Raw genomic sequence first — 144,179 nt, forward strand, 5'->3', positions numbered from 1 at the left:
TCCCCAAGAAACATGGCTTTCCCTCAAAACTTTTGCGTTACCCTGAGAAACTTCGTTTCTCGGGGGAATGCAAACGTTTTGAGAGGGAACGCAAAGTTTTGAGAGGGAAAAAAACGTTTCTCAGGGGAATGGAAAAGTTGAGAGGGAACGCAAAGTTTCTCGGGGAATGCAAACGTTTTGCGTGGGAAGGCAAAATTTCTTTGGGGAATGCAAAAATTTAGTTTGGGAACGCAAAGTTTTGAGAGAAAACCCAAAGTTTTTCGGGGGAATGGAAGTTTTTTTTTTGTCTGGGAAAGCAAAGTTTTGTAGGGGAACACAAATTTTCGCGAGGGAACAGCGTTTCTCAGGGGAATACAAACGTTTTGAGAGGGAACGCATTGCATTCCCTCGCAAAAATTGTGTGTTCCCCTGAGAAACGCTGATCCCTCACAAAAATTGTGTTCCCCTGAGAAACGCTGCTCCCTCGCGAAACTTTTGCGTTACCCTAAAAAACTTTGCTTTCCCAGACAAAACTTTTCCATTCCCCCGAGAAACGTTGTTTTCCCCTCACACACTATTGGTGTTCTCTCGCAAAACTTTAACGTTCACCCGAGAATCTTTGCATTTCCTTACAAAACTATTGTGTTCCTTTGCGAAACTTCTGCATTCCCCCAAGAAACTTTGCATTTCATCTCAAAATTTGTGTTAACCTGAGAAACTTTGCGTTCCCCTGAGAAATGTGTTCCCACATAAAACTGTGTTCTCTCGCAAAACTTTAACGTTCACCTGAGAATCTTTGCGTTCCCTCGCAAAACTATTGTGTTTCCTTGCAAAACTTTAGCGTTCTCCAGAGAAACATTTTGTTCCCTCACAAAATGGGTGTTCCCCTATGAAACTTTGCGTAACTACTGCTTACTACTGCTCTCCCTCGCAAAACTAATACATTCCCTCATAAAACTATTGCGTACCCTCGCAAACATTTTGAAACTTTGCACCTCCCTGAGAAACGAACTCGGTTACTTTCGTAAACCTCGGTTCCCTGAGAGAGAGGGAACGGGTATTGCGTATGGGGAAAACTCCTTTTCTCGAGAATATGAAGCAAAACTTTATTAATAAATGTATCCATGTAAAGCGCAGTGCAGCTGCACGGCCATAGCCCAGCACGAGGAGTGCTCCGATTGGCCCGGCCGCGGCAACTGCAGGAACCTATGGTGAGGCGGCTGAGAGGAACAAACCAATGGGGGCGTTCCAGAAAAAAAAACGCAGAAAAAGGTGCTTATATTTGCATACAGGAGGCTATATAAGACCCTGATTCACCATAGGTGTCAGGGTTTAAGATCGACTGAAGCGATACCTGAGAAGCACGAACACGGCACGGAACGCAATACTCGTTCCCTCTCTCTCAGGGAACCGAGGTTACTAAAGTAACCGAGTTCGTTCCCTTTCGAGAGAGTTTCCTCATATTGCGTATGGGAACACAATGTAAAGCACCGTGTGTGCTGACCGACCTAGTATTCCCTTAGCACATGTCAAAAAAAACCCAGAGAGACCGACAGAGGCGGGTTATAAGGGGAATGAAGAACCGGAAGAGTCGGTTTGTTTGAACAACTGATTGGACATAGTTGGATCTTATGATAGAGTGAATAGTGCTTTAAGGACTAATGTGTATAGGCCGAAACCTAAGGCAATCTGTTGCCAGGGTCAAAATAGAGCCTAGATGGAGAGAAGCCCTGCTTGTAGAGCTGGGACCTCCAGTTTGTAGAATCTGATAAAAGTGGACGGAGAGGCCCAGCCTGCCGCCGCACAGCTATCTTTCAAAGAAATCCCACATGACCAAGCCCAAGATGAGGCCATGCCTCTAGTGGAGTGGGCTTTAACGCCTATAGGGCAAGTCAGGTTTTTAGACTTATATGCCAGCGAGATAGCGTCCACTATCCAGTGCGAGAGTCTTTGCTTCGTGACAGCACAACCTTTAGTGCGGCCACCGAAGCACACGAATAGCTGGTCCGACTGCCTGAAGGGGGCGGAGTGCTCCAGATACAGTCTCAATGCTCTGACAGAGCAGAGTAGGTTTGCGTCCAGTTCTCCCTGAGACGTGGGTAATGGAAGCAGTGTAATAACCTGTGCTCTAAAAGGGGTAGAAAGCACTTTGGGTATAAAACCATGTCTCGGTTTGAGAACAACCTTGGAGTTGTTTGGCCCAAACTCCAGACAGGACGGACTCACTCAGAGTGCGTGTATGTCACTCACTCGCTTAACCAAGGCCAGAGCCAGCAGAAACGCGGTTTTGAGTGATAAGAGCTTTATGGCCGCGGTCGGGAGTGGCTCGAAGGGGGGACCCTTCATGGCCTCTAAAACCACCGCGAGGTCCCAAATAGGGACCGAGGGAGGGCGAGAGGGGTTCAATCTCCTAGCCCCTTTAAGAAAACGTACAATGAGCTCACTTTTCTCTAGTGAATGTCCCGCGATCTAAGCGTGGATAGCTGCTATGGCGGCAACATAAACTTTCAGTGTGGAGGGGGAACGACCCGCGTCTTAGCTCTTGGAGAAAAGCGAGCACTTCTGCCGTTTCACATGAGCGTGTCGATATTTCGCACAGCACACCAGTTAGAAAACACAGACCACTTCAGAGTACAGAGCCGCCTAGTCACGGGGGCTCTAGCTTTCAAAATAGTGTTCATAACTCTGTCAGAGAGGTTTCCCGATACCAGTTGATGGGCCATAGGTGGAGGGCCCATAGCTCGGGACTGGGATGCCAGATCTTCCCCTTCCCCTGCATGAGGAGGTTTCGCCTCAGCAGAATGGGCCATGGGGCTGTGTCTGACAGCTGGATCAGATCGGAGAACCACGTTCGGTTCCTCCAGAGCTTTACCGAAAGCACCGTGGATACGGTCTCCCTGATTTTCTTGATGGTTTGAGGCAGCATCGCGATCGGGGGGGAAAGCATATAGAGGGAGTCTGGGCCAAACATGGGCCAGGGCATCCCTGCGTTTGGAGAAAAATATTGGGCAGTGAGTCTTCTGAGGCGAAGAGATCCACCTTCGCTCTGCCGAAGGTGTTCCAAATTAAGAGAACCGTTTGCGGGTGAAGAGACCATTCCCCTGGGGGAATGGGTCCCCTGGATAACATATCCGGACCCAGATTCAGAATACATGGCACGTGAGCCGCCCTTAGGCGCCCATAAAAGGAGATGCTTCGTCATGCAGTGAAGAGAATGTCATCTCAGGCCACCCTGGGATTTATATACGCTACCACCGACATGTCTGTACGGACCAAGACGTGTTGGCTCTTTATGTGTGGGAGGAAAGTTCTCAGCAATAAGGCGACCGCTTTCATCTCTATACAGTTTATGTGCACCCGTTTCTCTGGTTCTGTCCACAGGCCAGAGATCGGCTCGCCCTCGTGTAGGGCGCCCCACCCTCGAGTGGAGGCATCTGTCAAGACCACTTTCAACTTCGTAACCGTGCCCATAAGCACACCCCTCCGATACCACCCTGATACAGCTGTGGTTCACTTTGACGGGAAGACGGCCCCATTTCCATGCATAAGGCGGGACACGAGATCTATTGTGAAAAACCAGTCCCTGGGGCGAATGTGCACGAGGATCTGTTTCACCGTCAGCATTTTGAAAGAGCGAGACAGAGCTTTGTTCAAATGCCTTAGATCTAGGATGGGCCGGAGCTCTCCGTCCTTCTTCGGAACGAGAAAGTATCAGCTGTAGAAGCCCGACTTGCTTAGGGATGGGGAACGGGCTCTTCTCTAACAATTTCGAAATCTCGGTGCGAAGCACTTGACCGACGCTGCTCTTCACCGAGGTCTCGACCACAGCGCGAAAGCGCGGGGGCCTGCGAGCGAACTGTAGCGAGTAGCCCCTTTTTACTATGTTCACAACCCAATTTGATACACCGGGAATGGCCTGCCAGGCCTGAGCCCGAAGCGATACTGGTTGGAGCTGGCGCGAACAAGGGTTGCCTACTAGAGGGAACTCGGTAGCGCTGCCATTTTGTGTTTGTGACATAGAGGGGGTAATGCTTGTGTGTGGCGACGTGCACTGTGGAGTGGGCGCCAGGACATTTATAGCATGGGCGAGAGGAGTATATGAGTGTAGAAGTGCAGACTGAGAAGTGGGCACATTTACTACAGAGAAAAAGCTCTTTTTGAGATTTATTTGGGTCGCCGTGATAACGGCGTTTGTGTGCAGGCGAGTGCGTTTGACAACGGGCTCGTTGGCTGCGAAATTGAGGTCGGCAGTCACCTGGGTGCAGGGAACTGGGAGACCGGGAGGAAGAGATGGGGGTCCGGCCGAGGCGAGACCTAACCATCTCCTCTTTCTCCTTGCGGCTAGGGCACACAAGCTTGGGTCAAGGTCCCCGGCGTTCAGGCTGCCTGCTGCGGTTCATGGAGCGGGAGCGTTGGCGTGTTCCAGAAGTGGAGCGAGGCCGAGAAGATGCCACAGCCAGCTTAGCGGGTTGAGAGGGCGGAGCTCTACCTTGAGGGCGCCCCCGGCCTGAAGAAGAGCTGGAGCGCTTGGGTAGGAAGTGCCTCATAGTCTGAGAAGCCTTTTGCGCTTCGGTGAAACGCTCCGCGAAACCCACGACTGACGGACCGAAGAGACCGGTAGTAGAAATGGAGGCGTCCAGGAAGGAGGCTTTATCCGCGTCCTTCATCTCGGTCAAGTTCAGCCAAAGGTGCCTCTCTAAGACCATCAGGTTAGCCATATTCTTTCCAATGGCTTGCACGGTGGCCTTAGTAGCATGAAGGGCCAAGTCCGTCGAAGGTCCTTCAAAGCTTCGGAGTTGGGGACAGACTCGTCCAGAGAGCGGAGAAGTCTGGCCTGGAACACCTGAAGGACAGCCATGGCGGGAAGAGCCGCGGAAGGGCGACTTCCAAGACTTAGTAGGCTTGTTTGGTGGCTTTCGAGGTACCACTGTCCAGTCTGCGGCGTGCTGGCTCTTCGGGCTGGGACCACTTGGGACCGCACCTTAAAGAGCACGTGGATAAGTTCCTCGTCTGCGTTGGTTTTGGAGCTCGTGGCGGTCTGCGTCGAGACAAAAACTGACCACTCGCTACCAGAAGCTGCTGTAGAGAGGCTGTCCTCGTCTTCCTCTGGCGACGGGCCACCGAAGGAAACCGAACAGGCCGCTGCAAGGGAGGGGCGCTGCTCCTCCTGAGTGAAGGTGACTGGCGAGGATGAGGCACGCGGGGAATCATCCGGCGTGCAGTCGCCCGGTCGCTCTGGCAGCCTCTGGTCGCGGCAGGAGGAGGGACCTGGTCGAAGGTGGCGAGGCGAGCCCGAAGGGTCTGCAGCGGCATCACGTCGCACTCGGGGCAGCCGCTCCTGGAAAGCGCGATCTGCACGTGGTCCCGTCCAAGGCATGTCACTTATAGCGTGACGTTCGCCGCCGAGGAGAGGAGCTCTGCATGAGCCGCAGGAAGTGCGAGGCATTTTTATCAACGCCTCGCGCTCTTTTAGAAAGAAAGAAGAATAAAGGATATAGGCGCCGGATGACGTAGCTGGAACGGCAGAGAAGGCGGAGATCGAGGGAATCCGACGTCCTCAGCTGGAGGTTCTGCTGGTGCTTGTTCGACGGCGGTGCTTCTTCCGGAGGTCAGCGAATGTGTTGCTGAAGGAGATAAAATCTGACACCTATGGTGAATCAGGATCTTATATAGCCTCCTGTATGAAAATATAAACACCTTTGGTTCGTTCCTCTCAGCCTCCTCACCATAGGTTCCTGCAGTTGCCGCGGCCCGGCCAATCAGAGCGCTCCTCGCGCTGGGCTATGGCCGTGCAGCTGCACTGCGCTTTAAATGGATACCTTTATTAATAAAGTTTTGCTTTATATTCTCGAGAAAAGGAGTTTTTCCCGCAATACGAGGAACCTCTCTCGAAAGGGAACTCGTGTTTACTGGCGAGAGGGCGGGACAACCTGTCACTCACGACATCGCACCAATAGCGAACCACAACCACCCAATCAATTCTCAATGGACAAAATCAAGTCCCAACATACATTTATATTGTTCAAGAAGCAATTTCACAACATATACTTCACAATAGGGAAGAACAGATCATCGCAACTTCCGTTTCATTTTGAATTTAAGGCCACAATGTATTTCCAGCTGAATCAAAGAACACACTGGTGTGGTGTGATGTCATTTTATTCCATTTTTTGGAAACTACATTTTTTGCAATGCTTTGCTGTATCCAAAATCGCCCATTTGTTTATTCATTCACTATTCCCTATATAGAGAATGGCATATCAATCCACAAAAATAAACAGTCAGTAAAAGAGCAAATACTACTTATAAGCATATAAAAATGCAACATAACATTCCTAATTTTGCCACATTTTTATAATTACTACCTATAAATAAATCCCAGTATGCACTGATGTTGAGTGCTGCACATTTTAAATAGACAAGAATTGGCTTCCCTCACTTCTCCTTTTGCACCCAGAGCCTTCTCCAAGAGGATGCATTAGCTCCCCTATCACATCCTCTGTCTGGGCCCAGGGATCCCTATTGTCACCCTATACAACACTCCCTTTGGCACCCCAGCAGCTTAACACCCCAAGGCTCCTCAGTCTCAATGACCAGGCTTCCAGTAGGAGAAAAAAAGTGTCTGGGCATACGTCACCTAGCAAACCGCCTAATCTTCTTGCCCTGTGCATTTGCACCAGCCATTCTGTGGCACGAATCAAAAGCCACCTTGCTAATTAGAGCCCTCCATCCTTTCACTGCTATTCCACCATAGAGAAGAGATCTCTGTTTCCTTATGTATAGAAATAAAGACGAAAAAATGCATGCAGTTTCAAGGAAAGCCACTCTTTAGTTTGAGTCGTATTTACAAGCAGAAAAGCTCTTGAGAGAGTGTGTGAAAGAGAATGCAGGGAACTTACGCATGTCATTTAAAGCTGTGTTGTGTGAATGAAGTGAATCAAAATGTTTGACCTGTAACCTACAGGTCAGACTAGAACAAGCGACGTCTTAGCGTTTGACACTTGACTGTTTTGCAAAGCAGGTTTTTTTTTTCAATCTTATTCTATCTGAATAAGACCCGGAGTGGCCAAATTTTATTCCATAAAAAAAAGTGTTAAAGTGTTAAAAACTTTATAACCTGGGATACTTTCTCTCTATTGAATAGAACATTTAGTTCTGCATACAGCTTTTCTAAATCTATACCAAGAAAAATGCATTTACATAAAAGACACTTTATATAATAAGTCACAGTAATGATAACACAAATGAGAGTACTAGACATTTAACTAAACATTAAAGCTTTTACCATTATAGCGATATGAAATGAACAAATCAGAGTCTCTAATTGTTTGCATTGTCTTGCCAACTTAAACAGTGCCCTCTAGAGGAATAATTCCTCTATTACAAAATACAAGTTAGATGCACTGAAGATATTTCAATGAATGAATAAAAACAGCAAAAATGCCTCCATGGTATATACAGTGCATATTTATGACCATATTATAATCAAACAAACAAGAATGCACATCAAGTCATGTCATAAAAATAATAAAAATGTGAACAGGACAGAAAAAAAGTCTCTTTGAAAGTTAATTTTGTTTTTGTTTATATGTAGCCTATATGGTTAACCACAAAACTCAGGTTTGGATCCATGGCAACCAAACTGTGGCCTCATTCACCGATGCACCACACAGAGTCTGTATTCTCTCTGCTTACCGGTTTCCTTTCTCTTTTCAGCATAGCTCTGCTAGCTTTGAGTCTCATTCACGCCCAGTCAGCGCCACTAGTGTGGTCTTTTCTCCACTCATATAATTGGTGAGCTCAGGCAGAAATATTCAAGCCCAGCACACCGTAGCCATCCAGAACAGAGAGTATGTGATGCTATATGGCCACAGGCCACAGATACAAAGAGACTTTCCAAAGAATTGAATGCATTGGCAACCACATTTAAAAATAAATGCTGAAATTATGACAAAGATATAATTTAAATAGATTCAAATTAAGCAATTGGAGAAAATAAATAAATCTGAAAATATATTAATTATATATAGAAAATAAAGAAATATTAATTTTATATATATTTATTATTTTCATCAAATTACTACATTTAATATCAAACTGAACTAAATAAATAATGTATTATATTTTATTTACTTAATTTTTATTCAAATTAACCCATTTTTATTCATTTCTTTTTCACCCTCTTTGAACTAACCAATTCAGCGTAATTAAATAATAAATAAAAGTTTTATTTGAATTAACCCATGCAACAACAGGCAAAAATAAATAAATATTTTCTCTTTTGATTCAAATTAACCAATTCAACATAAAAGTAGATACATATTTTCTTTTCTGAAATAAACCAATTCATGGATGCATGGACGGACAGACAGACAGATGGAAGGATATTTTCTCGATTCGAATTTTGAATGAAAAAATTCAACATCAAACTGGAAAAATAAAGAATTTTTTTTATTTAAATCATTTATATTTGATCTCTTGAGTTAAATTTGTAAATTCAACATGAAATTGGAGAAATTAAATTAATGAGTAAATATTTTGTCTTGATTCAAATAAACTAATTCAACATTGGATGGACGGATGGACAGATAAACGGATGGGTGGATACATTATTTTTTCTTTTGATTCAAGTGAATAAATTAAACATCAAACTTGAAACTGGAGAAAATAAATGTATGAATATATAAATATTTTCTCTTGATTTAAATGAACAAATTCAATATCAAACTGGAGAAAACAAAACTTTCTCTGCATTACTTCAAAAGACAGACAGCAAGATGGGACAGGGATTTCATATTTCACATGTGACTAACTTAGCCCTGCCTCCAGGCCACCTTTCACAGTGGGGTGTTATATAGGGGCACTTCGTTTCCTTAGAAGTTTAATTATCTTTAATTTGCTAGCACCACATTGATACATGCTTGTGAAATGATTTTGAGAGACATATCATTAGGTTTGTCAACTTCACACCATTGAAATAAATAAACAAGCATAAAAAAATTTAGGCCCGGCTCTACAGGCCTCCCAGGGGCAGCCGGTCACACTATCATGCAGCAAACACCTGATAACTGCCTGATAAAATAACTCTTCAACTCTTTGCAAAACTAATATAAACTAATATATTTGATGGCAATTTCATTGCATCGGAAAAATTAAAGCAGTTAAACTTGTTTTTCTCTACATAGAAAGCATAGTTCTTCCCTGATTCTCTGAAGACATTCACTACAAAAGTATGTCTCACACCTATGAAATCACTTGCATCATCTAATGAGATTCTACCGGAGGCCGATCAAACACAAAATACTGAGAAGTTCAATACATTAGTGAGGAGAAGCAGTCCATGAACCTTACCCAGAAACCTCAGTCAGGAGACACAACGTGAGTGTAGGCATCCACAAGATTTCACAAGTTGGTGAGAAATTGCCTGTCTGCTCTCTAGTAATGGAGACAGGGCACAAGTATTGTCTTAAGCTCACTTCCACAGGAAGATCTTTAGAAGCAGCATGCCACCGGTAGATGCTTTTGATAGACGCGATGGCCACCTCCCTCATGGGATCTGCACGTCTCGATATCCCGGCGGGACGGTCAGCAAGCCACGCAAGAAGCTGCAGGTGATTGTTTGTGTACTTTTCGTGGAGCTTTTTGAGAGGTTCACCTTCTTTGGGATTGTTTGCAATATGATCCTTTTCTGCACCATCAAGCTGGGATACAGCAGTTACCAAGCAGCCATGCTGAACACATGCTTTGTGGGAGCCAGCATACTTACACCTGTTCTTGTGGGATGGTTTGCTGAGACGTGTTTGGGAAGGACAACAGTACTGTGTTTTTGCGCACTCCTTCATTTCCTCGGTTAGTGGTCGCCATTGCGTATTGCTTTTTAACAAACCATGCTTGACCAATTTAGCCCATTTCCATGCTGGTCTAGACTAGTTTAGATCTAGTCTAGCAAGGAATGTAAAATGGTCTGTCCACGAAAACTGCATAACCGACCTCAGCACTTTTAGAAGAAATGGTACATTATTGAACCTTCAAGGGTTCTGTCAGATGCTTCATTTAGGTGTTCATGGGATCATTTTATGGCATTTTAATACTTTGATTTTGGTTTAATTCCTTTTGAAGAAGTGATACGAACCAATCTGAAGTGTGTTTTTGGTCGATTTTATAGGAACCGCCTTGCTTCCTGTCGTCGCATTCCCTTTTGAGGATTTCTATATAAACACACATAATATTGTGCATCAACTTGAGCCTCACGAGCAACACATATTATTCTACACGGGGCTTGTCGCTGTGGCCCTTGGCATCGGTGGCATCCGTGCCATCCTCTGCCCAATGGCAGCCTATGACCTTCAAGGATGTGATCGACACCAGCTTTTGTCCTTCTTCAACTGGTAAGATGCCAAGTTTTTATTATTGTGTAATCTGGACACAGAATTTGCTGTTCTTGTCAATAGTCTTTGTCTTCTTTGTGCTGGTAGAAAAGGCAGTCATCTTGTACTTATACTGACCTGACATTCAGGGGCGCCTGCAGGATTTTATCTCAGGGTATGCACAGAACTTTTCTTTTTTTCCGTTACTGGAGTCACTGAGCAGCAGAGCATGTGAGCTCATTTGGCTCATCACCGCTTGCTCAAATGCCGTTTGTGATGTGCTGGTTCGAAAATATGTGAAAAAAGTAGGGCAACTTAAGTTTTACTAGTTAACTACTGGTTGTTCATTTAAGCCATTAGTCGACTAACCACACATTTATGAATTAATACTTAAATATTTACTGAAGAGAATTCTGAATAATGAACGTTCCCGTAATATATTCTGCACTCAAACGCATGCATAAAACTTGCCACAAAGAACCTGCAAAAGTAATGATTATGAATGTCAAAATAGCAAGGAGAGATTAATTGTTTATAATAATCAGAGCATATAGTAGTCTATTTGTTTTTAATTGTTTCGTTAAAAAAAGAAAGACATTTCAATCTTGTCTTAGGCAAGCAGCTTCTCCGCTGAGTTTCGGTTCATTTATGAGAGTCTCCAGTTCACAGTGATCGCACCGGCACCTCCATGTCATGATTAAAGGCTATTCTCTACTATATTTGCTTCTTCTTTATTAAAATCAGGCAATTGGCTGATGAAACATTGATTAAAATGAAGATACAATTTATACAAAACAAAATTCACTTTAAAGAGAGGCTTTCAACAAAACAATTTAATGAAGTGGTTGAAATCATGTCTGACCCACCATGTCTTCTGACATATTGTACGTAGGGATGCACCGATACCGATACCGGTATCTGGTATCGGCCTCGATACCACATTTTCGAAAGTACTCGTACTCGTTTAAAGTCCCCCGATACCGGGGACGATACCATGGTCTGAGAAATGTCTATACTTGAGCGGCGTGTAAGGGGTTAATCACAGGTGCCGAGTGCCCGCCCCCAGGCCCGGCTACAGCTCAGAGCGGGGAGAAGACAAGACGAGATACGTTAGCAGTGTGGAACTATTTCAAAGTGCATGAATACGACAAAACAAAGGCGGACTGCAAATTGTGCTCAGCGAAATTGTCCAGAGGAGGCTCAAAAGGTAGTGTATTTAGTACAAAGTAATGAGTACAAAGAGTTTACCCACGCTTCTAAACCAACACAACCCACACATCAGCAAACTCTTGCAAGACGAGAGAAAATGTCCAGAGACAATCCACGTGCTGTGAAAATAACACAGGCAATCATCGAGTAACCCCGTGTCACTAATTAGCCCAACCTCCCAGTGGATAGACGAGAGTTTCACGCTGCAACAAGCCATATTACATGCGAAACAATTCCGCAGAATTTATATACTTTTATGAAAAAAATACTTGAGTTGCACTGTCACTGTTTAATTTTTTAAAAATAATTATTTATTCTGTAATATGTTGCATACAACATGCTTTTCATTTTAAATAAATGTTCTTGATTCCAAACTAGTCCCTTGTTTTTAAAGTAAAGCCGTTACCTGTAAATTTAAATCATGCTTTTTTTTAAGTACTCTGTATCGGTATCGGCGAGTACTGAAATCCAAGTACTCGTACTTGTACTCGTTTTCCAAAAAAGTGGTATCGGTGCATCCCTAATTGTACATCTTATAACGTAGTCCATCTTAATCATGCTGTTCACTTTTCATAAGCAACATAAATTAGATAATAAAAAAAAACAATAATAACTACATTTAGTAGTTAACACCTTTAAAAAAAATTATTAGCTACAACAATAGTAAAGTAAATAGGCTATTTGTAATGTCATTTTTAGTGTGTGGAAGAAAAGAAAATGCCACACACATAGGCTACACACGTGACTTTACAACACAAACGTTTATTTATTATTTTTCTCTCTTTCTCAATATGCAATGAGTGTACCTACACAAATAACCAATTAAAAAAATGTGTAAAAAATAAAACCGGCAGCACCCTCTCATGGTATACACAGTGCGTACAGCTGCAGGCGCCACTGCTGACACTCGCCATGGTTTATTCATTTTGTAAACAAATGTAGCATTCAGCTGGTCATGTGATCTCAAAATGGCAGCCACCATTAGTCGACCCCCTATGCATTAGTCTATGGTATTAGTCTACTGTCATGATTAAAGTGTTTAACCCTTTGACACATACTGACACATCACAGCAGTGTGATTCGAATTTTCAGCACATTATACTACATAAATCAGATACAAATTGTGAAGGCAACTATAAAATTTACTCTATTCTTCCACTTCAGCAGCCACTGAGTTTCATGTATTTCAGGAAAAGTGGATACAGTTGACATGTTGTAAATCCTGATATGATATGACTGTATTTTGGTGCAAGCGGCAGCTAATATGATCATTATAAAGGTATATAATAATAATAATAATAATAATAATAATAATGTGATGCATTCTAAAATAATGGTTGCTGTGTGGTCAGTTAGGTTTAGGTCAATATTAACTTTTAAAACTATTTTAAAAATTACTATCCATTTCTTTTTGTGAAAGACGAAATTACTGAGTGCACCCTTAAGACGTACAATAGACTCAAAAACGGCCGCTGTCTACATCCCACAGGTTTTACTGGCTGGTCAACCTGAATTCAACAGTTGTTTTTTTGGGGATAGCCTACATTCAGCAGTCAGTTGCCAAAAACCTGTGTTTTCTCATCCCTTTCACCTCTGTTCTCCTCGCCCTCATCGCCATACACATGGTGCGCAACAAGCTCACCTTCCGTCCAAAAAAAGGTAGTTAACACACTTCATAATGCATATACACTCTTTTTAATAGTAAAGGAGTTGGTATTCTTTAAATACCATATTATGTATATACCATATACATATACATGTATATGATATATACCATATCTATATTTAAACAATACAATTGTCTTGTACTCCTCAAGTTTGCATTTATTTGATCAAAAATACAGTAAAAACAGTAATACTGTAAAATATTTATACAAATATTAATTGATTAATTTGTTGTTTATGCGTGATCATTTCCTAGAACAATTGATCATGTGTTCTGATTCTTGTTTCTTAACAACTTGTAATTGTGTTCTGTGAAATAACAGGCAGTTCCTTGCTTACTACACTGGGGGTGTTCCTGAACTCTCTTAAAATGTGCTGTCTTCATTACCGCCATTTGAGCGGAGATGTTGCCAACTGGCTAGACCGTGCCAAGGAAAACAATGGGGGTTGCTACAGTGAGACCAGTGTAGAAAACGTTAAGATCCTAGTCAAACTTTTCCCTCTCTTTGGACTTCAGCTTTTGTATCGAGCTTGCATCACCCAGGTGAGTGTGTAGCAAACTCAGATCAATGCTTAGCTGTATACATGCCTTTCTAATATCTCTATTACAATTCTTTTCACAGATTCCATCTGGTTATTATCTGCAGACGATGCATTCCAACTTAAAACTCAACGGCTTTCTCCTGCCTGTAGCAGTGATGAAAGTCATCAGTATTCTGCCGGTGTTGATCTTAGCACCACTGCTGGAGCTCGTGCACACCTGCTACCAGTCTCCAAAGAAAATACTGCCCTCCCCAGCCACATTTATAAGTGAGCATCCTAACTACCAGGAGTATGCTACACCCTTTTTACTGGGGTACGAGCTCCAGTAAAAGATACATCTTCATGCATCAATGAAGATAGCTGCATACTGGCCTGAGAATCATTTTCTTTGAGAACTCAGCAGTAATGCGTTTTCTCAGCTGTTTGGAATCAGAATTAGCGATCTCATGTTCATGAATGAATCACTCTTGATCTAATTGGCCAAACAGGTTTAAAAAAGCTCTGAAATTGTTTGCAATACTTTTGGATTGAAACAGTTCTAGAGGTTTAACAATATATTGTGTCATAATACACCAATCAGGCATAACATTATGACCACTGACAGCCGACAAACACGATTATCCTATTAGTGGTTGGTAGGGCTACACGATAACTTAAAATGATAATCATGATTATTTTGCTCAAAATCATAATCATGATTATTAATCATGATAATTCTGTCAAAAAGGGTAATGTAATTATGGCTATTTATGTTGTTTACCAAACTACACTTCACCCAAAAAGCCTGTAGGCGGCACACCAACTTTATTTAACCAACTATGATAACTTTGTTAGATGGTAAATCAATACAAAACACATGGTTTTGGTGAACGCTTTGTAATCTGTATTCACATTAGATTTTTAAAGCAACAATTTGTTTGCAAATGAGACAAACCACAGATTTAGATTGCCCAGCAAATTCTTAACGCAAAGAACATTGATATAAAAAATGTCTGTGGCTAGGGACATTCTGAACCACTTAAAGCTGCACTGTGTAACTTTTTTTAGTTTATTCTTAGCTAAAAACACTTAGTTCTTTCAAAAATATATGTGCTTATTAATGTATATTTACTTCTTTCAAGTAGTAAAGTAATTCTCGTAAGTTTATAATATGCTATTGAAAATACATACGGGTGAGGGGTTCGAATGCTGGTCACCATGTTGCTCCTCCATCTTGAAAGTACATTTGCCAAAGAGGGACATACCCGTAAATTCAAGCTTCGCTTTTCGCGTTTTAGCACTCGATGGCACCGTGTCGAATGTGAAGAGGGGGATTGCCATGTTAATCTTGGACTAAATCAACCACCGTAGGAGTTGACGGCCACCGTAGGAGTTATTGAATAACTAATTTAGAATTGAGAGGAATATAAACTAATGTTTACTAATGTTTTTAATGTTTACTAAGTTTGGTCTTTTAATGTCACACTGTAGCCTACATTAAGGGGGGGGGGGTGAAACACTGAGTTTCAGTTAATCTCATATCAATCTTATAGTATTGCATGATTTGCATCCTTCCTATCTTCGAAAAGTCTTTAGTTTTATTATATTTATAAAAGAAAGATAGGCTGTACTGAGTCTTTCTGAAAAAAACGAGCGGCTGGAGGCATATCGTGTGGGCGGAGCTAAAGAATGACGAGCGCGTGCAGCTAGTGCATGAGAGCGTCTGAAAGCTGACATCCTCAAGCGTGGAAAACGTTACCCTAATAAACCATGCCTATCAATCAGATTCAACTAATACATATATGATCCAGAATCAGATCCGGAGGCTGAAATAATTTAAACAGGAGAAGAAGCAACAGCAGGACGTCCGCCGTTTTTTGTTAACCTTTTACCATATGTCTTGGGAGTCGGGAGCTACTTTGAACAAATGCTGGTTATACATCAGATTTTAGGAAGGGTCATAAACATTAACACATATTTAAAACTCTTTTTTGTTTTTATAATAACCCCAAACCAAAATCATCTTTAAAAAAAACATTAATTCTGCACCCCAGACAAACAGCACCAATAAACATGCCATACGCATATCTCAGACTACAGAGGTTTTCCTATTGGGTAAGGCAAGGGGCCAAGATTTAAAGAGTCAGAGAATGTCTTATCTATGATGTCCAGAGTTGCCCTGTCGATGACAATGATATCCACTAAAAAAAAAAGCAATCCATGAACAACCTTATAAGTTCCTCCGGATTTTGCTGATTTCCACTAAAGAGTTCCTCTGAACAGACTCTTTAGACCATAGCCATAATATGTGGTAACAATCCTATCCAGATCCACGATACTGACATAAATATGCATTAAGCATATAGAGAACAAAAAAGTAGGCTACTTCTACAAACATACAAAACATTTTCAGTTAATTATCTGAATTCAATCAAATAAAAGAAATTACAGTTCAGCCTTTTACAAATAAATTCGCTGCAACACACATTTCTTCAGCAATTAACAGAAAATAAAAGTTACTTACAGTTGAGCATGAAAATAAATGTTTCCCAACAAGGACTTTTGTAAAAACAGCCAGCCAGTCATGTTGGCATGCTACCTGAAAGGAAGCCACAACGCATTCTTCCTCTACTGGTCAATTAACTTTATCTAACCCCAGCATCACTAGATCGCCCCCTACGTGTCAGGAATGAAATTGCAGCCTTTCAGAGATCTGTGCTGTGTTCCACTCCACTATTAGAAAGGGACTTGCAAACTTCCCTAAGCGCTTCCCCTCAGGGGAATCCCCGCCGCCATTTTGAAGTGCATTCCACTTTGTGAAGTGGACAAGGGAAGTTTATATGGACAAACCCTTTGTTCCCTCAATTTTGACCGAGGGAGCGAGTCTACTTCATATGTACAGTTCACGCAGTTTCATATACCACAGTGCAACACGATTGTGATGTCACCGCATATCGTGTTCAATTTACCCCACCACAAACAACTTCATTATTTTTTTTAAACACTTAAAACAATCCAAACACACCTATATACATATAGAATATTGCATTAAACAATTTCGTAAAGGAAAAAAATAAATAATAAATCAACTCCAGTGTGGATTCCAAGTGATTAAGGGCTTAGGGCGTTCCAGTTCAGTCCATTGCAAAAGTTCTGCCAGTAATGGGAACTCATGCAAATGTAAGCAATGATGCACATCTGAGTGAACGAGACGGAGGGAAGTTAGCGAGGGAAGGGCGTAATAAAAACTAACTAGAATGCAGCACATAACAGGCTGGAAGACTGTTACATGACAATAATATTGTATTGTGAGTTCTTTATCCTGATATGTATCGAATCGTGACACTTTTCTACAATTCTTTGTTCGAAAAAAAACAACTTGTAAATTTCTTAACAATGTCACTTATTAAGTGTGTAGCTTGTGAATGACTCTATACTGCAGGTACATTTATATCCATTTATATCCAAAACATTATTGAAAAACGTATACAAATATCAGCAGTTTTTTGAAGGGGACCGGTGCCTCAGTACTGATGAAAGGCTAGAAATGTGCCTCTGCTAACTACAATTAATGATTTGCTTAGTCAACCTAAAGTCACCATGTCGCCAAAACACCATGACCTGTTTACTGGCGCAAGGAAGAGCAGGACAACCTGTCACTCACATGAGATCGAACAATAGCAAACCACAACCATCCAATCAATTCCAAATGGACAAAATCAAGTACCGCCCTACATTATATTATTTCTTGTTCAAAAAGCTGATTCACTTGGATATACGTCACATTGGAAGAAAACACTGTTGCAACTTGCATCATGCAAAATTTCCTCTGAAAAACTCTCGCAGTGTTTTTTAATTTGGTTACTCGAATTGGCCATGCTGACCAAAAGAAAGCTGCTTGGTTTGAAAGTGACTTCTGTGTGAGCTGTGTTTCGCTACACTATAGATAATTGCCTTTATTTTTCATATTCCTACAGCTATGGGTCATGCTTGCGCAACTCTCTCAGCACTACTGGCAGGGATCTCAGAAATCCACAGGAAGGATCATCCACAAGTGGAGCAGACACTATCGGGAAAGGTCCTGGAGGTGTCCTCTATGACCTGTTTCAAGCTTACGCCCCAGTATATTTTACTGGGAGTGGCAGAGGCCTTCGTGACACCAGCGTGTAAATATTCTCAATTCACTTTCTAAAACATACAAACTATCCATAATATTAAAGGGATAGTTCCCCAAAAACAACATTTTTTATTATTTATTTACCATCCTGTTGTTCCAAATCCATAGGACTTTGGTTAATCTTCAAAAAAATGTTCAATGAAATTTACAAAACTCACCGTCTCTCCTGTTGCTTTGCTTAGGCTCTCTCATATCCTTCTGTCTGACTCCCAGCAACCTTAGAGGCGTCTCCTTGCACTTCCTAACCCTCTCATATGGAGGTGGCTGCTTTCTAGGGGCTTTCCTCATTCACTTCCTTTACTTTGTGTCAGGAGGTAAACATACTTCTCTCTTGAATATGTTAAACTTGCTGTTTTGGTTCAAATTCAGTGTGGCATCTTAGAGCATGAACTTGCATTTAATATGAAAATATTGTGTTTTATAAATGCAGGAAACTTCTATCCTAATAACCTTGGCAGTGGCAACATGGAGAGGTTTTTCTTTACGCTGGCCATATTAATGACTATAAACACACTGGTGTTTTGGAGAATATCACAGAGGTATGGTTTAAGCTTTGAATATAATAATGTTAAAGGATTAGTTCACCCAAAAATGAAATTTATGTCATTAATGACTCACCCTAATGTCGTTTCACACCCGTAAGACCTCTGTTTATCTTCAGAACACAGTTTAAGATATTTTATATTTAGTCCGAGAGCGTATCTAAGTGTATGCACACTATACTGTCCAAGCCCAGAAAGGTAATAAAAACATCATCAAAGTAGTCCATATGTGACATCAGTTAGTTTATTAGAATCTTTTGAAGCATCGAAAATACATTTTGGTCCAAAAATAACAAAAACTACGACTTTATTCAGCATTGTCTTCTCTTCTGCATCTGTTTTCAAACCTCAAATAAAGATTCAAACGGTCATGAATCAGCGTATTGATTCATGATTCGGATCGCCAATGTCACGTGTTTTCTGCAGTTTGACACGTGATCCGAATTATGAATCAATCCGCTGATTCATGACCGTTTGAATCTTTATTTGAGGTTTGAAAACAGATGCAGAAGAGAAGACAATGCTGAATAAAGTCGTAGTTTTTGTAATTTTTGGACCAAAAGGTATTTTCGATGCTTCAAAAGATTCTAATGAACTAACTGATGTCACATATGGACTACTTTGATGATGTTTTTCATGGACAGTATAGTGTGCATACACTTGCGCTCTCGGACTAAATATAAAATATCTTAAACTGTGTTCTGAAGATGAACGGAGGTCTTACGGGTGTGAAACGACATTAGGGTGAGTCATTAATGAAATAAATTTCATTTTTGGGTGAACTAACCCTTTAAGTGTTTACAGGATTGACAGCTGAATCTTTCTATTGTTTTCGGGCAGGTACACAGATTTGAGCGTAGAGCTAAGTAGCGGTGTGGGACACAGTCACCTGTCGGAGAAACTCCTGCAGTACAAGGCTTGTCTACGCTTTTATGACACAGTGGATCGCTTGGACACCTTGACGTCCATGGAAACTGTCTTGTGAATTCATCATACATACAAACCCTGTAATGCTGGCGTTACACAACAGACTGATTTTGAATGATTTTAACTGCTTGGAACTAGCAATAGCTGTAAATAATGCAATTTAAATGTATTAAAAAATAAATGTATTTTATTGTATATATGAATTGCTATGTTAACAACTCCTAAAACAATGGTAGAACAATGTTACAAAACAAAAACATGGAAGTTTTATGCGAAGTCCATGATAAGTAGCCTACGTTTCTACAACGAAATGTGGACAGGTTAAAAACTATATTTCTGCAACGTTTTGAAAATATATTCATAATTTCATATAGTAGCCTACATCAGATAAAAAACCGTTATCATGACGTTGACAATGCAACATTTTATTTTACAACTTAGAAACAAAAGTTTGCTGGGATGATAACGAAGTTGTTAGTGAGGGCTTTACTATAAGGTTTATCTAGGCTATAATGCTTTAGTTAAACGTAATTATGGGATGGAAAGCCGAAATTATGACTAGGCTATATTGGTCATAGTTATGAGATCGAAACATTGAAATATGTAGGCTATAGCCTAACTAAATCGAAATAAAGCATAAAAAGAAATGACACATCATAAGTATGACATAAAATGTCATTATTTCAACTTTTTGTCTCATTGCGAATTTTTAATCTTATAATTACATCTTTGCATCTGATGTCTTAGTATTCCATGATTTTGACTTTTGTGACTTTTAAAGTCAAAATTTCGACATTTTATCGAATAAATATGACTTAGTAGGCTATGTCTTAATTTCGACTTTTTATGTTATAATTACAATTTACCCAGGCTTTTTTTTTCTTGAGTGCAAATGGACTTTTAACTAGCCTAAATAATACTATTTCTTAATTTATGCAAGTTAAAATTAGTAATTAATTACTCAAAAAGTACCACTCAAACGCATCTATTTACTTTCCCTCTTCATCATACACTCTGGGTTAATTCAGTTATGCTGATAAATGCATCTGATCTGAGCAGTGTGTGAGAAAGTGAAAACACACCCCAGTCACAGCTGGACCCGGACCGTCGCAAACCGCACGACGAGATCCGCCTTCGTTGCTACGGACTCGCGTCTGTTCCTCTCAACCAAGATGGACCTGCCTGGACCCATACGGCGACGGCTTGGGGATTTCTCCAGAAACGTATTTGTGGACCAAAGCCGAACACAACCCTCTCCCGAAGAACATGCTAATTTTCTAAGCCAGTGTAAGTGTGTTTGGGTTGTCTAAACGGTGACTTTGTGTTGAGCTGCTAGCTGCTGGGCTAATTCATCTGGTTAGCCGAGTTTATGTGTCACGTAATGTAACTCCTGTAAGTAGACATTTTGCTTACCTATTTTCTGATATAATAATGCTTTATAGCACTGTGTTGGTAACCTTGGAAGTGTCTTAAACCTATCAAGCTGCCTAAGTTAACGTTACCTAAACGTTTCCCCTTAAACCAATGGCTCTTTTCAGTCGGATCTTTTTAATGAATCTATTGAACTTGCTCACCAAACTGATCTGAACGATTTGTTCAGGAATAGTTCGAATCAAGCGGTTCTCGATTCAAAAACATTCAATTTTAAAATTAAGACGCAATTGAAATATTTTTACGAACCCATTTATGTAATTTTATGAAGATGTACACAAAGCAAGAACTGTTTTATTAAGTATTTAATAAAACATTCTAGATAAATTAAAGGCACAATACGTAATGTTTCAGCATTAAAAATATAAAAGATCACTATATCTATGTTATATATTTTTTAAAGTTGTGTGTTTACATTATCCCGACAGTTCCAATTAACTTCTAAATCCAGAGAAATTAATATTTTAATTCGAAGACACGGACCGTGTCTTTATTTCCGTTATGTCGCCAGTCTTTCACGTCATATCCACGTTTGCGTCTTGCTTCCTGCGAACTCGGCGGAACCGCCAAACTCAAAGAGGAACACTGACAGACAGTATAAGGGGAACCCCCGTATAAAAAAGTCTGTATGATAATGGATCATGACTACTCTTTGCCTGTACGTTTTGCCAGCTCAACAAAGCTCAAACGTACGGGTGAAAAAAATGACCCGAGAAGATTTTGGGACAGTAGAAGAAGCAAGAGACGTGTAAACCTTGGAGAAGCCTTTGAAAGATGGCGAAATCTTCGTGACAAGCTCGGACTGCAGAGAGATGCTGATCTCGCTTGCGTTTTAATAAACAGGTCATTTAAGTAACCATTCAGCTAACATAATAATCATATAATCATAACATGCTGTATGTTTGCATATTGCATAGCGATCTTGACCACATTGAGACGTGTTTAGCTGAATACGTAACGTTATACATTTTGTATCGGCTTTTCAAACAGGCGGATTCTCTGTTTTTGGAGACTGAAAGCGCTATTTTTTTAAAAACTGATTCAAAAGTATTTCTATCCTTATATTTGGTGACACGATGATGTCATGTATAAAACGCAGATGGACTAGCTATTATTGGTTTTAAATGTAGCTGGAGAAAGTAACGTTAGCTTCATAAGGTAATATGCCACTATCTTGGTCAATTAATATAAGGTGACCGTCACTTTTATCATATGTTAATACTAGCTACATATAATATTGATTTAATAATGATCTACTTATTCATATATCTCTGAGTTCCAAAATAAATGTTTATTAGAATGATTGATGAACGTGGGGAGCGACACAGCGCGTGTTCCAATGAACAACGTATTGCTGGTGCTGGTTCTCTCATTTACTATGTTTAATGTTGGTAATGATAAACTAAATTGAAATTTATTTCCTTATTGAACAGTTGATATACAGAATGTTCGACAATCGCGGATGCCATGTCAACATATCTATAATTTGAGTAACTCAAATTATGATGCGCGGTTAATATGTCAACATAGCCTACCAACTTATAGGTATGTTGGCATAGCGACCGCCCGCACAACATTCTGTCTCACACATTAGCTAACGTTACTGATAAGTTTGTTAAGTAACGGTAGCTCGCTGCTATTTCATTAGATTGACATTACATAAAGTGAAAAGCCGTAACTAAACTTAACAATAATAGAGATGTAATAACAATTACCTTGTCAGTGAACATGTTTTCTGCTGGAGATGCCAGATTCGCTGGTTGACAGTGGCAATAATGACAACAACTCCCATGAGCCCACGCACTTTCCCGACGTCATCAAAGTACGTCTGTTGTTATTATTTTGAATGAGTGACCCCTAGTGGCCAAAAGTTGCGTACTGCACGTTTAACTATTCGAAAGAACTGATTCGCGAAAATTTTAAATTCGGTCATTAGCGTTAACGTACTCATCCACATGTCGTTCCAATGCGACCCCGTGACTTTCGTTCATCTTTGGAACATAAATGACGATCTTTTTGATGAAATCTAAGAGCTCTGTGCCTCTGATGACAGCTACACAACTACCACTTTGAGCGTAATACTAATCCATATTAATTAAATTAGCAGTTTAGGTCAAATTTTCTGAAGAGACTTGATCGCTTTATATGATGAACATATTGAATTTAGGATTTTATTCACATATATTCATCAACTCAAACATCAGTTATGGTAAATAGAAGCTCAAACATGTTTGCTTGATATGCGAGAGAACTTATGGGATGGCCAGAAGTTGAACCAACAAAGTTAATTCTTGTGTTACGCAGCACGTTTGAGCTTCTGCAAGAACCAAGGTTTGTTCTCAAGCATCAAACAAGTTCAGTTGAGCTTATTGGCTGATCAATGTTTATGTGAATAAAAGTCTAAATTAACTCTGTTCATCATATAAAGCGATCAAATCTCTTCATAAAATTTGGGCTCAACTGTTCAATTTATGTGGATTCGTTTTACTGAAAGCGTTCAGATTTCTTAAAGTCTTACAGGTTTGGAACAATATGAGGGTAAGTAATTATTGACAGAATTGTAATTTTTGGGTGCCTAGGTTTTAGTGTGTTGTAATATACATTTTTTGCACTTTTATTTGGCAGATAAGGATGTAGTATCAAGTCTCCCACTTCAGATGTCGCTTTACTTTAACATGTGGTTCTTTCCTTTCTGGTGGATCAGTGAGGTTGTGATGCTACACCTAAAGGTGATTCTCTTCTACCTAATATGTTTTTAACAATTCAGTCTGGTGTCATTGACTGAATATTGGTGGTTAACCATATTCATGTATATTAACATAATAAATAAATAAATATTATGCTTTTCATCTAGTACCCAGCCCTTGCAGATTATTACAAGTTCATCCTGATCACAATTCTTATTTTAATGACCCTGATTGAGGCCATTAGACTCTACCTGGGCAATATTGGAAATCTGCAAGAAAAGGTCAATATAATAATATACACTTAATATAATATAATATATAATATACATGATCGTATAATAAATCCTTTATTTTTGAACAGGTTCCAGAATTGGCTGGATTTTGGCTCCTGACTCTTCTACTCCAGTTTCCTCTAATTCTGTTCCAGCTTTTCAATGAGGCTGTTCTCATCCAACCTCTGGAGAGAGGAGTTCATATAATACTGGCCGTATTTATTTTTGCAGAGGTATGAATGTGTATATTTGTGTATTTATATGAGATTATAATCCTTTAAATATGTAAGGATTTTTTTTTTAATGCTTTTTTTTCAGGCTCTTTTTGGATTTGTCGCCTTGCGTGCAATGGTCCGACACACTGAAAGTCGCTTCCATTTGCGACAGTTTGATGGGATTCAGGAATTAAGAACGTGACGAGACTCCTGCACTGACAACATGGATTATAATATTCTCTGTGGGAACACAAAAAAAGACAAGAAAGATGGCAGTGGCAACCCCTAGAGGACACGTGTCAGTCACTGAACTGGATTGTTACTACAGATGTCTTTGTGCCTTATTTTATACAAAGAAATCTTGCCTTGTATTATATTTTGTATGTGGGCAAAAAACTTTTTTTTTTCCAGACTTTAAGACAAAGACAATACACTCCAATGTTATAAACCACTAAATCATATTATTTTAACTGAATTTAACAAAATGACAAATTTAATTTAGTAGATAAATCAGCTGCCTTAAAAATCACTTCCATGCATTTTTATTATAAATAAAAAAATAAATCATGCTTTACACACATGGCGACTTCAAATAAGTGAGGACATCTCTTTAATAGAAGGGAAGTTAATATCAGAATATTTTTTTTCAGAAAATGACTCAAAAAGGGAAAATGAGAAATATAGTCTTTGTTTTCCAGTATTAATGTCCCTTTTATTAAATGCATAGAAATTAATGGACTGCACTGAACTGAAATGGGGAATGGCATATGATTGCAAAGAAAAGTCACATTTCTGTGTTCAGTCACTTGGCTTCACAAAAAAGGACCTCCAGCACAACACCTCTTCATCTTCTTCATGCCCTTTTGTCTGGCTTGACCTGTTTTTCCTGAGACTTCTGCATTTGAGGAAGAACATCTGTGGACTCGTCCTCCACTTGCATTACCTGCAGATGGAACCTTGTCAAGGAAATCAGCTGATGAGTTAACTTACTACGACTGAGCGAAATGTGAAAACGTTCTTTTTGCGACATACCTCTCCTCGTTCCTCAGGCTCTCTGTAGAAGCAGCAATTCTTCCAAAAACCTGACTTTTTCTTCCTTTAGACAGCCTCCCTAACCTCAGACTTCTAAATGCAGCCTGGTTCCCAAACAGTTGACCATGGCTATAGAGGAACACACAATGACAGTGGTAAGAACGGCTGATGACATCCTGCAGTCTATGTGACAGGAGTCAAGCAAACCTTCAGAAAAAATAATGAGTTAAACCTGTGCAGTTCAGGGAGGAAACAGGAGCCATCTTGTTTACTGATTTGGTCGGTGGTCCTCTTAGACTGCTCTGTATCTGGTGATGCAAGGCCAGCCACAGCACCTGGTAACATGGGAAAGTGAATCAGGGCTGCAAGTACCGGTATCATAATACACATTGCCAAAACATTTAGAGGCTTAATTTAAATCTGATATTAAATTTCAAGTAGTGCAATGCACACGCATAATGTACAACAAATGTAGTTAAGTTTGTCCAAGTATATCAGACATGCCAATTTTGAAAGAAATACTAAATGTTTACCTCGTCCATCTGTCTTATGACTGATCCTCAGTGTCCCCATGTTGTCGAGTGGGGTTAAGTGTTTGACAGGGATATGGGTCACTGGCATCTGTCTTTCCTGCCTGAGTTTCTGTTGACTGTGGGTAAAGTCCTTTATGTATTTATTTATTATTATCTTAATGTTTCAAGACAGTTCATGCATTTAAATCTGCATATTATGTATATTATTTTGTAAATAATATATATTATTTAATTGTGGATGCATATAAATAATGTTATTCATATGTATGCATTTGTGCTGTCAAATCGATTAATGGCATCTAACATAAAAGTTTATTAATATGTGTATATATATATATATATATATATATATATATATATATATATATAAAAGATTGCCAGGGAATTACTGTAGTTGCTACAGTGTTCTGGTATTATTACTCTCCTTCCACTGTGAAGTGTAATTTGCTGTCATGTGATAGCCTACTTACCTCCTCTGCATAATGTCTGAAATATGGGATCTTCCTGTGAGACAGCAAAATGATAAATAGGTCATCACTGTGGTCAAAATGTTAGTGAAAAGCTATTTATTTTTCTATGAAATAAAAATATATATACCTCTCATTTCTGGTAGGGGTCTGAAATCGGGGTAGAAGGGAATTGTGTATGGTTGGACTGGTAGAGTCAGGGCTCTTTCTCTGGAGGTTGGTACAGATGGACATCTTTTATGAACACCAGTAACTAAGAGGGTCTGTCGTTGCATTTGCCCCTGGGGCGCAGATGAGGTAGCGTGCTGATACGTTTTGTGCGTATGATCAACTGAAAAACATAACATTTTCATCAACTTTATGCACTTGATGGAAAGGAAAGTGTATGATTCCTTTTTATATATTTAAATATATCTACCTGAGACAGAGTGCCGGCAAGCTGAATAACCATTGTGAAAATTGGTGGCAGGCGCAATCTGGAATAAATAAGGTTTCTTTTTGTTTGTTGTCCATTTTATTGTTGTGCCATAGTCTTGAATTATTTGATGGTTGGTGCCTGATTTTGTAAATGATCGAAAATATCTATTCAGATTAGTTACCTTGTCTAGTCTGTTCCCCCAAAGATCTGCAACATTATCTATAACACCTATGCGAGTGGTCGGATGAGGGATCCAAGACCTCACAGTCTGGTTCGCCTTGACTGAACTTGGCACCTACACAGCACAGAGAATAAAACTTTAACTTAACTTTTTTTTACTATCATTTAAATCCTATTTCTTTGGCATTTTACATCATATATTACTCATCGTCATCATTTTGGACCATACTCACAAAGAATGTGGATTCATTACCTTTTCTTTCTTAGTGTCCTTCATGAATCCCATCGTTTTCTCTTGGATTCTCACTTTGACTGCATCTTCATTCAAGGGCACAGGATCCTTCAGAAAGGCATATAGAAAAAATGATTACACTTCAAATTTTAATCTAAATGTATGCATGTATTTATTTAAAGGGGCTATATATAAAAATTGTAATGTATTAATCGCTTTTTGTATTGGCAATGTGTGAGCAGCTTATGACTAGTGCTGGGCAATCGATTAATCACGATTAATCACATCCAAAATAAAAGTTTGTGTTTACATAATATATTAGTGTGTACTATGTATAAATACACACGCATGCTTTATATGTAAGAAAAGTATGTTATATTTATAATTTGTACACTGTATATATATATACAGGACATGCAAATATTATTTGCATGTCCTGTATATATATATATTCTGTAAATAATATTCTTAAATATATACATGCGTGTGTATTTATATATACATAATAATTATACAAGGTACACACAGATATATTATGCAAACACATTTTTTTATTTTATAATATTGCAAAAAATATAATTTTTGTTGTTGATGCGATTAATCACGATTAATCGATTGCCCAGCACTACTTATAACAAAACTTAAAAAACGAGACTTTCCCCAAATTTATTATGAATTAGGAATAATCTATACAAATTTATTTTGAGTAATACCAACCAAATGTTTGATGTTCCTGTGAATAATTTTGGGTCCTGCACTCCGTACTCTTTCTTGCCGGAGTCTGTTTCTTTCTTTACGGCTTCTTAGGTGTTTTTTCTTCCCCTGATTATGTCATACAAACCACAGAACAATAAGGAAAATTAAGGAATCTTAAGGATGTCACTGAGAGGGATTGTGGCATACTGCACCTTGTTTGTGGCATTTAAAAGATGAACAGGAAGTCCATCTGATTCGGTACTGTTTGATCCACTTGTGCTGCACATAAAATCAAGATTGTGAAATAATTGATAAGGTTTGTTCTGACATAAATTTATCAAAAGTCCACAAGAAACATATCATTTTATTTGACTGTACTTTTACCTGGACTCGACGTCAATGTCAGACAGATCCTCTAAAGAGTTCAGTTCTCGTCCTAGTTTTTGTCTGACCTCTTGTCTCAATAACAACCCTAACTCCTCCAGACAGTGTGTAGTCTGTAGAAAAAATATTTAAATGCATTTTTTAATAAATTATGCTGTTTCAAAGCTGATTGAAACCATATTAAAAAGGAGTAAAGCCCAAAGAGAGGCCACCTTGGCTGGGTCAGGGTCACAAAAATCAAGCAGAGTGTCACAAAAGCAATGGCCCATTGATTTCAGGTCCTGCGTGCTGAAGTGTGTTCCTTTCCTGTCCCCTACAAATTAAAACAATGGACATGTATTTTTGGTGTACTCCAGTGTTGACTAAAAACAAAACGATTAAAAAAACAAAGATAATTGAAATAAAGCTAAAATATAAATATTAAAGGTAGGGTAGGCAATTTCCGAGAGGCTAGCAATAGCAAGCTAGCATAGGATCCCACCCGCTCCATCTCCACGCCTATTTTTGAAAACTAGAAGTAAGTACCCAAAGATGAGCCTCCGAAAGTAGACTCCATTGTGTAGCTGTTCCTAATGCCTAGTCTCCACATGACGATGCGGCCGGTACCCTCTTTGCTTTTATGCATTTTGAACTTGCAACTCCTAAAGGAAAACTAAAAGACAAAAGCATTCCTTGAAAATTTGGACATTGCATGAGAGACTAAATGCTTTTTGCCATGCGATTACGACTATGAAGGCCACAGCTAACCTTGTCTTTGGCATTCTTGCTCATCATCAGCGGGAAAATGCGTTCTTGAAGACACTGCGAGGCATCTTTCCGATCATTGCATCCATACATGAATACATTGTTTTTCCTGCTATGACCATGAAAGTCACAGTAGACCACCACTTCTCTTTCGGCAAGCAACCTGTAAAATCAGATTAGCCAGGTGTATAGGTGCGGTCACATTTGACATTGCTCTGCAAAATTTAACTGGCGAAATCCGGTCATTCCAATAGGAATCTGTGTGATTGGGAGTTTCCCCTGAGAGTGAAAGATTTCCTCATGCAGATTCCGCTCATGTTCAAGTTGGTCATGCGAATTCGCCATGCGGACCAACAGAAAGCTTGCTTTAAAAAATGACTTCTGTGTGAGCTGTGCAAAATTTCACTGAATGTGACCTCGTTTCATGTTTAGCATCCAAATCTTGTCACAATAGCATGCTAAAAGAGTGACACAAACCTCACTCACCTTTTCACCATGTTGCGAGTGTACCAAATACAGGGGAAAGAGTCGCGCAGAAGACTGCGGTAGTTTCGGTTCAAATCACGGCCTGTGAGCGAGCAGCGGTAGTTTCCCACCACCACACCGTCAGGGTTAAGCATCGGTATAACCTGTGGCCAGAACATCCTTAAGTGTGGCAATCCAACTTTTTACATTAAAGGTGCACTATGCAACGTGCCGTAGTTTGATGAAGCCAAGTGTGAGCGCACTATCTTGAGACATGTGGTCTTCACCTCACAGCCGGTGGAAAATAGGACTCGGGCAGAAATCATGTTCGTGGATGCAGTTATTAACGTTACTGTAGTGTAAAGCAGAGCTAGACCGAGTGTTGTGGAGCTGAGCACGGCCACTGGAGCTAATGTTATACAAACACACGGCTCGCGAGCACCGGGACTTTTATTATGACGGGACGGGACACAGTCAGGTAAAGCAGCTCTTTTTATCATATCAGATACATTTAAGTGTGTTTAAAATTATGTTATGACGTTCCTCTGTACATTCGCTCGTCGCCGCTGTGACATGTTCACACTGCTAAGAGAAAAGCGCTGCAGAATAAAACCGAGGGTAACGCAGATATGACGCGATTGACAGGCGACTCGCTCAAACGCTATGCTGAAACGTCCCGGTCCTTAGTTAAAATAGAAATTTTCTCACAATTTACAAATAGTTGGAAACATTTGGGATATTGTAAGTACTCAACTGAACAAAATATATAACACTGGCCTAGCGGTTTTTGGATATTTTACTGCAAAAATACTACATAGTGCACCTTTAAGCATTTGGCTTGAGCATATATATACATTTTCTTTGCTGAAACCTGTTCTCCATCTGTGCCCTGCACTCCTTCCCTCACCTTAAAGACGAAAATTTCCCGCAACAAACAAGCGTCAGGCAAGTCGCTCAGCAGGAACTCCAGAAACCCTTGCATCATCCAAGAGCTGTTGGTCTCTCCTGGGTGCACCCGTGCCGTCACGACTACTGCCCGCTTGGCTTTTCGTTCTGCTAAGCTGGTGGACGGTGATGTTACAGTCAGCACATACACCGCGTTCCCCGCCAGACTACGGCAGAGCACCCGCAGTTTACAGTAAGCTGCTCGGACAGGGTCTGAGATGACCTCATGGAGGTAATGCTGAAGGTTTGAATATGTATAAGGGTAGCAATGGGCCAAGTAACAGGTGTCACCGTCATACGGGAACTCCAGGGTCCAGGTGAGGGAGTACAGCGCTTTACCATCCTGTTCAGTGTTGTTTCTGTAGTACCTAAAATACATTAAGGTCCGGATCAATTTCAACATACAAAGACTTGAATATACACCCCATGTATGATAAGCATGTTTGTAATTTCTAAAAATACATTTATATATTTTTGGGGTACAACAATTTCAGTGTCCTGAAAAATCTTACATTTTTGGAGGAAAAAAAGTATAATCTTTCATAATTGTATACATTTTTTAGAAAAAATATTTTAGTCAAAGAGCTTTACTGCTTATTAATATTATTTTTTTTTTTAAATCACCAAATCAAAGTCATGTGGTGCAACCAATATGTGAAATATCATCATAGAGAGTGTAAAAAAGGCCCCCTTGTGGCCGCTAAGCATCAGACACTTTACTGTGACTCTCTCTCTCTCTCCTACTGGAATATGCCTCGCTTCACCTGGACTGTTAGCCAATCACAAGTTGTCTTAGGAGCGCTGCACGTTGGTAGCGTTCTTTCCGGGTTTTGAGTTACAACCCACCTTGATACAACTGCGTAATGCTGTGTGCGTCTTTACAAAACCACTCTTCACTGTACATATGCAGTTGTCAATTCAATAAATACTTCCAATGAAGAAATCTTGCGTGATTCTGATCAATCACCCGCTGTGAGCTCTACCTAACGATCCTCAAACTATCTAAACCAAAGAAGCCAGTCCTCTTCTGCACAAAGTGGTCCTTCGAGCCGGAGCCAGAGCCTGCAGCGGAGCAAGATGTTTACCACTTCGGATAAAGAGTCTAGTGTTCGATCCAGGAGGCAGCGGTCCCTCCCTAATTACTTGCAAGATTATGACTTATCTGATCTCCCGAACAGCTCTCAAAACAAGAAGCCTTCTGAATCACAGTCTAGAGAGCCTCTAGACGAAGAGGATCACCGTAGACCTGATTCACGTTCTACATCCCCAGAAAGTCAGCTGCACCACAGCCCAGCGCGATTGTCAGTCACTGATAAATGGGAATCTTCAGCAGCTGAGTGGAGAAGGGAGTGCTGCATACTAGAGCGTGAAAGGGAAGATCTCTTGGCATCAATGGAGGAATTAAAAATACAGAACGAACAGCTCAGAGCCAGAGCAGAACCCATCAATTCCCGTTCAGAGCCACGTATTGTAACTGCTAGAGATAGACTTTACAGAGAAGGGCTGGATTATGGAGGTGCTTCAACCCAGTTTAAATCAGTCTACTTCCGGGACAGGGAGACACCAACACCACGGCCCTCAGATAGGCATCATGACTACAGTAGAGAGACAAAGGACTACAGGGAATCAACCAGATATGACTTTCCTTCACCTAGGCGCTCTCCCGAGCCTGTACGCACCAAGCACCAGGCCTTGCGACGACGCTATGAATCCACAGAAGGTTGCTACAGTTCTCATTCAAATTATGAACAGTGCAGCCACCACCGCTCACCTGAGCACTACTCCAGATACAGAGATTCTTGTTATTCCTCCAGAGACCAGAGAATACAAAGAACCATCAAGCCGAGGTGACTACTCTCCTGCACACCGCTGCAGCTACTCTCCAGACCAGCGCGAGAGACATAGACCCCCTTCACCTTGGCATGAGCCCCGACGTTCATTGACTCCCCCTGGTGGACAGGAAAGAACATACAGAGGACCCATTCCTACAATCCCGAACTTCAACAGTCCTAACCCAAGAGACTTTGCGAGACTCCGTATTGCCCTAGACAATCTCCTTCCTAGAGATGCCACTGAACGTTTCAAGTTCCAGATATTAGTGGATCATCTGAAGCTGGAGGAAGCTTTGCTGGTGGCAGATTCTTACAGCAATTCTGACTACCCATTCACTGACACTATGGCAGCTTTAAACCAGCAGTACGGGCAGCCACACCAACTCGCCCTTCAGCGTATTGCCGAACTGATGGACGGCCCCAACATTCAGAGTGGAGACATCAAGTCATTCAGGTTGTTCGCACTGAACGTCAGATCACTTGTGAGCATGTTGGAGCAGCTCGGTTTAAAAGGGCAAGTAGAGCTGGACTGTGGTTCTCATGTCACCCGTCTACTGGGCAAGCTACCACACGACTTGAGGTCCAGTTTCAGGCGCTACATCCACCCGCTCCGTATTCCTATCCCCACTCTTCTGGACCTAGCAGATTGGTTGGAATACGAGCTCCAGATCCAGGAGGATATAGCACAATATCGCTTGAGGAAGGACACTGGATATAAGCCCAGAGATCTCAAGAGTAATGTGAAGTCGTCACCTAAGGCCTCAGTCCTCATGCTGGGGGCTGAACCCAAATCGATTAGGGAGCCGACCAAATTCACTCCTCCAACCAGTCTAGATGCAAAGAAGTTCTGCCCATTCTGTGAGAACTATAAGCATACTCTGAATAATTGCACAAATTTCAAACTGCTCAGCGCCACCCAGAAACGTACCTGGATTCAGGACAACAACCGATGTTGGCGATGCGGCAGAGAACACAGATCTGCTGAATGTGATCTGAAGATGTGCTGTAGAACATGCAACAGCAGACACCTGCTTGCTCTACATGATGTCAGCGAAAGAAGTTTAGCCAAGACTGACAAAGTTGAGAGAAGACCTGACCAGGTGAAGTCCAGTGAGAGCAAACCTTTGTCCGTTCCAAGTGCAGAACAAGTGCTATACATTGGCAAGCCACCGCAGGGCCATCGTGTGCTTCTCAAGGTCAGTAAAGTTATCCTTCGCCACGGTGACCAAACTCTGGAGACATACGCTGTGCTAGACGATGGGTCCGAACGTACCCTTCTCCTCCAACCGGCTGTCACACAACTGGGAATTGAAGGCCAGCCCGAGGATTTGCCCCTACGTACCGTTAGACAGGAGCTGCAGACGCTTCACGGGGCGGCTGTCTCATTTAGTATCTCTTCAGCCTGTTCTCCAGCCATGGTATACAACATCAAAGGAGCCTTTACCGCACCCAAGCTCGGGCTGGGCCAGCACACATATCCCTTCAAAGCACTGCAGAGCAAATACAGACATTTGAAGAAACTTTCTATCCCTTCATTTAAGGACATTGTCCCGCTACTGCTTATTGGCTCAGACCACCCTCACTTGGTGACTCCAGTTGAGCCAGTCATCTTTGGTCCCCCTGGTGCGCCGGTTGCTGTCCGCACCCGTCTCGGATGGACGCTGCAAGGTCCTACCAACAATCTAAAGCAGCACCTTATCGAACAACATTGCCTTTTCACCACCTTCGGGGCACCTCCGGCTGACATCTACCAGCATGTGGAGAGGCTGTGGCAGCTGGACGTCCTCCCATGGCGCAGCGAAAAAGCCAGTATGAGGTCACAGCAGGACAAGGAGGCCCTTGAATGCTTGGATAAACAGACTGTGCGAGTACATGTTAATGGTGTACACCGCTATGCTACTCCTCTCCTACGTGTGAAGAACTTTCCCCACCTCTGCGCACCAAAGGAGGCAGTACTGCCTCAACTTCGGAACACGGAAAGGCGGCTGGCGAAGAAACCAGAGACCGCCCAAGTCTACAATGCAGAGATCCAGAGACTTGAAAAGGCTGGTTATGTGGAGAAACTACCCCCTGGCACAGAGAACACCTCAAGCAGCTGGTACATCCCTCACCACCTTGTGGAGCACAATGGCAAGCACAGAGTGGTTTTTAATTGCTCCTTCCAGTACAGTGACGCTAACTTGAACAAACTCCTGCTTCCTGGTCCAACTCTTGGTCCACCACTCCTTTCAGTTCTCCTGCGATTCAGAGAGCATTGTGTGGCCTTTAGTAGTGACATACGGGGTATGTTTCACCAGGTCAGGCTCCTTCCTGAGGATGAGCCTCTCCTCCGCTTCCTCTGGAGGGAGCTCAAGCGTGATGAACAACCCACAGTCTACCAGTGGAAGGTGCTGCCCTTTGGGACTACCTGTAGCCCCTGCTGTGCTACATATGCCCTGCAGAAGCACATTACGGACCATACTCAGCCAGCGGATGCAGTGAGAGACTCTGTGTTAAGGCATTTCTATGTGGATAACTGTCTACAAAGCATGCCTACAGTTGAAGATGCCAAGCCCATCATTGACAAGCTGCAGACTCTTCTTGCCGAGGGAGGCTTTGAGCTTCGCCAGTGGGCCAGTACACATCCAGACACCATCCGTCACCTCCCTGTTGAGGCAAGATCGGCTAGTGCCGAAAAGTGGATCGCCCAAGGTCACCCAAGCCAAGAAGAATCAGCCCTGGGCCTGCAGTGGGACTGCCGAGAGGACACACTGTCCTTCAAGTGTCGAGAGGCTGTAGCCAATGAAGAAGTGGTCACTATGCGCTCAATCTATGAAGTGGTGGCAAGCCAATACGACCCCCTTGGTTTTCTAGTACCTTACATAACCAGGGCCAAAGTTGTCATCCAACACCTGTGGGACAAAAAGCGTGACTGGGACGACCCTGCTCTGCCAGATCACCTGCTAGCCGCATGGAGAGAGTGGGAGGATGAGTTACCTCACCTACAGAACATAACACTTCCGAGATGTTACACTAGCTGTGAGTTAGATTCTCCCACCTGTGAGCGTGAGATCCATGTGTTTTGTGATGCCTCAGAGCGAGCCTATGGCTCTGTGGCATACCTCCGAACCAGGAATCCTCATGGAGTCGTCCAAGTAGCTTTTGTCACTGCAAGATCCAGAGTTGCTCCAAAAAAGCAGCAGTCAATCCCACGCCTGGAGTTATGCGCTGCTCTTACCGGAGCACAAATGGCCCAGATCCTCAAATCTGAACTTACACTGCCCATCCAGCGGGTGGTGCTCTGGTCGGACTCTACCACTGTGCTCCAGTGGTTGCAGTCGGAATCATGCCGTTTCAAAGTGTTTGTTGGTACACGCGTGGCAGAAATTCAAGATCTCACCAAGGGTGACACATGGCGGTATGTGGACTCTGCACAGAACGCGGCCGACGACATAACGCGTGGCAAACCTCTTGCCACATTGACTCCAGACAGCCGCTGGGGTCAAGGCCCAACCTTCTTGTGGTGTTCCCCAGACAAATGGCCACAAAGTCCTCAGATCCAAACTGAGGCAGGTCAGGGTGAAGAGCTCAAGAAACCTCAGTTCTGCTACCTCAATACTACCGAGTCAAGTCACCTCCCGGATGCTAAGCAGTTTTCTTCCTTCAGAGACCTCCTGACTGCCACGACAAAGACTCTACATGGGGCGGCCTCAGGCAACGTCACAGCCTACAGGGAAGCCCAGCTGGCTCTGCTACAACAGGTCCAACAAGACAGTTTCCCTATTGACTATGCCCAGCTGCAGTCAGGGAAACCAGTCGCTAAGAGCAGCAGATTGCTCAAGCTTGCACCAGAGTTCGACCACAGTGACAAGCTCATCCGGGTCGGCGGACGTCTGCGTCATAGTAACCATCTGGAAACGGATATGGTTCACCCGGTGGTGCTGGATGCCAAACACCCAGTCACACAGCTGCTCATCCAAGAGTATGATTCCCAGCTGCACCATCCAGGCCCAGAGAGGGTCTTCTCAGAGATGCGCCGCAAATACTGGTTACCAGGAGGGCGAGAGGCTATCCGCCGCTTTCAGCGCAAGTGCCAAGAGTGTCAGAAATGGCGTGGAAAGCCACAAATCCCTAAGATGGCAGACCTGCCTCCATCTAGAGTCCGACTTTTCAAGCCAGCCTTTTACTCAACAGGAGTAGACTGCTTCGGGCCATACTCAGTGGCTATTGGAAGGAGGAGGGAAAAGCGCTGGGGAATAATCTTTAAATGCATGACCACCCGAGCCTTGCATATCGACATGCTCTCCAGTTTGAATAAAGACTCATTCCTCATGGCCCTAAGACGGTTTATCGCCCGCAGAGGAAAGCCATTCGAGCTGATTTCAGACCAGGGGACTAACTTCAGAGGTGGTGATCGAGAGCTCCAGGAAGCATTCGCCGACCTTGCTCCAGAAATCCAAGCTCAACTTGCATCTCAGCAAATCGACTGGAAGTTTAATCCACCCAACGCCCCCCACTTTGGTGGATGCTGGGAACGCGAGATACGTTCAATAAAACAAGCCCTGCAAGTAACCCTTGGAGCCCAGCTTGTGACAGATGAGGTGCTGAGAACCCTACTAGTTGAGATTGAAGGGATTCTCAACTCCAAGCCGTTAGGCTACACATCTGCAGACATCGCCGACCCGGATCCAATAACTCCCAACTCATTGCTCATTGGGCGGCCAGATGCCTCTCTCCCGCAGGTGGTGTATCCTGAATCCGAGCTCCTGAGCAGTAGGCGTTGGCGTCATAGCCAGCTGTTGGCTGACCACTTCTGGAAACATTTTATCCGCTTCTATCTGCCCAGCCTCCAAGCCCGACAGAAGTGGAATGCTGAAAACCCAGACCTGCACATCGGCAAGACGGTTCTCATCATTGATCCGCAGCTCCCCCGCTCACTGTGGCCAGTGGGTAAGGTGACCAGGGTCTCCCACGGCCTCGACAGTAAAGTACGGTCTGCTGAAGTGAATGTAGGAGACCGGGCTTACACCCGCCCGGTGGCTCGACTCATCCAGCTTCCAGAATTATCAGACTAACCACTACCGGACGAGTGGGCGCCTTTTCTTCTTCTGCAGATTCCCTTCAGTAATCTGGGGGCGGCTGTAAAAAAGGCCCCCTTGTGGCCGCTAAGCATCAGACACTTTACTGTGACTCTCTCTCTCTCTCCTACTGGAATATGCCTCGCTTCACCTGGACTGTTAGCCAATCACAAGTTGTCTTAGGAGCGCTGCACGTTGGTAGCGTTCTTTCCGGGTTTTGAGTTACAACCCACCTTGATACAACTGCGTAATGCTGTGTGCGTCTTTACAAAACCACTCTTCACTGTACATATGCAGTTGTCAATTCAATAAATACTTCCAATGAAGAAATCTTGCGTGATTCTGATCAATCACCCGCTGTGAGCTCTATCTAACGATCCTCAAACTATCTAAACCAAAGAAGCCAGTCCTCTTCTGCACAGAGAGAATCCCTGCAGACCCTCAGGTAAACGAGTCTCTTAAAATATCAGATATTTTGACCTTTTTATGACAAGGCAAGGTTAGAGTTATATAATCTCATGTGGTCTGACTCCCCAAAATCTTAATGGTATTTATTTTTCTTTGTAAAATAAAGATTAAGATGTGCATACTCACATGTATGCATTCAAATGGCATGATGTGAGGAAAACATGTCATTATTTTTTACTTCATGGCTATACCACAAGACATTTTTCATTAAACTAATACTTATTGAAAGTGTTGTAAACATTTTTCAAACCATATGAAATCAACATGAATACAAAGAATATTTTCTGTGGAAGCCCATTTCCACCACATAAGGGAAAAATCCTGCTTTGGTAAATCATAAAAGAAAAACTGAAATTGTCATACTAAGTCAAAATTCAGAGCTACTCCTCCAGTTTCTCAGACAAAGCTTAAGCTAGTCCTAGACTAAAATGCATGTTTGAGCTGTTTTAACTGAAAGCAACTTGCACTGAGATATTTTAAAGGGATAGTTCACTTTAAAATGAAAATCCTGTCATCCTGACTTCCATAGTAGGAAAAAAAATACTATGGAAGTCAATGGCTCCAGTTAACTGTTTGGTTACTGACATTCTTCCAAATATCTTCCCTTGTGTTCAGCTGCAGAAAGAAATTCATACAGGTTTGAAACAACTTGAGGGTGAGTAAAGCATGACAGGATCATCATTTTAAGGTGAACTATCCCTTTAAAATATGTCATTACCATTGTTTTGTCTCAAGATGCACACTGATGCATATTTATAAGAGGTACTTAACCCTTTAGGCACCAGAGGTCTTTTGCAAAAGGCTTTATTTCAAAAGGCTATATCTTAAAAGTGATAAAAGATAGAAACTTTCTGTAAATTAGAGAAATATTAAGGATGACCCAAAGTTTATGTAGGGATTACATTTTCCCATTTAATTTGCATATTATGACGTCTTACGGTGGTGGCAATCTTGGATTATAGAATTTTCTTGAAAAGCCACGTGTTTAAATGATAAAATGCAGCACTTCTTTCCCCCCAAATGTCCCTCACCTTCTGTGTGCTATATTGCATAATACTGAATGTTCAGGTAAATAGTAAACAAACTGTGTAAATCATTACTAATAAATGGTAGAAACAAACTGAATGCATGTAGGGGTTGGCCTGTTGCTGTAGAGATTTTCCATTTACTACATTCAGTAGGCACTCTGATTCCATATATGGGGCACATATATATTATATATTATGCATAATAGCCCCTGCCCCATGTCACATTGCGTTTTGCGTGCCCACCATGTGCGCACAGCCTGGACCACCTTTATATTCATTTTGATTCCCCACCCTGCCTCCATGTTGTCCCCGAACTGTCCTATGAATACTTCGACCTCGTCTAACATACAACATTAGACACCTTATTTGAACTAAGGCCCTGTCCACACAAACACAGGTTTTTTTTTAAAAACCGCAGCTTTTTCTCTGCGGTTTGGTCTACAGGCAAATGCACTATCCAGTAACTGAAACCGAATTTTTGAAATGATGCCAGGGTGTATTATAATATTATATAATTATAATTTTGACTTTTGATCTGATATTTATGACTTGTTTTTCTTATGTGGCAGAAATAGGCTTCCATAGATTTTTAACAAGATTTTTAAAAGATTTATCCTTTAATTTATCTTGGACATATTTAAATATGATCACTGGGCCACAATGACTTTAAAACATTACAATTAGAACATAGTGACAAATCACTATTTGTCACCTGATGTTGGTTCCTGCTCGATACCATCCTTCCCTCTTCAGCCAGGCAGCGTGTTCAGAGTAGAGTAACGGGCGCATACCGGCACCATACAGACTGCTGGACTTCATCAGGTTGATGATGGTGAAGCGGTAGCTGATGCCTGCCCTCATGTTCCTTACCCGGAAGTAGAACCACTGAGTGTGCTTATTGGTGTACAAGTCGGTACGCAAAGTCAGCTCATAGTCATGCTGACCACTGGAACACCATGATCAGACAGGTTTACATTAGATTAAGATATCCAGACTCTGAAAATATATAAGTTTATGGATTTGTTTATAAAGCTGTATTACTCACACTTGCACAGCTTTTTGTAGGTTTCCACTTTCAAAACGAGACTCAAATGCTAGCGTAGGCTCCTCCTGATGGTTGGCACAGGACGTGGCACTTTTAATGGGTCCTCTGCTCCCACCCACACGAGAGTAGGTGAAGTAGAAGGTTTTTGTGGCTAAAGTAGTGTGGTGAACCAAGAAGTGAGGATATAAAACCAAAGAATGGAAGTAGCTAGAGATTTGTACACTTTTTCCTACCTGGGTCTATGCAGTAGACAGTGTTTCCTCTGACCGCTCCTACTGGCATTGGAGTCTGCTCCTCACCTGTTGGCTGATAGAATGGCTCCGGCTCTGAAGGGTCCCATTCTGGTTTTCAAAAGAAACAGAAGAAATACAGCCCTCATTTATGAATAAGGATGCACAAAAATAGTTTCAAAATTTAGTTTCAAAATGGTGAAATTTTAAATATTAATTTCCAAAAAATGTCTTAAATATATTTTAGAAGACAATTTCTTTTAAACAAATATTATGAAATGTTTGTACATAATTGTCATCAGTTTTGAGGGAATTGCACCACATGAACTTGTCTTGCCATTAAAGGAGGGGGGGGGGGGGGTGAAACACTCAGTTTAAGTCAATCTCATGTCAATCTTGAGTACCTATAGAGTAGTATTGCATCCTTCATATCTCCGAAAAGTCTTTAGTTTTATTATATTTATAAAAGAAATATAGGCTGTACCGAGTCTTTCCGGAAAAAACGAGCGGCTGGAAGCGTATTGTGTGGGCGGAGCTAAAGAATGACGAGCGCAAAGCAGTGACGTCCTCAAGCGTGGAGAGACCCATGGCTATCGATCTCAGCAAATAGATATGATCCAGGCTGAAATAAATTGAACAGGTGAAACAGCAAGACAGGACGTCCGTCTCTGTGGTATGTACTGTATTTAGTGGCCTGTCTATATTTGTGTGTGTTTACTCGCAGTTTATGAGGACATGATTCGGTTTATGGACTATTGTATGCGACTAATGTTAAACCTTAGCAGTAGCAAGCAAAACGGTTTTGCACGTCAGACTAGTGTAACGTACAGAGAACAACAAAGGAGTCCGTTAGCGCATTTGAATGACGAAGCACGCGATCGTGTCGTTTACTGATGTTTACTCATGCGACGGTAGCCAAGAGCACAGACATTTGCAGGACCGAACCTTTATCGCTGCGACCACTCCGTCAAAAATACACTTCTTTGGTATGATTTGGTGAAGTCCTGACAGCAGTGAACGGTGGAGATCCACTTTTAGACGCGACTGACGCGATGTTGTGAAGCTTCCCGTCATTTCTGTGTTCAAATCGGTTCAAATGCAGTGCTGCCTTCCCGGAATGCTGTGCTGAAGCGTTGAAGTCGCTCGACGTCACTCATAGGAATAAAGTGGAGCGCGGCGTGACCAAAGGGCGCGTCAGAAGTGTTCCCGGATGACTGGATCTGCACCTTGAAAGAGTGTTTATGGGGCGTGCATCCTCTCTCGCTCTAGTCATGTGCGCGCACCCTACCGGGAGAAGAGCTCGTATGGCCATTACAAGGACCTTCCGATCTATTAACGTCAAACCGACCCATACTCGAAAAAAACTCTCCGAAACTTGTAAGAAACCGGAAGGAGTATTTTTAACACAGAAATACTCCATCAAACGTCCAACATTAGTTTTTGAAACTTTGTCTATGTTTAGGACGGGAATCCAAGTCTTTAACAGTGTAAAAAGCTCAGTATGCATGAAACAGCATTTCACCCCCCCTTTAAAAACAGTCAAATTATCTGATATTTTAAGTGACAAACAAAAATAATCAAAATGGTATGTAGTTTAAAACGGGTGAAACAAACTTTATTATTATAGTAAAACATGTTTTTATATATATTTTGCATGGTAAAAAGTATTTTTGGTGAGTCACAGTATATGACACTTTACAATATATATATATATATATATATATATATATATATATATATATATATATATATATATATATATATATATATATATATATATATTTAAATGTAAAAAATATTTATAAAAAAAAATTCTCTAAAAAATAATGATAAAACATTATGTTGTCCTTTGTTTTTGAGTAGGTTTTTTTTTTCTTTCTTCATTTTCTCTTTAGGATCATTCTCATTTTTGACTTTTCTCTCCCAAAAATAGAAAAACATTTTAATTCACAATTTGTTTTTAAAAACAAGTTGGTTACACCTTATTTTAATGTGTCATTGTTACAGTTATATAATTGTATATTTAAGTACTGCGTAATCGTAAGTTAACTTCATGTACTTACTATAGGCTTAGGGTAGAATTAGGGTTTGGTTGAGGGTTAGTTGCATGTTATTATGCCTAATTTACTGTTATTACTATGGTAAGTAATATGTGTAACAAGAACACTGTAAAATAAAGTATTACCAAAAAGTCTGTCATCAAAGATTTCATTGTATGGATACATTTGTACCTATATGATGGATTTTGTCACGGATCACTTCACATTCTATGGGCCAGCGGACGCCCTGGAATGGACAGGAGGTAGATGGAATTGTGAACAGGTCCAAAGGGTCCCTTAGTCGTGGAATGGGCCGCTCCCCATCAAAGTCAAAAACAAGCTGCCGGGTTCTGAGAACTTTGTCTAAGCTGAAAAAGTCTTGGAAAGAAATGAAACACACAGACATTGTTATACAAGATCTATTACCCAACACACATGCTGTAGTTAAAAGACATGTGAGAAGCATCCGTCACCAGCAACGATTATCGCCATTACCCATGTAACCAAGACATATCAGTGGTACATGCTACCTAAATCAATCATGCGTTCTTAGTGTCTGAATCTTTTATAAAGGCAATGAATTTCAAATGGGATCTAGCATTAGACTCAAGTGTTACGTAGTGTGTGGCAACTTGAAGTAAATAAATATATGGCACAATTAAGGTGGCAATAATGCCACAGCATATGGCATCTTTACATGAGATCAACTCTATTTAGTCTTGTATGCTACAGTATGTAATTTGATATATCATGCTTCATTATGGAAACCCATTTGGAACCACAATAGAAAAATAAATCATTATTTGGTAAATCATAATAATGAGAATAAACATTCATAACTATTCGTGATAAAACTTCATCGATTAATCGCAACATGAAAAATTGATATCGGCACATGCCTATATGTGATATAAAGTCAGTTGACAGCATCAAAGTTAAGGAGGGGGGGAAAGATGTACTAAGTCATAATTATGAGAAAAAAAGTTGAAACTGACATTCATAATTGTGAGGGGAAAAATGTGTGAAAAATGATTAAAGGTCAAAATTATCACAAACCAAATCAAAATGATCAGGTAAAAAGACAAAATGATTACATAAATAATTTTGGTTTTATCTCACAATTCTCACCTAATCTCATTGTTATTACTTAGTATCTCATAATTTCAAAATTATGTTGAAATTATTAGATTTAAAAAGTAACAAGTTATGACATCATGATAAAAAAAATCAAAATTATAAGACAATCAATAAGACAAATTTTTTTTAAAGTCATAATTATGAGAAAGGTAATAAATTATTACCTAAAAAGTCAAAATTATCACAAATAAAGTAATAATTATCAGATAAACAGACAAGATTATGACATAAATCAAGATTAAGAAATTAAAAAAGTGATGGTTTTCGTCATAATTATGACCTTTTCATAAAATGTTTAACTATTTCATCATTTCAGTTTTTAATCTCATAATTATTACGGTACTCAGTATCGCATAACTCCAAAATAATGTTGAAATATATGTCCAAATTGTGCCATATTTAGACACTTATGTATATATTTTGACAGTTAAAACAGAAAAAAAGTTTTTAAAAAATACGATATAACATTTAAATTAGGTTATGAGATAAAAAGTTGAAATTATGACAATTAAGTGGAAAGGGTTATGTCACAATTCTGATTTAGATTCAGATCCCCCCCCCCCCCCCCATCATAATTATTACATTTTATCTCATAATTATAATTCACCAAAACTTGATTTTGTTTATTGTGGCAAAATGGGCTTCCACACTTCATAGAACCAGGATCCAACAGCCAGTTTTGCATATTTACTTTGACATGGCTTGGGTTCCTCTTCTAGGTTGGAGTCATTGCTCTCAGATGGTGAGTTGATCGTGTCTGAGGCAGTTGAATCTTGGTTGCCCTCCCATTCTCTTTTGAAGGGGAGGCCAGAATGCACAGAGGAGCTGTTGTCTATGTGTACAGAAACAAAATGTGAGCTAAAAATATGAGATAGAAAAATAATAGCCTTTGCTATATTATAGAAAACAGAACACTAATAGACCAGTCTAATGTAGACTTGAATGACTTACCTGAGAAGAATCCATAATGCTGAAGATGTAGCAAAATGAATCTCTCGTATGAATCATCTTTTTTCTTTTTATCAACATGATAAGAGGACAAAGAAGTGAGTTTAAATACAAGCAGGGGGGCAGTAGGTTAACGAGCATTGAGTATCAGTGAGCTGGCATGTTAACCAACTGGGTAATATTAGACTGTAACCGTAGAGTGAAAAGCAGCAGTAAATTTTGTGCAATTACTCACCTGCATTCCCGAACCCCAAAGCGATGCGACTGCACGCGGGTCATTAAGTCATCGTAAACAACGCTAAACAACAGCACAGTTTACAAGCGCTTGACAAGATATCAAATAACACCGCTGGTTAGTTGAGAATGCCTTGTGTTAACACCTTAAGGAAAACTCCATAGTGTTCCTAATTAGTATTTTTAAATAAATATCGCGCCAGTAAAGAGCTAAACAACTACACTTTTAATGCAAATCTCATCGTAACAATTATTATTGAGGCACCCCAGACGCCATTTGTGTAACAGTTGCCATGGGCACGACGCACATTTCCTGTGTAAACTGTAACGCACGTTGCAAAAACCTAAAGCAGACACTTGTTGTGAAAAACATTTATCTTTTAATATGTATATATATATATATATATATATATATATATATATATATATATATATATATATATATATATATATATATATATATATATATATATATATATAAAATTTTATTATTATATTGTAAAAATAAAATAGTTATTAGAAATTATATATATATATATATATATATATATATATATATATATATATATATATATATATATATATATATATATATATATATATATATATATATATAATATATATATAATTTCTAATGTATTATATATATATATTATTTCTATATATAACCTGCTTCTCATCTCATCTTCCTGACCTGCATATTTCATATTTTTCTGTCGCTCATTTAAAATTTCTATAGAAACAGCCGTTTCCAGGGGTAACTTTGCTGGAAATGCAGAAATAATATATTTTGTTAGATTTGTTACTTTAGTAGATTATAATTTCTATTACATTACTACTAGTACCGTTACTACCAATAAAACCAATTATTGGGGGCCCCAAAAGTGTGTGGGCCCTGGAATCGTCCTAACTCACCCTCAGCGATGCCCCTGATTTACTCACCCTCAAGCCATCCTAAATGTACATGACATTCTTTTTTTAGACGAATACAATTAGTGATATAAAAAAATGTCCTCCAGACCACCTTCCGGATACTTAAGCTGGATTTTTCTTTACTTTATAACGTGTTAAATATGGATACTGTTCTTAAAAACAAAACAAAAACAAAAAACACCCCATCGGTTCGCTTTAGAAGGCCTTTATTAACCCCCTGTGGCCTGTTGCACAAAGCTGGTTTTTAGTTGTTACCTAGGTAAGTTCGAGATTAGTTTGAGCAAACTCTGGTTTTTCCATAGACAGTAAAAGAAATGGACCGAGCGATCCCATTGACTTCTACGGCGTTAAGTGATGTCAGTATAGGAGCACTCACTTCCTGATGGCTGAGCGAACTGCGCAGGCTCAGACTGAGCTTGAGGATGTAGATGTGACGTGAGCCTCCTGTCTGACAGCTGTAGGTCTTCTAGTAGATGTGGAAAGGGAAAGCTGAATCACGTTGTTTAAATATTTTCTCCCGTTGCTTTTGGCTCACTATGGGCTTCTCTCCATTCTTCCCCCTTGACTTTATAAGACTTTATGTCTCCACGTCCCCCCGACTGCCTCAGAGACAGTAAAGATTGCCTGCGAGCGTCTCCTCAGGTCTATACGGTAATTTCTCAACTGTGCGACAGGGTCGCGTTGGTTATGACGCAATCGTTAGCCTATTTTTACAAAAACAGCTTCTGCGGGGCGATAGTGTAAGATACAAGGTAATGGAGCTATACATTGTCGTGTTTCTTTAGAAATAAACAATGAACAAATGGAGTCTTTAAACGTCTCAGATGTAAAGTTATTCACTGTCAAAGTGACTCAAAAATGAATGGGAGTCAATGGGATGCTAACAGCAGGTGATGGCTTGGTTAGCAATGGCAGCCCCTATGGGTGGAACGCTTTCCGAGCGCTAGATTACCCCCTTGGGTTTTTCGGGCTCAAGAAGATGGATTGGTTTTTAGCTGTGTTTATCACCATGGTCACTTACACTGTGCCCAGCTAACCTGCTCTGGAGCAGGTTTTATTCTGGGTTAGAGATCACGAAACCAAACTGGACCAATCAGGTAAAGACACAATAAAGCCACACCCCCTGTATCTCTCGTTCTAAATTAAAGCAGTTCATAATGAAAAAACTTTAGAAATAAAATTGTGGTGCTAATTTTTTAATTCTCTCAAATATTTTGGTGCTAATTATTTATTATATTTACGTTATGATTTATAATCACGTTCAATTAATATATGTTCAAATAAATACTATATTGATTGACAAGTAGCCAAATAGTAAATATAATACATGCAGTCATAATTATTTTAAACGTGTATTCATTTCAGCTCTTTGTGAACCTATAATTAATAGGCATATTTCTTTGATTCACGTCATGCATTGATATAGTCAGGTCTTAAGCTGCCTTCTCAAACTGTCGCTAAAGCAGCAGTGTTTATTCCTGCTTTGTAAACACATTTAATTACATGATCATTTTCAAAACGATCTCTCAATCTTCAAAAGTAAATCAAACGGACACTGTGATTGGCTGTTTGCCGCACATGTCACACTTTCAGGTGCACACGCAGTTGACAGAGAACGTTTATACCAAGCTTTGATAAACGGTTGAACTTGATCTAAACCAGGTTGGATTTATCAACTGTAAACCTACTCTGAAACTCAGTTTGTTCAACCAGCTTTAAGCAACAGGCCTCTGGGGTCGCATTTTATACTGGATGGGCTTTTTTGGGCTTCAAATTTTGGGCTGCCATTATAAAGGTTGAATTAGCCAGGACATTTTTTACCCTAACCCTGATTGCAGTCTGAAAGGAGAATGTCATATACACCTAGGATGCCTTTAAGGTGAGTAAATCATGGTGTAATTAAAAATTTATTTACACACTTAAACTGATCAAAAAATAAAACTGTTGTCTTGGGCAACAAAATAAAATATTTACTTGAAGTATAAGTTTTTTATATTTTAGTTTGTGTTAAAAAAAAAAGTACTTTTTAAAATAGCTTTAGTTAATGATAACAGCTCACAGAACAGTTTCTTGAACAAGACATTTGTGGAAAAAAAGTTTATTATCTACAACGTAGAAAAATTGTAATGGCTCTACAGCCCCAATTCGGGGAACATTTACACTGAACATCACAAGATTTAAAAGTAAGACATTGTGAACATAGCATTTTTGTTGAGTTGACTGTTCATCACACATCAGTGGGGGGGAAATAGATAGTTCACATATGAAGCATATTTTAAAGTGCAATGGAGTGGCCATGGTGGAAGTTTCAATTGAATTGTTTATGGAAGCATAGCTGAAACTTATTACAAGTGGTCAATTTGTCTGTTCTGAGATTAATCTAATCCGGATCCACAGTTACAGCAATGTAAAAGCTGAAATGTTGGGCTGATGTTTGCACCCTTGACGTTGTACAAAACTAAGGATTTTCTTTGTAAGATAACAGTTCTTAGAAACTGAAGAAATGGGACAGTTTAATATTGATTTCATTAGGTTTTAATTTTTTAGACAAATCGTGCACAGGTTTCATGGTTGGGGTAATAAAAAAAAGTAGAACAAAAATTCTGTACATGTTAAACCTGGTTTCAGGTTCACTGCATCTTTAAAATAACTTCTGAACAATGTATACCTTTGAATCACAAGATGATGCATTTGAATTTACAGCACAGTTTACCTAAAATAGGCTCCAACAGACAATGTGCGCTTATCAAAAAAATAAACATTCATTCAAAGTCCACTGAAGCTTAGCACGTGGGACACAATGCCAAAAAGCTGTTTAGTCCAACCCTGCCAGAAGTTTTCAAGACTGATATTACGAACTCTGCATCTTTCTTTTCTTTAACAGTCTATCCCTCCAGTCTTCAGGCAGTGCTTCAAAGTTAGCATTCTTCCCAGCCTTCCCTCTGCAAATGAAGACAAAAAAAATCAGTTTATCATCTCAAATGTGTGTAGATAACCTTGGCATTGGCTTCTTCAAACGTACGTTGAAAGCTGTTGCAGTTTCCATTCCTCGATGCGTTTGCTGTTGAGATGGTCTCGATCTTCATCGCTCGAGCTTGACTTCTCCTCTTCATCTAGCTCTTTCTGAATGCTCTGCCACTTCTTTACAAGGGACGGCATCTTCGTCTTGCTCTTCTTTGTCTTTATGAAAACAAAAATCGCAGCAAATTATTTCCTATTAATTCTTTCTAAAAAACCAAACTAAACAAACCCAACATAAAAAAAAAACCTACCTTTTCTTTTTTTAGCTTCTTGGTTTTATCTGTAAGGACTTTGTTTGTGGGTTCCAGGACGCTGGGAGGTTGTGGAGCAGGAGGGGGTGGTTGTGGGGGCAGGATTGGCATTGGTGGGAGTATGCTTTCTGTAGGCAAAGGAGGTGCAACTGCAGCGGTCATCCCCCAGTAAGCATTACCAACAAGAAGTGGAGCTGTGAAAGAATGAGAGGAACATAAAGAACAACATCTTGCCACAAGACAGGGCGCTCTTCGAAAATGATTACTGATGTAATGTGTAATGGTAAATTATTCTTACCAGCTGTGGCAATGGGTTGGGTGTAAAGAATGGGGCTGCTGCCGATGGTGACTGTTTTGGGCAGTGGGACGGAGCCTGGGGCCTTGCGTTTCTGTCCTTTAGCCGCAGATGCCAAAGATGCTGCTGCTTCAGCCGCCTAAGGAAAAGACATTAAAACATATAGCTTTACTTTGCACTAAAGCTCAAGCTAAACAATCTTGACTCTCGAAAAAAAAGTGACCTTGAACTCTTCTGTTCCAGGAGCCGGGGGCTCTGAGTCCTCATCCTCCATTTCCACTTCCTCGATCTCTCCGTCATCTTCAAGGGGTGGTGGAGGGGGTGGAGGTGGAGATTCAGGCGGTGGAGGGGGTGGCGGCGGTTGCTCCGTAGGTGGAGGGGGCGGAACCTCTGGAGGAAGAGGAGGCAATGGTGGCTGAGGAGGCGGGGGAGCCAACCAATAGGACTGCACATCTCCTAAAGTTCCTGTTTATTTAAATAAAAATAAAAACTATAATACATCATGTATGTTTGTTTATTTGCCGTGGTTAAAATTGTTTTCCTAAATAATTAAATCAAAATTGCAGCCTATGCAATTGGTGATTTTAACATTAGAATTTAAAAAATAAATAAAATCGATGAAAGAGGTGCATTCAAGTCATCGTATGTATAATATTAAAATTAATAAATGTATTTTTAAATAAAGGTGAAATGACTAACAACCCTGACCTGTTATAGTAGCAGTGGTTTCTGCAGATGGTTGGCTAGTAGCGTCTCCGGGGGCAGCTGTGGGCGGCAGAGGTGGCTTGGTTTCCTCTTCCTCCTGCACGACTGGAAACTCCCACTGGGAAGCATTGGTCCGCTCGTTCACATAGAAGTACCGCCTGTGCTCTCTAGAGGTGGAGAAACAAACACACAGATGCGTCTTAGCAACTTTTCCCTCGACTGATTTCAAGGTCGTGAGACCCTTGGAGAGTCAAAGGGAAAGGGGGGCTCTAGTTCCCTAATGAGGGAATGTTGAACTGGGCTTCATTGGGAGCCCAGAGGAGAAACCAGATTACAATGGGTGCACTAATAAAGAACCCACCTTAATTATCTCTTAAAATAAAATTAAAATAAAAAACATGGCAAAAAAAGAAAGAAATCTCCAATCCTGAAAAGTTACCAACATCATTACAAATCATGGCAATACTCACACTGACAAAACCCCTCCGCAAGATGCCTTAAGGCAGGCATCTTCAACAGAGGGTAAAAGACAACATTTTTATTTAACAATCATCAATAGTGCATGGAAAGAAATCCAGTAAAACAATGAAATAGATTGGTCTGACCTTCAGGCTCCGAGGGCAAGGCATCGTCTTCCTTTATTGATGCTCGTGTGACACGCTGCTTCCATATGGTCACTCTGTGTCACTCAATTCTCCCATCATTTTGGGGGCAGTCCTGCAAAGTTCAAAGCTCTCGCACGCGCAACCACCTTCCTAACCCTTTAGACTGACTTTGAGGGGAAGCGATGGGGCCCAATTCTTTGGTGGTCAGGCTGGCTCTTTAGAGACGCTCCCTTATCAGGATTACCTTCTGTCTTTATCCGTGCTCGTAAACACTCCCCAGTAATACAACAAGTGCAAATCAGTCGCGCGTTTGTCATAGCGGCGGAGGCAGTGTCAATCGTCACATGAGGAGGGGGACTTTTAGGGAGGGGGAGTGATAAGGATGTTAAAGGTAAGGAGCGCGTACCTGTCCCAGTGGCAGGACCAGCCTTTGGGAGTGGCGTTAAGTTCGTAATGTTTTATGTGCTCGGCGGCTTCTTGCAGCCTGCGCCGGAGATAGTTTCCGTTCAGAGCGCCCTCTCTCCAGTCTGCGATCCGCGTCTAAAGGAAGGGAGACAAGTCGAAAGGCCATTTCAATACACGGACCAGGGAAGTTTAAATAAAGCTTATGAGCTTATTGTCTGCTTTCTTACCTCCGTTTGCAGCAACAGCAGTTGAAAGTTCGAGATGGTTTTCTTGTCGATTCCCAAGAACTCCATTTTGCTGGTGAGTGTGTTAGCAAGCTCTCCGATCTGAAACTAGAGGCGGCAACAAGGACAACTTTTAATAAAAACGTATTACTAGTGTAACGATGCGGTATAAGAGAAGATCTTTCAATTTAGAATGATTTCTGAAGGATCATGTGAAACTGAAGACTGTAGTAATGAGTAATGACGCTGAAAATTCAGCTTTGCATCACAGGAATTAATTACATTGTAATATATTAAAATAGAAAACAGGTCTTTCACAATATTACTGTTTTTCAATTTTACTTATTCAGGGTATATGCAGGAATCCTGAAGTTAATTTCAATACCTTTTTAAGACTTTTTAAAGACCTTCTCAAAATATTTTAAGACCTCATCGCACTTCAAGTTCTAATCTGCAACAAACCTTTAATAAACAGTTGTAGTCGAATGTAGACTTAAAATCTCTACCGTAGGCCAATTTTGTATTGTTTATATTGCATATCCGTTTCGCAACATATGGAGGGCGACACATCACCTAACTGCGCATTTCGCAAAATACATGACGTCACCCGTAGACAGCGCTTGCCCGGGATGAAAATTAACTTTTTTCAAAGTCTACCACTCAATGTTTTTACCAGCTACTTTTTTGTTTTTAACTGACAATGTGTAACTGCATGTGAAAATTAATACTACAAGCTCTACAATTCTTAAGCAGTTTATTTAATCTCAAGTCTCAATGAAATACTGACATTTTCACGATGATTTGTGGTCTTTTATGGCTTCCAGTTTTATGTTTTTTAGTCCCATGAATGAAACTATTCGTTCTGGCATCTTTGAAGCGTGTTGACAACATACTGAGCAGAACATTATCAGAATGGGATGCACCGAAATCAAAATTCTTGGCCGAAACCAAAAAAGAAGAAACCAAAGCTGAAAACCGAAAAATAAAATTTAAACTAAAATGTTTAACTCGACCTCACTCATGTGTACATTAAATAATAATGTACAGGTCTACTGGCCTGCAGAAAGGTACAGAAATTGAATAAAGTAATCACATGTAAAATAACTGAATATTTAACTGTTTAAATGAAAGATTAATCCTTATTAAACTTACAAAAGCTATTCAATCAAGAGCATTGTTTAATGTCAAACTAAATATAAGGACATCCCTCAGGCAGCAGTAAAGGCTACTGCGCCTTTAAGACCTGATGCAGGGATATGCTCGTCTTTCTTGACTGTGCATACTTAAGGCATATTCAGACTATGTCTGCTAGGATACTCATCAAGATGGACATGTTGACATACTTCTTGTGTGATTTTGTCCGTGTAAGCGCAAGACTTGAAAGAGAACTCAATATTTGCGCGCTGTGAGACGAGCGCGCGCTCTCGGATGATGCACAGCGTCAGATCTTCTCTCAGCGCGCGCGAGTCTCACAGCGCGTCTTCACGCGAGTGATGACGGAGAAAACGACTGGTTATAAGCGCACATACGGTAGCACTCGCATGCATTGAACAAAGTTTAAAAAGAGGTGAAACAGCTCGGTAGGTGAAGCGAGTTTACCGCCACAACTCAAAATCAGCCGCATTTGGCTGGTGGCGGCGCTAATTTCGATCCCTGGCGCGCGCTCCGAGCCGATCTCAGACTGAGCATCCCGTTGTTTTTTAACACTTATGGGGATGAAAATAAATATATTATTAAATACTTTTTGGAGTCAAATTCTTTTGACAAAGCTTGAACAAAATACTTTCAAAATGTAAGACTTTATAAAGCCGTGATAAGACTTTTTAATACTTTATAAGGGTCTTAATTTTCCCAAAATTGATTTATCACCTTTAAAGACTTTTCAAGACCCCGCGGATACCCTGTTATTAAATAAATACAGCCTTGGTAAGACTAAGAAATTGCATTAAAAAAAATCTTACAGACCCCAAACTTAAATAAGCCATTACATTTTGACAACAGATTGAAGAAAACTAATGTACAAAGTTTATTTGCACACAAAGCAGCACTTGGTAACTTTTGCTCTCTGGGCCCCCTACAGTTGGGAAAAAATAATGTCCTCAACTACTGTCGTAAGCGCTGTCATCCTACAACAGGAGATGCCATCGCGCGTGCATTTGTTGACATGACAACCCTGATAGCCCTGAACTTGTAATGCGCGGGTCATCTCATAATCCACGGACCCCGTATGTCTATTTAATGGTCGCGGGTGCGGGGCGGGTTGTAAAAATATGTACAGTGGTGCGGGGCGGGCCAAATCGGGCACGCCTCCTTCAGCTCACGCCAACGAGCAAACGCTGGTCCAATGTTGATCCTCGTCCTGCCTTTAATCCGATCACTTTTTCGTTTCCTCTTATTGCTTTCCTCCAACAAAACCTTTTATTTCTTATTTGTCTGTGCTGCTTCGGACATGACTATATTATCCGACGAACAAAGTTGGGTTCGCACGTCTGAATTTAAGGAAGTGTGGGTGTGGGTGGAAGTGACGTATATGCCGTAAAGCAGTCGAATTTTGTAGTTCTTTTTGTTCTTGGGTTACTACCCAAAACTCGAAGTTTAAAAGTACGATTAAAAACGATACAGACCCCATCAGGCTATGGCAGACGTGTCATTCAACCTATTGTAAGTCGATGCATCATCACAAGAGTCTTGAAAATATATTATGAAGGTTGAAAAGTTACCTAGTGCTGATTTAAGAACAGGATCAAGCATTAAAAATACCTTGAGGTCCTCTTCTTCCTTTTGAAGAGCTTTGGATACAGGCTTCTCCTTTTCTTCTTCTTCTCCTTGCTTCTCAGCTGTTTTGGAATGTGCTTTAAACACAAAAGGTTTAGTAAGTCACTTATTCATTTACAAAGTACAAAACCAAATTTACCGATTCAGTTGATGAATGAAAGGACTTTTGTTAACACTATAGTTTAGGGTCAAATTCTCGCTATTAACTAATTGCTTATTTGCATGCATATTACTAGGATTTTAGTATGTATAAAGCACATAATGCCTTATTCTCCATCCATTAATCCTGCCCAAAACCTAAACAATTACCTTACTAACTACTAATAAATAGTAATTAAGATTTTATTGAGGCAAAAGTCATTAAAAATTAGTTAGTAGTGAGTACTGGACCCTTATGACCCTAGTGTGACAACTTTTTTTCCCCGCACCTCCCATTCAATAAATAGCCATAAGCTTTGTGCTTTGTTAGTGTTGATATGAAAAAGTCTCATTTCAGATTCTGTCCATTTTATGAAATTCAAACCTTAAATACCGATTTGTGCTCTTTATTGTGCTGTGACGATTCAATCGCTGTTGCCGCCTCAGTTCAAGCGAAGCAGCAAGTGAACTGATCGACTCTTCCTCTTTACTACTAGTTACAGCACGAAATAAATGAACATCAGAAGGTAAGTTGAAAGATGCAGTACAACTTACCGAAATCCCTATGACGTCACGTAATCGGGAGACATCAATAAACCAGCTTGTAAACAATGTCACGTAGTTACAGTAAGCTCAGAAAAGCCATTCAGTGACCATAAACTCAGCCAGCAAGAAACATTTTTTTGGCAAAATATATACCATGTACTATATTACATATTATTAATTATATGTTTTTATGCTTGTTTTAATAAATCCATTGAATGTTTATGATAAGCCACCATTTAAATGTTTATATATATTTTTTTAAGTTAATAGTATAACTACCTAAATATTTATATAAAATATAGTAACCTTAAATCAATTGTAAAGTACAGTAATGTAGTACAGACTAAATCCCTGTGAAGTGTTTTTTATTTTATTTATCGCAATCTTGTGAATTCAAATCAAATTTGTGTGTCAATACCCAGCCCTAATAATTAGCCAATCTTTACCATTGTCTGAGTGCTCTGGAGTGGCCCATTCCACCTTGTCTGAGCCCCGGCTGCTCGAGTCAGGACTTGGCGCACGGAGGAAGGCCGTCTTCCATTTGCTCTTCTTCACAAGTAAATTACGATGCCCATCTTGACTAGCTTCAGAACAGGGGCTAGAACCACCGGCACTGCCGTCACCTTCCTCCAAGGCACGGAGTTCAGCCTGTAGAAGAACAAACATTCAATATCACCATTTGAAAACAGAAGCTTCCTACCAGAATATAGGAATAATCATACAATATAGACTAAAAAGTTATTTCTAAAGATGCAACTCACTTTTTTCCTCTCTAGCGCTAGTTCTAGTTCCATGGTGTCTTCTTCAGCCTCCTCCCTGTCGGAAGATTCTGCTGAGTGGTTCCTACTGCGCTGGTTACTCTGGCTATCCGTGTCCCGGAGAATGGGGGATTCCAATGACTGAGTGCCTTCTCCTTCTACTTCCTGGGGAGCTTCTACGGTCTCCTCTATGGCCAGCACCTTCTTCCTCCACTTCTCCTCGGCCTCCTTCACCTCCTCTGGGATGAGAGGTGCAAGAAGAGTAGCTGCCACTCCTCGTCGCTCTTCTTCTTCGCTGGTCAAAGCCACAACACTCTCGATTACATCCTGTGTGAACAGAGGAGGAAGAATTTACACTAATGACCAAAATGTAAAACAAAAGAAAATAATTCCTAGTAATTGTTTTCCCCATCTTGTGTAATTAAGGGGCAAGTCGCAAAAAAAGTCCTTGCCTTCTTTTTGGTTTCTCTCTTAGATGCAGGAGCAGGAGCCGCTGCAACTGCGACAGACTGTTCAGTAAAAGTGCTATGATGTGCCACACCATTGCCATTTACAGATGAGCTGTGGAAAATAAAATTCCAAGATGAATATATCAAATACATGATAAACACACAAATATGTATATATACACACAAAGTAGATAGAGAATTAATAGAGAATATTTTAAAATAAATACTGTATATTTTTAAAATTGCATTTACATTGCAATATTTCTAAAAAAACTAGGATGAACAATGTGATATTTTTCTAGAAAATTAATATTTATTATAATTAATATATTATATATTAAAAATATACATATAAAATGCATAAAATATTATAAATTATAACCGATTATAAAAAAGTACTAAGCAGCACAACTGAGTCCAACATTGATAATAAATCTGATGAAAATTCAGCTTTGCATCACAGAAATAAATCATATTTTAAAGTATATTTAAATAGAAAACCATTATTTTAAAATGCAATGTCACAATATTACGTTTTTTCTGTAAATTTGATCAAATGTGATGTCATCTACGACAACCTAGAAAAAACACGTATAAATTTTACCTTTTAGTTTTTGATATCATATTAAAGCTGTCATCGAGTCCTTTACAAATGTATTTATTTATTTATTTTTGGCTTGACTGAAACAAAAGTTATGGTTATCTGAAGTCGGCTAATTGCTATGAGTTTTAGGAATGGAATTTTTAATTTTGATTTTAAATGCAGGCTTGATGAGCATAAGGGACATTAAAATGAGTAATGTTTCCAAACGTTTGACCGGTACTGTATATTTATATAAAGTTGGTTTTGCTGTACTCACCTGCCAGTGTATTGTAGACTCTGCATCTGGTCTGCCAGGTAAAGCGGAAGCTCCCAGGCCACCTCATTGGTCTGAGTATTCCAGTAGTAGTAACAGCCGGTATTTTCGTCCCACACTTCCTGCCAATCTCCCATCTCCAACCCAGCTACATACCCGACCACAAGAAAAAAAAAGTATTAACTCCCACGGTGGTTTTTTTAATATTTTGAGATTTATACTCTACGTAAGAAACCGAAACAGTTGGCTAGAGAATTCACCTCCTGCGAGGGAGTACTGTGTGTCGTATTGAAATTCTTGAGTCTGCTGGTCTGTTTTGGGTTCGGGACGAGGAGGGGTTGGGGCTGGTGCGCTTGGCTCTGTCCCCGATTCATCTGCCTGGGCTGGTTGGGTCGTAATCGCATCAATTTCCTTTGGGGAAGACATATGATATCCCATGTGGATAGAAAAAACACAGTTTTTAAGAGAAAATGTGCATAAATCAATAATTCTGGTCTTAAAGGGATTGTTCTTCCAAAAATTTGAGTTACTCATTCTCACGTTGTTCCAAACCCTTCTTGCGCATCAAGCAAATGTGCGTTTGCTGATTGTTTATATAATTTATCAAATCAATTAGACGACCTGATTAATCGAATAATCTACTGATTATTTTTAAATAACCAACAACACCGTTAAATGCTTTGTAATCGGTTGAGGATCCAGAGGGAACGTCTGAGCCACACGTCTCGTAACACAAACGGCAGCTCATAAAAATTAGGATTCTGCAGGAATGCAGACGTAATAAACAAAATAAGGGACTGACAACCATATTCTAGTGCAGCGTTAAAAAAATTCACTGTAAAGGGGGGCGCACACCGAACGCGAAGCTCCGAATTACCACGTCTTTAGAATTCGAACACACTATTTTCAATTGTGTACGCACACCGGCGGCATTCGGTACCTGTCCTCGGCAACTCACGAAGTTGTTAAAAATCCTGCCGCGCCAGCTACATTTCAAGGTTTTATATTAAATTCATATTTCCCTAAAAGATTTCACCCTGTGCTACAAGATACACTCATTGTGTAGCTCTTCTGTCAGAAGTCAATTCAAAAGTCTGGTGCGAGATACCTGAGACGCGGCGCTGAGCTTCGCGTCCTGTGTGTGTCCCCCTTAATAGTCCAAACACTCATGCTGCCATCTCTTCATTTTGAAGTGAGTTATTGAAGTGAAGGCCAAGTATGGCAAGGCATACTTGAAATTTGTCCTCTGCATTTAACACATCCAAGTTAGTGTGCACACATTAGGAGAAGTGAGTAGTGCACACACACACACAAAACCGAGGGGATACACAGAGCAGCAAGCCCAAGAAGCGTTTGTTGGTTAGGTGCCATGTCTGTATCTGTTTCTTGCCAGTATTAAAATGTCTGACTCTCCAAACATAAAGGCCAAAGTATACTTCAATTTTACTCATACACAAGGGTCAGTTTAGTGTGTGATGCAAATTTCATCATCAAGAGTATGCACGTACTGAATGTGCACTGCCAGGTTAATTTTGTAACTTGTGGAGAGAGATTGCTTAAAACTTTGCATGCATTGAACCTGTGTACACATACAAGTTAAAAAAAGTATACTTTGCAAGGCTGTGCATTTGACTTTTAAAAAAACAAAGTATACTTTCGGCCACAACTGTTCCTTTTGAGGTAGGAGAGCCCCTAGATGTTTTCTTTTCAAATTCTCTTGATTAAAAGTTGTGCAGATTGTCATTTCAGTTTTACAGAGTTTTCAGAGAACCATTTTATTCAGTCACCGTTAAAAAACAACAACAACACTTTAGATTGGGCTTGATACTTGTGTAATAACAGCTGGTTTTCCACATGCCCAAGAGCCGTCATCATTGGGGAACATAAACAGCGTGACGAATCAAGGCACTCCACGCAAAACAACTAATTTACGTAATCGATTACATTGACGCATTGTTCCAGCCCTAATATAAAGAATTTATTAAACCCCATGATTATTAACTTTTTGAAGCATCAAAAAGTGGCACCAATTTTGGATGTATAAACTTTCAACGAAGTAACAGATGATGATGTTTCACCTGCGTACTGAAGATAAACGAAAGTCGTATGAGTTTGGAACATCATGAGGGTATAAGTAATCAATGACATTTTTCACGTTTGTGAATTAACCCTTCAAGTAGCCCATGCCTTCACTCACCGCCATAAAATTGGCAAGTGTGCTGTCAATGTCTGCAGACTGGTTATGTTTCGCCTTTGTGGCAGTCGAGGCGTTTTCCGCTGCATCTTCATCTTCACTGTCTTCATAAGCTCCAAGCAGAGATAAACCCTCTACAGAGAAAATACAATGACATTTGTAATACATTTGATTAACATTCTTTAACCTGTTTAATAGTGTGTGTGTGTAACTATATATATATATATATATATATATATATATATATATATATATATATATACTTACAATGTAGTTTACAGTTTATATTATGGTGACAAATTTGGCATAACTTACGTGTGGCCTTCACAGCTGGTGTCTTCATTACTATAGTAACCTCTCTTTGCCCGTCTGTGTTGTTACCCTCAGGTTCGTCTACAAAAGTAAACAGTTTGTAACATGTTTAAAACATTTATATACAAGCTGTTTCTGGTGCGAGTGAATTAGCATGTTCGCTAAAGCTTTGTCTGAAGCCTTGTTGAGGATGCGCTGCTAACTGCAAATGTGGCTTATAAATGTATTGAATAAGAAAAACTCATCTTTAATGTATAACAGTAAATCATTAAGCATGATTTTATGTTGTTCAACGTTAAGTCATAACCAGCTAGTCAAGCTCTATCAGCAGCAACATTTTTCGGTTCATCGGTAGCATTGTGGCTAACGCTAAACTTGACAACGGATATTAAAAGGGAATGAACTGAACTAAATCGTTTAAGTGATTTTTAAACTATTTAACGTTAACCACAAGAAAACAAATATCATACTTTTTTATTATGATTAACGTTAGCCAAATGTAAGCCAACTAGTTTACTAAATAAACCCGTTTTTCCACACGCGTGTTTGTCTTAAAATGGTTTCGTGTTGCTGCATGTTTTTGTGTAACGTTATCTGAATTAACCGACGACTTTGTACGATCTGACTGATCTCGTTCTTGCCCACCTTCGGATCCAGAGGCGACTCCGTCCTCTCTAGCGGCTCCCGTAGCGATGCGGTTCGGTCCCGGCGGTGAGAGCTGTAATATAGTTCTCCTGCCGGTGCCTGTGCGAGTCTTCTTCCCCATCACTGCAGCTAGTAATGGAGCTCCGCTCTCAATCTCAGCCCTGTGAAACTGAACGCTCTTGCTTTCCAAATGGCTGATTGACTTAGTGTCCTTCAAAATAAAAGTTATCATATAGCTTATATAACGTTTTGTCTTCCTTTCTGCCAGACATATACTTAACGCAAATGCTTTAACAGTTAGATATAATGAACACGTATGATAACAAAAAAGATAAGCGGATCTTTCGTTTATATATACTGTTATATTAATACAATGTATAAAAGGAGAATAATGACTTTGAATTTGTCATGCCGTGTAACTGCCGCGTAAAATAGAGGCTAAATTATTTTTTTATTTTTTATTTTAAGTTAGATAAATTCTTCTTATTATAGTTTTTTTTGTCGTTGTTTGTGTAATTTTTTTAATGTATGTTTATTAATAATTAATTTATATTGTTATTTGTAGATTACGGTATGGATAGTTGACAAATAAGCAGTAAATGCTTCTTTTTTTAAAACAACACTTTTGAAGAAAAAAAATGCAAATTATTATTTAGTGTTAAGTCGATGTTTGAGAAAATATAAGGGGTCACTATAACTTTGTATATTCTTTCACTGTATATTCATCGTCACCCTACATTGGGGCTTCAATTTGACCTTGAATAGGGTCCTTCAACTAATATTCTGCCTTCACGTGCTATCGGAATTATCGTAAATACAAGTTTCCAGAGGGCACATGAACGCACTCTGATGTCGTGTTGACCACTGGGAAGTTCGGAAATAATTTTGATACCCAAATTCCCTACAAATTCCCGAGATGGGCGTGCCTACAGGTATGATTTAATCGTTTATTCTATTTATAAATAGACACTTAATTGTGCCTGAGGTAACAATTTTATGCTTTTTTTTTCTTTTTTTTCCCTTCTTTTTCTTATTGTGACATTTTTTTGGACACGTTTTGGTGATAAATTATGTTTTTCTTTTGAATTTATAAAAGTTGTAATTTATTGAACCATTCTTGAGACAGTCACACCATAGGACAATTTTGAGATTTGGCTAAAACTTAAATATTTAACAAAGCAGTTTGTAAGACAAATAACTGTTTACCCATTTACTGCATTTTAAATTATGACAACAATACTAATTATATTCATTTTATCTTGTGTGACAGTGACAATGCCATGTCTCGTTAACAACCTTTATTAATATATAATAATTTATATATTATTTATACAAGATTTAGTTGGCTGACTATTAACTACAGATTATGTATTTGCAAGGTTTATACTATATGTTGTATGTTTAATTTACTAGTCTAAATACATAGGCCTTATACCAAAATATTATCACCTCCCAGACAGTAACATAGTGTCGGCCCAGACCCGGGCCACATCTGGTGCATAACGTGCTGAATCCACATGTTCCAGATCTGGGCCAACACTATATTATGTTGCAGTCTGGGCTCTTACACTTGACTTGATTTGGCTTCCAGCAAGCAATAACTGCCATTTCACCATCTAGTCCGGCTATAAGTAACCCACTCAACTAGCCACTTCTATAACCTTCAATTTGGTTACATGTCATTTTTTCCTAAATAACTTGTGAGATGTGTGATATTCCATTATGTAAGCAAAGTCAACAGTAATTTCAGATTGTTGATTAGATCAATAAACGGACAGCCCAGGGTTTTGTTTAGAAGTCTTTTAAATGCAAATTTGCTTTCTTGGCTTCTAAGTTGCGAGATAAGGTGTTCTCGTTCTTCTTGCATTCACAAAAAGGGTGGAAAATTCTATATGAAATTCACTTTTCTGAGGGACTACATTATTGACAGATTTAAATTGGTAAATGACGTAAATTATATGCATCAAAATATACATCATTTTAAACAATATTCGATTGCTTTAAGTATTCTGTCATCTTTGTTGACTTGTTGATTTTTAACCTGTGAACTAGTTTTAATAGTGAACAGTGTCCTGCTTGACTTCATTTTACAGAGCAGGAGGACAATAGAGCATGATTAAAACCTATTAAGAGTCTTACATCAAAATGGAGACCCGAATCTGTTACAGGAAACCTGCATTATTTATGAACAGGGGCACATTGTTAGAATTGTACCATTTGTCATTGGCATGGCCAACCTCACTGAACAGCTCCAGATTTTGATTTAATTAAAGTAATGCTTGCCTGAAATCTGAGATTATTTTCTATGGTTCTATATTTTCTTTTTTTTTCTGAAGTGGAATTGTTGCCAATACTGTAAACACTGAAATGATGTACCAACCATAAGTAACATCTCAAAAAGAAAGAAAGAAAGAAAGAAAGAAAGAAAGAAAGAAAGAAAGAAACTTTGGCACACGTCATATCAAGAAAACTGATACTCTTTAATTTAAATAATTGTGTTACAAATAGCACAAAAAGTGTACATTTAAATTCAAGTAATATTTAAATTCATAAATATACCTAACCCTTTAATTCTAATATATGTCCTAATTGTTTATTATGAATCTAATTAATTCTATTAATTACAATTATAAACTATATACTATAAAATATATACTACAGACAAGGCTTAAAGGGAAAGTTCACCCAAAAATCATCCTAGGTGTAAAAATCATCCTAGGTGTATATGACTTTCTCCTTTCAGACGAATACAACCAGTTATATATAAAGGTCCTGACTCTTCCAAGCTCTATAATGGCAATAAATAGGGGTCGAGATTTTGAAGGCCAAAAAAGTGCGTCTATCCATCATAAAAGTACTCCACATGGCTCCGGGGAGTTAATAAAGACTTCAAAATGCCTTTTTTATTTTTGATGTATGGGTGCACTTTTATGGCCTTCAAAATCGAGAGATTTTCATTTTTGGGTGAATGAACTCTTTAAGCAGCCCCAGACTAAAATGCGTGTTTGAGCTGTTTTAACCGAATGAAACTTGCTCTTGCAAGTGTCTTTGCCACTGTTTTGTCTCAAAATTAATTAAGGCCTAATCCTGGCTTAATCTAAGACCTGTCTGTGAATCCAGGCCTATACTATTGTAAAAACTATAAAAGATACTAAATTTGTAAAGCAATAATTGTCCATTTTCTTAAACATCTCAGTATTTCCTCTGCAGTTTCAACAACTCGTCAGTATCTTGATGCTCTTTGTATCATATAGCTGTTTGCTCTACGGTTCCTCTCTGATCTTCTTCACTCAATGTTTTCCAGTGATCCCTGGACCTTAACGCTTGCTCTGGCAACCTGTCCATCACCCTCATCTTCCTCATCATCAGAGCTGTCAGCCCAGCGGCCTACCCGTCTCACGCCTTCAGCCACCACAGGCGCGTTAATGCAGGGATTGTGGTCGTAGATGACGAGCTTCAAGCCTCTTAAGTAGGCGAGCGACGGAAACTGCCGAATGCGATTGCGGTCCACATCGATCACCTCCAAGTAATGCATCTTCAGCAGGACAGGAGGGAAGTCAGTTAGCATGTTCCCCGCTAGCCAGATGCTGCGCAGCTCCTCCAGTCGCCCAAGCTCTGAGGGTAAACTACGTAGCTGATTGTAGCCCAAATGAAGGGTCTTGATGTTGAGAAGGTTGCATATTACTCGAGGGAACTTGGTGAAGCAGTTGGTCTCCAGCCACAACGTTTTGAGCTCAGTGAGTTTCCCCAGCTCCTTCGGCAGCCCATACAGTCGGTTATTACCAAGGTAGAGGATGTTAAGCTGAACGAGGCTGCATACAACCAGAGGAAGCTCTTCGAAACAGTTGAAGTCCAAGGCTAGAAGCTGGAGCTTCTGCAGGTTCCGCAGCTCGGACGGCAGGTTGCTCAGGTGGTTGTCACTCAGATAGAGTTTGACTAGTTCATTGAAAGCAGAAGCTCTGACGGGAAAGCGTCGTAACTGCCTGCTGCTCAGGTCTAGAGTACGATCAAGCGGCATCTCCTTTAAGTCACCTACTAAGAAGCGTTGACATCTCTCGGAGGGCACAAAGGCCACGGCACCCCGCACAACATTTCCCATCTTCTCTATCCACATTCATGATCTCTTAAGACACAAAAAAGGGGTTTATGAGATTCACTCTCAAAAATAAAGGTGTAAAAATAAAGGTTCTTTTATGGCATCTATGGTTCCATAAAGAAACTTTAACATCTATGGAAGCTTTTTCCTTTATAAAGAATATGTTGTGCAGTGGAAAGGTTCCATGGTAAGGTTCTACATGGAACCATTGATGCCAATAAATAACCATTATTTTTTAAGAGTGTAGATATGTGATATGAATGACGCAATGAAAAGATGTAAATATTCTTACCAGGTTGTCGAAATGTAGATCTTCATTCACCATCAAGCTTTTTTGTCACAAAGGCTGAAAGCGCAAAATGGGCGGCAGTGTGGTGTTCCATGCTCCTGTGTTCTGCTGACACCTCTGCCCTGCCAGTCGCCGAGAGCACCAGAGATGACATCCAGCATGCTCCTCCCCATTCCGGTTAAATGATTTCTTCCAGCTCTGGAAGGTGGAGCTGACCAGGAGCTGTGATAAGCCTAAAGGTGTCTTGTGATTAAGGAATTTGAGGGTCATCTGAGACCTTCTATTTAAGCACTTATATCTCGTTCAGGACCCTCTGCATAACTGAGAGCACTTGAGTGCACCCCCCCAAAAAAGATAAGACCCAGTTATGAGCAACCAATAGAGGCTTTCAACATTACATGGCATGCCACAGTATTTGGTTTGGAAAGTTTAAGAGTACTAATGGAAAATAAAAAAAAATATTTTTTTTGTCATAATCAAACTGATTATAATATATAATCAAAAATATTCCATTACATTTATGGTAAAATAAATAAAAATAAAAAAAACTAGCAGCTGTGGCTGCCAGAAATGAAATATAAGAAAAATATACTGTGATAGTGTTTCCAGCCTTACAGGATGCACATATATTTTACAGCATATAACCGTATATTTCATTAAGTGATATAATCTGCCTTTTGTCTTAAAATTTTATGTTAACCACCACAATAATACAAGTGGCACAATAGAAGGCCACATGATGAATCATGAGTTCCTAAGTGAGCTGTTCATACAACATAGTAAATTCTAGACTGTGCACAAGGTCATACGTACAAAGATAAAACAGCATCAGCGTAACATACATGACTCTAAAATAATGCAATAAACATTAACTACATAACATAAAATGTAACACAAAATAGACTGATAACAAAAATAATGGAAAAAAATGTAATCATAAGTGATGTGTAGCGCAGGAACTTCTGGGAATATTATTTAAACTGCTTGTTTTACTATGGTAGCTCATAGTACTTGCAAAAAACATACAGTTGACAGTATTTTACAGTAAATTGACATATGTAAGGTGTGCATGTGGTAAGGTAACTTACAATGGACCAATGAACACACACACACACACACACACACACACACACACACACACACACACACACACACACACACACACACACACACACACACACACACACACGCACACACACACAGACTCACACACACAGACACACACAGACACACACACACACACACACACACACACACACACACACACACACACACACACACACACACACACACACACTCTCTCTCTCTCTCTCTCTCTCTCTCTCTCTCTCTATATATATATATATATATATATATATATACGTTGACATACTTTTATACATTATTTTAAAACATATATAATTTCTAAATTATATATATTTATTTGTGTTATTTTGATTTTTAAAAAAAATCTACTATATGTACTGTACTTCATCAAGATATCAAGACAGTTTTACATAAAAGCATATAAAATAAAAGATTATGTAAATACACAATAGGATCATAATTTCACTATATTTTATACTGCTAAAATAAGATCAGTGCCGAAATGCTACTGTCTATGCTATATAACAACCCAGTGGCTTTGGATTTTTGAGTAAAAAAAGATTTTAGGTTAACATAATTTAAAGAAACACCTTTAATGTGATATAAAACCATACTGCGTGGCTGTATTTTTTGATAATGATTGGCTGACTGTACGTTATACGTTATTTGCACGCTGCTTTTGAGTGTGGCATGAACAGGCCATATACACTTGTCAGTAATCAAAAGTTTTATAACTCCTAGTATTAAATCTTGAAAACATCCCCCCTTTTTTGTCATACAGCTCAAACGATGAATTCCTAATCAGCATGTTACCTGCACTTTGCTGCAGATGTAAATTATACATTAAAGAAGCAGTAAATTATATTCTGTAAGATTTTCTGTATTCTAAATAGGGTTTGTTAATTGGCAGAATTCAAAATATTATTATAGAATATAATGTGCAAAATATCAACTAAAATCATAGGAAACTGTGCTAGAGATGTTTCAGGTAGGTAAAAAAATAGTGAATACAGTGTAATGGTAGCCTGCTATTAGAACATCATAAAATGTCCTGTAAAGTATCATATCCAGCAGACTGTCCAACACCATTTTCAGTCTAATATGAAATAAACCGAAGGTCAAGGGGTCAGAGGGTAAAGGCTATTCCCCCAGCATTCTCGCCTGTAGGATACACAGCCATCTTGGATCTGCGAGGAGAGGGTAAATTAATGCGGTTAGTCAATTTCATTTTCACCCAAAAAACATACATTGCACAAAAGGGTTTGCTTCGCATATACAGGGCCAAATGAACATTTGCAGCTTAATGCGTATATCCAAGCAGATATTTAGTTGCTGAATGAATGCAGTGACACGTTTGCACGGCTTTACTGGTTTCTGTTTTTGTTCTGGAGGCCAGAGTTAGCCGACTAGCGCTGAGCGCTAACAAAAACAGACAGCCGAGACAGAGGCCTAGACCATTTAAACAGATAGATATATGCATTATGTATGTCTAGAAGTCTGGTATAAAACGAAGGCACCCTGACTAATATAGATTACATGGTTCGATGTGTTTTGGTTTTTATTCAAATCTTTATTAAAGCCGAAAATGTCTAGTTAGCAGCTACACAGCTAACGGCAAAGCTAACTAGCTGATATAAATGAGAACATTTCGCGACATGCCATTGTTTATTTTAGTTCTGTCTCTCTGTAAATGTGTTCGTAACATCATAAGACGTACGAATCTTTTGTAATTTTTTGAACAATGTGACGGTGTATTTAAATGTGAGTTGGTTGAAGTATCTGGCTAGTAATTGCTGTTTTTTCATGGATTTAGCTGGTGTACTAAGCTGATTTTGTGTTTGTTGTCAGGTGTCAGTTTAGAAAGCGATATTTGTTTATTTCCAACCATATACCAAATACCTGCTATGTTTTGAATAGATGAATACATTATTTGTTTATCAACGTATCGCCATGGCAGGACTATATGTTCTTAAAGCATATGACTACTCGCTAAATTACATTAAAGTTTAATCTGGCACGTCCTAATGGCAAGAGTTAGGTGTAAATTATGTGGGAAAAAACAGCCTGTACCTTCTCACAATGCACTTTAAAGCAGCATATAGACTAAGGTCTTGTTCTGCAGTGGTAATTCATTATTTATTACTAGTTCTCAGTGGGACTATATAGAACTGGTTAATGATATGTCCACTAGATCTGTGCAAAGATAATCTGATATGATTCTGCTTCAGATGTGGGGGATCAGGATTAAAACAACTTGGTTTTAACTGTTTCCTCTTTTTCCACAGGTGACAAACGGAATGTTCAGTGCAACGAGAAAGAAGTTTGTTGAGGGGGTCGAAAGTGACTACCCTGATGAGAGCATGTACTATGGCCAGCCGTCAATGTTCCCGCATCGATCGGAGAAAGACGTAAGAACATTTTTGTTAATATTGATTATTATGTATAATGGTTTTGTTTACCAGAGGTCTGATAGAATGGCAAATTATTACATTATTATTGCCTTGTCATGTGCACTGCCAACATTTCCCATGACCTGACCACCAAAAAATATGTTAAAATGTTTTCTTTTCGAAAAAATAATATTTTTATTTTTTACCAGTAGTCTTTCATAAATGTATAAATGGTTCAAAACTACTGAAATGTATTACTGATAAATTACATTACTAAAACTACAATGCAAATGCCACTATAATGTCTTAATTTCAAGATTTTTGTTAATAAAACATTATGGCGGGAACAAATTATGACACTACAATTTTGCTTTTTATGAGGAAAACAAATCTGCAAGTTGTGACAAACTGCATTTCCCATTATTGGGAATGGTAACATGACATTGATAAAATACACAGATAACACATCTAATGTGTGTCATAATTTGTTCTTATATTGCATTAGCGCTAAAAAAACGTCTTTCATTTCACAAGCAATGGAGTTCTGGCTTTTTACCGGTAAGAGACCGCTCGCACATCTGCAGCAAAATACCGGTAAATTCTCTGATGTCAGTCAGAACCCTATGCGCCTAACCTTTTAAACCCTATGCGCTGTTGTCTTAATTCGCCCACACAGGAAGAAAACTTTAGTTTTCACTGTCTGTTCAATTTGACAATCTTTTTGCCGTCTGAGTGACAAGCATAACAGATGATCAAACAGAACGCACGTTTGCTCTTAAAAACACGACACTCGCGTAATAGTATCCAACTGCTGAGCCGCAGCGCTGATGAATGGGAAAGAAGGCAGGGTCTCGAGCGAGACGTTGAAAAAGCTGCGAGACATCGCGCACCTATCAAAGTTGATAATTTAGGACATGTTTACATAGAAAAACTGTTAAAAAGCTTTCCGTAAAACAGCATGGAGTAATTACCTCATCTCCATAAGAACTTATGATTGGCCCAAAGCAGACTTCTTACGTCCGCGTGTTATGACTTCAGACGTGAATATACCGGTAAGCTTCATTCTGCGTTCACACAGAGCACATTACTGGTAATATTACAACTTCTGTTACTGGTAAATTGCCATTTATTTTACTGGTATTTTTTCTGAAAATGTCCTGTTCACACATGATCTGTTACTGGTAATTTACCAGTAAATACTGTATGTTTGAAAGGGGCTAATGACTCATTCATCAAGACTTTTTTCGTTATTGGATGAATCGGGGCTTGTGAATAAATCTTTTAAATGAATGATTCAATGACAACACAGTTTCACATTGCAAGAGTCAGTGGATCGAGAAACACGTGTGCATGTCTACTGCCGGGGAGCAGAGCGAGCATTTTCATTTAATTCCTATGGAGGTTAAGATTTATGCTCACCTTCCATAAAAATGAATTGAAAATGCTCGCTCTGCTTCGCGCCAGTGGACACCCTTCATTCATTACCATGGGCAGCGGCAAAATACACCGCTGACGCTTGCAATGTGAAACAGACATAAGACAGAGCAGAATTATGGTCATTTAGGAATAAAATCATGTGGGTGTTTGAATGGAAATTGTGATCTTTTAACGATTAATTGTGCAGCTCTAGTATATTTAAATGTGTATGAAAATGGTTTATAGCTTGTGTGTTTAATAATGTCAGAGCTTGTTTACATATTGGTTAATAAACGTTTACAGATGCTGCCATCTCCCTCGCCGTCATCGTCAGGTCAATTGTCACAGCTTGGTGCGAGTTTGTATGGTCCGCAAAGTGAGTACCAATCTTTGCTCCATCTTGTATTACTGATAAGTTGTTTTGCTCACATTGAAACACTATGATTCTGATTCTGAGCACCATTTGAGCAGTGTTTCTCAATTTGTAGGTGCACTAGGTTTCTCAATGAGGGGTATGAGCAACAATAATCCTCAACTGAACCGGAGTTTAACACAAGGCACTCAGTTACCGAGCCATAGCACCCCAACGACAGGCGTCCCAACAATGTCCCTCCACACACCACCTTCGCCGAACAGGTACGCCATCTCTTCTGTGTGATTTGTGTTGTATGGGACGACATGGTCTGTTGTGCTAAATCCCAGTCTTGCTGATGTTCTGCAGGGGCATTCTGCCCATGAACTCCAGGAACATGATGAGCTCGCAGGTAGGGCAGGGCATGGGCATGAGCGGCAGGACCAACAGCATGGGCAGCTCTGGACTGGGCAGCCCTAACCGCAGCTCTCCCAGCATTATCTGCATGCCCAAACAGCAACCAGCACGCCAACCATTCACCATTAACAGGTAAGACCGGCCAAAAAAATGAGCTAGCAAACACGACTTGTTTTTAGGCTGTCAATTTAGCATGTTAATTAATAGTGTACTATTTAAAAAAAAGACCTGTACAGAAATACCAGTGCCAGGAGTCAGGACAGTGGTCAGATTGTATTCAATGAAATGGGAATAAAACAAACTATAAATTGACTTCTGAAGACACTTTTTGTAACGTCTATTTTTTTGTTTATTTAGCACATTTATAGAATGTCTTTGAATTATCTTTATTGTTTATGGCACGGCTCAACAGCAAGGATTGAGTGTTGGACTAGTTTGTCCAAAAAACATTTACAGTTCTCATTTTAAATGTATACTTTTATTTATTTTAAAAAGTATTATGCTCCCTATTATGCTTTTTTTTAAATTTACCTTTTATGTAGTGTGTAATATAGCTGTTTTCAAATGTAAAAGCTCAAAGATCAAAGTGCAGATGAATAGTAAGGATGGGCAATTTTGTCAATTTTTAATTTTGAGTACTGATAGAACACCAGTAAACTGAAGACCATTCTATGACGCATCCTATTAATCAGATATCCTAGATACACAACAGAAACGTAACATTACAACTTGTATCTGCACAAAAGGACCCAATTGCAAGTGAACTAGTTAATGGGTTAGTTCACCCCAAAATTTAAATTCTGTCATTAATTGCTCACCCTAATGTCGTTCCAAACCGACAACTGACTAATTCATCTTTATCTTCGAAATGAAGATATTTTTTTATGAAATCCGAGTGGTCTCCAGTGGTTCAACCTTAATTTTATGAAGCGACGAGAATACTTTTTGTGCACAAAACCCCCCAATAATAACGACTTTATTCAACAATTTCTTCTTGTCTGTGTCATTCTTCTACGCTATTGACGTGGTAAATACAGCTTCTGAGTTCTACGTCAAAAAACCCCGGCTTAGGCCGATGCTGTTTACGTGAGCACCACCATGCATGCGTGTATTGCTGACGCAGGAGCTAGCCAATGGTGGAGCTGCCATACTGCCACAACTAGAAAGCGCTGGACTGTATTTACTACATCAACAGTGTAGGAGAATGACACAGACAAGAGGAAATTGTTGACTAAAGTTATTTTTATTTGTTCTGCTCACAAAAAATGTTCTCGTCGTTTCATATCATTAAGGTCGAACCACTGGAGTCACATGGACTATTTTAACGATCCCTTTATTACCTTTCTGGGCCTTGAAAGTTGCAATGACGTTGCTGCCTATGGATGGTTCAGAAACCTCTCGGATTTTATCAAAAATATCTTAATTTGTGTTCCGAAGATGAATGAAGCTGCGCAATTTCTACTTAACTGTATTTTCATTTACTTTATCAAGTGTTTCCAGACATCCCTGCACATTTTCGAAGTTATGACAAGAAACAATTCAAAATAAAACATCGGCCTGTTGAAAAAAAATAACACTGCTGGATTATTATATTATTAATATCATGATTTTAAAAAAAGAAACTTCTAAAAGGAGTAATCACTGTCTCAAATAACCAAATCATAGTCAATAATGACTCTAAAGAGTGAATGAACACTGTTTTTTGGTAACAGGTTAATAAACTCAACCCAACGCATTCTATATGAAATTAATCAGATACATCCAACATAAGTAATATCACGATTTGTGTCTGCACTTGAACTTGACCGTGTCTGTTAATATTTATCTTGTGTATGTGCTCTTCCTGTAACAACAATGCTGAGACAAGGGCAACTAAAGCACAAAGAATTCCGTTACAATAGTGTTCTTATTATAATGTTATGGATATGGAAGATTGGTGCCGCACATCTTGCACCTAACTGTATTTTTTAATAATCATTCCAAGGCATCACTGTGAACTTGAAAGTTCACAGTTTTACATATTTCACCAGTCTGGACTGCATGACCTAATGCTAACCAATCAGACATCAGGAACCGCCCAATAGGCCGCAAAAATCAATTAGACATTTAAAAAAATATTTTAGTCCCAGTGATCATCGTTTTCACGCTTGAGTACTCGCACACATCCCTAATAAATAGTGTTGTTGTTTCCTAAAAGAAAGAAGCGATTCTGAATTGCCTGAAACAAGTTGTCATTAATTCCAATCTCACTGCTCGAACCTATGTAGGTTTGTAACAAATTTGCATAATGCCTTCCTGTGGTCTTCATTGGCTGCTCGTGAACAAAGTCTACTTTTACCAGCCCTCAAACACTGTAGTTGTAGCTGAGGCCTGGAAGAGTTTGATCTGTGTTGTTGACATGTCGAGAAGACACTGTTTTCTGCTCTGCAAATTCGCTTTGCATGCACTTTGGAAAGGAGTGGTTTAGAGAGATTGAACTGTTTCAGACACTGAGAAAAGAGGTGACGCTGCAATGTTTATGAGAAAATGTAAATGTTTTTTGACCTTTAAAGGGTTAGTTCACCCAAAAATGAAATTTCTTTCATTAATGACTCACCCTAATGTCGTTTCACACCCGTAAGACCTCCGTTCATCTTCAGAACACAGTTTAAGATATTTTAGATTTAGTCTGAGGGCTTTCTGTCCTTTTGAATGTAAGTGCCCACATGCTGTCCACGTCCAGATGGTAATAAAAACATCATCAAAGTAGTCCATATGTGACATCAGTTGGTTAGTTAGACTCTTTTGAAGCGTCAACAATACATTTTGATCCAAAAATACGACATTATTCAGCATTGTCTTCTCTTCCGTGTTCCTCAAATAAAGAATCAAACGGTCGTGATTCAGTATTCGGAGCATGTGTCAAACTGTCAATCTGCTGAAATCACGTGACATTAGTGATATGAATCACGGATCACGGATATGAATCAAAGGACAGAAAGCCATCGGACGAAATCTAAAATATCTTAAACTGTGTTCCGAGGATGAACGGAGGTATTACGGGTGTCGAACAACATTTGGGTGAGTCATTAATGAAAGAAATTTCATTTTTGGGTGAACTAACCCTTTAATGCATGTAATTCTGTTGTAGGTGACCTCCAAAACAAAATTTGGAACATTTAAAATTGCATAATAGGAGTACTTTAAAATGATAGTATGATAGGTAAAATTTTTACTGTTATAAAAATTATACAGGAAACTCACACACTGACAGCAATAAATAAAACACTTAGTATAGAAAATAATGGGATACATTACTGATGGGTTGTATGTATATTTGTTACAAGTGTGTTCATTATGTGCCTTGCACTACCATTCAAATTTTAGGGTTGGTATCTTAAAATTTTTTACGCATACATTTTGGTGGCTAATTCTACTCGTCAACTATTTTTGTGAATGGTTTGATGTCTCTTATGCTCACTAAGGCTGCATTTATTTAATCAAAAATACAGTAAAAACAGCAATATTGTGAAATAATATTAGAACCAAAAAAAGCAGCCGTTACTCCAGTATCAATATTTGAAACAGTTGTGCTTCTTGTTATTTTTGTGAAAACTTTTGTAACACTATAAATGTTTTTACTTGTTTATGGACTTTCCCATTATAACCGAATCACAGGCCTACATATTTTGTAAATATATCTTGTTTTCTGTGCACATTTATGGTTGATGGGCACATATCAATCTTTTTAGAATCTCCTTTCTAAAATACGCAAATCTCTTTTGTTTATTGCGAAAATTAAAGCTGATTTTATGTAAAAAAAAAAAATCTTCTCATAATCTTAAATACATATTATGTATTTTAATTAACTTTCACCTTAGGCCAAGATAAGGCCAATCAAGACTGATTAAGAGTGACCTTAACAAAAGGGTCAAATCCTCATGTGTGTCATTGTAGTATGTCAGGATTTGGAATGGGCCGGAGCCAGGGGTTTGGAATGAACTCCTTATCCAATAACATCTTCAACGGGACAGGTGAGTGCTTCATTGAACGTGCTTGGTGATGATGCACCATGACAGGAACCCTGACACTTCAATTGTGTTCTAGAAAGAAAGTTAGACCATTCTCATTTTATTCTTTTTCTATCATCTGTGTGGCAGACGGGAGTGAAAATGTGACAGGAATAGATCTCTCAGAATTCCCAGCACTTGCAGACAGAAGTCGGAGGGAGGGAAACGGCAACCCAACACCGTTGCATAATCCGCTGGCTGGAAGGGCACCCTATGGTAAGAGTTCATTTTACACATCACATTACTTAGCTGGAACCCAAACCCTCTTAGTTGTTTAATGACTAAGCATGCTTCTTGAATGGATGATGTGTTGTGAATGCATTACAAGGTCAGTGGTTTTATTTTTATTTTCTCACTATAACCCTCAAACCTTTGTTAAAATGTATCTTTCTGTAGTTGGAATGGTCACAAAGCCATCGAACGAACAGTCGCAGGACTTCTCGATTCACAACGAAGACTTCCCAGCCCTACCCGGGCCCAACTACAAGGACCCAACATTGAGCACGGATGAAAGCAAATCAGTCAGTATTGCCTGAAATGACCTTTCATGAGCTTCAGATTGCATAAATAACATGTCATTGTTTTGCAGGATGGGTCAGGATACTCAGCTATTCAAATTTGAAGTGATGCAACGATTGCTTGCCCTTTAACTCATTGTTCTGGCCTCTGCTCTCTCCACAGAACTTGAACTCATCAGGCAAGGGCAGCTCAAGTGCAGATGGACCCAAATTTCCCGGCGACAAGACATCATCAGCACAGAATAACAACCAGCAAAAGAAAGGGATCCAGGTGTTGCCTGATGGTGAGGCTCCCTAGCAACATGCACGGATGTATTTCAAACAACTTCCAGCTTTGAAAACATAACTGTTGAATAAAACAAGTAATGTGCTTTTTAATCAGTTATTTTCAAGAATCTGTTCAGGCAGGTTTCCATTTTAAGTTGATATGTTTAAAAATATAATAACACTTATAACCCTATGAAAAGGCATAGAAAGCAATATCTTAAATCATCAATCACAGGCAAATATCAAATATAGTTATATATATTGTTTTAAAAACCTAGGGGTGAATCAGCTCCCATTCATCGGTGACGTAATGTGCTGTTACAGTCAGGTAGCTTTGTGTAGCCCTTGACATCCAGCCGTCTGTTGTCAGAGCAACCGCTGTTGCTTTGGCCAATTGGTTCTCTATTTGGGCTTTTGTTTTTTGGTACAAAGCAGAAATTACTGGTTGAAATGGGCTCGTGAAGGAACATTATAACGGGGCTCAATTCCTTTAAGCATGTTCTTAAAACTGCAGTGCGTATGCGGTGCGTTTTGCACTGCGTATGTGGTGCAGGAGCCGCACGCCCTGTTGTGCTTTCACATATGCTGCGTTTGCAGTCCGCAACCGTTAACACCGGTACGGAAAAAATACGCACCGCATAGGCTACGCACTGCAGACGGAGTTTGTGTGAAACGGGCATAAGGTCTCATATCTATAAATGGACCAATCGCCGCGGTGATGTCTTTTGCCATTTGAATAAGTTGGAAATGTCTGTCTAAATGCTGCAGGGATAGTTTGTGGGATAGTTTGTGGCGTAAATTAGAATCAGAGAATCCAAAATTCACCCAAACACCAGACCTGTTGGTTATTGGAGGATCTTTTATTTCTGGTCTGTTAAACGCAATAGCCATTTTGCAACGAGCATTCAGCGCGTACTGAGTAGGCGAGCACCTGACTGAGCAGCCTAAAACATATTTGTCGTTTTTTTTTTCCTCTTTGGTGGTGTCAGGGGCATTGCCTGTTATGTCGTTTTGGTTATTGGGCTACCTTGTTTAACGCACTATTATATTTCACACACTTTATATATATATATATATATATATATATATATATATATATATATATATATAATATATATAATATTTGTGTGGGTGGTTTTTAAAACGGCAGGATGGTAACAGTTTCTGAGCGTCTTTTCACACTGAAGTGTTTTTGATTTAATTTTTTTTACCGGTAGCTGAGAGTTAAAGTGTTCAACTTTAGGTAAAATGTAGCGCTCATCACTGTCACTTTTACCCAGTCGTCCAATCAGAGTGGAGAAGGGGCGGGACAAATACCACATTTATATACATTTTGTACTGTGTGTGAGTGCTTTTGTCAGCCACCACCATAGACCATTTTTGATCCAGGAAAGGTTTCAGCCCGATAATAATATAGTTATAGAATATAAGATTCACTGTAAATTGCTGAATGAATTGGTCAAAATATATAGGAACCCTGTCTATTGGAAAAACTCCAATCAAACTTGACATTCGTTCTTGTCTTTTATAGGCAAGGTAACAAACATTCCCTCAGGAATGGTGACGGATCAGTTTGGAATGATTGGACTCCTGACATTCATCCGGGCAGCTGAGACAGACCCTGGGATGGTTCACCTGGCTTTAGGAAGCGACCTAACAACGCTAGGACTCAACCTTAACTCTCCAGAGTATGATACTTTGTTTTTTGTTTTTGCCACATTGATTTCTTATCAATGTTCCACACATTAATTTCTGTTTTAACTCCTTGTAGGAATCTGTATCCTAAGTTTGCATCTCCGTGGGCTTCAGCTCCGTGTCGACCACAAGACATTGGTAAGAGTTCATTTGACCTAACTGCTAAAGATGACCAACTCATTTTGGCTCTTCAGTAATGAATGCAACTGTTTTTTAGACTTCCATGTTCCTTCAGAGTACTTAACCAACATTCACATAAGGGACAAGGTGAGGTGATAAACACTTCAATAAAACTGCATTGAAATTGTGATGCGCACCCAACTGACCTCATAATGTGCTTATACAGCTGGCTGCAATAAAACTGGGGCGATATGGTGAAGACCTGCTGTTCTACCTCTACTACATGAACGGAGGAGACCTCTTACAACTCCTCGCTGCCGTCGAGCTGTACGTCCTGCCAATTAAGTCATTAACATTGTTGGTAACTAACCACAGGTAGGCGTCGAGAGATTAAATTGGACATCTTGTTGTATTGCAGCTTCAACCGGGACTGGCGGTACCATAAAGAGGAAAGGGTTTGGATTACAAGAGCACCTGGCATGGAGCCCACGCTAAAGACCAACACCTACGAGAGAGGAACATACTACTTCTTTGATTGTCATAACTGGAGGAAGGTCGCTAAGGTAAAGATTCTGATATCTTTTTCCTTTACCATCTTTTTGTCTTCAGCTACAGAGAGAGTTGCTGATATTTCTGAAACGTAACATTTGATTTGTGCCGTTTCTAATGGCTTGTGCCAATATTTAAGAGGCAGGATGATTGTTAAAGTAATGACACATTAATGGAGCACCAGCACCACAAAACAAATATTTATATACATTAATGATAGACATTCAAAATTACAGTATAATTGAAAGCTATATCAATTTCAACATTTACTGTATTAGGCTTTTAAAAATTAATTTTAATTTAAGGGAACAACCTTCACATAAACCCATTATAATAAATGTAATATTTACCTATACAGAAATTGAATAAAGTTAGCAAACTGTCTGCAATACAGAATGAATAAATCAAATATAGATTAATTAATATTAAAGCTACAATTTTCTGTTACCTTTGTACTTTGATTAACATCAATGCACAACAACTGGTTTATTAGGCTGCTGTGACTTTAAGATCGGCCACTGCCGAACATGACACGCTGTCACGTGCTACTTTTTAAGTTAATTTATGACGTTATTTAACCAATTTAAGACTGCTCTTATGAGAATACTCGACAAACAGGCATTTTGGCATAATTCTGTGTGTTATTGTTTATTCAGGCGCGGAAGGAGAAATCGTTTCTGCCGCTCTGTCTGTGTGTGCGCGATACTGGCGTGCATCTTTCTGTGCGTGTCATGACATTCACGCTTAAATTATTTAAAAGCATTTGCATGAATAGGAGCGTAATCGTATAATGTAGCACTAGCTCAAGATGACAGAAAAAAAGATGCGTTAATTGCAAAGTTATCAGTTAAACTAAAAAAAAATACCGTTAAAATATATTTGTCCACTTGTTTAAGCAGCAATAGAGACAAAACAGACCTGAGAATTTTTTAAAAAAGGAGACACAAAAGTAAGGAAAGAAAGTACTGTGCAAGAGCGTTTTAGTAGGGATGTAACAATATTCAAACTGAACAAAAAAACCCCCAATACTTTCATGGTGTACCGAGCAACCCCTTGGTTCGTTGTTAAAGGTCAACCTCACTTTACCTTATGTCACAAAACACATTTTTCTTTCTTGACATTTGATTAAATATTATTAGGGGTGTAACTGTACACGCGTTTGTCCGTAACGTTCCATTCTTATGTTTACACTGTCAATACAGCGTTATTACCTAATTGCAATAAGAAACAGTGTCATCTTTCAAATTTCTGAATTTTTATAAAAAATGACGTTTTTGACCCTCTTAAATGTGGCATGACACTGTATAAGCGCCTCAGTTCAAGCGGCAGTGTGGAGCACACGTGAACGCGATCATCTCTTCTTTAATACTAGTTACAGAATAAACATGAATGAACATCTGACAGTATGTTGAAAGATACAGTACAACTTAATATCGCTCAATCAGTGTTTTAACTGCAGAAATGTAAATGAAAGTATTACATTATATTCACCTCAGGCAAGTCATTCAGTGTTCACAGCTTGTTAGTTCACAATTTTTCGCTTAATATATGCACTATATTAGCTTATATATTCATTATATTTTACTTAATCTGTTAGTGATGTCTTGATTATTTAATGTGTTTAAATAAATCTGTCTTGAAAATGTGTAAAGGATTATATTTCAACAAATTTATTGGAGTAAAGCATAATTTTATAATTAGATTTAGAAGTTATTGGAAAAACTGCCTTATGTGCAGTTTGCATGTTTGCATTTGTTATTTGATTGTTTATTATATCTAAAAATAAATAGCAACTGAATTTACGCTAAAAGTTTGGGCTCTGTTTTAACCTTTAATATTATAGTAATATGCAAGTAAGGGCTCCCTTTGTAGTTTACAGCATTAGCAGTTTTTTTTTCTTTAGAAATTTTCAATTATAATTGAATTCATTTAAAGACAGAGACAATTTGTTCAGTAAACCACTGTTTAATAATAAAAAAGAAATTTTATGTTTAGTTTTCTCCCTCCTGCTGTACCGAACCCGTACCGAACCTTGACTTCAAAACCGAGGTACGTACCGAACCGTCAGTTTTGTGTACTGTTACACCCCTACGTTTTAGTGAAGTAGTTAACCACGAAAAATCAAATGCTGGGTTTGTGATATGTAACTGTTTTTTTCATCTTCTCTCTTCAGTTCTTTACATTTTGCGCGCTAGTTATCTCCCTGTCACGTGACAACAGAGCGCAGTGAAAGGGAGTGATTGATGGCTAATATTAACCAACCTAAAATCGCCTTTAAAGTTAAGAGCGTAAAGATGAAGTTTAATTGGCTGTGATAGAATGGTGGACCAATCACTGTATCAACTCACAGCAGGCACATACACTGCAATAAATAGCAAATATATAGATATGTAGATAAATGAAAACAGGTCACACTCGAAAATATTTACACTCGCACAAATGCTCCCAAATATATTTTGAGATCACAAAGATTCAATTTTGGGAGCATTTGCAACCAAAATGGTTGCAATTTCGAGCCTTGCTATGTCAATTATAGTTGTGTTTTTTTTTCATTTTTTTTTTTCATTTTATTATACGATATGAGCCAACTCTAAATAAAATATCTAGAAAGTGTATATAATGCTTAAATAACCATAATTTAATGATAGTAAATATGTACACAAAATAACTGAAATATACCACTTTTTTCTTTCTTTGAAACGGAATCTCAAAAAATAGATTTTTTAAATATATGTATTAAATATATATTATTTTTTAACATAATTTTTAATATATTAATTGAAATGTGTGTGTGTGTTAGGGGTGTGCAATATTGACAAAAAATATCTTTTATGGATTTTGATATCTATAATTAGACAGTATTTTGCTGAAAGTGTTTATTGTGTTGGTACCTTGGCAGGTTTAGGACTGCACTTTTTTTTATTATTATTCATATTAGGTACACTGGTCAATTCACAGTAGTGACAGAAGTCATATTTTTCAATAAGTTTAAATTTATTTTACCTTTTTATGGGCATTTTTATGTTTATGTAGCTATTTTAAACCTAATTAAATGTATGCATCATATTTTGTGACACATTCTTACATTTATTCAATAAATCAATTAGAATAATCTGACACAATAGGGCTGTTACCAATCAAATGAGATCAGTATCAACAAAATTCATCAAAAAAAGTAAAGCTGCATCTGAAGTGACGTTTAGATGCATTTACACACTGTTTAATGCAGCTCAGAGGGACATAAATGCATTTAACCTGCAGTTACAAATGCATAATGTTTTGATGTTTTAAATTGAATAGTGATATTTTGAATTGATTTAAACTTGAAAAGATACTTTAAATAGGAAATTAAGTCACTGGCTGAATCCAAAATTATCCCCATACACTCAAATAGGATTATTATTTTAGGGTACAGACATTTGTAGTGGTGTCCGAAACCATAGTGGAAGTTATTGAGTGCACTCTTTCAATCCCATATGCACCACAATAGCGAGTGTACAGCCTATGTTATGGATTCAGTTCTTGAGTTTCAACCGATTCATTCAAATGGCTGATTCATTCAGGAAGGAGTGAGTCATTGAATCATTCATTCCAACAATTCATTCATTCAGTGATGAAACCACCATGTGTTGCTCAGAGAAACAAAACAGTCCTGTTGCTTTGTTTGGAACTATTTTCATTGGTGAAAACAGGCAATGTTGTATCTAAAATCAAAATGTAATGTGGGCAAAAATAGGCAATATTATGTCTTAAGTCATTTTAATATTAACGTCTTGTTTATTGAACTGTTACAATGTGATATTGAATATTTGGGGTATTCTAAATGCATTTTAATAGACCAATTCATGCAGTCAAAGCGTGTGTTTTTGTAAAGTGAGGGACATATCTTTAAAACAATCTTGATGTTGTCATAGACAATATATATATTGCACACCTGTAGTGTGTTTATTTTTAATAAATTATATTGTTTAATTTGATAAAATTTACTTTTTTGGAAATTCAGTTATTCACACATTCACTGCAAGAAATAGTTTGAATCAGTGTGAAAATGAATAAAATGTTACTCATTATTTACAAAAAAAAGTTGTACTTAATTGACCAATTGTGCAGTTATCTATCATTGCTGATAATGTCGAAATTTGTCATAATTATACTGACTGTTCCAAGTGATGTGCATGTCATATATAGATGTGTGCTGGACGTCAGTTCTGTGCTTTCCTCTCGTCTCACAGGAGTTTCACCTGGAATACGACAAGCTAGAAGAGCGGCCTCACGTGCCAACCACCTTCAATTACAATCCGGCCCAGCAGGCCTTCTGAAGCTGCGTCCATCAGCACCCGGGAGCTCTAGGAGCGATCGGCAAGAGACAGCCAGCCGACCTGCCCGACCACAAAAAACCTGGTTTTATTCCTCAACTGTCTGGACAAGAACTGCGGGAGGGGGAGGGGAGGGTGGCGGGGGTCTCCACCTTGAGAACTGGGGGAGGGACCCTGCCTTACAAATTATGTGCTGCCCGAACACAAAAAAAAAACACTTCTATATATTTTCATTCTGTTTTTAAATTCCCCTCTTACGTTTTTTTTCTTCTTCTTCTCCTCCCTCCATTTCATTTTGAGCAGGGTCAATGTTTTGTTTACTCCTCTGATGGAAAGCCCCTTTTGGTGTTTGCCTGGAGTCTTTGAAGTTGCAGTACAGCACACAAACACATCCATTGGTATTAAAGAGAAAAAATACGCAGTTGGCGCTTTGTTTTCCGAAGCGTGCTGCGCTAACAAACAGGACAGACACAAAGACAAATCCAATACATGTGAATACACAAGGGCAAAAGAAAATGCAATGTTCATTGTTGCACTATTTAGTAATAAAAGAACACAAAAATTGTTTTCTGCTTTTTTTTTTATGTGGGAAAACCGCTCCGCTCCCGTCGTCTGGAAGGACGCACGGCCCTGTCATTAACATCATGGAGGTGCCCCCCCCATCCATCCCCCATTCTCTTTTCTTTCGTTTGTCATTCCTTTTGCTCCATCCACCTGCGTTCCTCATCCCGAGCTGTTTTCTGCTTAGCTTCAAATAAACCCCAATCAGACTGTTTCAGTGACCGTTTGCTGGGCACAAGCCGCGGACCAGGCGGTTGTGAGCTTATCGAGAAACATTGTTCCAGAATGAATACAAACCCTTTTCAGTCTTTGTTACGATTTTGTAATAAACGTGTACATTTTTTTAATTTTTTGACATCACATGAATAAAGATATGTATGTATGAATGTGTATATATATGATATATATAGATAGATGTATCTATATATATATATACATTACGTCTATTTTGGAAGAAGTAACTATGCTTGACCTCGTTTTTAGGAGGTAAACAGAAATGGCATTATGTGGTAGAAGCAAAAATGCAAAAGACAAAAAAAATTAGTAAACAGTATGTTGAGCTGCCAGACGGGGAATCACGTTTGTTACCCCGTGCACTTAAAGACCAATTCAACTAAACGAATAAAGGCGACACGGAAGGCCTACCGAGTACAAAACCAAGGGGGTGGAGACATTTCAGCTGCAGCTATTTGAATAGAAGCATTTCGTAGGAAAGGGAAAACCGATAGTACGAAAAACAGACCAATCTTGTATTTTCTGACCACCTTTAAGGCTCCCTTTCTTTGTAATAAAGCAGAACGGCTTTCCTGAACCAGTGTTTGGACTCTGTATGGGAATGGGTTGTGTGGGTGAAACCGCACTTACAGTACCAGCATGCTGTGTGTGTGTGTAATCTCTGTAATGCATGAATGAAACTAACATGCCTTTTCCTCCTCCTCCTGAGCAGACAGGGTTTTTTTTTTCACCCCCAAGTATTTTAATAAAGATGGCATGAGGTTAATGGTTTATACATACAAACTACTTACAAACGGTCCAAATAGACAAGAAAATCAGATGGAGTGTCACTGATGTGACGAAACTGCTGCGCAGTGTGCTTCTCGGTCACTTTGAATACTGTAAGACGGCAGCAGATTTAAGGCAAGTGCAGTTCAACTTCCTCCATCACAGTGCTCTTTTAACTGTCGGACACATTTTAAACAGGACAAATAGACTAAACAAATCATGTTAGTATGCTACATTTTATATTACACGTCACAATTAAAAATAAATTCAAATAGTTGAATAAGATTTGGGCATTAGTAAAGTGAATTAGTACTCTTGACAGAAGAACAAAAAAAGCATTTAGTTTCCATAAATCAACATTGAAATAATAAAAATTAATGTCATTTATTCACCCTCGTGTTGCTCCAAACATGTATGGATTTCCTTTTTTTTTTTGAGAAGGAACCATTTTTGTCCCTATAATGAAAGTAAATGGGGTCCAAAATTAGTCCCCATTGTCTTTCATTGTATTGACAAAAAACACACACACAAAAAAAAAAAACTAAAGTAATACAGATTTGAAGTGACACGAGGATGAATAAATGAACAATACATTTTTTTAGGTGAACTAACCTTTACATTTCATCATTCATCTTTGAATTTTTGTTTTTAGATTTCTATATTTAAAAAAAAAAGGGTCTTTAATGGTTTTTATCATATAAAAATACTTGAGCCTAATATTCAAGAGGACGTTAAAGGGATAGTTCACCCAAAAATGAAAATTCTGTCTTCATTTACTCACCTTCAAACCTGTATAAAACCAAGCTGATCTTACCCCCGTTGACTACCATAGTAGGGGAAAAAATACTATGTTAGTCAATGGGGGGGCGAGATCTCCTTGGTTACGATATTCTTCCAAATATCTTCCTTTGTGTTCAGCAGAACCAAAAAAAGTATTCAGGTTTGGACTTCAACTTAAGGGTGAGTAAATAATAACGATTAAAATTTTTGAGTGAACTATCCCTTTAAGAAACTTTAATCTACCAATCACATTTCTCAAATTCACATGAGCACGTCATTATGGAAAACAATGTTGGCAAAACAGCGGTTAAACATGTCATTGTAGATGCATAAAAACAAAAATGGTCTAAAAGCGAATCGTTGGTCCAAATCCACAGTCAGTTCCAGTCTAAAAAGTGCAGGTGGCGTAACGCCAAAATGAGTTTAAGATGCAATACAGACTCCAAAAGAAGAAGTTTATAACCTCCATGATTTATATCACTCAAGCTGTTTCGTAGTTTCACTTGCCGCTTGATTCCCCAGGAGAACCCTCAATCGTTGAGGAACCAGGACCGGTTTTGGCAACGTCCTCTGAAAAAGAGCTTAAATAAGTGTCTGGGCTACAAAAAGTCACGATAAGATGTTCTAGAGATCATGGATCCATCAACCAACCTCTGTCCTTCTTCTCCTGGGTCTCCTCGGCTGCCGTTTTATCAGCTCTGAAGAATATCCGAGCGCTGCTTAGAGAGAAATAAAGCAGCTCGAACTCCTACAAATGGAGAGAAGATGTGAATAAACAAAGCAATTGGCCATCATTGTTGAAGAGCATGAAGATGCTCCCACACCTGTAGATACACGTCCAGTCTCTTCTGAGTCAGGTTCATGGTCTGCATGAGCTTCTCATCTTGGCTGGTGGACTGAACGTTCTGCTCCTTCACCACCGCATTCATCTCCTTCAAGTACTTTTCCCTCACAGCCTGGAACCAATGGAGGGAGTCAAACTCCTGGTACTGGTCTAGAAGCTTCAGGATGTAGGCGACTCCTGGAAAACACAGGAAAGCTCCTTGAAGAGATTGTTCATTAAAAGAATTTCAAATATTGATGTTTGTAACCATATTGAACACGCACCCATGGCGAAACCATCGTCTGTAAACGCAGCTCCCACTTTGTTCTTTTTGTTGAGTTTTTCTTTGCAGCCGATGGAGTGTTCCACGAAATTTACTGTCTGCGAGGGAGAAGAGAAATGACCGTCATGCATGTGATGCTGAAACTAGCAAGAGATTTCCACATTCCAGATCTGAAGACCCACCAGAGGAGGAACTATCATGTAGAAGTTCCTCAAGTGCATGTTCTTAATGCTGCGAAACTCTGGTGCGAAAACGCCCACCAGCATCTTGAAGTACTCCGTTCCTTCAGCTGAGTTGCTAGTCAGGTCGCTAAGCACACAATCCAGCTGGCTGGAGGAAAAATGTTAAATTATTATCATTAATAAAGATTTAGACATTAATAATTGACTAATTACTGACTATTATAATTATTGGACTATCTTAATTATCAATCATGTTTATGATGTATTAGTTATGGAATAATTATATATTATGAGTGTTATTTTTAATAACCAATAAATATGAAAACTATATTAATAGTTCATTGTTATTATTTTTGTATGTTTGTAATATGATCATCAATATTATTAATGTTGCTATGTTTATTATTAATGACTAATTATTATTATTGTTTTGTTTATCATTATATTTCAGTAATTAGTATGTTTAGCATGTATTAATTATTGTTATATTATAATATTGTTATTATTAATTTTAGAAATTCATAATTTACAAATAATGTACTATTATTATTATTGATGTTTTAAAAAAAATTGTATGATTTATTATTTATGTAATAATTATATTATAATGAATGTTATTTTTAATAACTAATACATAAGAAAACAATATTATTAATAGTTTATTGTTATTATTTTTGTATGTGTTTATTATGATCATGAATAGTTATTGTTTTATTTATCATTAGCCTGACGTGGTCATACTCAATTCTAGTCAGAATATGAGTCTGAAACTGCTCCATTGGGCGTGTTTCAACTGAAGGGGGGATTCTGAAATCCAAATTATATTTTTTTAATGGTTTATTGTTATTATTATTATTGGTATAGTTCTATTATCATGCATTACTAATTATTTATAATTACGATTGTTATTAAGGTTTTATTTTTTATTATTATTATTATTATTATTATTATTATATATCAGTCATTAGTGTTTAGAATTTATTAATTATTGTCGTTTTATTCATAATTATTACTATTTATATTAATCATTTATATTATTACTATTATTTTTTGTATTTAATAAAAACAAATAAATGCTAAAACCGTAATGATTATTATTATTATTATTATTATTATTATTTATTAATTATTATTATGAATGTATTATTTGTAACATAATTAGTTATTATTATTAGTAGTAGTAGTCATAGTATGACTTATTGCTAATTTTTATTATTAGTAATAGCACTATTATTACTGTATTTTTTAATTATGTTTTATTTATTTATTTATTTATTAAATATGAATTTCATATAATAAGTTCCCATGTTGTGTACAAGTTGGCAGAGATGCTGATTGAGTGAGTTATGATGTACAGTACCTGGCGGCCTTCTGCGTCTCTTCAGAAAGACCTTCCTCTTTCACAAGCTCCTCAAAGTTCACAATGTCCTCTAGATCAGGAACAAACCTGGAAGACATGTCAGTGTGAATACCTCGCTACATGTCTCGGGGGGGAGAGGTGTGTGTGGGTGTGTGTGTGTGTGTGTGTGTGTGTGTGTGTGTGGTGGGGGGAGGGATACTATGTGTGTTCTGTTTTTATTTCTGAGTTTCATATGAGATGGCTTTATCTAGTATTAATAAATGAATCAATTATTACTATGATCTGAATGTCTCAGTCAAATAACCTTTGTATTCTGGCTTCATTTTTCTACAGTGGAAGGAAGCGGAGACACACTGTCCATCTTTTGGTAGTAGTAGAAAGGGATGCTTTACCTAATAGCGCTGCTGCAGCAGTGCAGCCCTCCTGACCGAATCATGCGCACATAGCCCATAGCGTTGCCTGGAAGAAAGTAAAAGAAAGGGAAGAGAGGTAATGAAAGCTTTTTAATAAGAAATAAGGGATTTGGTTAAAGGGATCCTTCACCCATCATTTACAGGTGTGGGAGCTGTTCCAAACCTTTATTGATGGTAGCCTTTGACTTCCCCCGGTACTATGGAAGTCAACGGGGACCATCAACTGTTTGGTTGCAAACATTTTTCAAAATATCTTCTTTGTGTTCAACAGCAGAAAGAAACAGGTTTGGAACAACATGACGGTGAGTAAATGATGGGTGAATTATCCTGAGACAATTTGTACTGAAAACGGGGCTTTTGACTCTCTCTTTGAAACAGACCTTCCGTTTTCAGGGACATTCTGCATTCTGCAGTAAATTCCCTTTTTTTCTGTATACCGTTTGCGTTTTTGCATCGCTCAAATCAAAGGGCCCTAAGCATTCCAGCATGCACCTCATGATGTTGAGAACATTACAAAAGGAAAGAGTTCCAAATGTGTTTAAAAACCTTTAGACGAAGTTTACCGATCTGACTGATGAGCTGTCTGAACTGATCCAGGTAGCTTTGTCCATCAGGAGTAAGACCCAACTTCCTGATGCCACGGTTGAACTTCTCCGCTCGCTCAAAGGGGTACTTCATACAGCAGAAACCAACAGAAGAACACGTCTTCAAAAAATCATATTGCTTCACGGAAAAAACAACAACATGCGAATGGAGGCCAACATACTTTTTGGTCGGTCTGGTCCTTGGTTTCCCTGAAGAAGCGGATGTCTTTGATGAGTCTGGATTTGATGTGCTCGTCATACATGAACTGACTGAAAATGTAGAACTTCTTGCGGAGAAACTGATACGTAAAATTCACCTGCAGCGAGACACATTTCAGACTCTTAATATTAGTGATCAACCGATATATATTTATAATTTTTTTAAGGCCGAAAATATTTTCAGTTTGGCAGATGCGTATGAAAGACTTTTATTTTGACTGTGTGCCAGGCTTTTATTTTGACAGCGCAGAGAACACTAGTGCCTCAGAGTTGGAGCTCTCATTCCCTGTCTTCATTACTTATACTACATTACATATGAAAGAATAGGGAAGCACCCATAGCTGAATACCTTATTCGGAAAGACATGAAAAATGAATGCATACTACGAAGCGCATAAAGGTGACATCCCGCGTAGTACGCGCCGGATAGCAAATGCGAAAGTGAAAAGTGAGCGCACATCTGAAAGCAATTTTAAAACCCCGTATATTGATAGCGGCTATACTGAACTATATAATTGAGAGAGAACGCAAAAGCATTTAAATATATTTTTTCATCCCATCTCGTATATTTTCCACGCTCATGTCCCTTTAGGGACTTCGTAGAATGCATCATTTCCTTTCCAAATTCAGTATTCAGCTTCAGTCACATCCCTACGAAAATGTATTATAGCATTTATTTTCTATTATTAGTACTTACACTAGTAATAAACTATAGTAATATATAGTAATAGCAATATAGGAAAAAACTACAATAGTACTACAGAATCAAATAAAGTTTATTTAACTTTTTTCCACCAACAATTTCAAGAACAAAAAAAATCATATTAATTTGCAAATAATTTATTTTTAAATTAGTACACATGTCAAATAAATTAGTGCGTTTTCAAAATAAAAGTTTGTGTATGTATGTATGTATGTATGTATGTATGTATATATATATATATATATATATATATATACATACACACACACTATATTATATATATATATATATATATATATATATATATATATATATATATATATACACACACACATACATAATAATGTGAACACAAACTTTTGTTTTGGATGCAATTAATCGCGATTCATTTTTGCATTTGCCCAGGACTAATATTTATATATAATATAGGTTATAAAAACATATAAACAGGTAAAAACATTTTAAATATAATATATACATGCATGTGTGTGTATTTATATGTACATAATAATTATACACAGTGCACACACATATATTGTATATACACATATATGTAACCCAAACCTTTATTTTGGATGTGATTAATTGTGATAAACCGACTGACAGCCCTAAAATAAATATACATTTAATTTCATCAACTGTTCATGTTTTTACTATCTTTAAATTAAATGCTGTGAAGCCAGACATATCGGCTTCAAATCGGCCACCCTGCTTTCTGAGATGATGAGATATTACTGATCATATAATAAAGACGGATCTCTACATACCGTTGTGTTCATGATACCCGTTCCATGAGTGCGAATGGAGTTGGCAATGTGACGGATGTTTATGGTATTTAAGTGCTTGTTGTTGCTGGTCCTCTCAATGAAGATCTACACACAATAGAGAACATGTTTTACACGAACACATCAAGTAAAGTACATTTGTGGAGCAATAACTTCAAAGGTAAAATTTTGCCTGGTTGTTTAGGTTGTAGAGGTAGCGGGAGACGAAGACGTGAATGTTCCTCATGATCTCAAGGACGTCCAGTCCCTAGAAGACACCAGCAGTGATGTGAGGCTAAATACGACTTATCATTTTTGAGCTGATCTGTTGAGTGAGGTACATACTGTACCTGTTCCAGAGTTTGGCTGGGGAGATGGGCCTCAGTCATGACCAAACCATAGCGCTGTGTGGCAAGATTCCTCATCTCGCTGTACGTGGCCCAGTCATGAAGGGCCACAGTTGTCAAATTGTAAAATGTCTTGTCTAGATAGTGAGTCACATAGGCTGCAGGGAACAGAGGATTTGGTCTTAATATCTTAAACATTTTGCTTAAAAGTCTCACTACCAAGGACAAGTGAAATTATCCCAAGTTAAAGACACTTTTTCTTTATTTTCATGTATAAAGGTATTGTTCTTTGTATATGTGTGTATATACACATTTAATCATATACAAAAATAATTGGATTTGATTTTATATAGTATTTATTGTATTATAGTTTTAATACTATAATAATATAACTACATACATCACAAGCAATTATGAATAACATTGATATTTTCAATTTACTAAAGCTATTTACCAACCTAAATAAATTCTATTAAATTGTACAAAATAAAAATATAAAAAAGTAACCCATGATCAATGTTAGAATATTATAATAACAAATAAAATAAATTATTGTTAACTTTTTTTATTCTTAAATATGTTAAAATACATTGTTACATACATTTTCTGTAAAAATAAAATGAAAAATAAGACAAATAAGAAAAAAAATATAACAATTAATCATTTTTTTCAAAAAGGCAGAAATATTAATATTAAATACAGATTAAATAAATGTTAAAACATTGTTTGAAAATACATATTCATATTTTAACAAGCTGACTTTGCCAGTGCTTAAAACATATTTTGTATATTTTTTTTCCTCTTAAATTTTCCCTGAATTAAAGTTATCGATCTTAAAAGTACAGTACTAAAAAAAACCACTTGTTTATAACTGCGAAAAGCCTTGACTAACATTATAATTACATTTCAGGTACAAAAGACAAACATGTAGGATAAGTTCTCTTTAAAGTGCTCAATATATAAAATATATTTAAAGGTCCCGTTCTTCGCGATTCCATCTTTCAAACTTTAGTTAGTGTGTAATGTTGCTGTTAGAGCATAAATAATACCTGTAAAATTATAAAGCTCAAAGTTCAATGCCAAGCGAGATATTTTATTTAACAGAAGTTCCCTTTCAAAGCCTACAGCGAACGGCCGGTTTGGACTACACCCCTGCACTTCCTTCAGGAATGACGTCACTAGAACCGTTTGTTGACTAACCCTCCGCCCACAAGAACACGCAAAATAGGGGGCATGGTCTTGTTGCTCTCTCACGTGGAGAAGAACGCACGTTCAGCGCTTGCATCTCCCCGTTATGGTAAGAGCCGGACCTTTCCGGGCAAAGTGCGCTAAGCTGCTGTCCAATCACAACACGGGACGCGCTGGCCCAATCAGAACTCGTTACGTGTTTCTGAAGGAGGGACTTCATAGAACAAGGAAATCATCAGGCCGTTTTTAGGACAGAGGAAACAGTGCTGTACAGATAAGTCAATTGTGTGAAAAATACTGTGTTTTTTTACATGCGAAACATTAACTCATGTTATATTGCACACTGTAAACATAATCAAAGCTTCGAAAACACGCAAAGAACGGGACCTTTAATATAACTTATGCATTCAGTCTTTGAAACCTACCTTTGATGTCAATGAAACGGTTGAAGAAACGAATGGGCTTGAGAGAGAAAAAGTGCGCCAGATCCTTCATGCCCACTTTGAAAGGATTTCGGTCATCCAGTTTGAGGTGTGTGTGCACAGACAAGCGCAGGTCCTTCTCAATCTCCTTACACAGCTTGTCTAGCAGGTGCTAAAGATACGAAAATATATAAAAAATTACTACTGTAACAAATTATAGTCTGCCTCAAGCTAAAATTCCACTCCATCATGGTTAGTCACACTCATTCCCCAAAATGGCTTAATTATAATAGAGAACAAAGTCAACAGTTTTGTTGTTTCTGCAGCATTTGCAAATGGTCATTCATTGTAGAATGGGAGCAGGTGAGAGACCATGAGAACCATACCAGCCAATGGGGTCTCTCAACTTTATTAACACACACAGGCCACATGAGCACCTTCATTTACTTTAGGGGTGATAAACTGTCATGGGATATTGGATGTTCTGGTTTCATTAAGACTCCGTAGAATCCTAAGTGCTACATCATCTTTCGTTACACTACAAAGAAACATGCATCCAGCATTTTGATTACCTCATTGAGGATTTCCATGATTTCAGTGTCATAACACTCCAGTAGCTGATCACATGACTCCATGTGTTTGGCGTGCAACATGGTGGGCACACAGTCTCTGAGCGCACTGAACATGTACTAGAGAAAATATATACATATAATAATCATAATAATAATATTATATATATTTATTTCACACAAAAAACTGTGAGCATTAAGGATAGATAGTGCTATGCATTTTACATGAATTCTGGCCGCATCCACAGCATTTTCGTACACGTCATCCAGGTATATGGGGAAGACAGTTCGATGCCAGTACAGAAAACTGCAGTCACATTGCACTTTGACTCTGAGGAGAGAGGATATCCCATCATGCACTTACAGCACAGCCACATAGATATCAGAGACTCAAAAATGGCTATTGCTAATCATAACTATTTGAACAAATTCAAGGCTCACCGCTCTCTTAGTTCACTGATTAAGTCCAGCTTTTTCAGCACAAGCTGCAAAGGCAGGAGCTCCTCATCCTTAAAGGTTTTCTGTGCGAAAACAAAAATGCAATCAAACAAACAAAACAAAAATCAATGAACGTAAATCAAATCAAAACAAAACAAAAATGAACAAACAAAACAAAAACAATGAACATCAAACAAAACAAATATGAAAAAATACAATAAAAATCAAACAAAACAAAATATCAAACAAACACCAAACAAACAAAGCAAAGCAACAAAAAACATAAAACAATGAACCAACAAAACAACAAACATCAAATAAACAAAAGAACAATGAACATAAATCAAAACAAATTGAACAAACAAACAAAAAACAATAAACAAACAAAACAAAAATAAAAAAATGAACAAACATGAAATAAACAAAACATGAAAACAAAACCCCCAATGAACATAAATCAAATCAAAACAAAATGAACAAAAACAACAAACATCAGACAAAACAATAAACACCATCAAACATTAAATAAACAAAACATAAAAACAAAACAAAAACAATGAACATAAATACAAAAAATAAACACCATCAAAACAAAGCAACAAACGTCAAACAAAAAAATAAGATTTTTTTTATAAACAAATAAATTAAATATTTGTACTATTAAGACAATAAACTCCATGGGCATCTTGTAACATAAAATAAATAAATAAACTGGAAGTAACTTCAACATATATTTTAATAGTTAATATGCAAATGTCACCAATTGGCCATTCATTTGATTGAAAAGCACTCACAGTGTATTTATACTCACCATCTGAGTGCCAACACTGAGAGCCAGAGACACTATCAGTCTCCTTTCTTTGGTGCTGGGCCCGTTCAGAGTGTTCTCAGCCAGAACCAGAGCCGACAGCACGTCCAGCCTCTGCTCGCTGTACTTCTTATCAGAGATCACTCGTTTCTGAACGAGGACAACAATCAATCATTGGAATGTCTAGTCTATAGAGCTGGTGTATGTGAAGTGGCTGCGTGCTTGTACCTTAGCAATAGCGATGGAGGCCAGAGCCTGAGACTGCAGCTGTTGCGTGATGTGAGACACAGAATCTGCTACAACCACGGAGCGCCGGTGGAATGTGTGCTCCACAGCCTGTGCTTAACAAACACTCATATAAAACACTGTGCTCTTCACAACCTAGAAGAATACCATTTGGGTAGCAGATCCGTAATGCACCCTACAACTGCTTAGTGAACTAGAACTAGATGCTCACGGGAACTAGAACACTAGAACTAATACACTACCTATCACCACACAGTGGAACTTGTGCATACTACCTAGTGTACACTTGTTTCCGGTACAGTCTGTACATTGCTAAAAACATTTGTATGACTTATATTACAATGTAATATATTAGAGTACTAGATTTAGAGTGCACACTAGAAACTAGTGTTGTCATCTTTGTGCACACTACAACAATCATACTACATATGCAGTGAACGTGTAAAATAAAATTATGTTCCAAATTTTTAGTGCATGTTATTACTTTGCATTTTTTTGGGACAAACTATTAGCATTTAAACTGAGCAATACAACAAATGCACTTAATTTGTGCAGATTATTATTAGCACCTAAATTATTGTGCACACTAAAATGTATTAGATTTATAGTGCACACTACTACTAATGTATCAACAATTTTGTGTAGACTAAACTAAGCATACTGATATGTAAAATGATGTACTAGATCTTTTAGTTCACATCAGTGTCCAAATTATTGTGCACACTACAACTAATGTACTACTACATTTGTAGTGCACACTACACATAACACACAAAATTTGTAGTGCAGATTACAATTGTCTAAATTACTGTGCACACTACAACCATCATACTATATATGTAGTGAACACTACTATTAATGTGTAAAATGATATACTAAACGTGTAGTGCATATGTTATTGTGCATACTACAATATACTAGATTTATAGTGCACACTACTATTAATGTTGACATCATTTTCTAACATCCAATATATAAGTACACTACTACTACAGTTGAAATATTGTTCACACTACAATTATTGTGCACACTATAACTAATGTACGACATTAGTAGTGCACAATTAGTGTTTAAACCATGAGCAATTTAACCAATACACTACTTTTAGTGTGTAAATGATTGTGCACACTACAATGAAATACAGTTGGTATATAATAAACACTGCTCACATATGAAAATAAAATGTTCCTAAAAATATGTTAATTAAATGTTAAAGCTGCAGTCTGTAGTTTTTCCTCTTTGTCGCCATCTCTGTTCGAAATCTGCAATTGCAGTTATTCGCAGAATTATCAACTTTACGTGAATTTGTGCCTCGGCACTTGTCTGGCTATCACCAGACCAAGCTCAGTTTAAGACTGAACATTGGTCTGGGGAGTCTGCTCTGTATTTCTACTGCACAAGAGGCGTGATCAACTGGCATTATTCAAATGACTCTGCACGCAATTGGATAGTCCTTTAACCAATCAGACCCCAAAAGGCGTGATCAACGGGCTAGACCCATCGCTTCTCTATCCGTCAGCGTGTTAAACACACCATTAGCACGCCAGTTGGACAAACCAATCTGTGATGGTTCCCACGAAAGTGTAACAGAAGCAATAAAAACGAATGTCTCCAGACTGAGTTGTAGGGCAAAATCAAATCGCCGGCAGATCAGGCTGGGTTTACCCAATCTAAGGGACTGCAGCTTCAAATAGTTTAATTATCTGATTCATCAACCCACTTTCAACAGCTCCATCAATCGGCACAGGGCCTTCACAGAGGTCTTCGTCATGGGCCGCTGCATGGACATGTACATATTCATAGTGGTCTTGATGATGGTGCTGATGCTGTAAGCGTACAGGATTCCCTGTTGAAATACAGATACATCTGGGTAACACTTTAGTTGATTACACTTTATTTTAAGGTGTCACTGTCACTGTTACAGTGTAATTATATATTAAAGTACTGAGTAATATTTATTAACAACATGTACTTACTATAGGGTTACATGCATGTAATTATTCATTATGGTAAAGTACATGTAACATATGTAACAAGGACATGGTAAAACAGTGTCAGTTCTTACTATTAACTAGTTGCTAATTAGCATGCATATTACTAGGATATTTTCTGTCTATTAGTACTAATAAAGCACATATTAATGCCTTTTTCTGCATGAACTTTTTCTACATCCCTCAATACCTAAACTTAACAGCTACCTTACTAACTAACTATTAATAAGCAGTTTATTGAGACAAAAGTAATAGTTAATACTAGTTAAATAATAGGGTTGCAAAGTTTCCGGAAACTTTTCCAGGATTTTTTTCGAACTCACAATATTTTTAACCCCAAAAATCACAGAAAAGAAGACAAATTTAATCTCTACCTGCACAAAGGTATTACACCTGTGGTTCAAGTCCTCAGACAGTTTGTCTGGTTTTGGTTCTTTTGATAATATTGACTCCATTTTCATCATCCAGGAGGTCACAAATATGTAGTAGGACTGCATGTCCCTGCACACAGGAACATATTCAGTCAATATAAGGAACCCTAAATGATATCTTAATAAATGGCATAAAATATGCTGACCATGAATGTATTGTTCCAAGAATTGTCTTACTTCATTAGTGTCTGTGCCTTTTGCTGCAGGAACGCATCTCTGCTGCTGCGGATGCTCTGGATGCTCTTCTTGTCCAGTAGTTTAGCTGCCGCTGGGACTTTGTTTATCAGAAATGTGTCTGGAAACCAGATTATATTAGCTGCCAATGTCACTGCAGGGACCTGGAAGATTAGGGAAAGGAAATCGTTTTGATAATGACTAAAAGAGCAGATTGCACAATGCACAATTCTCATTAGTTAGTGTGCCCACCTTTTTACACACATCTAGCAGGGATTTATAGATCTTCTTGTCCACAGACCTAAAGATGTGGAAGTGTAGCACAAAGAGGCCACATACGCCTGTATACTTATCCCGCTGGTCGATCTCTGACGGCTCGCCTGCAAGTCACATGGATTATATGACTGTTGTCAGCTCTTTACAGCAAAAAAAAATCTCATTGATGCCATTTGGTATTAAATACAAATACAAACCAATCTTTGACTCAACGTTGGCAAAAATGGTTCTGATATTGTACGCAAACTCTTCTGCAAAGGCACTGTTTTTAGAAACCGACACACCTTCTCCTGGGTTATCAAACCTCTGCTCCACACAAGCCTGCATGAAAAAGGAAAAATACTTATTAACCAACAGCCAATATATAGATGATCGCACCAGGTTTTTGACCTTGTTCGACGGAAGTAATGGTGTTGGGAATACTAGATGAGATTCGTCTGATATGACATAACAAATACTGTTGGGTTTCTCACAGAAACCGATCGTTTCATGTCTTAAGACATCAATGTGTTGCCACAAGCCGCAGGGTTTAATGTTGATTCGTATGTCTGTGTGTTTTTTATTCTCATTGTTACGTCATAGAAAACACCCCATTGACATGCATTACACGAGCAACGGTTGAGTTAAAAATCTTCATTTGTGTTCTACTGAAGAAACAAAGACACCTACATCTTGGATGCCCTGGGAATAAGCAGATAAACATCACATTTTCTTTTATGGGTGAACTAAGTTATTGTCTTCCAAAAGAAAGAACTGACTGGTAAAATTGACATTAGAGTAACTGTCTTTACAGTGTGTGCAATCGCTGAGGACTGAGGAAGCCTCTGGACGGAGCTGAAGTTCATTTATGGTAGGGGACGTTTCGCTTTGGAAACGCATTGCAAGCGGTAGACCAATCACAACAGACTGTGCTGTCTGGCCAATCAGAGCAGAGTAAGCTCATGGAAATGAGAGATTTAGATAGACTGATTCATGCATCGAGTCGTTTGAAAATCATTGAAAAATGTGGTGATGCGCACTGTATATTATGAGAAAGTGTTTTCTGCGTTTTCACACACTGTCTGATCAGTCACAATTGAGTCGGAAAAGGAGCAGCGGGAGCTACAACAGGTATAGAGATGGAGCCAGAACAGAGCCAGGGCAAGAATGCATTTATATCTTTGAAATTTAGCATTTCACATTAAAGAAAGAGAAGGAGAACAAAATATAACTGTGCTGTGAAACCTCTGCTTGCAAGCAACCAATCTCATTTCCAGCATCCAAAGACTCCACCTCCAACCCGAAGAAGCATCTTAATTTTTAAAAATTTGTTTAATTTATTATTAGCTTGTGGTTATTAAGACTGCGGTTAGATTTTTGTATTATGACGTTTGGGACTAACTTACTAGTCCTTGTCACTTATTAGTAACAACAACAACAAGCTTTTAAATGTTTTGCAATATCTTCAGATATCCATTAATGATGCAGACACTTCAATTTCGGTCGAATATATATGCACTGGAGAGAATTCTAAACCATGAGCGTTTAAGTATAATATTAGCCTATTCCGCACTCGAAGCGCACAAATAAAGCTTGCCAACAAAGCACTGGCAAACGTAATGGTTATGATTGTGTCAAAAATAGCAAGGAGACGTTTTAATGGTTTATTAAATACTAGTGTCTTTTGTGTCAGCTGCAAAGATTAAGTTGAAGATGCTGAGTCGTCATCTCCGCAGTGAACGCGCCAAGAGAGAAATGCACATTTCATACAGATTACACAATCAGAGAGTGGCCTATTTCTTTTAGTTTTTAATGGTTTTGATTAAAATACATTTCAAGCTTTCTATTGACATATTTCTCATGTCTGAGTTTCGGTTCATTTATGAGACACGCTCCATTATTGACTCACCTTAATGTTGTTCCACACATCTTCGGAACACAGTTTAAGATATTTTGTATTAAGTCTGTGAGCGTATCTAAGTGTATGCACACTATACTGTCCATGTCCAGAAAGGGAATACAAATATCATCAAAGTAGTCCATATGTGACATCAGTTAGTTAATTAGAATCTCTTAAAGCATCGAAAATACATTTTGGTCCAAAAATGACAAAAATTATGACTTTATTCAGCATGGTCTTCTCTTCCGGTTTTGTTTTCAGTCCTCAAATAAAGATTCAATCAGTTATTAATTCATGATTCGGATCACATGTCAAATTGCCAGACTGCTAAAATCATGCGACATTGCTAATCCGAATCATGAATTATAGGTGCCTTAGAATGAAAAATGTAATTAACCTTGCCATAGTGAAATAAGAGTTCAGTACATGGACATCACATACTGTGAGTCTCAAATCCTATGGCCTCCTACTTCTTATGTAAATCTCATGCATGAAAAACACCACGGAAAAATAAGTAATTCTCAACATAAGGCCAACCGTGACGCAACCGTTGGGGATCATTTATATGTACACTCCCAACATTTGCATGTCTGAACATGTGCATTGTCAGGCGGAACTGACGGAGCCGAATCATTGGGAAGTTTGAGGATAGCAAAAACGGCAGATCATAGACACAAATGTCATGTTCCAGGCTGTGCAGGAGATGTGAGGACTTTTCTACCCTTCCCACAGATAAAAAATGTCAACAGTCATGGTTGATGTTTATAATCCGATACCACAACAATTTAATTTAATATCGTTTGTTTGTTCGGCCCATTTCAAGCAAGCTTCGCTCAGCGTCTTAAACTGAAGAAAGTGGCAATTACAACTGTATTCCTGCAAGCAGTAAGTAGAGATTTATCCACTTATTGACTGTTTAAATTAAATTGAAAGTTTCTTAGAGAGACCGCATTGTCTAGATAACGCTAGTACAGTAACAATAGGAAACTCCAAGTACCATACAAAACTAAATAGTGTCAAATGACAAAGGGTAATATTATTTTGTATTACAAAATACAACTGTAGATACTTTGCTTACAGATCGTTCCCTCTATCCTTCTAACAAACGTCACCTTTTCTACCATACAAGTTAAAACGACAGTCATTTGACAAGGCTATTCATTTTGTAAAAATATATATATTTATATTTTTGGGAACTTAAGTATGATGTTTTTGCATGCTTATATAAACATGCAATATCTTTGACGAAAAATATATTTTTGAGGGAAGCAAGAGCGTTCGTGCTTGCTGTTGCCAGATTTCAGTCATTTAAATCCCCCAATCAGAGCTTTTCTGTGAAAAGAACACAGTCATTTAAGGGGGGGGGGAGAAGTCTTTAGTTTTATTATATTTATAAAAGAAATATGTGCTGTACCAAGTCTTTGCGTATCGTGTGGGCGGAGCTAAAGAATGACAAGCGCGCAAAGCGCTGACGTCCTCAAGCGTGGAGAAACCCATGGCTATCGAGCTCAGCTAATACAGATAATGATCCAGAATCATTCGGAGACTGAAATAAATTGAACAGGAGAAACAGCAACAGCAGGACGTCCGTCTCTGTGGTATGTACTGCATTTAGTGGCCTGTCAACATTTGTGTGCAGTTTATGAGGACATGATTCGGTTTATGGACCATTGTATGCGACTAAACCCTAGCAGTAGCAAGCAAAACGGTTTTGCAGGTCAGACTGTGTACATAGAACAACAATGGAGTAACGTTAGCGCATTTGAATGACGAAGCACGCAATCGTGTCGTTTACTGATGTTTACTCACGCGACGATAGCCAACAGCATAAACATTTGAAGCAGATTTACTCACCGGCTGCTTCCAAAGCAGGACCAAACCTTTATCGCTGGGACCGCACCGTCAAAAACACACTTCTTTGGTATGATTTGGTGAAGTCCTGTGACAGCAGTGAACGGTGGAGATCCACTTTTGCGACGCGACTGAAGCGATGTTTTGTGAAGCTTCCCGTCATTTCTGCGTTCAAATCGGGTCAAATGCAGCGCTGCCTTCCCGGAATGCTGTGCTGAAGCGTTGAAGTCACCCATAGGAATAAAGTGGAGCGCGGCGCCTGGATCGACTGGATCTGCACCTGAGTGTTTACAGGCGTGCATTTGCTCTCTCGCTCTAGTCACGCGCGCGCGCACCATACCGGGAGAAGAGCCCGTACGGCCCATACAAGGACCTTCCGCTCTATTAACGTCAAGTAGACCCATACTTGAAAAAAACTCGCCGAAACTTGTGAGAAACCGGAAGGAGTATTTTTGACACAGAAATACTCCATCAAACGTCCAACGTTAGTTTTTGAAACTTTGTCTATGTTTAGGATGGGAATCCAAGTCTTTAACAGTGTAAAAAGATCAGTATGCATGAAACAGCATTTCACCCCCCCTTTAATGACATACTATCCGATGTTTTATCCAAACGTGCAATCTGGCATCCATATGCATGTGAGCTCTCTCGCGCGGATGATCTGAAAACACCAATAAACAAGTAAGCTGCATTTTATCAATCTCCATTTGAGATGTTCTGCTTAAAGTATCATTCAGTCGGTCAGTGTTCTTTCAGGACGGTCAGGACTCACAAGCTGCTTCACTGAACAACTGAACAGCTGTGCTGTGAGCTGCTGAAATAAGCCAATCAGAGCAGAGCTCAATATTAATATTCATGACTCTTCCAAATAAGGCAAAAACAGAGCGTTACATCCCAGGGACAATTTATAGGGTTGTAAATGGACCTGTAAAACTGTATCTGGACAATTTTTGCCCTTAAATAAGCCACATACCCTCTATGTAGATATCAGAGAACAATTTAACATATGGTTTCAACTTATTCTAGGGCACCGTTAATACGCTGATTCATAACCATTTGAATCTTTATTTCAGGATTGAAAACAAAACCGAAAGAGAAGACCATGCTGAATAAAGTCGTAGTTTTTGTGATTTTTGGACCAAAGTGTATTTTCGATGCTTCAAGAGATTCTGACTAACTAACTGATGTCACATATGGACTACTTTGATGATGTTTTTATTCCCTTTCTGGACATGGACAGTAAAGTGTGCATACACTTGGATACGCTCTCGGACTAAATATGAAATATCTTAAATTGTGTTCCGAAGATGAACGGAGGTTTTACGGGTGTGGAACGATATTAGGGTGAGTCATTAATGACATAAATTTCATTTTTGGGTGAACTAACCTTTTAAATACAGGAAAGTGGTTGATGTAACACTGATTAAAATTAAGAAACAATTTATATCAAACGAAATTAACTTTAAAGAAAGACTTTCTACAAAACAATAGGTCTACTTAAGTGTTCAAAGATCTTCTGACATGACGTGTCCAATCTTCCTCACGCACTTTTCATATTCAATATAGTTTAAATAAAAAAAACATAATATTTAAACATAAATATGTAACTAAATACTGTTTTTTAATGGCTACAACAATAGTAGCCTGCAGTACAGAGAAATTGACGGATCGGGATTTGAGCGGGTGAGAGTGAGCGGTTCATGAGTGGATTTTGTCGTCAATGCAGAAATAAGCCATACCTTTTTTATTTGCAATTTTTTGGTCTACATTTATGCATTACTACTAGTACTATATTACTACTAAAAAAAGCTAGAATCGCACTAACTTAGCGGCGCACCTGCCTGATTAGTAAGCAGGATTTGACGGCAGCATTCCTACACTTATAAAATGCAATTCAATGTGGAAGTAATATAAGTATTCAGAATATGTTACTCAGATTGAGTAACGTAACGGAATATGTCACAAAATAAATTTTTGGCCATGTACATTTTGAAAGTATCCTTCCTAACACTCTATTTAACAAAACACATACACGCAAGCACACACATGATACGTTTATAATGACCATCAAAATATGAAGAGTATATTATATTGGGAAGAACAAAACCCCAAACTTGTTTAGGGTGTTTATCTGACAAAATTAAATGTCAAAAAAACAAACTACAGCTACAGGGTTTATTTTACAATGCAAAAAAAAAAGAATGGTGTTGACCTGAAATATCATGCTGTCCAACAGCTGCCCCTCCAGCTTCAGTAAGAGCTTCTCAAAGGGCTTCAGTTTCTCCTCAGGAATGGCAAACTTAGCTGGGTTATGATGGACAGATTTCAGTAACCTTCAGAAAATAACACAAAAAAATCTCTTCAAACACATTTCACAAATGCCTTCTTTTTGTCTTCAGTTCATTCACATTCATTTCAACATCTACATGGTCCCACTCCACCTTTTATACATCTTCCAGTGTTCCCTCAGTGTGGCGTGGTTCTCCATGATCTCATCCAGGGTGATGAGCACCACCAGAAGTTCTCCCAGATGCTCGTACACTGCCTGATTGTGGACAAAGAAAAACCTTCAATACAAGACGTCACATATCAGTGAAGACCCGCATGAAGATGACAGAGAAAATGAAAATCACCTGAAAGTGTACACCTGTGGACTCAATGATTTTTGTTGCACCCCTGAGATATAAAAAAATGATAATTGATCAACACCGCATTCAAGTAACACTACATAACATGCGAAAATTTGATATTTCTCACTTGTTGCTGTTGTACAAAGCAGCCAGCTGGTGAACCATGTTGACCACCACCTCAAAGCAGCGTGACACAAAGCAAGACAGCTCCTGTTGTGAAAGCAAAGGAAAATGACTGTGTTTAAGGCTCAGTCATTTCTTTTGAATGCAAAAAGATTGTGATGTCAAACCTGTAAGAAGGAAATGAAGCGGCCCATCTGAATCTGAGACTCTCCCTCCACCACACTAGTGTCTGACACTGCAATCCAATCAAAAGGAGTCATGCGATGCTTTTTTATTATTATTAAAAGGTACAAGTTGGTTAAATCAAATTAAAGTCGAAAGACAAAGTTGAACATGAGTAGCATTCCATTCTAGCTGGGTAAAATCAGTATCAATAATCAATTAATATCCACTTAGATATATGATTATTGAACTAAAAATGGGAATTATATTAAACTTAAATATTCTCATGCAGCTGTAAACCAAACTGCAAAAATCAAAACAACAATTGTTACCTCCTTCACCATAATACAACAAGCCATTGTAGAACTTGGTTTCAGCCTAAAAGCAGACAAAAGTAGTACAAAACCATAAACTTTATAAACATATGACTTCATAAACATAAATTCAAAAGATTGGTGTGGTATGATTTTTTTTATGTTTTTGAAAAAAAGTCTCTCTCTGCTCACCACTAAGAGCAATATTATTAGTTTAAAATAACTGTTTTCTATTTCAATATATTGTAAAATATAATTTATTCCTGTGTCCAAAGCTGAATTTTCAGTATCATTACTCCAGTCGTCAATATCACATGATCCTTTAGAAATCATTCTTCATTTTTGTGAAAGAAAAAAACCTGATATATTTTTTCAGGATACATGCTCTTCTTTAGACTTTCTATTCAACTGAAAAATAACCTGTTGTAACATTTTTAAATATCTTTACTTTTGCATAATTTAAAGAGTTAGTTCACCCAAATATGAAAATGATCCCATAATTTACTCGCCCTCAAGCCATTCTAGGTGTCCAAACTAGGGCTGTCAATCGATTAAAATATTTAATCGCGATTAATCGCACGATTGTCATGAGTTGACTCGCGATTAATTGCAATTTAATCACACATTTTTAGCATTGTAAATGTATCTTAAAATAAGTTTAAATTAAGTTTTTAATACTCTAATCAACATGGGTTTGGACAAATATGCATGTAAAATGCAAATGTACATTTATTATTAGTGACACCATACTTATTCAATAATAACCAATAATACAGCATGAAGACTAGACGTATCAAAGGTCATAGATGTTTATCAAAGAAATTGTTCATGTCTCTTAAACCTAAACTTAAACATTAAGAATAAGCAGTGATTTCTCTAATTTTAAGAATATAAAGGGAGTTTTTACACTGGCAGTTTAATTCAGAGCAGGGCACAGTTCGTATGAAAAATTGGTTATGTTATGTGAAAGCTGTCATGCAAACCTGGGAGCGCATCAGAACCACACCATACCTGGAGGTCCATATTCCACGAGTAGGAATATCGGGCAGCCCCTTTAAGAGATCCGTGTTCCCTGTTGAACTGCCAGTATTTTGTATATGTGCCACGATTCACTTGGACATTGTGAAGAAGACGGACTCGGGAGCGCTCTTGTTCATAAAAGTAACCTGCATATTCGTTTTAGCCGACTGTAATGTATTTAGTTCAATAAAACACATGTACTGTTAGTGGTGATGGTGTTAATGATTTACCTCAGATATGAGCGAGAGTGAGCTTCAGTGTATTCACGCGCGGACTACAGAGAATGTGCTCAGTGAAAAAACACTATTCTTACTTATAGACCTTGAGTCTAATAAAAGTTAAACAGAAAATATGGTAGCTTGTAGGCAAAAGCTGCACATTTGGTTTAAAATAGTAATGTTAATGTCAACCCTTTTCTTTCCCTATTAATGTTTGCTGCTGCACCCTTTGGGTCTATGACTGTTCTCACTTTTTCCAACTATGGGCTATGCCATGGATCAATCAGAAAATGCGCGATGCGTTAACGCACGTTAATACATTTAGTGCCGTTAAAATGATTTTGTGTTAACACGTAAAAAAACTATGGTACCACAGATGTTGATGCCTAAAAAGACATTAAACCCTCATAAAAGTAATTCATTCAGCTCCAAGGAGTTAATAAATGCCTTCTGAAGCAATGTGATAAATTTTTGTAAGAAAAATATCCATATTTACAACTTTATAAACTGTAATCACTGGCTTCTGGTAATGGTCATATGCAAGTCTAGTTTCAGCGGAAGAGTGAACTCTCACCTGATTTATAAATAAACGCAATTATGGGATAATTCTAATTTTTGGACGAACTAACCCTTTAATGCGTGCCTCTTGTATGTTCTCGTATTATTTACATTTATTACTCCAGTCTCCAACTTACCTCATATTTCAGTTTTTTAACCTCACTGCAAAGAGCTGCGTACACTGTGATGACTTTATTAAGCACCTGTTGAAGAGAGAGAGAGAGATAAAAGCAACAGGTAAACTCTTAACACGCTAAATTCACTTCACTCCATTACATGTGAAACAGCAAATTGTTCAAACTTGAACCCAGGACAAGCAGACCTTATTTTCTGTCTTGATGAGTTCCAACAGTGAGGACTGTTCATACGGCAGGAGCTGGTGAGGAAGAGCAATGACAGTTATCTTAAATACATGCAATTCAACAGGAAATAATCACTGATATGAAGATGCAAAAAATACAGTGCACAACACCTTCAAAGAGATGGGATCCAGAGTGAAGTCCCACACATCTCCAATAGAGTCATCTAGCGCTTCTTCAATACCCTGGAGCTGGGCGGTATATTCTTCTAAAAACTTCTCGTAGTTTTTAACCTGCACTTCTGTGTGAATTTCTACACAGGAAGGAACCAAATGCAACAGATTAACAGTCACAAAACCAACAATAAAAGCTCCAAATGATGTCCTTCCTTATTTGAGAGGCAGGAAATTCTAAGTACACATATATTTGAATGTATATTGAAAAAAAAATATTTGTAATGTTTTTGAAAATATAGAAAAAACAGCCATATTGTGAAATATTATTAAAATTTAAAATATTGGTTCTCTATTTTATTATACTTTAAAATATAATTTATTTTTGTCATGCAAAGCTAAATTTTATACACATACATACATCAAACACACAAAAACATATACATATATATTTGTGTGTGTGTGTGTGTGTGTGTGTGTGTGTGTGTGTGTGTGTGTGTGTGTGTATAAAATTCAGCTTTTTAAAATTCAGACGGGCCTGTTCAAATACTTATTTTACTCACTGTATATATCCAAAGCGACTTACAGCTCAGGAGTACAGGAAGCGATCTTTCAAGAAGAGGCAAAGAAACGCAAAAAGTGCCCCAAGTGCAAAAAGAGATTTTATTAAAAAATAATAATAATAATAAAAAAATAATAATAAAAAAATTATATATATATATATATATATATATATATATATATATATATATATATACAAAATCTATTTGAAATTGAAATTATACTCTGAAATTACTTTTTTTTCTCTCTCCAATTTTTGACCAAATAAATGCAAGTTTAATGAGCATAAGAGACTTCTTTCAAAAACATTGAAAATGATAATGTTTCCAAACTTTTGCCAAGTACTGTATGAAGCTACACACACACACACACACACACACACACACACACACACACACACACACACACACACAAATGTCAAATCTATTAATTGCATCCAAAATAAATCTTTATGTTTACCTATTATTTGCCTGTGTGCTGTGTATATATACAAATGCATGCATATATGTAAGCAAAATGTTTTATACTATATAAAATATTTATATGTAAATATAAATTATATGTAAATATACATTATATAAATATATATACAGTATGTAGATGCAAATATTTCTTAAATATATACATGAATGTGTATTAATTATATACATAATAACAGTACACACACATATATATTACATAGACACTTTAAAAATATATATTTTGGATGCTATTAATCCCAATGAATAAATTAATATATTCGCAATTAATCAATCTTGTGTGTGTGTGTGTGTGTGTGTGTGTGTGTGTGTGTGTGTGTGTTTTAAAAGACCCCCATGGATACAATTATTTTTATTTTATACAAGATACATATAATAATAAGATACAAGTTATTATATTAGACGTCTAATATAATATACTTCAGACATGTCAATCTAACTTAATAATAATAATAATAATAACAATAAGAGAATAAATAATATTCTAAATATTCTAAAATAAACAAAATCACTGGCTAATGAAATGAATTACCTATTTTTGCATTAAAAGAAATCCAATCCTCATATACATTGATGTAGAGACACTTCCAAATGAAAGTGAAATCAAAATTGATTCAAATTTGCGTGTAATAAATAAAGCCCACTCACATTAATCTAATCAGTGTTTGAACTTGGCCACTTTCCCTGGTCATCTGACAGCTGGCTAACAATATTCAGCTAGCTGCAGGCTCTAGTCTATACAGCTTTTACAGCTTTATACACATTCCCAATGTCATCCTGACCAGACGCGTAACTTACTTTGTGATCCATCATCAAAGCGGTCAAACTCCCAGTCAGGAGACAATGAATCCACAGCCATCCTGATAGAAACGACACAGACTGATGTTTTCAGAGAGCTGCCATTAGGTCAGTCTGTTTGGAGGTTTACTGCACAGTGTCAGAGAGGGGAGGGGCTGAGTTGGGAGTCACATGATTCGCACGATGACGCGAATTTCCGGTCTGCGCTTCTGGGGGGAAATTCACAATAAAAGCACGTAGAACATACTATGAGAACATACAGTAAAAGAAAATAGCCGGATGTATTTACGTATTTATGTATTTACATAATACGTATTTATTATGTCTATGGTTACATATATATTAATATTGTAATATATATTTAATATATAGGAACATTTGAGTCATGCTCTGAGGAGAGTATATTGGGGGAGAAAAGATAATAAAAAAGTCGTAGTTTTTAAAAACTAAGGAAAGTGAAGACGAACAATTTAAATATTACATTTGTGAAAATGTAATATCTCAGATCAATTTAAAAATAAATACAATGGCTTTACGTATCAAGAACAAGAATGCCTTTTGACCTGCAGTTCTCACTCTGTCCTGCTAGTGGCCCCATAAAGCACAGCGAAAACACAAATGATGGAACAACTTTCTCCTTGTACAGATGAATGCATTATTATTTAACAGACCGTTGAACTGCGAACGCCTGAAGGCCACATTCATAAAGTTATAGTCTGTCATCGGTTTTGTAATGAGAAATGTGTTGCCAAATGAGTTCATTGTCAGTATGAGCTCAGCACAAACAGACTGACTGCATAAACCTGATTGACTTCACTGTCACACAGTCAGTCTGCTAATATAGTGTATGTAAGGCTGGATGAGAGAAAAGTAAAATAAATAAAAATGTGCTCGACAACCACCACATGCCCAACCTGTTGGTTTTAGGGCTTTGCTGTTTTAAGGTAAGGTACTTTTTTTTAAACATTGAATTGAAGTTCCAAGTTTATTGCCAAAAATAAGACTTTCAGTACAGTAGTTTTTACCTGAATACATCTGATTAAATAATAAGTATTTACATTTTCTGCTTATATTTTAGTATTGCTGTTTATTTTTGGTCAAATAAAAACCTTTAACTTTGAATTTTAAGCTTAACAGTTCAAACTTCATCTACAGTTTTAGTTCACACAGACGAAACTGTACAATATTGAAAGCTGACTGTAAATGTGTAAATAACTGGATATTAAATATACACTATAATTAAAAATTCAATGTTTGATTTCCTTTCTTAATTTGTTTCATGTTAAAATGTTTCAATGTTTTTTAAGGCTGAGATGTCAAATCATCGACACTAGCTTGATCCAAAATTTGCACGCTTCATTATATCAAATATCTTTACATAATTAACTAAAAACAAACAAACAACTCTTCTTACTTTGACTTAGAACACCTAAATTCTTTTTGGAAAGGTTGTGTAATGGGATCCACCACTGAAGCAACCCAGAAGGAATGTCAATTGACCTCAACTCTCCTGCCTTCCAGAGAAAATGGGCATCCATTTATACTAGAGACCAGAAGACCTGACATAACATCAAGCTTCACTCGTACCTCTAGTAAGGAGTTTTCAGAGTCGGATCCCCTGCTTCCCAATGCATCGGCTTCCGGGACCATATCCCAGGATGAGCCTCAGAATATTCATGGCCAGGAGATGCCAAGTGAGTCGATCTGGGCCATGGTGATACAGATTTTGGTTCCATTCCTCCTGGCAGGTTTTGGAACGGTGCTGGCGGGGATGTTGCTGGACCTAGTGCAGGTGAGTGTGGGAGATGATCTCGGGGTGCATTTTTGGGATTTGTGAATATAAATAGTTGTCTTGTGTTTACAAATTAGAACTGGGACGTTTTCAGTAACGTAACCGAGATCTTCATCCTTGTCCCACCTCTACTGGGCCTAAAGGGAAACCTGGAGATGACACTGGCATCAAGACTCTCCACCGCTGTAAGATTACTATGTTATCTATCTATTATACCCACTGGACCAGAATTCATTTTTAGGCTGGTTTTTGCTTGTTTTGTACAAGTCTTAAAGCAATGCTTTTCCCTAGAAAAAAATGATTTAGGAATGCAGAGTATATTAGTACCATATTGGCTATAGGCAATTATTGGATTTTTTTTATTTTTAATTAACTTTTAGTGAGCATTAAATGACAGCAAGTGTAACTTAAATGCACAAATAGAAAAATTGAGCAAATAGAACTGAATTTCCAATACCAGCCACGACTGCAAAATAATAATAATAATCTTTAAAAACACTAATAATTGAATTACTCTGTAAATGTAATTTTTTAGCACATCTCAAAAGGAATATCCACTTTTAGTGCTGTCAAATCAATTAATCACACCTAACTTACAATGTTTTTGTGTGTGTGTGTGTGTGTGTGTGTGTGTGTGTGTGTGTGTGTGTGTGTGTGTGTGTGTGTGTGTGTGTGTGTGTGTGTGTGTGTGTGTGTGTGTGTGATATATGGAGACTTCAGATGCAAAAGCCTCTAAATCCATCTGACGTTTTTTTTTTCCATTAAGCATTTTTGTCAGGCTTCCATGTATAGGGTTCTACCTAAGAACCAGTCCTTCTAAATGGGATGAGGCTGGGATTTAGTGGGTTTAAGTGAAAGTATTTTATGAACATATACTATATGCAGAGAGCATTCACTCAGTATCGTTATTTCATTTTTGACCAAAGTGGCTCTTAAAGGCAATTGCATCTGAACTCTTTATAGTCATTGAAATTCATTGATTAAAATGTGTAGGAAGTGGGAACTCTAATCTGTCAACTGTCCCTTTACATATGATCTACTTCCTCCTCCTCATTGAGGTCTTCTGCTGTATCGTGTCTGCCTTGTGTTCTTTCCCCTTCATCACATGCTTCTTTTCATGGTGGGGAACGTTCACATCCTGCTGTGGAGAAAACAGCCCTGAGCCCTTATACTTGAATGTCTCTTAATGGTTTAAACAAAACAAAACTCATGCTTTATGTAATGCTTTATATTGCTTTAAAAAAATAAATCAACTCTTCAATATTAATATTGCAGGTGAATGTTGGCAGAATTAACTCTTCAAGCGAGAAGAGGAACCTGATCATTGGAAATCTTGCCCTCAAACAGGTTAATTCAGCTCATTTGATATTTTTGTGGTGAAATTCTGTTCGACATTAAACGTAGTTTGTCTATTTAGGTACAAGCTACAGTTCTGGGCTTCCTGGCTGCTCTTGTAGCATCAGCTCTTGGATTGGCGCTGGAAAAGGAGCTCATCGTGAACCATGTAGCCTTGCTCTGCTGTTGCAGCGTGGTGACGGCGTTTACAGCATCCCTGCTGCAGGGTTTGCATTCAAATTTCTGACCAATGTTTATCTTCCTAAAATAGACCATTTATAATCGTTAAATGCTTCATGGGCATCAAAGAAGAAGGGTATAATCATTGTGGGTGCTGATCATGAGGTTATTCTCACTTGAATGGCTCGTGGCTTGTGATCTTAGCCATGCAAACCCATTTTTCATACAGGTCCCGAATATAGACCCAGTATCCTCAGAACACTTTGCTCACATTATCAGCATTTAGGATACATTGATAAAACTGTCAGTATATTATTAATGAAAGCAATTCCTTAGTGATGACAGACAAGGGTAAGTACTGAACATTATTTACCCCCACACTCTTAAGGTGCGGTCACATTCGTTCTGGGAATTCGTTGTGTATTTTCAGTAGGAAAAAATCATCTCAAGAATCTACGTGATTGGAAATTTCACGCAAGGGCGAAAGATTTCCTCACACAGATTTTTCAATGAGTTCAAGTTGGTCACACAGAATCGCCACACTGACCAACAGAAAGTTGCTTGGTTGAAAGTGACCAATGGACTTTTTGACCTGCAAAATGTTGCTTTAATATTGACCTTAAAAGGACAGTTCACCCAAAAGGCCAGGACATTTTTAATATAACTCCAATTATATGCATTTGAAGAAGGAATTCATATACATGTAGGATGGCTTGAGCGTGAGATATATTCATGGGGTAATTTCCATTTTTTGCTGAACTATCCCTTTAAATAATGTACTTGTTTAGTTTTAATTAACTCATGATTTGTTCACCGTCAAGTTGTTCCAAATTTGTATAAAGTTCTTTATTCTGCTGAACACCAAAGAAGATATTTTGAAAAATTTCGGTAACCAAACAGTTGATGGACCCCACTGACTTCCATAGTATTTGTTTTCATAAACCAACTTGAGGGTGAGCAAATTATTTTTGGGTGAACTGTTCCTTTAATGTGGATTTTGAGGAAAGGTTGTTACTTTTCTAATCAATCAAACAGAATTTTCACATGGTAGGCGATAAAAAGTGTGGGGGGAAAATAAATTGACTTGCATCGAAGGGCCTGAGCCATATCTAGAGACCAGAATATAATAGAAACTTGGGAGTTTTTTTATATTCATGCCAGTAAGTAACCAGCTAGAACATCATAGCAACACCTTGACAACCACTTAGAACACCTTATCAACTGCATAGCAACGGTCCAATCATCACTATAGCGAGATTTGGACATTCCTGTAATGGCAAAGCTGAATTTTCAGCATCATTGCCCCAGTCTTCAGTGTCTTTCAATTTTTGTCGAAACTGTAATGCATTTTTTCCAGGATATAAATCTATTCAATATAAATGTCTTTACAGTCACTTTTGATCAATGTAATGCATCCCTGCTGAATAACAGTCTTAATGTCTTTGAAACATAAATAAAATTGTTCTTAGTGTACATAAAATGTTATACCGCATGAATTAATACTGAATGTTTTGATAATTGATATATTACATTTTTTCTAGGGATCTTAATGGTTGGTGTGGTTTTTGGTTCCAAGAAGGTGGGCGTCAACCCTGACAACATAGCCACGCCCATCGCTGCCAGTTTTGGTGATCTCATCACACTTGGACTGCTCGCCTACATCAGTCAAGGCTTTTATTACTGCATGGGTGAGAATAAAAGACCAGTTCAATGGACAATGACTAGTTTGCTTCTCCACATGAGAGGTGTGGGCTGTTTTCACTCTCTTTAACACCATTTTATTTTGTAACTCTCTCTCTGTTTGTAGAACCTTACCCTTATATTACCTATCTGGTGTGTATTGTTTTCCTGTGCCTGACGCCGGCATGGGTCATTCTGTCATTTCGGCACCCTGAAAGCCAAAAACTGCTGTTTTCAAGCTGGGAGCCAATAATTACCGCAATGGTGATCAGCAGGTATATGTGAAGACTTCAGATGCAAAAGCCTCTAAATCCATCTGACGTTTTTCTTTAAAATAAGCATTTTTGTCAGGCTTCCATGTATAGGGTTCTACCTAAGAACCAGTCCTTCTATATGGGATGAGGCTGGGTTTTAGTGGGTTTAAGAGAAAGTATTTTATGAACATATACTATATGCAGAGAGCATTCACTCAGTATCATTATTTCATTTTTGAGCAAAGTAGCACCTGAGTTTTCTGACATTTCTGACAAGTTTGCACCTGAACTCTTTATGCATAAATATAAGTCTAGGCTGGACCGTTGGTACAACCAGCTAATGTTTTTTATTTCATATCTCCAGTCTTGGAGGACTGATTCTGGACCGAACCATCGCAGATCCAATGCTTGAGGGAGTTGCTCTCTACACTCCTGTTATAAATGGTGGGTCAAACAAAACTCCCTTGCTGTGTTCTTATCAACTGTGACTGTTTTAAATTTCCAATATCAACCTTTCCTAAAGGTGTTGGTGGTAATCTGGTTTCCATCCAGGCTAGTCGTATAGCCACGTATCTTCATTTTCAGTGTCCACTGGGCGAACTTCCAGATGACGCAAAAGGATGTTACTGCCCCTGCCGCAGCTTTTGCGCCACAGGTAAAGGCTCTGATGCAAAGTTCTTTTTTATTCTTTACTTTGGGGTTAATAGACTTTGGGATGTACCTTTGCAGTGGTATACCGTTAGCGAACATCCTGACGCCGACCACACTGTTAAGAAAGATGTTGAGATAAAGATGTAAATACGTGCTGTGTGCTTGTCTTTCAATAACACAATAAAAAACAGCAGTTAAAAAAGCATCAGATCGCGATTGAGGGGACAGCCATTTGTAGTGTTGTCCGAAACCATTGTGGACATTGAGTGCACTCATTCAATCCCACAATGCACCACAATAACGAGTGTGCAACTAATGTATGCTCAACGGCTAGAGAACACCCATAATGCACTGTGAGAGTTGCACGCTGAATGAATTCCCTCGTTCCGCCAGAACAGGGATTCTCAGGGTAGGAGGGCCTGCTGCTCCAGGTGTGTGTCCACAGTTTACTGCTCACTACTTCTAATGTGTGTGTTCCGTGTGCACTAACTTAAACGGGTTAAATACAGAGGACAAATTCCGAGTATGTGTTACCATACTTGGCCTTCACATGCCACTTTAACTTTTTGTCGCCTAACAGTGTCAGTCGCCTTCAATTAGAATTAGAATTACCATCAATCTCCGACTTGAGTCTGATTTTATTTGAAATGATGTCACACTAGTTCATACTCTGATTTAGCTTGAAGTATATCAGGGCCCTAACAGATTTCCATCAATGTTTAAGGTTTCAAAACAAAGACAAAAATCACTTTTGCATTGTTTCTGGCAGGGCCGAATGGAAGATCAGCACAGGTGCTCCTCATCTTGGCCATCCCAGGTCACCTGGTCTTCATCTACACCATTTACCTAATACAAGGCAGCCCGGCTCCGCCCACTGCTCTCTTCATTTCCTTCTATTTAGTAGCAGCTTTCACACAGGCAAGTGAAGGTAGCGTTTTTGTTATTGAGGAGAGGGGCAGTATTTAACCTGAATCGTATTCCTTCAGGTGTTTCTCCTTTTGGGCACCGCTGACGTGATGGTTCACTGCTTGTGGAAATGCGGCAGAGACCCTGATAGCATCTCTATCCCGTATCTGACGGCTCTGGCAGATTTGTTGGGCACTGCCTTTCTGGCACTTTGTTTTCTTTTAATATCACTGGTGACGTAAATGTTGAAATGACATTGTCATATTTCATTAAACAGTTTAGATCTGATGGGCGGATCTACAGTTTTTTTTGTGGCATTTCTCTGCACAGTTAAACAGTGATTGACTTTACTCCAATATTTGAAATATCAATCTCTCCATGCATGCAGACAGTTCAATGAATCGCACATACTGCCTCATGTGACAACAGTCACGTGACCATCTTCATTGAATAAGGAACCATCTGTTTCCATATGTTATTATGTTGAACATATGACTGATTTGCACTCAGTATTAAGAGCAGAATTTTCAATATGGTTGTAATAAATATGTTTTATGGTTCAGAAATGTGTATTTAGTGACATTGAGGTGGCAAGCCATTAATGAAATGGTTTTGATGTCCAAATATTTGTGTTGGGCAGCCTATACAATTTACTAATGCACATGGATTATATATTTCTATTTAATAATTAATATTCAGGATGGATTAAAAAAATGAGTGCTACTAGTTTATTATTTTATTATATTTTGCTGTGAAAGCAATAAAGAACATATCAATTCACTCATGTAAATGTATCAATGTTAAAGTAGATTGCTGAAAGCAAGGAAATTACCGTAGTAAATTTGTATAAATTATTTGTATAGAAATCAAGTTATCGGAAAAATCCTTTTCCCCTGGTTTACCACGTACATGACATTTATAGTTATTTAACATTATTTAATATTCACAGTTTAATAGAATCATTTGTACTAATAATTTAATAATTTGAGAATACTGTTTATTTCTGAATTTTAATTTCTGAATAATGTTGATCCAGGCAAACAGACTTCTTTATACTGTGAGAAACATTTTATAAAATAAAAATATGAGCATGATTATGATAAGCTAATATATAAAATAACATTAAAATAACAGTTTTATATTGTTATTTATGTACTCTATTCAAAGCAAATCATTAAAATATAACATAAAAATATCCTATTTATTAACTTTAGTTATTAAATAAAGTTAATATGTTTAGTTAATAAATTAGTGTTAAATTAAAACGAATGTATTGTTAAAATCAAAAATAAGTAAATATAGTTGAGTATAATACCGGTAGTTAATAAATACAATAAAAATATTTGTGATAAAAGTCTTTTTTCTTCATGCCTCATATCTCAAGCTCTTGACTGACACTTGCTTGATCTTTTTTTTTCTTTTTAACTAATGCATTAGGGAGAGAAAAAAATGCTATGGTGAATGTTGAAACTTTTGGAGAAATATAGTTCATATAGTTTTAAAATATCATGTTTTTATGATGGATTGTTAAGGTCTTTTAGGAAAAGCACACTTCTGTACACACACACACACACACACACACACACACACACACACACACACACACACACACACACACACACACACACACACACACACACACACACACAAAATGTGGTGTTTTTGTGAATTGTGGGGACTTTCCATAACCGTAATGGATTTTACATTGTACAAACTGTTCATTCTATCTCCCTACACTGCCCCTGCCCCTAAACATACCAATCACAGGAAACAATCTTCATTTTTACATTTCCAAAAGAAACATAATTTAGTATGTTCATGAATCAATTTTACATTGTGGGTAACGTTGATCTCAGGTTTATATTAGCCTGCATTGTGAGGACATTTGGTCCCCACAATGTAATACAAACAAGTACACACCTTTTTACAGTCTGTGGTACGTACACACACACACACACACACACACACACACACACACACACACACACATAAAAGTGGCCTTGAGATAAAAACGGAAACCGTTGATATCTGTTATATGTTAAGCGGTAGACTGATCTTCTCAAGTGTACCAATGGGAGGCGCTATTTCGACACATTGCGTGCGTCTCAATCAGCGTTCTAGTTCAGTAGTCAGGACTCAGGGCACTGATCAGAGAGTTATCCCATTGACTTATGTATTGAGCAGTGCCCTGACTACTGAACTTAGAGAGCTGATTGAGACGCACCCATTGTGTTTTAGTTTTAAAACTGGACTATAGCGCCACCTGGTGTCCGAGTGAGGCTCCTCCTCGAGGACCGTACAGCCCTGCGCAGGGACTGGCTCTCCCGCAGCCATTTTCTGTCCAACCAAACGGCCGAACTGAGAAGAGAACCAACCAGGGCTTCATCGCAGGTTAGTGTGCGGCTCCGGCCAATGATTGCTAACCCATATTTTGTTACATCGAATGGAAATCTCCGCGCGCGAGTGTTTTATTATTAGTTGGCGGGGAGAATGAGAAATTAACCGCGCGATATGAAAAGCAGCTCGCGGTTGTGGCAATAATTGTAAAAAGCTCGTCATGGAGCGCGCCGCGGCCCCTTTGTTTACAACGACTAATTTTGACGGATCTACGGGTGCTTTGACTCGTCATCCTTGTTGTCTGCCTTCGTCTCCTGTTGAATGTGTCCGTCGATTAATTTGAGCAATTTGTCTGAATATTTCAGCGGGGAAATGTGGTTTAACCTACATTACGTTACATGTTCATTGCTATCACCGGTTGTTTAGCCAATACAATACACCAATGTGGTTTGGTATCAAATATCTATGCAATATATTATAGATACACAGGCGACGAATCTTAGTATCAATTATATTATTTGTCTGTGAGTAGACAAATAAAATCTATGAAATTAGTGAGTTTTTTAAATTCTTTTTAATGAAACCTGTGTTTGTGTTTGTGTGAAATAAAGTGATCAATTGAGTTGACGGTTCTGAATAAACGTTTATTACTGAATAAAATATATTAAGTTAAATTCATATTAATTGTATCTGTTATGCCAAGATGGCTGTCTCAGAATCTTAGATGACCACGTATCATGTCTAGTAAAGTGCACTTTAGAGGCCACAAATGCTGTTTAGGTAGGCATCTCACTTGGTTTTGAACTTTTGAGACCAGAAAAATTTGAGAATTAAATACTGTAATAAAATGTAATTCATGTTTCAGATGGACGGAGACAGTTCAACCACAGATGCCTCTCAACTTGGCATAACCGGAGAATATATGGCTGGCAGTCACTTTGTTCTCCAAGCTCAGGATGGTAAATGAAGCCAATCGTCACATAACGTTAGGGATCAAGCATTTAGATAACTTGTTAATTTCAAATATGATATATTTTTATATAATTCAATAACATTTAAATGATAAACAAATAATTTTGATTAATTTAAATATGAATTAAATGTAAAATAAAATAAAATGCATACATAAATTAGTCATTTAAATTTCCAAATTATTTATTATTTAGATAATGCATTTTATTATTATTTTATAAAGATGAAGGTGATGATGGACTTGACCATGAGGATGGCAATGGAAGCAGAGATAACCTACGGGAGCAAGACATCTATCTCCCAATCGCCAACGTTGCCCGTATAATGAAGAATGCAGTACCCCAAACAGGAAAAGTAATTCATTTTGCTGTAATTTATTTTTCACAGTTTTGCTAAAAACAATGGTCAAACTGAAACTTTTAGGTCAAATGTAAAACATTCAAAAATATTTTTTGTCCTTCTATCCCATCAGATAGCAAAGGACGCCAAGGAGTGTGTGCAGGAGTGTGTGAGCGAGTTCATCAGTTTCATCACTTCAGAAGCCAGCGAGAGGTGCCATCAGGAGAAACGCAAGACGATAAACGGCGAAGACATCCTGTTCGCGATGTCCACGCTGGGTTTCGACATGTATGTGGAGCCTCTGAAGCTGTACCTGCAGAAGTTCAGAGAGGTAGCATTAATGTTTTTAATGCCATCTTCACACATCATTGAAATAAAGGCTTTTTGAAAACACTTTGCACAGCTGTCAGAGGTGTCCTCCTTTTGTTTGTCTAAGATTGACGTTATGTTATGTGGTGTGTGTGTGTCCTCAGGCCATGAAAGGAGAGAAAGGCATTAGCACTGTAACTGTAACCGAAGGCATGGGAGAGGAGCTGACCGATGAGTCTTTCAGTAAGTAACTTGTGAACTTGAGTACAGATGGCTACGTTACTGCTGGTTTAGCTTTCTTCATAGAGCCAAACCTGAATTTGTTCATTTTATTTATATGCTGTTTTAGTATTTATTCATATTTTGTATATTTCCTGGTTTCAATTTAGTTTTAAGTGTTAGTTATTTAAAGGGTTAGTTCAGCCAAAAATATGTCATTAATGACTAACCCTAATTTCGTTCCACACCTGTAAAACATCTGTTCATCTTTGAAAGATAGTTTAAGATATTTTGTATTTAGTCCGAGAGCACAAGTCGATGCACACTATACTGTCCATGTCCAGAAAGGTAATAAAAACATAATCAAAGTAGTCCATATGTGACATCAGTTAGTTAAAGGGGTAGTTCACTTTGAAATAAAATTTTGATATGTTTTAGCTTACCTCATGGGCATCCGAGATGTAGGAGTATGTGTTTCCCCAGTAGTTTCATTTTTTTATCATTTTAGGTCAAACCGTTCTTGTCTGTGCCTCACATAATAAATGCAGGTCAATGGTCACCACCTCAAAGAGCATACAGAGAAGTCCAAATGAAACAATCCCCCATCGTAAGTACACACTGATGGCCTAAGACATGAAACGAGCGGTTTGTGTGAGAAAACGAACAGTATTTATATCGTTTTTACCTCTTGTACACCACAGGAAACACGCACGCGCGCCCTCGGATCAGTCGGACGTAGTGGTAAAAACAATATTAATACTGTTCGTTTTCTCACACAAACCGCTCGTTTCGTGTCTTAGGCCATCAGTGTGTACTTACGATGGGGGATTGTTTAATTTGGACTTCTCTGTGTATGCTCTTTGAGGTGGTGACCATAGACCTGCATTATGTGAGGCACAGACAAGAACGGTTTGACCTAAAATGATTTAAAAAAAATGAAACTACAGGGGAAACAAATACTCCTACATCTTGGATGCCCATGAGGTAAGCTAAAACATATCAAAATTTTATTTCAATGTGAACTATCCCTTTAATTAGAATCTCTTGAAGCATCAAAAATACATTTTGGTCCAAAAATAACAAAAAAAACCTATGACTTTATTCAGCATCGTCTTCTCTTCTGCGTTTGTTTTCAATCCTCAATTAAAGATTCAAACGGTTATGAATCAGCGTATTGATTCCTGATTTCAGATCGCCAACGGCACGTGATTTCCGCAGTTTGAAACGCGATCCGAATCATGAATCAATACGCTGATTCATAACCATTTCAGAGCTAAAAACTTCCTTGTTAGTCAAAGAAAAGCTTTTATAGACACCAGGCCCAGAAAAAGATCTTGTGCTTCATCCTGATGTCATCTAGTGGCAAAACACCGCCTCTACAGAATAATAAGCACATGTAATTCAGTAGCCCATTCAGTAGTGTGTGTTCACACTTACATCCATAGATCGTGCAGGCCATGTAATACAAAAATAATATTCCAATCAATCGCAGGTGGATGAGAAATAAATCATTCTGTTTGTTAGATAAAGACGTTTACAAGCCCTGTGAGAGAATCATCCTGGTGGCCGCTTTCAAAACAACCCCTCCCTCATGTAAACTGAACTGACGGGGGAGCTGAAGCTCATTAAATATGCAAATCTTCTCCAATCCTAGCCGTGGGCGTTTACTTCCAAGTCTCCAGTGCTGCACGTCCATCAAAGCCTCAAAACCAGTGTAGAAAATAGCCTATTGCTTATTAGTTATGATGTTTTTGAATGTAAAAACCACTAAAACGTCATTAGTTGACCTCAGAAAACCGTATAATAAAAAAAAGCCAGTTCATGACACCTTTGAAGTGATAGTTCACCCAAAAATGAAAATTCTGTCATCATTTACTCACTCTCAAGTTGCTCCAAACCTGTATACGTACATGTCTTTCTTCTGCTGAACACAAAAGAAGATATTTTGAAGAATGACAATAATCAAACAGTTGATGGACCCCATTGACTTCCATAGTATGTGAAAACAAAATACTGTGGAAGTCAATGAGTTTGGTTATTCATGCAGGTGTTGTTTTATAGATAGATGGATGGATGGATGGATGGATGGATGGATGGATGGATGGATGGATGGATAGATAGATAGAGACAACATTTAGATTTCTACAACACAAACATCATTGGCCAGTCTTAACACAGTGAAATATTTTTCTTTCTCAGCAAACCCACTACCTGCAGGAATAATAACAGCTGATGGACAGCAACAAAATGTGATGGTGTACACCACCTCCTATCAGCAGGTGAGAATTCTGTCATGTTCTTTGCGGCCAAAAACATCAGACAAGATCTTCCCTTTATTGCCTCCATCAAACCATGTGACATTTATTTCAAATAAAGATAAAGCACACTTTTCAAGCATTTTGTGTGATGCTGTTATTTGCGTTTCTTCTGTTGCAGATCCCCGGTGTGCAACAGCTCCAGTTCTCCTGAAGATGTGCTGCAATGTCACATGCTGAAATCAACACGTAATCTTCACAAATCAAACCTCCACACTTCCACATACAAGTGAAGGTCCTGAACAGTGGGGTGTGTGGGAGTTCTTCAGCAGACCCTCTTTTTGTGCTCTCACAGGTCACAGAGCTGGACTTCTATGTTTAGATTTTCATGTGTTTTCATGTGTGCGCACACATTATGATTTTAAGTGAGTAGTCTGTTGGGTGTTACTTTTGTTTGTTTTATGTCACACATTTGGAGTTTTAAAGGGTCCCGGGGGTTTTCAAGAATAACTCAACCTTCTATTAAAGCAATAAAATAGAACAAATGTGAATCTTCCTGCAATTTAGTGGAATGAGTGCTTTGCTCTTTTTTTATATATTTAGACGAAAACAATTTTGCATGTATAATTTCAGTTTGATAAGATGTTAACACTTAAAATGTTTAATTTTTTTTGTAAATAATTTTGTTTTTTCCTTAATGTTTTAATGGATTTGTATTGATGCAGTTCACTTAACACGAAGAACGCATCTTAAAGCAATCTGCATTCATCAATCAAAGTCCAAAAGTAAATCTAAATTCTAATTTAAAAAAAATGACTATTTGGATGAATTTACATTAAATTCTTGCTGGCCACAGTTCATTTTGTTTTTATGTGTTTATTAAATTTCATCTACACCTTAAATTTGAATTTTGAAACAGTTGTGTTTTAAATACACGACTGTGACAACAATAACTGCATAAAAATATGGCATTTTACAAATCAACTTACAATTTTTAATTGATAAAACTGATTCCAATTTTGGACTAAAAAGTTACTGAATCGATTTCAAGTCACTGAATCGTTTCGGATCATATCGTTCTAAATGAACCAATATCGTCCTTAAATCGTATCGACAACTCAAATCGTGATACGAATCGAATTGTTGTTAAACGAATCATTACACCCTTAGTGTTAAGGGTCAGTGACATAAAGCATATCTAAATTATGGAGGAGAATTTATATATATATATATATATAAATATATATATATATATATATATATATATATATATATATATATATATATATATATATATACTTAAAATATATATATAGCACAGGTTGAGGAGGAGTGCACCTGATTTAAAGCATCCTCCCATTCTCCATTTCTAAGCCCTCTGCCCAAATCACTTTGCCATGCTTTTCGACTCTCATCCAGGTTCTGTGGATCTATTGACATTATAATAGAATATATTCTTGAAATTAGTCCTTTACTGCTTCAGATCAAGCAGTGTCTCTATAGGTGAGTTAGGGGGTGTTTTTGGGAAGGATCTTGATAAAACTCCTGATCTGTAAAAACCTTTTAAAAAGTGGGGCAAGTGGGTCTATGTAAAGCAAAATTACTTGAAAAGTGAGCAAAATTATGAGCAAAAGTTATTGATTATATATAAATCTTTTAGGAGCCTAATCTCCCTCTCCTCCCAGACACGAAAGGCAGAATCCATAAAGGAAGGCTGGACTAAACAGTTTGAGACAGGACCTATAATGGAAGCTGAATGTAAACCAAAATGTCTTCTAAATTGATCCTACATTTTTAAGGCGAGTGAGTGCATGATTAGCGGAGGAGATATCATTTTTCCCCACTAGGGGGAGCGAACAGCAAACTAGGGAGCTAAACTTGAAATTAGTACATGATTATTTTCTGAATGTTACTTGAACAATAATAAAATTAGGTTGCCATTTTAATCTCTGAAAAAAACTCTTCCTTATGTGAGGGGTTTTATTAACCTACAGAAAGGAGGTGATCAGACTGTCCAGTTTAGTGAAAAACTTCCTGATAAAGACTGGTATATTTGAGAATAAATATAGAAATCATGGCATAACAGATCAGGCTGGTACGACCCGCTAAAGAAAGGGGCAGAGATGACCATTTCACAAAATCTTTTTTACAATGATCAAAAAGTGGACAAAAATTGACTTTAAATAAATTATTAAACAATCTTGTGACTTGCACTCCCAAGTATTTGAAACTGTCACAAACTAATTTAAACAGAATAGAGGAAGACATGCGGCCGGAATAATCGTGAAAAGTGCAGTCCATAACTTTTTTTGAGTTAAAAATTATCCAAAATATTTTTTTGACCAAGTACATAATCAGCCAATAAAACAAAAAACAATCTGCTTACCTTAGCTCGATTTACAACTGTACTCTTGTTACTGTAATAATTCCAGTGGTACTGGTGGATTTCAGCGGGAAATTCAAGCTTTGCGTCACGTCACATCTGTACACAAAGAAGGTGTCCCGGCTAGTAGGCTATTCTGCGTGTGGGGATGTCAACTCAACTGTTGTAAAATGCCTCAGACTTCGGAGTTGCTACAGAAAAAAAGAGACTTCATCCCGGCCGATGTGAAAACAAGGATAAAAATGGCTTTTGAAAGGTGGCGTTAATAAGAGCTTCAAAACAGACGCAGACAGCGTTTTTTCTACTGGACAGGTAAGCGTTTCAGGTTCAATTATGTAACTTCACAGTAGCACACTTGTTCACTTAATTCATACAGTTACAGAGTTTTCTTTGTTGTGCCTTTCTTGTTTTGCTATGAACATTATGGCAAATATCAATTATTTTGTGCTAGCAATGAGAGGGAGCAATTTACCTTAACTCCACATTCATGTGTTGGTAGGCTATGATGATTAGAAATTAGACACAGAAATGGAAACTGAACTACAGGTAGCCCCTAGGCTACTGTAGTCACGCAATGCTGGGTTTAACATTAACAATTTGAAAACAAAGTAACGTTAGGTTTGCACGGTTTGACGTGATGTGATAAGTGATCAATAGATTTAATTATCACGATTTATTGCCATGTTTTTCCCCCTTAGTTGGTCAGAACAAAAGTGGATGTTAGTTACTTACTTGTTCAGATGACATTATGTTGGTCATACTTTCAAACATGAATGACAGTATCCACACTGGTGCGGTGACTGACCGCACATTCTCCTCAAAACATCGGATTCCTCCACGCTGTGCTGTGCCGATGCACAATTCATGTAAAGTTGATAATTCCGCGAATAACTGCAATTGCAGATACCAACAGAGATGGCGAAAACTACGGACTGCAGCTTTAAGCTTATAACCAGAGACATATAACAAAACAACAAAACATCTTGCATCAGGCATAGTGCAAGAACTTTGGATACATTTTTTAATCCACATTAAGAAGTGAGATTGGCCTGAATGGTTCGCAGTAATTAAGACCCTTGCCATCCTTAGGGATAGGGAGATTAAGGCCTGCGTAAACATTAAGGGAAGATTTGCTGTATTGAAGGACTCAGGTGCTGTATTGAATGTATTGCTAAGGTATTGAATCCATCAATAACAAACCACGAGGTTGAGACACCGAACAGCATAGTGAAAACTGGATAGAGAGAGAGAAAAAAACCCTAAACTGTACAATTTTCTCACCTCCCCCCACCCTTGTCGCAAACAACATTTTAACAATCTCAAACAGACATCTGCTGGTTTACTAAGAACAACTGCCCAGCTCATGTTTCTACTCCCTTGGAGCTAAACTGTTATTGACAATAGAAACAAATTACATTTTGAATGTGAAATAAAGAGTGTGGACCAATCCAGCCTTAAATTAGTCTGTTCAATTTCCCATCATCCACTTGAGCCATACGGTTATTCGAGCTCAGTGGGATGCAAATGACGTGCATTCCTACTCATTTGTTGAAGTGGGGACAAATCCAAAGCTCATTTCAGACACTCAAAAAAATGTCTGGTAAGACGTGCAGGGAAGAGAAAGCCAAATTTAATTCCTAATCTTTGGAGTTAAAACCTGGTTAAAAGCCGTTCTCCGCTTTGACATCCGGGTAAAAGTGAATACGTGATCACCTGTCCCCTTTCTCATGCCAGATGGAGAATCAGGCTGAACTTCGACTTGCGTCTTTTGTAGTTCAGGCTTGCCAAGTTCACTTCGGGAGAACAAACTCCAGAGGATGGGAGGAATCGTCATCAATCTCAATTGGGAAACGTCATCAGTTGCTGGCCAAATAGGCTGCTGTTCCAATTCAAAGTTCACATCTACCAATGTACAGTTCAAATCCTTAGAAGTGTCCTTGATCCTCCCCTTTTATCGAGGATGCATCGAGAGGAGACTTGTGGACTTCAGACAGACCGGTATCCCAGAATAATAATAATAATAGATTTTATTTGTAATGCACTTTTCATTCCGGGGGGGATAACAAAAAATGAATAACAAGTAAAAATATAGAATACTACAAACAATCAACTAACACAGAAAACAGAACAGAAACAGAGCTGATGGTGAACAGAAACAGAGCTGATGGTGAACAGAAACAGAGCTGATGGTGAACAGAAACAGAGCTGATGGTGAACAGAAACAGAGCTGATGGTGAACAGAAACAGAGCTGATGGTGGAAGTCTCTGTTAGCTCCGTAGCACATTGTGGTTCACTCCATGTTTTAAATTTCTCCCAGCGGCAGTGTCCTGATGACATCGTCGAGGCATGACAGCTGAAGACCAGATGATGGGTCTTCATGACGATTCAAACGATGGGGATCGCCGCAGCACCATGCAGGAGGCAGAACATTTTTCCGGGCACTTTTGTGGACACACCGGGGTCGGCGCAGAAGTCCAAGCCGCTCCACGGCTCCACGGCCACAATGCAGGACGGAACAGCGGCGCAGCCGAGAAGCGGAACATCCCAACATCATGCCGGACGCTGATGACGATGGCCCGGATGACGCTAGCCCGGTGCAAACTTCAGCCACCATGCAGCTTAAGCCCAAGGGAGACCACCAGTGAGCAGCCGCGGCGAGAAACATCAAATGTCCTCCAAACCAGAACCAACCGCAGCAATTCAAACATAAACATTAGAGAAGCGGTGGAAAACGGCGAAACGACGAACAACGTCCTCTCAGTGGCTGCCAGCTATCAGCAACAGTCCCAATTGTAGCTCTGACTGTTAGACTAGTCACAAACATAAGGAAATAAAATAAAATCTAAATCTAATAGTACAGTAACATGATTTGTGGGTGGAGAAGCGGCGAACAGACAACGCCAGCGTCCTCTCCCCCACGTTGCCTAGCAACATCAAATGCATGCATCTCGCACCGACCAGCAAGTGTCAATAGCAGATGAGAAACCTTGCGTAATTTAACAATACTACTGTTAATGTGTCACAAAATGTAGTTTTAAGTCCTTTTCAGATGAGAACGTTGTTTAAAGCTCAAATCTGTGGTTCATTTATAAAGAGAGCGCCTTTTTAAAAATGTAATTTGTCGTTGTCGTAGTAGAGATCTAGTCGATCAGCGGGCGCTCAGTGCTCGTTAAACCACCGAGAGCAGCCTTTCCTAGGATAGTCCTTCTGCTGAGCACTCGAAAAGGCAGATAAAATTGCCATATAGGTGTACTCTTTATAAATAAACCACATACTTAATCTTTAAACAAGTACATTATCACCTGAAAAAGTCTTAAAACTACATTTTGTGACACATTAACAGTAGTATTATTAAATTACGTGGAATTTCTCATCCTCTACTGAAGTCTCCTCTTGATGCATCCTTGATTAAAGGAGCGGATCAAGGACACGTCCAGGGATTTGAACTGTAGCCTGCTTGGATAGACTGGATGCCAGCCGAACTTAGCCCCGCCCACACATTTTTTAGGTCGGGCAATTCGGTCTGGCCTTGCTCCATAGAGGAGTAATTATCCCCGAACAGAAACTGTTCGGACCAATTAAATCATCAGGGCGGGCTTTAGACGATGACGGACAGATGATCAACAGTAACGTAATCATGCACGTCATCAAAGGGGCTTGGATTATATTTGTTCGAATCCTAAACGGAGAGCTTGTTTGTATATGCATTCACCATCACAATTTCTCTCAGAAATGATGATCATGTTGGGTAAGTAGTACTCTGTGTATCATTAAATTATTTTACAACACTGGCAAAGATCGTGTATTCCAGCCTGATTTCTGCGCGCGTGCAGACAGGGTTGCCAAGTTTTTACATCAAAACGCGCCAACTACTATCCCTATATAAACAATAGCTTCTCGGGGGGGTTCTCCAGGGAAAAAATGGCGTTTGGGGGGTAAAATGTGTGTTATTTTGGCAAGGTTGCCTGCTAAAATTCGCACTCATGGGTCTATATATCACATAATAGTCTGACATAGAAAAGAGGGGGGCTAGGGAGTGGTGAGCCCTGTTCACCTCTGGCCTTTTGGAAAAACTCCTCTCCCTGAATACCTCGAGTAATAGTGCTTCAATAAACGCAGAAGGATTAGTACTCTCTGTGCCCTCGGAAATACCAATCACACAAATATTGTTTCTCCTGGATCAATTTTTCAAATCATCGAGTTTGGCCCTCAGCTTTTCCTTATCTTTCGTCAGCACGTAGATTCAAGGGCAGTAACGCGACCATCTACATCTGTAAGGGATTCCTCCACATCCTTCAGCTTCTGTTCTTGCTTTAATAGTGAAGTTTTCACCGCAGAGATAGATTATTTGAGCTCTGTAAGAATCTCCACTCTGAGCGCTGCTACTTCTGATTTAATGCCGTCAAGGAGGTCTCTGATATCCCCCTGGCTCGAGGCGGCCTCGTCCACACTCTGTGTATCGCCAAATTTTTAGTAATATCCACCGTTTTTTTTTTGTGTAGGCTATTGTTTATCAGCATGTTGTTCTACTAAGGGTCGCAAATAGTATTTTTCAAATTATGTCATCCAATAAGTGCCAAGTAAGCTGTTAAATAATAATGTGTGGAGCAGAAAACATTATAATTTCTCACGCCGCCATCTCACTGGAAGTTTTTATAAACATTTTGTCAGGTGTCTTTTTCACACTAAATGCGGGCAAAATCTGAGGGGTGCTTCAATCCTCAGTTTTTTTCTTTTTAGGGAATTCCGCTTTCTTTTTGTTCATCACCATTTCATTTCATTCATTCTTACGCTGTTTTCTTCTTCTAGTGCTTCTCCCTGTATTCTCTGTAGACCAGCTTGTGGTTTTAACACTTTCTTTTCTTCACCCCTGTGTGCCCCATTGTTTACCTTAGTTTTCAGTTACAAGCATGAGCTCACTTTTCACAACTTTTCCTACAGAGATTTCACACCAAAAACAAAGGGAGTCAAATACAATTGTCTATCTATTTCACTGAGCATTTTAGGTACTTTCCACTCTTATAGCATTCAAGCACTTTTATATTTAAGCATACCGTATATTACCTTAAAGCTGCACTGTGTAACTTTTTTAGTTTATTCTTAGCTAAAATCACTTAGTTCTTTCAAAAATATAATGTATGTGCTCATTAATGTATATTTACTTCTTTCAAGTAATAATGCATTCTCGTAATTTTATAATATACCATTGAAAATACATACGTGTTGAGGGTTCGGATGGCGGTCGCCATGTTGCTCCTCCATCTTGAAAGTACATTTGCCAAAGAGGGACATACCCGTAAATTCAAGCTTCGCTTTTCGCGTTTTTACACTTGATGGCACTGTGTCGAATGTGAAGAGGGGGATTGCTTAAGGCTGCTATATGATGATGGAGGATCACTCTTAAGCCCCTCACACTGCACGTCGGACCCGCAATATTTCCGGAACATTGCCGGGTCGCCTTCTGTGTGAAAGCAACCACGTCCCGGAATTGATTACCGAATTCGACTCGGGTCGGAGACCTAGTAACATTGCGGAATATGTATCAGAGTCGCCAAGGAAGCGGAAAAGAGAATTAAGACAGCAACGCGACAGGCAAATCAACAAGACAAAAGTAAATATTGGAGTGGCCTTTCCAAGATGGAAAGAGCTCATGAGGAGCAACGATTTTAAAAAGAACGCCGACATTGCATGCTTTCTTCTCGACAGGTAATATTAATTCAGCCTATTCGTGTATATTGGAAGTTTTATTGTTGCTTGGCTAATTATATCATGGTGTGCTGAGCATAACACTAGAACGACGTCTAGGATAGTTTTCCTCGCGTCAATGATGAAAAAGTATTGTTTACCTTATAACATCAATCCGTGTTCTATGACGGATAACATGAGATTAATATTTTAATTGCATTATAATTTGTTTGCCTTACGCTGTTGTACAATATACAGAATAACGATAGCACTGATAAAAGTTACTTTACTAAGAGCTTGCATTCGTCTGGGAACCTGATAGCTGATGTTAGCAATGAAATGGTTATTATTCAGTTCTATTATTCATTTTACATAGATTAATTTGATCATAGATCATTTGGTAAATTAAATAACTGCAAATTATAATAGTTTTCAAAAATTACCTCATCACTTGAGTTGACGCAACACTCACCGAAGAGGTCGAACTGAAAGCCATGACTAAATCGGCCACCGTAGGAGTTGAAACGAAATCGAAATTGAGAGGAGCAGAAACTATTATTCACTGGATGGTCATATACCTTTTCACCACTAGATGGGAGAAAATATCACACAGTGTAGCTTTAAAGTAAGCAAAATAAAATTTCTTTAAAACAGGTAAATCACTATCCAAAACAATACAAACAATTAATTAAAAATATGTATAGCTTACTATAAAGTGCACAATAAAACTAATTGAACATTTCTTTTGTCGTGGAAAAAAGAAACTAATAATTATCATGGTGAAGCTGAAGTGTCTTTAAAGCTACACTGTGTAACTTTTTTAGTTTATTCCTGACTAAAAACACTTTGTTCTTTCAAAAATATATGTGCTCATTAATGTATATTTACTTCTTTCAAGTAATAAAGTATTCTCGCAAGTTTATAATATGCCATTGAAAATACAAACGGGTGAGGGGTTCGAATACCGGTCGCCATGTTGCTCCTCCATCTTGAAAGTACATTAGCCAAAGAGGGACATACCCGTAAATACAAGCTTCGCCTTTCGCGTTTTAACACTCGATGGTACCGTGTCGAATGTGAAGAGGGGGATTGCCATGTTAATCTTGGACTAAATCAGCCACCGTAGGAGTTAAAACGAAATCAGAATTGAGAGGAACAGAAACGTCTCGGTTACGCATGTAACTCTCGTTCCCTGAAGAAGGGAACGGAGACGTAAGTCGGACTTAGACCGACAAATTGGGATCTGACCGCAGAGACCTATCCACTTCGAGTGTATAAAAACAAGCCACTCGGAGACTGACATGTGATCCGCAAATTCCGCAAATTTCCAAGTTTGGGAAAACGCCCAGCGAACCAACAAAAAGCTATTTTTTGAATGCAAGCAATTGCAACTGTCGATCACTCGCTGAAGCGCCGTTTCACCCGCACTGGCAGTTCTCCTTCTCTCACGAGACTCAATTTACACACTCTTCGTAGACACAGTAGTAGTACTGCTCGGCTCCGAAGTAGAAAACATTGATCTGCCATTCCACTTCCTATTTATACCCGCGCTGCGGGGCGGAGCGTGGAATGTGCGGATCACATGCCAATCTCTGATTGGCTCGTTTTTATACACTCGAAGTGAATAGGTCTCTGAGGTCAGATCCCAATTCGTCGGTCTAAGTCCGACGTACGTCGAATGTGACCGACTGAAAGGGAACTATTATTCCCTGGATTAAGTTGGTCCCTGGAATTTGTTTACGGATGCCATAGCAACTCTCAACAGCCACCAGGACTTATACGGTTTTATAAAAGCTATTTATTTGTTGTAAAGTGTAATAATCATCTCAGAAATAATACATTCTAATGTCAGGCGCAGTTGAAGTAGTTGATTGTTTGCTTACATTGGTAGGTTTAGTCATTATGCCAACATTATGCCAACATTATTGTAGGAAATGATTTGGATAAAATAGATCAAAGGGGTATTGAATTACAGTAAAAGAAACCATGATACATAAAAAAGGATTCAAAATTAATTTTTAACACTTTATCACCTATTCGTCCAGCGATACGTTGAAATTAGAGTACATTATCAATCCTGAATCGGGATATTACCCGTTACAACAGCAATAATATCAATTTTATGTTCACTGTTTGTGAGCTCAGGTAACACAATTGATCAGTTTGAGGCAGTAACTTATAAACACATAGCCAAAGACATTTGTATAGATGAAAAAGGTAAACAAAAGTTTACTGGACTATTCTAAACACACACAAACTAACAAAAAATCACATTCATACAGTTACTGGTGTAACCCCTATGCAAAATCCCAAAGTGGAAAAGTTAATGTTCTATGAACTGATTTATCATTTATTGTGCCCTTCAATCACATTATTTTGTCAACCTGATATCATGAAAATCTGCCTGGCAACTAGAGTGTTAGCAAGAAAAGGAAATTTGCTATTGGTGTAAAAAAATGTGAAGCCCCGCCTCCTTGGCGATCGTTCGAGAAAAATATCGGCAGAGAGTAATGATATGCTCGGCTGTGCAGATGCAGGGAAACTGAGTATTACACAAACGTGTTGTTTTAAAAGAGACTGTTAACTGATATTAAAAAGAGAAAGTTTATCATGAACACTTGGGCCATTGGATTGATGCTGTATTTCGTCAGGTGTGAACTTGAATCTCGGTGTGTGTTAACAAGCATAACAAGTTGAAACGATCTAATATTAACTCCTTAAAGGGGGGGTGAAACACTCAGTTTCAGTCAGTGTCATGTCAATCTTGAGTACCTATAGAGTAGCATTGCATCCTGCATATCTCCGAAAAGTCTTTATTTTTTTTATAATTATATAAGAAAGATGCGCTGTTCCGAGTCTTTCCGAAAAAAGCCGAGCGGGTGGGGGCGTGTCGTGTGAGCGGAGCTAAATAATGACGTGTGCAGCAGCGCGCTGCTATTGTGTTGAGTGCGTCGAGTGCGTCGTAAAGCTGTCATCCCTAACAGCGGGGAAAAAACTTTATTCAAAATAAAAATATGGCTTTTAATCAGATACAGCCATACATCTATGATCCGGAATCAGACCCAGAGGCTGCAGTTGAACAGGAGCAGCAGCAAAAACGACTAGAGCAGGACGTCTCTATGTGGTACGATATACACTAACTATATAATATGCTTAGCGGCTTGTGTTATTTACATATTTATACTTGAATTATATCGTCGTATTTTTGTCTTTGAAGGTGTACATGTGGGAAGTGCAGTTGTGCACGTGTGTTTGTGTGTTTACGCGTGGTTTGTGTAGACAGGTTAAGTTAGTGTTTACATAGATAGACACGGAATAGTAGCGCATTTGAATGAAGAAGCGTGCTTATTTAGTTCAACATATTTCCCCCCTCTTTGTGTATTGTTGAGTGCTTTTACAATACACAAACATAAAGTTACACATATAGTGGCCAGCTAAACAAATGTACACGCACTACACATCGCATGCTCTATTGATCAATTTCTATATATAGTAATATATATAGTAACTATACGTGATCATGTTTGGGCTACTTGATGAGCATAGACACAGACATTTGAAGCAGTCTAACTCACCGCCCGCGGTTCTAACGTTGGGACTGCTCCATCCTTCAGCATTAGGCTATTGGAAAATCCTGTGTCGAGCTGGGCCTTGTTTATGAAACAGTCGGCACTGAAATGCAGCGAACAGATATAAACATTCGCGCAACTCAGTTGCTGATCCAGAAAAGCAAATTACATCCACTGTTGCCTTACCGCGGGGTTTTGGGGGAATCTGTGCAGGACTGTCTTGGTCTGGCAACCAAAAACGCACTTTTTGATGTCATTGTTAATTGTGCACATTACCTGTGCAGCGCAGCCTACGAGCGCTTTGATGGGCATAGCCTGTTGCTTTCGCTCTCTCCCTCTCTCTCTCTCCCTCTCTCTCACACGCTTCCGGTAGAATTGTCCGTAAGGCCCATACAAGGAAATTCCGCCCCCACTAACGTCAATGGGGACGCATGATCGCAAAAAACTTGCCGAAACTTATGACTAACCGGAAGTAGTATTTTTGACAAAGAAATACTCCCATCAAACGTCCACCTTAACTTTTGAAACTTTGTCCATGTTTAGTATGGGATTCCATGTCTTTAACAGTGTAAAAAGATCAGTATGCATGAAACAGCATTTCACCCCCCCTTTAATAGCCATAAGAGAAAATTCATATTGTTGTACTTTGTCTCTAATGTTCTCCATGTTATGATCAAGTTATTTCTGTGAGTTAGAAATAATTATAGCCTTGATGTGTAACGCAAATGCTGTAATGTTGAGCAGCCATTTTAATGCATGGTTGAAGTGAAAATATGTAACGTTCATGTGATATGTGATGGGAAAAAACAGTGAACATTATTGATTTGTTGTAAGAATTGTATGCAGCTAAAAGGATTGTTGAAAATTGTTAACTATTTAGAGTCTGGAAGTCGCAATTCACCGAGTGAGGTTATCCATCTCAAATAAGTATATTGAGTGAATTGAGCACGACAAATGTTTGAGTTGAGTTCATGATTTGAATTCATGTATTATGTTTAATCATTGAATTTAATTTAATTTACGTTACAGTCCGTGCAAATTAATTTTTCAGTTGATTATTGAGTAATATGATGTGGATGTGCCTGTTTTATTTCAGGCCAGGTTTTTTTGTATGGATTTGAATTCTTCCGGAAGGAAGATGGCGAGCCAACCACCCTTGAATGTTGAACCCATGGAATCATTGATTGCTGCGGGATGTCTCATTTGATCCCAAGTGCTGTGCGGTAGGAAATCATTGGAACCTAAGGACACAACTTATTTCCAGGACTGAAAAGAGATTTTCGTTTTTTTGTTTTGTTTTGTCATCTGAAAGACTGGACCGAGGAAGAAACTGATACACATACACTGATTGCGCACCACACTTTATTGCTGTTTTTTCCTTTTGTAACAATTGTTATGTATATTCTGGTTCATTACAATACAGTTTATGTGAAATAGTAATCTGTGTGGTTATCAATAACTTCTGGTTGTGCCATTTACCACACTGTAATTAATTGGCCTTAAGTTGAGTATCCGAACCAGTGTGTATTTACCCTTTAGAGGAGGGTTACACAGTAAAATATGGCGAGCCAGCCAGGAGTAAGAGAATGCAACAACACCTTGGGATTAAGGCAAGGATCCCACCCAGTGTGCAGGCTACATGCAATCCTTGTTTGACCCAATTTGACTTACCTGTGGAAGATGATTGCAGCCCCTCTGCAGTTGTGCGTCCTCTGCAAAAGCAAATAGCTGAATTGCAAGCACAAATAGCAAGTCTAATGGCTTCCAGAGAAGAGAGAACTGTTCAAGAAAAAAAAACAAAGAGATCGAAACAAATTGAATTGCAAAATAAGAAACCAGTTACACAAACACAAACTCCTGCAGTCAATTTAAAGCCTAAACCATGGTACTGCTTCAGATGTGGCGAGGATGGCCATATCGTCTCTTCCTGCAGTAATCCGCCAAACTCAATATTAGTGCAAGCTAAGAAAAAAGAACTTCGAGACAGACAGAAAGCTTGGGACATGCAGAATAGTGCAGCAGGGGTGCAGGATTTAAACAAGTAGAGGCTTCTGTTGCGGGACACACAGGAGCCATACTTAACGTAGGTCCCATACCTGAGAAAGTACAAAAATGTGCAATTAAGACCCAGACTGTTCGAGAGGACAGAAAGTTGCCAAGCCGACTTATTGGAGAGAAGTGCACTGCTGTTGTTGAGATATCTGGGACAGAATGCAACTGTTTACTTGATACAGGGTCTCAGGTCACGACTGTGGCACAATCTTTTTATAGTCGTTATCTTTCTGATCAGCCTTTTCAGCCCATCAATCAATTGCTTGCTGTGGAAGGAGCAAACGGTCAGTCAGTACCATATTTAGGATACATTGAAATTTGTGTTAAGTTCCCTAAGGACTTTCTTCAGTCGCAACCTGAGATATCTACACTTGCCTTAGTAGTCCCAGACATTAGGTCAAGCGGTGAAGTTCCTCTGATAATTGGCACCAACACTTTAGACGCTGTATATGAACAGTGCAGTGACGAATATCCAACTCTAAGCAGATCCCCTCACTGTGGCTACATTCAGGTCTGGAGAACATTGAATAAACGACAAAAGCAAGCCACCAGTGGTAGACTTACCTTTGTGAAATTCAAGGGGCAGACAGAAGTTCTCCCAGCAGGCCAGAAAACTTTGCTTGAGGGCTACCTCATTCAACCTGCTTCAACAAGGGATGAAGCATGGGCTTTACTTGAACAGCCTTCAGGATCAGTCCTTCCTAGTGGGGTATTTGTTGATAATTGCCTTATTACTCTTCCTAAGCAACGCCCTTTTAAGGTACCGGTTTCTTTGAGGAATGAGACCGACCATGACATCTTCCTTCCTCGTAACTGTATCTTGGCTGAACTCAGTGTTCCTCAGGGGATACTTTCAGATTCTTGTAAGAATGAACAGGAATTGACTGCCGCAAGTTGTTCCATTCAGGAAGGACAACCTCCAGACCTCGAATTGCAGTTTGACTTTGGGGAATCCCCATTACTGCAACAGTGGAAGGACCGCATAACGCAAAAGTTGACTTCCTTTTCTGATGTTTTTTTCCAATCACGAACTTGACTTTGGCCATGCAACCAAAATAAAGCATTGTATAAAGCTGAAGGATCCTACTCCCTTTAAGCAGCGACCCCGACCAATCCACCCCAGGGACTTTGAGGCAGTAAAGAAGCACTTGCAAACCTTGGCAGAGGCCGGCATAATTAGAGAATCTGAATCTCCATTTGCATCCCCAATAGTCGTTGTCCGCAAAAAGAATGGTGATGTACGGTTGTGCGTGGATAATCGACAATTGAACATGCAAACCATACGAGATGCCTATGCGCTGCCAAATCTTGAAGAGTCATTTTCTGCTCTTGCTGGATCGCAGTGGTTCTCTGTGATGGATTTAAAGTCTGGGTACTATCAAGTCGAGATGGAGGAAGAAGACAAAGCCAAGACAGCCTTTGTATGTCCCTTAGGCTTCTGGGAGTTTAACCGCATGCCTCAAGGGGTAACTAACGCTCCCAGTACTTTCCAACGCCTAATGGAAAAGTGTATGGGGGACATCCATTTAAAGGAGGTTCTTGTCTTCTTAGATGACTTGATTGTCTACTCCGACACATTGGAGGAGCACGAGACCAGGCTTATTCATGTGCTTAAACGTCTCAGAGATTACGGACTAAAGTTGTCACCTGATAAGTGTAAATTTTTTCAGACATCTGTCCGTTACCTGGGACATGTTGTTTCTAGAGAGGGTGTAAGGACCGACCCTGAGAAAATCCGAGCGTTAACAACCTGGCCGAGACCCCAGAATTTAAAGGAACTTCGATCGTTCCTGGGATTCTCAGGATATTATAGACGCTTCATAAAAGATTACTCAAAAGTAGTCAAACCCCTAACTAACCTCACGGCTGGATATCCTCCCCAGCGGAAAGGGGTGAGGATAAGAGCTAGGGACACATACTTAAACACAAAGGAACCTTTTGCAGAACGGTGGAGCCCTGAGTGTCAAACTGCATTTGAAGAGATCATCAGCAAGTTAGTGTCTGCTCCTGTTCTTGGCTTTGCTAATCCTAAACTGTCTTATATATTACATACGGATGCAAGCACTACAGGATTGGGCGCAGCCCTGTACCAAGAGCAGAACGGGCAACCACGGGTCATTACTTATGCGAGTCGAGGACTGACTCGAAGTGAATCTAAATACCCTGCCCACAAGCTCGAATTCCTGGCTCTTAAATGGGCCATTGTGGGGAAATTTCATGATTACCTATACGGTAATCACTTCACTGTGATTACTGATAACAATCCATTAACTTATCTGCTCACTACTGCCAAGCTTGATGCAGCAAGTTACCGCTGGCTTGCTGCTCTCTCCACTTTCACATTTGACATCAAGTATAGGGCAGGTAAACACAATGCGGATGCTGATGGATTGTCAAGAAGACCTCATGGTGACCTGGAAGATGATATTGCATCTAAAGAGGAGAGAGAGAAAATCAAGAGGTTTACTGCACATCTCTTGTCATCCTCTAGTCCCATAAATGAGCTTGACACAGTAGTTGTTCAGGCAGCATGCCAAAGGCATCTTATCAATCAAGATTGTCTACTCGACCATTCCATTGGGTATGTAGAGTCATTGGCCATTCAACCCACCGCCATTCCTGTCAACTTTGAAGAACAAGAAATTGAGTGTGGCATCTCGTCTTTGCCAAAGTACAGTGAAGCAGATCTTATAAGGTTTCAAAGAGAAGATCCTGTCATTAGTCAGGCACTCAATCTCTTAAAATCTGGGAAAGATTTGCCAAAGAATTTTAAAGTTGATGATCCTAATCTTCAGTTGATTATAAAGGAATGGAATCGTCTTCAGATCAGGGGTGAGCTCTTGTACCGGACACGCATGTGCAATGACCAGACAGTATTCCAGCTTGTTCTTCCTGAAGTATTGCGATCCACTGTTCTCCACAGCCTCCATGATGAAATGGGCCATTTAGGTATCGAGCGTACAAATGACCTTGTAAGGTCAAGATTCTATTGGCCAAAAATGTCCTTGGATGTGGAACGGAAGATAAAAACTTGTGAGAGGTGTGTCAGGAGGAAAACACATCCAGACAAGGCTGCCCCCCTTGTAAACATATGCACTACGAGGCCAATGGAATTGGTCTGCATGGATTTTCTTTCCTTGGAGCCAGACAGCCAGAACACAAAAGATATACTCGTCATTACCGATCATTTCACAAAATATGCGGTAGCCATTCCTACAAGAGATCAGAAAGCCACTACTGTTGCCAAGTGTTTGTGGGACCAATTCCTTGTTCATTATGGTTTTCCGGAGCGATTGCACAGTGACCAGGGAAGGGATTTCGAGTCTCACATCATAAAAGAGTTGCGTGCCATCACAGGTATTCGGAAAGTAAGGACCAGCCCATATCATCCCAGAGGGAACCCAGTGGAGCGATTTAATCGCACTCTTCTCAGCATGCTGGGCACTTTGCAGAACAAAGAGAAAACTCATTGGCGTGAGTATGTGAAGCCCTTGACACACGCGTACAACTGTACAAAAAATGATGTTACAGGGTTTTCACCCTACGAGCTCATGTTTGGGCGACAGCCAAGGTTGCCTGTGGATATCGCTTTTGGGTTACCTGTTCAAGACTCTAAAAGAAATAATCATTCCCAGTATGTCAAGAATTTGAAGTCACGTCTTAAACACAGCTATGACGTTGCCATTGAAAATGCCAAGAAAGTTGCTGGGAGGAACAAGCAACGGTTTGACAAGGTCATCAGGGAGTCAACCTTGGAGGCGGGGGATAGAGTACTGGTGCGGAACTTGCGACTACGTAACAAGCACAAACTCGCTGACCGGTGGAAAGCTACAATTTATGTGGTAACCAGACGGATGGGAGACTTACCGGTATACTCTGTGAGGCCTGAAAACGCAGATGGACCCGTGCGAACATTGCACCGCGATCACCTCTTACCCTGTGGGTTTCTTCCTGAAATGAGAGAAACAGAGGAAAAAGTTAGTCCAGCTAAGAGACCAAAAACCAGACAAAATATTGTTCAGTCTGAGGAAGAACCTCCAGAATCAGAAGATGATGATCATTGGGAACTATCACCTGCTGTTTTAGAGCCTACAGAAAAGCTGATTGTGGACGTGTATGAAGTGCCCAGAAAACATCTTGCACCCCTTACAATGGATACAGGGAACCTACCAAGGTGTATTCAAGGTGAACTCAGCCAAGATCCAAGTACAGGAGAGCAAACAGCACCCGGTGGAATTTTCACTGAGATTTCTTCAGGTGACAGTGTTGCCAACAACCCGTTAGGGAATGATGGAATTGAGTTTCATAACCCAGGTGACTCATCGGAAGCTAGAGGAGAAGAGTATTTACCAGACACTTCTATGGAGGGCATAGTGGAAACAGTACCTGGAGAATCGCCTGAGCAGAGTTTAGTTGTTCCTGGTTCTTCCTTTAATGGGCAAGGAGTAGATCTCAAAGACTATAAAAAGGAACCCTGCGAGGCAAAGGATCATGTTAGGGGTATAACAGATGAGAGTCCTGATGATTGTCATGTACGTAGATCAGGAAGAATTCGCAGACCACCCGGGTTGTTCCATTACCCAGAGTTAGGGGAACCCCTAATTTCCTTTGCACAGACCTTGTTAGAGGGATTTAACAAAGCACTGGTTGACTCATTACGTGCCAGTCAAAATGTGAGTCCAAGGAACACTATATCTTCAGAGTATCGCATCATTTGAAGTACATGAGGGACGCATGTCAATTTAGAGGGGGAGGATGTAACCCCTATGCAAAATCCCAAAGTGGAAAAGTTAATGTTCTATGAACTGATTTATCATTTATTGTGCCCTTCAATCACATTATTTTGTTAACCTGATATCATGAAAATCTGCCTGGCAACTAGAGTGTTAGCAAGAAAAGGAAATTTGCTATTGGTGTAAAAAAATGTGAAGCCCAGCCTCCTTGGCGATCGTTCGAGAAAAATATCGGCAGAGAGTAATGATATGCTCGGCTGTGCAGATGCAGGGAAACTGAGTATTACACAAACGTGTTGTTTTAAAAGAGACTGTTAACTGATATTAAAAAGAGAAAGTTTATCATGAACACTTGGGCCATTGGATTGATGCTGTATTTCGTCAGGTGTGAACTTGAATCTCGGTGAGTGTTAACAAGCATAACAAGTTGAAACGATCTAATATTAACTCCTTAATAGCCATAAGAGAAAATTCATATTGTTGTACTTTGTCTCTAATGTTCTCCATGTTATGATCAAGTTATTTCTGTGAGTTAGAAATAATTATAGCCTTGATGTGTAACGCAAATGCTGTAATGTTGAGCAGCCATTTTAATGCATGGTTGAAGTGAAAATATGTAACGTTCATGTGATATGTGATGGGAAAAAACAGTGAACATTATTGATTTGTTGTAAGAATTGTATGCAGCTAAAAGGATTGTTGAAAATTGTTAACTATTTAGAGTCTGGAAGTCGCAATTCACTGAGTGAGGTTATCCATCTCAAATAAGTATATTGAGTGAATTGAGCACGACAAATGTTTGAGTTGAGTTCATGATTTGAATTCATGTATTATGTTTAATCATTGAATTTAATTTAATTTACGTTACAGTCCGTGCAAATTAATTTTTCAGTTGATTATGTATAGGCAAAATTATATTAACTCCGTTGCATTTCTGAATAAGAGACAAACCTTAGCCAATTGTGTCTTTATAAAGATTTAATCCTTGCAAGAATGAATCCACAATCAACCAGGCAATGCCTGCGTCGAGTGTGAACTGGGGAAACAAAGAAAGGTCCAAGCTTTTATACCCGTGTCAGTGTTTTACAAAAACAAAAGGAAAGATGAAACAAATGTCTCCCCCCCAACCCTTTTGTCATGGGACACAATGGTCCCTGTACCTACAGAGGGAAAGTAAGAAACACACACACATACATGGCCCCCCTTCTGTCTTAGAACTCATTTAAATGAAAAGCAACAAACAGTGGTCTTAGATCTAATTTAGATTTGCCGACACCTCTGATGAGGGAAAACTCTCAAACTAGGGTTCCCGTCCCTACCCCCTGGGTTTCAAAAGACACTGTCTTATGGTGTTTTATTATGGCAGAAACAGATGTTGACTTCTTGTGTGAACTCAAACATAAATTATAAAAATTTCTTCAACAATTCCCCCTTTTATCATTCTTTGATAACTCACAAGAACAATTTAAAATGTGTATTAATGTTTTCTCTTCAAGCCTCACAGTCCAGGCACTCGAAAAGGGTGCTACGACTTTACTTGCTCCGTCCTTTCAGTTGCCAAGATGAATCCCACAGTTGTAACCCCAGAAAGTCAGGAAGATTAGTCTTTGATGTGCTTGTAGTCTTTTCTGCTCTCTTAATGAAAAGGCACCACCTCTCTTCAGACGGCACAACCATAGTTGTATATCCTGTCCAATCACCTTCTACGCGCATCTCGATTTTGTTGGCTTACTATAGGTTCTAACTTGAAAAATGGTTGCCTCAGCGACACGTTTTGCCAGTTTCTCTGCTCCTCAGATCATATTGCCAAGTGATGTTTGTGTTTGATCTCGGCCCGCACAGACGTGTGCCTCCTGCTCCTCTCCTCTCAGCTCCTTCTCCACGTCTGCAATGGCTCGCATGCACCCATGTCTCTCTCTCTCAGCAACCTTGACGGCCATTTGTGTCGTCATCAGCATGACAAAAGCTCTAGCCACTTTTACGCCTTTCAGCTCTAAGGTCCCATATCACCATATCGGGTCCCTTAACCTGCACACAGATCTTAGACAAACAGCAAAGACATTTCTTTTGCAATAATTCACAATTCTATTGATGTAAGCTATTGTTTACCCCCCTTCCATTCCTATGAATGGTGGTTTTCCAAAAAACTTTTTCAAATGGGCTCAGATTTGCTGTAGGCCTCTGTTGGTTTTGTTTTTTTGTTGTTGTTGTTTTTCAAAATTGTTCATCAAATACTCAAATACTGTACCCCAGACAGTTTAGTTTTCAAAAAAATTTCATCAAATACTGTACCCCAGATAGTTTTATATTTAATAATTCCCCCTTTGGCTGCCTGGTCATCCATGCAGCCATCTAGCATAATGATCGAATAATTTTTGGGGTAAACAAGGCTTGCCATCACCACACCATTTTGAATGGTGCAGCCACATCGTTTCCACAGCTGTCTCTGCTGTTGTGGCGAAGGTCTCCATACTCTGTAAAGCAGTGAAAGCATTTTTGTTAATTTCACATATATCAAAAGACATTATGGTTCCTTTGACTGCTCCTCTGCCCCGGCCTTTGCAGCCTCATCTGCTCTCACGTTTCCTGTTGAAATCAAATCTTTGTTATTAGTGTGCGCTGCGCATTTACAGATATCAACTCGGCCAGGCAAGAAAAATTGCGTCTAGAGGAACAGACACAATTCGCAAAATGGCGAGACGGTTTCCAGTGTTTTCACAATGCCCCAAAATCATGCGCAAATCCGAACGCAAAACATAACTGTGTGTAAATTGTTACACCTGTACCTTTCATCAACATGCTTCAGTCAGGGCTTCAGTCTTAACCAGGCAACAAAACACCTTTATCTTGATTCTTTCGTGTTTCAGTGAAAGTAAATATACGATTCATATTTCATATCTGAGAGCCGGGCTAAGTGAGTAAGCACTCTCACTGCACTCCTGTCAATTTAGGGGTGTGAAATTTTCAAAATCCAGTACACGACACCTTGTTGCTATCAACTGTTTAGTGACACGTCAAACATTCCTAGGACAGATCCTCAGTCCCTCCTCAGAGACCAAATACACACTTTTAGAAAACATGAAGGAAGAAACAATCATTGTTTCTCTTGATTAATCCAAATCATCACAGACTCCAATAGAGGTCCAATTCAAATTGAACAACAAAAAAAATAAGTAATATATAGATAATAATTAATCTAAGCCCTTAAGTCTATATATATAAACATCCTTCAGTTTATGTTTGTGCTTTGCCCACAGTTCAGATGACTCCTCTGCCCAGGCATGACTTATGTTTAAAGCTCAAATGTCTGAGGTCACTATCCTCAACCTCAACTTCATGTTTATATCTAGATCTGTACAGTTTCTCACTGTACATCATATTCTTATGAACATAAATCAAAATGTATTAATGTTGAAAACTTTATCAGAACGACATAATTATGTGGTTGTATCACATTCAATTAGCTTGTTCACTCATCTTTCTCTTGTGACATTAATGTTTAATCATATTCAATACCCAATTCTTTATCAGTTAGGATATAATAAGGTATAATATGATATAATAATTAGAATTTCCTTCAAAGTACATTTTTTCATTCAATGTTTTGTCAATTAAAACTCCAAAATTATCATAATTTTACCAAGAACTTACAAATGGTTTTCATATTATTTAATCTTCTTTTCTTTTCGGCTGTTCCCTTCAGGGGTTAATAGACCAATTACCTTCATGGCCTTCTTCCCTCTTCCCTACATCCATAAACCTTCTTTTTTGTCTTCCTCTCAACCTCCTGTCTTTTCCTTAGTGCAACTGTCTCCAAACCATACACCATCGCTGGTCTCACTATTGTCCTCTACACCTTTCTCCACCCATTCCAACCTGCCTGCACAGACTTCTTCCCCTACTTCTCCTTTCCCTGTAAACCTCACTGTTCCACTTGGTTTCCTCTCATTCATACACATGTATGCTGTCTTGCTGCCTTCATTCCTCTTCTCTCCATATCAAAACCTCCACCTTTCTAGACTTTACCCCACCTGCTCCCTGCTGTCATACAAATTACTTTAATAAAGTATTCAAATTTGTTCTATAATTCCAAAATTTATTTTAAACTTGTTTTAAAACAATCCCTATTTTACCTCATCTCAATCCCAGTCACACAGAGAGCATCACAGTCCTTTTTATTTTTATTATTCTCTTACATAAATTGTAGTTCTGTTTATAAGTCATATGTCATGCTTTCCTTCTTATGAACCATACAACTTAAACTTTTTTTTTTTTTTTTTTTTTTTTTTACTATTTTTTTTTATTTATTTATTTTTTATTCCTTTGTTCGCCCTCCAGCATTTCATAAATGCGATGGAGTCTCTGGATAATTTCAATAGTGACTTCAGCCAATCTGTCACTTTGTCTCTGTCTCTAAATCTATAGCATTTACTAATCCAGAGTGTAATTCAACATCATAAATGACAAAAGTAGTCAAATAGACAGAGCTGGATATCAATCCACTTAAAGCTCGTCCCAATTTTATTCTGGATCATCTTCTTTATCAGATTCAGAATAATCAGCTTCTTTTAAAGTTTGTTGTTTAACTTTATTATCTGTAGTGCTAAAACACTACCTTAATCAGGACACATAAATATGAACTGCTCATTCTCAAAATTTGCTTCTACTTGGTTTCTCAACCAGTTTCAAATCATGTCTGTTCACTTTTAAGTTGTCTTTTAGAAGTCAGCTGATTCCAAATGTATTTATTTATTTATTTTTCTGTCTCAGTTTTAACAGACACTGTGCCATCCCTGCTTCCACAAGCAGCCTCTCTCTCATTTTATCTCTCTCTGTCTCTTACACAGATAATCTTTTCAACAGCTTCTGAGACTTTAACTCAGAGCAACTTATAGTATTAAATTCTGTGAAATTGTTTCAAGTTATCTTGAGTTTAAATACCTTTGTTATCCAGACCTTCTTTTTAAACTTCAAATTTCGTCCTCATCTCAAAGCCATCACCATGTCTCTGAATTATCCTCTGCCATATCTAATGACCTGCAGGATTTAAAACTATGATATAATGTTAGTTCAATATCACACAGTTTTACTGATACCAATTAATACATTTTGTTCTGATCTCCAGAAAAATTAATGACAATCACCTCATGGTCTCAGCTGGCTCTTGAATGCCCCTTACCATCATAACTTTCCCTCAGGGTGCTCCCTGGCATTCCCTGGCATTCAAACACAATATATGCGGGTTTTTGTTTTGTTTTGGTGAGCGGTATTGAAGAACCTTTCTTTGGGGCAGACTGCTGTATCTCTGTCTGGACTCACGGCCCTACAAGACACAGCTCCCCCCACACAGTGAGTCTGATTGCCTCATACAGACATCTGTTCAACTTTACACACCTCACATAGACTCCACCCTCCTTTTGGGGGCGGAGCTTGAGTGTCAGCGTGATCCCCCTGGCTTAGGTTGTTCTGCGTCAGGCCACACAGAATCTTACCCGTCATTGGGAAAATCACTTCGTGCCCACTCCCCGCTTGAGATCTTTGACCCTCAACAGGATCGGCTGTGTTTTGGAACTTGGGGAAAGTGCATTCAAGAGTCACTAGAGCCGTTTGGTCTGCTTACTATTGGTAAAACATGGAGACAGGTTAATTACAACACAACTTAATCATTAAAATTAATAGATTATACTCAGTACATCTGGTCATAACAATTTAATGTTCTGTGACCAAAGCCATCAGTTCTGTACATGGTGGTGGCTAAGAGCAGGCATGGAAGTTACTGGTCATATAACAGATTAGTCTCAAATTTCAGTTCATTTTGTAGTCTATATTTGAAAATTTTGAAATATTCTTCATGAATATTTATCATTGCCCTCTCATTGGCAATCGTTTATTTTTAATAAATCTTTGTCTCTATGATTGTCAGCTGATGCCTTGTGTCTTTATACTATGACATCCTGTGACACTGGTCCAGATATCAGCTTTGAGCTAATTTGGGAAGAGAGAGAGACTCTGAGGCCTTTAGGGCTGGCACACTGCATTCTCACAAACTTTTCACTCTTCACACTACCTCAGTGTAAGATCTGGCTATGAATTAAAATTGGTTCCAAATAAACATCAGA

The 144,179-nt window shown here is 38.6% G+C and overlaps 9 protein-coding genes across 12 annotated transcripts; 5 read left to right on the forward strand and 4 right to left on the reverse strand.

The window, feature by feature from the left end:
- Nucleotides 1–9,482: 9,482 nt before the first annotated feature.
- slc15a5 (solute carrier family 15 member 5) lies at nucleotides 9,483–19,480 on the forward strand. Its single transcript, XM_067435805.1, has 9 exons — nucleotides 9,483–9,828; nucleotides 10,145–10,367; nucleotides 13,045–13,214; nucleotides 13,544–13,764; nucleotides 13,844–14,030; nucleotides 17,720–17,908; nucleotides 18,102–18,233; nucleotides 18,350–18,458; nucleotides 19,302–19,480. The coding sequence occupies exons 1-9, from the start codon at nucleotides 9,483–9,485 to the stop codon at nucleotides 19,444–19,446; spliced, it is 1,722 nt and encodes a 573-aa protein (XP_067291906.1). The 3' UTR covers nucleotides 19,447–19,480.
- Nucleotides 19,481–20,402: 922 nt separating this feature from the next.
- tmem17 (transmembrane protein 17) lies at nucleotides 20,403–24,352 on the forward strand. Its single transcript, XM_067436728.1, has 5 exons — nucleotides 20,403–20,675; nucleotides 23,445–23,548; nucleotides 23,674–23,787; nucleotides 23,868–24,011; nucleotides 24,097–24,352. Exons 1-5 carry the CDS (start codon nucleotides 20,561–20,563, stop codon nucleotides 24,193–24,195), a joined length of 576 nt encoding a protein of 191 aa, XP_067292829.1. The 5' UTR covers nucleotides 20,403–20,560; the 3' UTR covers nucleotides 24,196–24,352.
- Nucleotides 24,353–24,506: 154 nt separating this feature from the next.
- Nucleotides 24,507–44,381, reverse strand: agbl2 (AGBL carboxypeptidase 2). Of its 2 annotated transcripts, none has more exons than XM_067436727.1 (24): nucleotides 44,109–44,381; nucleotides 43,877–43,940; nucleotides 43,617–43,757; nucleotides 41,981–42,166; nucleotides 39,753–39,860; nucleotides 39,520–39,670; nucleotides 39,187–39,420; nucleotides 30,052–30,457; nucleotides 29,166–29,308; nucleotides 28,683–28,842; nucleotides 28,461–28,587; nucleotides 28,148–28,248; nucleotides 27,936–28,048; nucleotides 27,764–27,830; nucleotides 27,573–27,677; nucleotides 26,877–26,963; nucleotides 26,625–26,738; nucleotides 26,444–26,501; nucleotides 26,156–26,356; nucleotides 26,029–26,062; nucleotides 25,559–25,674; nucleotides 25,258–25,360; nucleotides 25,026–25,154; nucleotides 24,507–24,936 (listed from the first exon to the last, which is right to left on the reverse strand). In XM_067436727.1, the coding sequence occupies exons 1-24, from the start codon at nucleotides 44,112–44,114 to the stop codon at nucleotides 24,933–24,935; spliced, it is 2,958 nt and encodes a 985-aa protein (XP_067292828.1). In that variant the 5' UTR covers nucleotides 44,115–44,381; the 3' UTR covers nucleotides 24,507–24,932. The 2 variants fall into 2 exon arrangements, with proteins under 2 accessions (XP_067292828.1, XP_067292827.1); XM_067436726.1 differs by having other exon boundaries at nucleotides 24,507–24,949.
- Nucleotides 44,382–47,122: 2,741 nt separating this feature from the next.
- On the reverse strand, nucleotides 47,123–59,411 carry fnbp4 (formin binding protein 4). Its single transcript, XM_067437242.1, has 17 exons — nucleotides 59,221–59,411; nucleotides 58,579–58,656; nucleotides 58,267–58,397; nucleotides 56,330–56,480; nucleotides 56,073–56,217; nucleotides 55,216–55,324; nucleotides 54,767–55,090; nucleotides 54,452–54,653; nucleotides 53,307–53,398; nucleotides 50,550–50,654; nucleotides 50,324–50,457; nucleotides 49,316–49,479; nucleotides 48,831–49,072; nucleotides 48,611–48,746; nucleotides 48,313–48,506; nucleotides 48,063–48,220; nucleotides 47,123–47,982 (listed from the first exon to the last, which is right to left on the reverse strand). Exons 1-17 carry the CDS (start codon nucleotides 59,339–59,341, stop codon nucleotides 47,892–47,894), a joined length of 2,577 nt encoding a protein of 858 aa, XP_067293343.1. The 5' UTR covers nucleotides 59,342–59,411; the 3' UTR covers nucleotides 47,123–47,891.
- A 2,270-nt stretch (nucleotides 59,412–61,681) lies between these two features.
- lrrc10 (leucine rich repeat containing 10) lies at nucleotides 61,682–63,792 on the reverse strand. Its single transcript, XM_067436514.1, has 2 exons — nucleotides 63,609–63,792; nucleotides 61,682–63,343 (listed from the first exon to the last, which is right to left on the reverse strand). Exon 2 carries the CDS (start codon nucleotides 63,332–63,334, stop codon nucleotides 62,507–62,509), a length of 828 nt encoding a protein of 275 aa, XP_067292615.1. The 5' UTR covers nucleotides 63,335–63,343; nucleotides 63,609–63,792; the 3' UTR covers nucleotides 61,682–62,506.
- Nucleotides 63,793–65,778: 1,986 nt separating this feature from the next.
- cnot2 (CCR4-NOT transcription complex, subunit 2) lies at nucleotides 65,779–81,345 on the forward strand. Of its 2 annotated transcripts, XM_067437146.1 has the most exons (16): nucleotides 65,779–65,904; nucleotides 66,977–67,099; nucleotides 68,801–68,873; nucleotides 68,986–69,133; nucleotides 69,219–69,398; nucleotides 73,203–73,279; nucleotides 73,406–73,531; nucleotides 73,712–73,836; nucleotides 73,997–74,117; nucleotides 75,632–75,788; nucleotides 75,872–75,933; nucleotides 76,013–76,062; nucleotides 76,142–76,242; nucleotides 76,334–76,478; nucleotides 78,460–78,513; nucleotides 80,697–81,345. In XM_067437146.1, exons 2-16 carry the CDS (start codon nucleotides 66,989–66,991, stop codon nucleotides 80,781–80,783), a joined length of 1,617 nt encoding a protein of 538 aa, XP_067293247.1. In that variant the 5' UTR covers nucleotides 65,779–65,904; nucleotides 66,977–66,988; the 3' UTR covers nucleotides 80,784–81,345. The 2 variants fall into 2 exon arrangements, with proteins under 2 accessions (XP_067293247.1, XP_067293248.1); XM_067437147.1 differs by lacking the exon at nucleotides 78,460–78,513.
- Nucleotides 81,346–83,340: 1,995 nt separating this feature from the next.
- Nucleotides 83,341–106,562, reverse strand: washc4 (WASH complex subunit 4). The gene is made up of 33 exons (XM_067437145.1): nucleotides 106,409–106,562; nucleotides 104,571–104,710; nucleotides 104,421–104,474; nucleotides 104,236–104,301; nucleotides 102,321–102,366; nucleotides 101,994–102,061; nucleotides 101,831–101,913; nucleotides 101,707–101,749; nucleotides 101,515–101,618; nucleotides 101,286–101,406; nucleotides 95,541–95,664; nucleotides 95,320–95,447; nucleotides 95,071–95,231; nucleotides 94,837–94,963; nucleotides 94,192–94,317; nucleotides 92,454–92,561; nucleotides 92,229–92,375; nucleotides 91,421–91,500; nucleotides 91,205–91,310; nucleotides 90,983–91,099; nucleotides 90,414–90,582; nucleotides 88,804–88,958; nucleotides 88,647–88,721; nucleotides 88,457–88,561; nucleotides 86,951–87,085; nucleotides 86,748–86,856; nucleotides 86,164–86,230; nucleotides 85,772–85,858; nucleotides 84,412–84,559; nucleotides 84,231–84,327; nucleotides 83,948–84,144; nucleotides 83,775–83,871; nucleotides 83,341–83,693 (listed from the first exon to the last, which is right to left on the reverse strand). Exons 1-33 carry the CDS (start codon nucleotides 106,467–106,469, stop codon nucleotides 83,623–83,625), a joined length of 3,522 nt encoding a protein of 1,173 aa, XP_067293246.1. The 5' UTR covers nucleotides 106,470–106,562; the 3' UTR covers nucleotides 83,341–83,622.
- Nucleotides 106,563–107,021: 459 nt separating this feature from the next.
- On the forward strand, nucleotides 107,022–113,475 carry slc41a2a (solute carrier family 41 member 2a). Of its 2 annotated transcripts, none has more exons than XM_067436640.1 (11): nucleotides 107,022–107,352; nucleotides 107,857–108,200; nucleotides 108,278–108,385; nucleotides 109,476–109,547; nucleotides 109,618–109,762; nucleotides 111,257–111,403; nucleotides 111,523–111,670; nucleotides 112,014–112,093; nucleotides 112,173–112,304; nucleotides 113,070–113,218; nucleotides 113,287–113,475. In XM_067436640.1, exons 2-11 carry the CDS (start codon nucleotides 107,865–107,867, stop codon nucleotides 113,446–113,448), a joined length of 1,479 nt encoding a protein of 492 aa, XP_067292741.1. In that variant the 5' UTR covers nucleotides 107,022–107,352; nucleotides 107,857–107,864; the 3' UTR covers nucleotides 113,449–113,475. The 2 variants fall into 2 exon arrangements, with proteins under 2 accessions (XP_067292741.1, XP_067292742.1); XM_067436641.1 differs by having other exon boundaries at nucleotides 107,930–108,200.
- A 2,924-nt stretch (nucleotides 113,476–116,399) lies between these two features.
- Nucleotides 116,400–120,495, forward strand: nfybb (nuclear transcription factor Y, beta b). The gene is made up of 6 exons (XM_067436642.1): nucleotides 116,400–116,502; nucleotides 116,739–116,869; nucleotides 116,988–117,185; nucleotides 117,328–117,406; nucleotides 119,582–119,661; nucleotides 119,819–120,495. The coding sequence occupies exons 1-6, from the start codon at nucleotides 116,400–116,402 to the stop codon at nucleotides 119,849–119,851; spliced, it is 624 nt and encodes a 207-aa protein (XP_067292743.1). The 3' UTR covers nucleotides 119,852–120,495.
- Nucleotides 120,496–144,179: the final 23,684 nt, after the last annotated feature.

The sequence above is a fragment of the Pseudorasbora parva genome, chromosome 25 (genome assembly GCF_024679245.1).
Source record: "Pseudorasbora parva isolate DD20220531a chromosome 25, ASM2467924v1, whole genome shotgun sequence".
Classification (NCBI taxonomy): Eukaryota; Metazoa; Chordata; class Actinopteri; order Cypriniformes; family Gobionidae; genus Pseudorasbora; species Pseudorasbora parva.

Coding starts and splice junctions, on each gene's coding strand:
- lrrc10 (XM_067436514.1), bottom strand. CDS start 63,334: ATGTGGATAGAGAAGATGGGAAATGTTGTGCGGGGTGCCGTGGCCTTT.
- agbl2 (XM_067436726.1), bottom strand. Junction 43,758..43,876: donor GCATTATGGATTCTTCTCAG/GTAAGTCATTCA, acceptor CTGTACACATAG/ACAACAGCTCCTCTGTGCAT. Junction 26,502..26,624: donor GGGGGAACAGACTAGACAAG/GTAACTAATCTG, acceptor TATTTATTCCAG/ATTGCGCCTGCCACCAATTT.
- slc41a2a (XM_067436640.1), top strand. CDS start 107,865: ATGGGATCCACCACTGAAGCAACCCAGAAGGAATGTCAATTGACCTCA. Junction 109,763..111,256: donor TACAGCATCCCTGCTGCAGG/GTTTGCATTCAA, acceptor CATTTTTTCTAG/GGATCTTAATGGTTGGTGTG. Junction 112,305..113,069: donor CCGCAGCTTTTGCGCCACAG/GTAAAGGCTCTG, acceptor TGTTTCTGGCAG/GGCCGAATGGAAGATCAGCA.
- fnbp4 (XM_067437242.1), bottom strand. CDS start 59,341: ATGGGGAAGAAGACTCGCACAGGCACCGGCAGGAGAACTATATTACAG. Junction 53,399..54,451: donor TCCAGAGCACTCAGACAATG/GTAAAGATTGGC, acceptor TTGTGTTTAAAG/CACATTCCAAAACAGCTGAG. Junction 48,747..48,830: donor CTGGAACAGAAGAGTTCAAG/GTCACTTTTTTT, acceptor TCTTTTCCTTAG/GCGGCTGAAGCAGCAGCATC.
- tmem17 (XM_067436728.1), top strand. CDS start 20,561: ATGGACCTGCCTGGACCCATACGGCGACGGCTTGGGGATTTCTCCAGA. Junction 20,676..23,444: donor TGCTAATTTTCTAAGCCAGT/GTAAGTGTGTTT, acceptor TTTATTTGGCAG/ATAAGGATGTAGTATCAAGT. Junction 24,012..24,096: donor CCGTATTTATTTTTGCAGAG/GTATGAATGTGT, acceptor CTTTTTTTTCAG/GCTCTTTTTGGATTTGTCGC.
- washc4 (XM_067437145.1), bottom strand. CDS start 106,469: ATGGCTGTGGATTCATTGTCTCCTGACTGGGAGTTTGACCGCTTTGAT. Junction 104,475..104,570: donor TGGATCCCATCTCTTTGAAG/GTGTTGTGCACT, acceptor CTTCCTCACCAG/CTCCTGCCGTATGAACAGTC. Junction 102,367..104,235: donor TTAAAAAACTGAAATATGAG/GTAAGTTGGAGA, acceptor GTCTGCTTTTAG/GCTGAAACCAAGTTCTACAA.
- slc15a5 (XM_067435805.1), top strand. CDS start 9,483: ATGCCACCGGTAGATGCTTTTGATAGACGCGATGGCCACCTCCCTCAT. Junction 13,765..13,843: donor ATCGAGCTTGCATCACCCAG/GTGAGTGTGTAG, acceptor TTCTTTTCACAG/ATTCCATCTGGTTATTATCT. Junction 14,031..17,719: donor CTCCCCAGCCACATTTATAA/GTGAGCATCCTA, acceptor ATATTCCTACAG/CTATGGGTCATGCTTGCGCA.
- cnot2 (XM_067437146.1), top strand. CDS start 66,989: ATGTTCAGTGCAACGAGAAAGAAGTTTGTTGAGGGGGTCGAAAGTGAC. Junction 69,399..73,202: donor CAACCATTCACCATTAACAG/GTAAGACCGGCC, acceptor GTGTCATTGTAG/TATGTCAGGATTTGGAATGG. Junction 73,532..73,711: donor GGCTGGAAGGGCACCCTATG/GTAAGAGTTCAT, acceptor ATCTTTCTGTAG/TTGGAATGGTCACAAAGCCA.
- nfybb (XM_067436642.1), top strand. CDS start 116,400: ATGTTTCAGATGGACGGAGACAGTTCAACCACAGATGCCTCTCAACTT. Junction 116,870..116,987: donor CAGTACCCCAAACAGGAAAA/GTAATTCATTTT, acceptor CTATCCCATCAG/ATAGCAAAGGACGCCAAGGA. Junction 119,662..119,818: donor ACACCACCTCCTATCAGCAG/GTGAGAATTCTG, acceptor CTTCTGTTGCAG/ATCCCCGGTGTGCAACAGCT.